The sequence below is a fragment of the Entelurus aequoreus genome, linkage group LG10 (genome assembly GCF_033978785.1).
Source record: "Entelurus aequoreus isolate RoL-2023_Sb linkage group LG10, RoL_Eaeq_v1.1, whole genome shotgun sequence".
Classification (NCBI taxonomy): domain Eukaryota; kingdom Metazoa; phylum Chordata; class Actinopteri; order Syngnathiformes; family Syngnathidae; genus Entelurus; species Entelurus aequoreus.
Window position 1 is genome coordinate 14,671,512 of NC_084740.1, and position 144,179 is coordinate 14,815,690.

Genomic DNA, 144,179 nt, shown 5'->3' on the forward strand with positions numbered 1-144,179 from the left:
CTCGGTGAGGTGGTACTGTATCCCCACCGTGTATGCCGGCAGTTGAAATCACCAGCATATACACACGGTGGTTCAAGCACTGGCAGTGACACTGGCGTGAGTTGTGAGGGTGGTGGTTTGTAGACGTTGACAATTTTGATGTCGCCAACGTCCACTCGCAGCCACTCGATCTCGGAGTTGTCCGGTGATCGATCGGCGAGGGTCCAGCTCAGATCGTTGTGGACAAACGTGGCAAGGCCATGCTTCTTGCTCAGGATTGACCCAGCTAGCGTGAAGTTGGTGATCGCTAGCTTGTCCGCTGTTGGGCGGTGGGTTTCCTGAAGGAGGATGACCATGGCTTGGGTGGTGTGGGCCATGTGCTCGATGACGGATGTTTTGGCATCTGTGAGCCCTTCAACGTTCAGTTGCAGTATTCTTGGTTGGAGACCGGCAGCAGTGTTGCTACCAGATCTCCGCCCAGACTGCCCCTGGACGCCAGAACGGGAGGGTACCCGAGTTGAAAGTTTTTTGTTTCGCCGCGTTGCCATGGAGTAGAGCAGCGCGGTTACTTGCAGGGATCACGGCGTGAACGTAAACTTTCTCGATCTCCACGACAATACATCGGCGAAGCACTTTAGCTACGGAGCTAACGTGATAGTATCTGGCTTAACTGCAGAGAGAAACAAAATAAATAAACCCCTGACTGGAAGGATAGACAGAAAATCAACAATACTATTAAACCATGGACCTGTAACCACACGGTTAATGCTTTCCAGCCTGGCGAAGCTTAACAATGCTGTTGCTAACGACGCCATTGAAGCTAGCTTAGCAACGGGACCTCACAGAGCTATGCTAAAAACATTAGCTATCCACCTACGCCAGCCAGCTCTCATCTGCTCATCAACACCTGTGCTCACCTGCGTTCCAGCGATCGACGGAGCGACGAAGGACTTCACCCGATCATCCGTGCGGTCGGCGGCTAGCGTCGGATAGCGTGTCTGCTATCCAAGTCAAAGTCCTCCTGGTTGTGTTGCTGTAGCCAGCCGCTAATACACCGATCCCACCTACAACTTTCTTCTTTGCAGTCTTCATTGTTCATTAAACAAATTGCCAAAGATTCACCAACACAGATGTCCAGAATACTGTGGAATTTTGCGGTGAAAACCGAGCTTTTTGTATTGGATACAATGTGTCCGAATACTTCCGTTTCAACCATTGACGTCACGCGCAAATGTCATCATACATAGACGTTTTCAACCGGAAGTTTAGCGGGAAATTTAAAATTGCACTTTATAAGTTAACCCGGCCGTATTGGCATGTGTTGCAATGTTAAGATTTCATCATTGATATATAAACTATCAGACTGCGTGGTCGGTAGTAGTGGGTTTCAGTAGGCCTTTAAAAAAAATGGACTCACGCAGTATTTCAAAAACACCACACCATCTTTCTCTAGGAAAATCTCTGTTACTTTGTTGTCCGAGTTCTCTTTGTTGAAATCAATCACGATTTTCCTCTTTGTGGAACGATGGCAGAGACAAGACCCTGCCAGCTCACGTACGCCACTTGCGCACTGAGCCAGAATACTTAGTTAGTTTGCCGTTCGATCCGCAACAATAATGGTCACACTTCCATGAGAGGCATTAGAAAGGCTGTAGAAAGTTATGGTGTACAATAAATACACCACACGCTATACAGCTATAAATATATTGCACATATTATTAGTGGGAATGTTGCTTGAGCCTGCGTGCAAAATTAATAAGTGCAAAAGTGCTGCGGGCCGCCCTATCCAAATGAGAATGTTCTATGCCAGTGTTTTTCAACCTTTTTTTGAGCCAAGGCACATTTTTTTCCATTGAAAAAGTGCGGAGGCACACGACCAGCAGAAAAAATAAAAAATTAAACTCAGCAGCCGATATTGACTATAAAAAGTTGTTCTCGCAAGTGTTGGATATGAATTCAAACCATAACTAAGCATGCATCACTATAGCTCTTGTCTCAAAGTATTGTCACGACCTGTCACATCACGCCGCGACCTATTTAGAGTTTTTTTTGCGTTTTCCTGTGTGTAGTGTTTTAGTTCTATTCTTTTGTTGGCTTTTCCTGTTCTGTTGGTATTTTCCTGAAGCAGTTTAATTTCTTCCCTGAGTGCTATTCCCCACACCTGCTTTGTTTTAGCAATCAAAAATATTTAAGTTGTTTTTATCCTTCTATGTGGGGACATTGTTGATTGTCATGTCATGTTCAGATGTACTTTGTGGACACCTTCTCTGCTCCACACGCTGTAAGTCTTTGCTGTCGTCCAGCATTCTCTATTTGTTTACTTTGTAGCCAGTTCAGTTTTAGTTTCGTTCTGCATAGCCATCTCTAAGCTTTATCGCCTTTTCTTAGCGGCACTCGACTTCTGTTTATTTTTGGTTCAAGCATTATATACCTTTTTACCTGCACACTGCCCCCCACTGTCGTCTGCGTATTGTGATCACGACAAAGAAATTAGCTACCTGCTGCCGCCTACTTATATGGAAGAGTATCACACGGTTACTCTGCCAAGCTCGAGACAGCACAGAGCAGGGGTCCCCAAACTTTTTGACTCCTGGGCCGCATTGGGGTAAAACAATTTGGCTGGGGGCCGCGCCATATATGTATATTTATATATATATATAATGTATATATATATGTATATATGTGTGTGTGTGTATATATATATATATTATATGTAAATGTGTGTGTGTGTGTGTGTGTGTGTGTGTATATATATGTACTGTATATGTAAATGTGTATATGTATTTGCAAATGTGTATATATGTACTGTATATGTCTATGTATATGTATATGTCCATGTATATATATATGTGTATATATGTATATATACACTACCGTTCAAAAGTTTGGGGTCACCCAAACAATTTTGTCGAATAGCCTTCATTTCTAAGAACAAGAATAGACTGTCGAGTTTCAGATGAAAGTTCTCTTTTTCTGGCCATTTTGAGCGTTTAATTGACCCCACAAATGTGATGCTCCAGAAACTCAATCTGCTCAAAGGAAGGTCAGTTTTGTAGCTTCTGTAACGAGCTAAACTGTTTTCAGATGTGTGAACATGATTGCACAAGGGTTTTCTAATCATCAATTAGCCTTCTGAGCCAATGAGCAAACACATTGTACCATTAGAACACTGGAGTGATAGTTGCTAAAAATGGGCCTCTATACACCTATGTAGATATTGCACCAAAAACCAGACATTTGCAGCTAGAATAGTCATTTACCACATTAGCAATGTATAGAGTGTACTTCTTTAAAGTTAAGACTAGTTTAAAGTTATCTTCATTGAAAAATAAGGACATTTTAATGTGACCCCAAACTTTTGAACGGTAGTGTATATATATATATATATATATATATATATATATATATATATATATATATATATATATATATATATATATATATATATATATATATATATATATTAATGTGTGTGTGTGTATATTTATATGTGTCTGTGTATATATATATATATATATATATATATATATATATATATATGTATATTAATGTGTGTGTGTGTATATATATATATATATATATATATATATATATATATATATATATATATATATATATATATATATATATATATATATATATATATATGTATGTATTCATACATATATATTCCTCGCGCACTAATTGACTTAAAGAGCGCACTTGCTGCATGTCACGTTATCGATGGTAAAATGCATTTTTAGACAATATGATTTGCCTGAGTGGCTAGGAGACGGTAGAAAAAGGACTAGTACGGACAAATTTAAAAACAAATAATAATAAAAAAAAAAAATAAAAAAAAAATTATTTTTTTATTTTTATTTTTTTTTAACTTGGGACTTCCCGCGGGCCGGATTTTGGACGCTGGGGGCCGTATCCGGCCCGCGGTCCGTAGTTTGGGGACCCCTGGCACAGAGACTCAAAAACGGTACATTATTTGCGGATTATAATTACTTGTGTGCAAAAAATATTTTTAACCCAATTAGGTGAAATGGCAATCTCCCACGGCACAGCAGACTGTATCTCACGGCACACTAGTGTGCCGCGGCACAGTGGTTGAAAAACACTGTTCTATGCACTATAGCAGCTGTCACCATGGAGACAGTCATTTCCCTTCCACAGTCACAACATCTAATGCTCCTACGGTCCAGCATGTGCTGTTTCCTTGTGTTGTGCAATGTCCAGCACACGCCAGTTTTTGGGCAACATAGCATGCCAAAGCTTACATTACATTGGTGCGCTCTGGGAGGTACTTTTGTTGCAATGGTGCGTCTTGAATGATCAAAAAATGCATGTAAGAATGCTTTAAAACACATATTGTAGGAGTTGTTTTCATATAGGACATATATCATCAATGATGGAACAATTAGAAATAACATTAAAAGTGGTTGAATTTGTGTCACGGCCCGGGCGCATGCCAATGCGCACTCATCTGTGTGCTCTGCTGATTGCGTCTCCATGAGCGCAGAAGCGCGCCACTCCGGCTGTAGCAAGCAGCTGCAACCAATCTGCAATCTGCACACCTGTCGCTGATGAGCTCCCCGGGCTTCTTAAGCCAGTGCAGACCTGCGTTCCGGGCCAGAACGTAGCTACCTGTCCTGTACAGTAAGCCGCATAACATGCTCCATGCAATCCTGCCCTTTCTGTGTTTTCTCCTCCGTGTTTCGTCGTGCGTTGTCCTGTGTCGTGTCGTTCCTGCAGCAAATCCCCGTTCCCGCGTGACGAGCTGTGTGTCTCGTCTTCCCTGTTGTTCCTCTCTGGTTCTCTGGCTGCCCCTCTTGGATCTCGACCTCCCGCCTGGACACGGACTTGTTGACGCCTCGCTATACCCCCGACTACCTGCCTATCTCACGGACATTCAAGCCTGCCTTTCCCCTTCAGGACTTCCGCCTCTCACTCAACACTCCTGGCAACACACAATAGTTAATTCACACCATACACACTCTTGGATTTAGTCACACTTCATTCCTGATTATTATTATTATATATTGTGCATATATATATACAACTTGCACTGAGCCTAGTCTATAAAATCCGCTACACCTCCCTGATACCGAAGTACATGTCAAACTACTTCCTTAACGTAAATGACCGCCATAACCACAACACCAGGGGGTGCTCCACTAACCACGTTAAACCCAGATTCCGAACTAACAAAGGTCTTAACTCATTCTCTTTCTATGCCACATCAATGTGGAATGCGCTACCAACAGGTATAAAAGAAAGGGCATCTCTATCCTCCTTCAAAACCGCAATAAAAGTTCACCTCCAGGCAGCTACAACCCTAAACTAACACCCTCCCCGGATTGCTAATAATCAAATGTAAACAATCAAATGCAGATACTTTTTCTTTTTCTTATGCCTTCTGATCTCTCTCTCTCTCTCTGTCTCTCTCTCTATGTCCACTACTTGATGTCCATACCCCCCGCCCCCATCCACACCCCTGATTGTAAATAATGTAAATAATTCAATGTGATTATCTTGTGTGATGACTGTATTATGATGATAGTATATATGATAGTATATATCTGTATCATGAATCAATTTAAGTGGACCCCGACTTAAACAAGTTGAAAAACTTATTCGGGTGTTACCATTTAGTGGTCAATTGTACGGAATATGTACTTCACTGTGCAACCTACTAATAAAAGTCTCAATCAATCAATCAATCAATAATAATTAAATATAGAGCCTTAACTCCGCCCCTGTCGTCTGTGCCGTCTCCTCCCCCTGTACATAACAATTTGTTTTAATTAGCTGCCTAAGTACTGTAATGTAGCAGCTGTACGATTATACGATAACATTGCTGAATAGACGATAAATGTAATATTTTTCATTCCTGACAGTTCCAATAGGTTCGCAGGCACACGTAGAAACTATTTGCGCTACCTCGTCTTTACAGTGCGATCATCGTTTTTCTCACAATCATCTGTGCGTCCTAAATATAGACGCAAAACAGCGGCCGCAGAGCAGTTTCAGTCTTGATAAATTAAGCAAATATGATTATATTTGCATCTTCTCCTCCCAGTATTGTGGGTGTTCCGATAATCAGCATATATTTTGCACATGCATGAGGGCAGGCACGCTAAACGGATTGCGCTCGCATTTCTGTTCATTTAAGAGACGCGGGAGCTTGGCGAATCACCATTGCAAGTCTGCGTGTGTTTTACACACAAACATTTAATAGATCAGGCCCGAAATCTTTTTTCAAAATTGTGCTGAAAGGCAGACACGTCAATCCACCCCAATTATGGGGTATTCCGTAATTCTGATCACATCCTCATGTCAGGTTTCAGCCCTGTTTCTAAACGGGAAACGTGCAGGCTCCATCTAGTGGTGCGCCAAATAATCACTTTATTAAAGTACAGTGTTTTATTTTTCTATATTCAAACAGTGCTACTGCTCCAACTCTGTGTAATGTCACAGTGGCCAAAAGTAATAAATATACTTGTTTTTGATGAATTGTCAGGTTCAAACACCGAACTATCTATTACACAAGACAAGAAGAAGGAATCAAGCAGAGACAGAGTTGAATTTTGCTCATGAGGAGAGACGTATTGGGCTGTACACTCAGTTACAGTTTCCCCCTACGCTCTAAGGTACAGTCCCACATGCTCCACTATTTATTCGGGAGGTCCTTAGTTAACATCACTGAGGCTGCAAGCAGCCCCAGTAGACACAATACATGATTATTCAGAATGGAAATGTGCTGACACTCGTGATCTCGCCCTGTCTCTGTACTGTCCGCGCTGAGGTACTCGATGTCCGTCCTTGGTGGTCAGCAGGCAGGGTCTGGAATCAAACTGCTGACACGAGACAACTTGCAAAGCAAGATTACCCGTTGTGTGAAGATAGAAAAGTACAATTCAGCACAATTGATAATAACTATAGCAACGGCCTTTAAGCATAAGAGTTGTGTGATAACTTATACATCATTATTCTAACATGAATACTTAGGACCACTACGCTACTGTATTCTAATGCTGGTCATTATGGTGGTACTTGGAGAGCCAGGGTTTGTTCTAAAACAGTTTGAGAACCACTGGTCTATGATGACAGGTGCTTGCTAATGAATAATGAATACTTGACGGGTGAGTAACACAACGGGCTACTTAAAGGCCTACTGAAACCCACTACTACCGACCACACAGTCTGATAGTTTATATATCAATGATGAAATCTTAACATTATAACACATGCCAATACGGCCGGGTTAACTTATAAAGTGACATTTTAAATTTGCCGCTAAACTTCCGGTTCGAAACGCCTCTGAGGATGACGTATGCGCGTGACGTAGCCCGGCGAACACGGGTATGCCTTCCACATTGAAGCCAATACGAAAAAGCTCTGTTTTCATTTCATAATTCCACAGTATTCTGGACACCTGTGTTCGTGAATCTGTTGCAATCATGTTCATTGCATTATGGAGAAGGAAGCTGAGCAAGCAAAGAAGAAAGTTGTCGGTGCGAAATGGACGTATTTTTCGAACGTAGTCAGCAACAACAGTACACAGCCGGCGCTTCTTTGTTTACATTCCCGAAAGATGCAGTTAAGATGGAAGAACTCGGATAACAGAGACTCTAACCAGGAGGACTTTTGACTTCGATACACAGACGCCTGTAGAGAACTGGGACAACACAGACTCTTACCAGGATTACTTTGATTTGGATGACAAAGACGCAGACGTGCTACTGTGAGTATGCAGCTTTGGCTTCTAAACATTTGATCGCTTGACCGTATGTGCGCAACTTTTTTTTGCGTATGTACGTAACTTTTTTAAAATATATAAGCTTTATGAACCTTGGGTTAGGTGAACGGTCTTTTGGGCTGAGTGATTGTGTGTGTTGATCAGGTGTTTGAATTGTATTGGCGTGTTCTATGGAGCTAGGAGCTAGCATAGGAGCTAGGAGCTAGCGTAACAAACACGCAGGTGTTTTTATGCAGGATTAATTTGTGGCATATTAAATATAAGCCTGGTTGTGTTGTGGCTAATAGAGTATATATATGTCTTGTGTTTATTTACTGTTGTAGTCATTCCCAGCTGAATATCAGGTCACCCCCGGCTCTCACAGCATCTTCCCTATCTGAATAGCTTCAACTCCCCACTAGTCCTTCACTTGCACTTTCCTCATCCACAAATCTTTCATCCTCGCTCAAATTAATGGGGAAATTGTCGCTTTCTCGGTCCGAATCTCTCTCACTTCATGCGGCCATCATTGTAAACAATAGGGAACTTTGCGTATATGTTCAACTGACTACGTCACGCTACTTCCGGTAGGGGCAAGCCTTTTTTTTATCAGATACCAAAAGTTGCAATCTTTATCGTCGTTGTTCTATACTAAATCCTTTCAGCAAAAATATGGCAATATCGCGAAATGATCAAGTATGACACATAGAATAGATCTGCTATCCCCGTTTAAATTAAAAAAAATTCATTTCAGTAGGCCTTTAAATGCTGCTCATATCATCAGTTATTGTCCTCATGTCTCCTCACGTGTAAAGAAAAAGGTCTTTGACAGTGTGTCACAATGTTCTACTGTGTACACTGGTAAAGTGAATTATAATTTAATCTGCAATCACATTAAGTCTGATAATAATGGGTTTACCGTGGCCTCTAGAACATGTCTGACTGTGCGTGCACAATATTCTCCAGGGGCTGGGGAAAAAACACCCATTGAAGGAAAATGAATTCATGTTGCCAATTTTGTATTTAAACGCGGCCAGTCAGAAAGGACAACCGAGTCAGCGACTCGTCCCCCAGCGAGACACGAACTGTGAGCCAAAATCGACAATGAGCCACATTTACAGTTCATATACGGTAAAAGGAAATGAGCTGCTTTCCAGTGAGGGTCGCACGCAGTTGTGTGTCATGCTCTAAATGTACTTTGAATTATAAAACCCACGGGAGGACAGGCCAAATATTTATGTAGCAAGCTAGTGGCGTGGTGGAAGTCACACACACTCTTCTTTTTATGTGTCTCAGGCTACAAAACACAAATGTGTTAAAACGCTATTTATGAGCCTATAAACTCTATTAAAACCTGGCGTCCTAATCCCTACTTTAAATGGAGATAACAATAGATACGATAAAACACTCCCCCTTAATGATGCGGATGACATAATCTGCTATCTTGGACCTGGTGAGCTAATTATAAAAGGCACAAAAGGTCTTGACACACTCGGGTCTATATTGGGGGCAGCTTAAGCACACGTTGGCCAAGCGTGTTTGAGCGCATAATTTAACATCTACATTTTATATACCGTCTTGAGTATCCTAAACCCTTTCTTTAGACCATTAAAGACGACAGAGCAGAGATTACTTCCAATTGTTTAACTCATCAGCTAACATTTGAGCAGATTCTTAAAGGAAGTTTGACTGGCATTTACAGTCGCAATCAAAAATGTACACTTGTAAAGAACATAATGTCATGGCTGTCTTGCGTTTACAATACTTTCTACAACTCTTATTTTATTGTGATAGAGTGATTGGAGCACATACTTGTTGTGGAACTGTGGACCAGCTCTATACTCTCGGCAGGGTCCTTGAGGGTGCATGGGAGTTTGCCCAACCAGTCTACATGTGCTTTGTAGACTTGGAGAAGGCATTCGACCGTGTACCCTGGGAAGTCCTGTGGGGAGTGCTCAGAGAGTATGGGATATCGGACTGTATGATCAGTGTCAGAGCTTGGTCCGCATTGCCGGCAGGAAGTCGGACCCGTTTCCAGTGAGGGTTGGACTCCGCCAATGCTGCCCTTTGTCACCGTTTCTGTTCATAACTTTTATGGACAGAATTTCTAGGCGCAGTCAGGGCGTTGAGGGTATCTGGTTTGGTGGCTGCAGGATTAGCTCTCTGCTTTTTGCAGATGATGTGGTCCTGATGGCTTCATCTGGCCAGGATCTTCAGCTCTCACTGGATCGGTTCGCAACCGAGTGTGAAGCGACTGGGATGGGAATCAGCACCTCCAAGTCCGAGTCCATGGTTCTCGCCCGGAAAAGGGTGGAGTGCCATCTCCGGGTTGGGGAGGAGATCTTGCCCCAAGTGGAGGAGTTCAAGTACCTCGGAGTCTTGTTCACGAGTGAGGGAAGAGTGGATCGTGAGATCGATAGGCGGGTCGGTGCGGCGTCTTCAGTAATGCGGACGCTGTATCGATCCGTTGTGGTGAAGAAGGAGCTGAGCCGGAAGGCAAAGCTCTCAATTAATTATCTCAAAGGGCTCTCCCTTAGAGATAGGGTGAGAAGGTCTGTTATCCGGGAGGAGCTCAAAGTAAAGCCGCTGCTCCTTCACATCGAGAGGAGCCAGATGAGGTGGTTCAGGCATCTGTTCAGGATGCCACCCGAACGCCTCCCTAAGGAGGTGTTTCTGGCACGTCCGACTGGTAGGAAGTCACGGGGAAGACCCAGGATACGTTGGGAAGACTATTGTCTCCCGGATCAGGACCGCGAAAATATTTTATCCGGCCCGCGGGATGAGTTTGCTAAGTATAAAAATGAACCTTAAATTTTAGAATGAAAGAAACAGCTGTTCTAAATGTGTCCACTGGATGTCGCAATAGCAATTCTTTGTATCTTTGTAGATGATGCTACATGTGTACAAAATAAACCACATGATGTTAGTACATCAGTCGAGGAAAATGATAAAACTATATAAATAACCTACTGTAATTTTATTTTGATATAATTTTTTTACCTTGATAGATTGAAAATTAGCAGAAATGACTTGACTGATGAACATTATCACATCATTTCTTCAGAAAATATAAATAACAATAAATAAAGAGAGCATACTATTAACCGCAACATGTAAGTGTAAAAAAATACATTATGATTTGTACAATTTCAGAATGTGATGTTCTATTTTTAAACAAAGAAAATAATCTGAAGTTGTCTTTATTTTTACATTATCGTGCCATGATTTTACCAGTTCGGTGCACTTGGGAGTAAATGTTTCTTCATGTGGCCCCCGATCTGAAACGAGTTTGACACCTTTGACTTACAGGCGGCAGGTTGCACTCATCAAAAAAAAAACAGGCAGTGTATATTAATTTATACTTTGAGTGGACTCTAAAGCACACAAAGGCATGCCCATGACCTTGTGTTTGAATTCCAAAGACTTTAAGAGGTCAAAGCATGCACGCTAAACAAATACTAATAAATTCAACATAAATGTGTTTATAATTACTGACACTTGGTGCACAAACACATAAAATGAGCCACGTTGAATAATAGTACAACTGCAAACCACTGAGGCATCAAACTGTAGCGGTCGTGGGTGAAGCACCTTGTTAAAGTGCAGTTTGATAGGAGTGGATGGACGGTTAAGCACATCATTTACTTTTTATAGCATATACAGAGTCTTATTGCAACAGAGTTTGAACAATTGTGGATGATGATATAGTCTCTCATATTATATGAGCGGATTTTGAAGTGCTAAAAATAAAAAAAAAACAGTGGCCATTAGGGATGATGCTCGAAACCGGTTTTCCCGGTTGTTCGATAAGAAAAGAACCGAGTCCTCTGACTTTTTGAGAACCGGTACCCGTTATCGAGACCACTATAGTAAAGAAAAAGGGTTGGTTCTTTATTCGAATCCCTGAGAACGAATCCCTTCCCACAAGAAATGCCCTGTGAGACGCAATGTTATGCCCATTTGATTGTAGACTCTTACTGACACCTTGTGGCGATATGAAAATACTACGCCTCATTAGTTTGGGCACTTCCGGGTTGGCGAGACAATTGAGAAGTAGACAAGTTGTGTTAGCTCCTACAAGCCTTGGAAAAGATAAGTCTGTAAGTAAACTGTTTAACTTGTTTATGTAACTTAATTTTAAGGTGGAAAGTGTTTCAATTTGATAGTAAGATCCATCCATCCATCCATCCATCTTCTTCCGCTTATCCGAGGTCGGGTCGCGGGGGAAGCAGCCTAAGCAGGGAAACCCAGACTTCCCTCTCCCCAGCCACTTCGTCCAGCTCTTCCCGGGGGATCCAGAGGCGTTCCCAGGTCAGCCGGGAGACATAGTCTTCCCAACGTGTCCTGGGTCTTAGGACGTGCCCTAAACACCTCGTTCGGGTGGCATCCTGACCAGATGCCCGAACCACCTCATCTGGCTCCTCTCGATGTGGAGGAGCAGCGGCTTTACTTTGAGCTCCCCCCGGATGGCAGAGCTTCTCACCCTATCTCTAAGGGAGAGCCCCACCACCCGGCGGAGGAAACTCATTTCAGCCGCTTGTACCTGTGATCTTGTCCTTTCGGTCATAACCCAAAGCTCATGACCATAGGTGAGGATGGGAACGTAGATCGACCGGTAAATTGAGAGCTTTGCCTTATGGCTCAGCTCCTTCTTCACCACAACGGATCGATACAGCGTCCGCATTACTGAAGACGGCGCACCGATCCGCCTGTCGATCTCACGATCCACTCTTCCCTCACTCGTGAACAAGACTCCGAGGTACTTGAACTCCTCCACTTGGGGCAGGGTCTCCTCCGCAACCCGGAGATGGCACTCCACCCTTTTCCGGGCGAGAACCATGGACTCGGACTTGGAGGTGCTGATTCTCATCCCAGTCGCTTCACACTCGGCTGCGAACCGATCCATCGCAGCCAACTCACCACCAGTTTTTTGTCCAACAGGACACTTGTGTACCACTCAGTGTTTAAGTACATCTTTGGAACAATTGATGCTTTTAAAGACAGACACATAGCTTCAAGGTTGAGAAGTTTCAGGCCCCCATATTCATACTCATTGTACAAAACCTTTCTTTTAATCTTTTCTGGTTTGCCGTCCCAGACAAAATCGAAGACCCTCCGCTCATAAATCTTTAAAAAGTTTTGTGATGGATCTGGTAATGACAAAAACAAATAAATAAATTGAGGAACAATTAACGAGTTGACAATAGATATTTTACCATACAAGATTAAGGATTTCCCTTTCCATAATTGCATAATTTTATCCAGCTTTCTTAGTCGATTATCATAATTTACTGAACATAGATATCCAGATTCTCTGGGACAACAACACCAAGTATGTTAACTGGTCCATCTGTCCACAAAACAGCCACTTTGCATTCCATTCGAAAGGGCGTTCCCTTTAGATTTCCGATCCTTAAAATTTTACATTTATCATAATTAAGCTTAAACCCAGATTGCTGTGAAAATATGTCCAAAAGATTAAGAAGGTTCCGCAAACAATGAGGATTGGGGCTGATAAAGAAGGTTGTATCATCTGCATACATTGTTATTTTACTTTCAATATTATTATTAATGAGCCCTTCAATATTTTTGTTCAATCTAACTATAATTGCCAATATTTCAATAGCAATAATAAATAATTACGGAGACAAAGGGCACCCTTGTTTTAGAACTCTTAATAGAGGTATTGTCCCAGAGATGTATCCATTATTGATAATTCTACAGCTAGTTTTATTATATAGCGTCTCGATCCAGTGTAATAAGGAGTTGCCAAAATTGAAAAAAACTAAGCTTTTACAAATAAAATCTAAGCTAATTTTGTCAAAAGCCTTCTCCAGGTCGGCTACAAAAATTAATCCTCTTTTATTTTCCATATTATAATTTTCTATAATTTCTAATAACTGTCTAATATTGTTTCCTATGTTTCTTCCTTGTAGGAAACCTGATTGATCTTGGTGAATAATATTTGACAAAACAGACTTAAGTCGTGTAGCCAAACATTTTGCCAGTATCTTAGCATCGTAACACTGAAGTGTTATTGGTCCCCAAGTTTTTAGATAAACTGGGTCTTTATACTAACCATTTATTTCCTGTTTCAATAATAAAGAAATAATACCTTCTGTTTGAGTGTTAGACAAAAAACCTGTTTTATATGAGTAATTAAAACTAGAAAGCAATGGTCATAAAATACTTGATAAACCTCAATAGGTATTCCATCTAATCCTGGGGTTTTCCCTGGATGAAAAGACTTAACAGCTTCCACAAGTTTGTCCTCTCTAATGAGGCCTTCACATGAATGGCTTTCTTTTGAATTCAATTTTCTTTCATAATTTTCTGGAAAAAAATTTGTAGTTTCAGGAAAAATTACTGGATTAGAAAAAATATTTTTTAAGTAATTTTCCATTTCTTTCAACGATGTGGTGTGTGTATCCAATACCTTTCCATTTGTTTTAATAAGCTTTGAAATGTTCTTTTTAGAACGATTTTTTGTTTGGATATTTAAGAATAATTTTGAACACTTCTCACCTTTTTTCATCCAGATTGCTCTGTTGCAGTCATAACTTTTCAATAATTGTTTTTCAACTAAGTCTGCTAACTCCTCTTGTTTGGCTGTAAAGGAATGCAGTTGCTCACTAGTTAGATTATCATTACTATCAATGTTTTTTTGTAAATCCTCAATTTCTTTCTTTAATTCCTGTTCTGCCATTGTAAGTTTTTTTTTTTTTTTCCATGAAGAGTACGCAATGGCATATCCCCTAAAACAACATTTGAAGGCTTCCCAGACTATTTGGGGATTTGATGATCCTACATTATTTTAAAAAAAGTCAGTAATAAATTGCATTGTTTTTTCAATAAATTCATCATCCTGTAGAAGCGTTTGATTAAACTTCCAATATCCGGATCCACGTGTATTATCTTCAATTGCGATATTTAATCCTATACAACTATGATCAGAAGGCAATTTATCATCGATTGATATTGCAGTCACTTTGTTTAGCAATGAAAATGATATAAAAAAATAGTCAATACGACATGCCTGGTTTTGTCTTCTCCGTGTGTACCGTACTAACCTAGGATTTTTGAACCTCCAGATATCAATTAACCTTCGTTTTGTGTTAGGGTCGGCACCAACCCGTTTTAGTTTTTAAATGCATAAAAGAACCACATAAATTTATTTTTTTGCATCAAGGCTTTTGACTTTGTCAAGAACCTCTATTTCAACAAAATAAAACATATTTTTCTTCTTTCACTAAATTATAAAATGCTCTGGTTGAAATTATGACCTTGGTGTTGTTAGTGTCGGTTTCAACCCAGTTATAAAAATAAGATTATAAAGCAATAATTAGAGCCACAACTGAACACACTGACAGCCAGCTCCTCTCCCAATCATGTGAGCTTTAGGGGATTCTCATTTTACCTTGTTATCCAGTACAAAAACAAACAAAGACGGGCATGTCCATACATGGGAGGTCAATTCAGTATAGAGTTGGTGACTTGCAGGGTGCACATCTCCAATTTGCAGCATGCAAAAAGGAAACAAAGATTTACAGTGAGAGAAGTTCTGGATAATATTTTTGGTGAAAATGAGGTAGAGGACACAGAGCAGCATAGTGATATGGATGAGCAGGTTTCTGAGGAGGAAGACAATGTGGAGTATCATCCAGGAGACACAGACACATCTGATGAGGAGGCCACCGGTGGTGAGAAGAAGGACACAAACTTCTCTGGAGGAAACTTACCATGGTGGGCACAGTGAAGAAAATTAAACCTGAGCTGCCTGCTGAAATATTGCAGGTGAATGACAGGGCTCTGCTTTCCTCAAAGTTTGCTTTTACAGACACCACCACTGTTGTCTCATATTGTCCAAAAAAAACAAAACGGAATGTGATACTTATGTCTACTTTCACAAAGATGCAGCTGTGTCATCAGGAAGTGACTAACAGCCCACAATTATCCTCGACTATAACAAAAACAAAAGGAGTGGACCCACCCTTTCCTCAGCTAGCTAGCTGCTAAGCTAGCGCGGAGAAAGGCAGCGCCGGTCAGTAAGAAGCTACTCCCACAGACCGCGACCACTTCCCTGAGGACAGCAGGAACTTCACTCGGTGACAGAAAACACTGTGAGTAATGGCTTCCTGCGCGTCTTGCACCATACTCACGGAGAGGTTGGCTCTGCTAGAGGGCCGTGTCCGCCAGTTAGAGCAGAGTAATGTCGTAACTTTAGATGTTGCGGACACATCTGCTAGCGTTAGCTGTAGCGAGCTAACTAGCCCAGCTTGTAGCAGTCCTAAGCGGCCTACAAGCTACGGTGTACCGGTTGAGACGCATAATAGATTTAGCTCTTTAGCTAGTCCTACACCCCAGTCTACCGGGCACCACACCTTAGTTATAGGGGACTCCATCACCCGAAACATAAAGCTTAGCAAACCAGCCACAATAAAGTGTATCCCCGGGGCCAGAGCACCTGACATTGAAGCTAATCTTAGGGAGCTAACTCGCAACAGGCCTAGTAAACACGTACGACAGGCTAATCGCACCACTAATTATGCAAATATAGTTGTACACGTTGGCTCCAATGACACTAGAATGAGACAGTCAGAGATTACAAAGAGAAACATAGCCAGGACTTGTGATCTCGCCAGAAAGATGTCCAGGCATCGAGTAATTGTCTCTGGCCCCCTGCCTGCGAGAGGCAATGATGAGAGATATAGCAGATTAGTCTCGCTTAACAAGTGGTTGTCTAGCTACTGTAGGCAGCAGGGACTAACGTTTATTGATAACTGGCCCTCTTTCTGGGGCAAACCAGGCTTGCTGATGAGAGACGGCCTTCACCCTAACCAGGAAGGCGCCATCATCCTGTCTAGAAACATAGACTACTATTTAAGTCTCACTTGACTGACTACACTAGAGCAAGCCCGGTCACAGGCAATTACAATGTCTGTTAGTCCGGGTGAGGAGTCAGTTAAGCTAGAACTAGCCAGCGCCAGGCTGGATAATCCATGTACGCATAGCAATTCTCTTAGAATAATACACAATTCACATAATGTTTTTTCTGTTGTGTCTGTGTCAGAGGTGGACATGCATTCTACTGAGGTGGCAAATTATGATATGTCCAGTCTATTGCAGCACCAAGCAAACAATCGGAAAATTCCCGTCATATCAATTCCTAGATATGGTCGAAACTATTTAAACTGCACTACGCATAATAAACGCAACATTGTTAATATTGCCACTACGGATAATCTTAACAAAAACTCGTCAAAACAGCCCAATACCTATAATATGGGCTTTTTAAACATAAGATCATTGTCTCCCAAGGCGTTATTGGTTAATGAGGTCATTAGAGACAACAATCTTAACGTCATTGGTCTTAGCGAAACCTGGCTCAAACCGGACGAATTTTTTGCGCTCAATGAGGCATCTCCTCCTAACTATACGAATGCGCATGTTGCCCGCCCTCTTAAAAGGGGAGGGGGTGTCGCACTAATATACAATGAAAATTTCAACCTTACCCCTAACCTAAATAATAAATATAAATCGTTTGAGGTGCTTACTATGAGGTCTGTCACACCGCTACCTCTCGACCTGGCTGTTATCTACCGCCCCCCTGGGCCCTATTCGGACTTTATCAGTGAATTCTCAGAGTTCATTGCTGATCTAGTGACGCACGCCGACAATATAATCATAATGGGGGACTTTAATATCCATATGAATACCCCATCGGACCCTCAGTGCGTGGCGCTCCAAACCATAATTGATAGCTGTGGTCTTACACAAATAATACATGAACCCACGCATCGCAACGGTAATACAATAGATCTAGTGCTTGTCAGGGGTGTCACCACCTCCAAAGTTATGATACTTCCATATACTAAAGTAATGTCCGATCATTACCTTATAAAATTTGAAGTTTTGACTCTTTGTCAACAAGCTAATAATAATAATAACTGCTATAGCGGCCGCAACATTAATGCTGCCACAACGATGACTCTTGCTGACCTACTGCCTTCGGTAATAGCACCATTCCCAAATTATGTCGGCTCCATTGATAAACTCACTAACAACTTTGACGATGCCTTGCGCGAAATTATTGATAGTATAGCACCGCTAAAGAAAAAAAGGGCCCCTAAAAGGCGCACCCCATGGTTTACAGAAGAAATTAGAGCTCATAAATTATCATGTAGAAAACTGGAACGCAAATGGCGCGCGACTAAACTTGAGGTTTTCCATCAAGCATGGAGTGATAGTTTAATAACTTATAAACGCATGCTTACCTTAGCTAAAGCTAAATACTACTCAAATCTCATCCGCCTCAACAAAAACGATCCTAAATTTCTGTTTAGTACAGTAGCATCGCTAACCCAACAAGGGACTCCTCCCAGTAGCTCCACCCACTCGGCAGATGATTTTATGAATTTCTTTAATAAGAAAATTGAACTCATTAGAAAGGAGATTAAAGACAACGCATCCCATCTACAACTGGGCTCTATTAACACAAATACGACTGTATATACGACGGACACTGCCCTCCAAAATAGTCTCTCTATTTTTGATGAAATAACATTAGAGGAATTATTACAGCGTGTAAGTGGGATAAAACAAACAACATGTTTACTTGACCCACTTCCTGGGAAACTTATCAAGGAACTGTTTGTATTATTAGGTCCATCAGTGTTAAATATTATAAACTTATCACTTTCCTCCGGCACTGTTCCCCTAGCATTCAAAAAAGCGGTTATTCATCCTCTGCTCAAAAGACCTAACCTCGATCCTGACCTCATGGTAAACTACCGACCGGTCTCCCACCTTCCGTTTATTTCCAAAATTCTCGAAAAAACTGTCGCACAGCAGCTAAATGAACACTTAGTGACTAACAATCTCTGTGAACCTTTTCAATCCGGTTTCAGGGCAAATCACTCTACGGAGACAGCCCTCGCAAAAATGACTAATGATCTATTGCTAACGATGGATTCTGATGCGTCATCTATGTTGCTGCTTCTTGATCTTAGCGCCGCTTTCGATACTGTTGATCATAATATTTTATTAGAGCGTATCAAAACACGTATTGGTATGTCAGACTTAGCCTTGTCTTGGTTTAACTCTTATCTTACTGACAGGATGCAGTGCGTCTCCCATAACAATGTGACCTCGGACTATGTCAAGGTAACGTGCGGAGTTCCCCAGGGTTCGGTTCTTGGCCCTGCACTCTTTAGTATTTACATGCTGCCGCTGGGTGACATCATACGCAAGTACGGTGTTAGCTTTCACTGTTATGCTGATGACACTCAACTCTACATGCCCCTAAAGCTGACCAACACGCCGGACTGTAGTCAGCTGGAGGCGTGTCTTAATGAAATTAAACAATGGATGTCCGCTAACTTTTTGCAACTCAACGCTAAGAAAACGGAAATGCTGATTATCGGTCCTGCTAGACACCAACATCTATTTAATAATACCACCTTAACATTTGACAACCAAAACATTAAACAAGGAGACTCGGTAAAGAATCTGGGTATTATCTTCGACCCAACTCTCTCGTTTGAGTCACACATTAAGAGTATTACTAAAACGGCCTTCTTTCATCTCCGTAATATCGCTAAAATTCGTTCCATCTTGTCCACTAGCGACGCTGAGATCATTATTCATGCGTTCGTTACGTCTCGTCTCGATTACTGTAACGTTTTATTTTCGGGCCTCCCTATGTCTAGCATTAAAAGATTACAGTTGGTACAAAATGCGGCTGCAAGGCTTTTGACAAAAACAAGAAAGTTTGATCATATTACGCCTATACTGGCTCACTTGCACTGGCTTCCTGTGCACTTAAGATGCGACTTTAAGGTTTTACTACTTACGTATAAAATATTACACGGTTTAGCTCCAGCCTATCTCGCCGATTGTATTGTACCATATGTCCCGACAAGAAATCTGCGTTCAAAGAACTCCGGCTTATTAGTGATTCCCAGAGCCAAAAAAAAGTCTGCGGGCTATAGAGCGTTTTCTATTCGGGCTCCAGTACTCTGGAATGCCCTCCCGGTAACAGTTAGAGATGCTACCTCAGTAGAAGCATTTAAGTCCCATCTTAAAACTCATTTGTATAATCTAGCTCTTTAAATACACCCCCCCTTTTTTAGACCAGTTGATCTGCCGTTTCTTTTCTTCTCTCCTCTTCTCCCCTGTCCCTTGCGAGGGGGAGTTGCATAGGTCCGGTGGCCATGGATGAAGTGCTGGCTGTCCAGAGTCGGGACCCCGGGTGGACCACTAGCCTGTGCATCGGTTGGGGACATCTCTGCGCTGCTGACCCGTCTCCGCTCGGGATGGTTTCCTGTTGGCCCCGCTGTGGACTGGACTCCCGCTGATGTGTTGGATCCACTGTGGACTGGACTTTCACAATGTTATGTCAGACCCACTCGACATCCGTTGCTTTCGGTCTCCCCTAGAGGGGGGGGGTTACCCACATATGCGGTCCTCTCCAAGGTTTCTCATAGTCATTCACCGACGTCCCACTGGGGTGAGTTTTTCCTTGCCCGTATGTGGGCTCTGTACCGAGGATGTCGTTGTGGCTTGTACAGCCCTTTGAGACACTTGTGATTTAGGGCTATATAAATAAACATTGATTGATTGATTGATTGACAACCTGGACAAGCTGACTGCCACTTATACTTGCCAGCGAATGACCAGGAGATGGCCAATGGTTGTGTTTTACAACATCCTCGATGTGTCTACATGTACAGTAATGCATTTGTGTTGTGGACCCACATCCACCAAGGGTGGAACTCAACCAAAAAAAACAAGCGGAGCATGTTTCTTGAGGAGCTGGGAAATTCCCTTGTCAAGCCACACATTGAGCAAAGGGTACGGGTGCCCTGAGACCCAGACACTGCAGCCTTGGTCAGACAGCTGCAGAGCTAGTCTAGCACTCCGTCCACTTCATCAGCAACACAAAGAGCATCCGCGCTAGCATACTCCTCAGCCAGCTCTGCCTCAACATCAACCAGAACAGCCACAGCCACAACCCCACTCAGGCCACCTGATTCTCAAAGTAAGAGGTGTCAGGTCTGCCCAAGCAGTAAGGACAGAAAGACAAACGTATTGTGCTTCAACTGCAAGAAATATCTCTGCAAAGAACACACTAAAAGTGTCACTTTTTGCCACACATGCATCTAAACACACACACATACACATGCAAGTTCTTGCACACAGAGACTTTTACTCTGATTTTGTTTTTTATTATGTTTGGAACTAGTAATCTATTTCTATTGGTTTGATTTGCTTGATTGGTTGTTGTTTGTTTGACCTTGAAGTTCTGTTGCTGCAAAAAATACTTTTGAACCTTTTTCTTGAAGTAAATATATATGGGTCGAAATTAACCCGTAACACCATAGATGTTACGATAGTTAAAATTATTAAAATGAAAACATAAATAAAACCAATTTATTTAAGAGATATGTTCTAATACCCCTCAGTAATAGTCAGGTAACACAACAACCTTTTATTTGTTAATACGATTCTCTTGAGTTTCATTTTACCATTTTTAAAATTTAAATCGAGGGGTATACTGACAAAAAAAAGACCCAATGGCCCACACCAAAAATATTAAAACCAATATTTTCATGGATAAGGAAGCCTAACAAGGTAACCAAGAGATGACAAACAAATTGGATGATAGATAATTGCTTTTAGTATATTTTACAGCTGATTTAAGACACGGGTCAAAACCGACCCGTTAACATAAGAGATGGTAACAGAAAGCTAACACAAGAGGAAGGTTAAATCAAATGCATCCATAACATTTTGAATCTTTTGTAAAGATTGAGGATGATAATCCATTGAAAAATTCCCTTTTCGGTCCAGAACTTTATCTAAAGCAACATTAAAGTCCCCCAGAGTAATAATTTCCCCTTGTTGTTCTTGCAACATGTCACTTATTTCTTCAAAAAAGGAAGGTTCATCAACATTTGGCCCATACAGATTCAAAACACACATCGTTTGATCCTGAATAATCATATTTAATATTAACCAGCGTCCTTGTGAGTCTTTTTCCATAGAGCTAAATTGAAAATTAAAATTTTTTTTTTTATCAAAATCATAACACCTTTTGAATTTCTGTGACTATGTGAAAAGAAAATCGGACCATCCCGTTCTTTTCTCCATTTTTCTCCATCTAAATTTGTTGAATGCGTTTCTTGAAGACAAAAAAATATCTTGTTTTTTTTCTTTCAGCCACATAAATATAAGTTTTATTTTTCCGTTGTCTGCAAGACCATTGCAATTATAACTAATTATTCCAACTTCATTATCGTTCCTATAAACCATATGACCTGAGTAAATTCATAATATATTTTATTGATTCTCTCAATACCATAAGTTTCATAGACATGAAAATCTTGTAACTAAAAACTGCAGCATCACCTGCTATTTCCCAGGAAACCAATATCCCCTCTAATAAAGCCACAGACACACCATTCACACCACAGCACACAAGACAAACAAACACATACCCCCCAAAAGATATTATTCGCTGACTGTTTCCCAACATCTAACTACATTGTCCAGTCCCAGAATAAACTAAAAATCTCCAAAAACAGAATGTCAATTCATCTCCATCAAGTCGTCACCATGGCGACGTCGCGATGAGGCAATCACTGCAGAACATTGTTATTGTTCCTCACGTGCTTCTGAACGTACAGTTTATCCACAACAAGACGAGCTTGTTGTCCTTTCTGCCTAAAGGACTTCATAATTGGAATTAACTTACGTCGTTTCTCCACCACCTCGAACGGGTATTGGCTGGTCATGAAGAATTTAGTACCTTTCAGTCTTCTGGAGAGAGCAAGCACTTCGTCTTTGCATTTGGAGTTAGTAAACTTTACAAGCATAGGTCTCAGTCTAGCATCCTCCTTGCGTTTGCCAATCCTGTGTGCTCGTTCCATCTGGATCCTCTTCACTTCTTCCTCCGGGATGCCGAGTTGCTCCTTCAGAAAGGCTCTGACGAGATTCTCCGCGATGCTGTAAGTTTCTCCTCCATCTTCGCTAATTCCCATGATTAGCAGGTTGTCCCGCATACTCCTGCAGCGGAGTTCCAACAAGTCCGCCTTTAATTTCTCGTTCTCCGTTGTCAGTCTAGTAGTTTCGAGTTTCAGGCTTGTTAACTCAACGTTTAGCGTTGCCTGTTCCTTTTTTATCTACGCCATTTCAGCGTGATTGTGCTCGACTGATTTTTTCAGCTCTGAAACGTCAGTTTTAAAGGCCTACTGAAACCTACTACTACCGACCACGCAGTCTGATAGTTTATATATCAATGATGAAATCTTAACATTGCAACACATGCCAATACGGCCGGGTTAACTTATAAAGTGACTTTTAAAACTTCCCGGGAAATATCCGGCTGAAACGTCGCGATATGATGACGTATGCGCGTGACGAAGTCAGAGTAACGGAAGTTATGGTACCCGTAGAAGCCTATACAAAAAGCTCTGTTTTCATTTCATAATTCCACAGTATTTTGGACATCTTTTGCAATTTGTTTAATGAACAATGAAGGCTGCAAAGAAGACAGTTGTAGGTGGGATCGGTGTATTAGCAGCGGACTACAGCAACACAACCAGGAGGACTTTGTTGCCGCGCTAGCCGCGCTAGCCGCCGACCTCACCTTGACTTCCTACGTCTCCGGGCCGCCAAACGCATCGGGTGAAGTCCTTCGTCCTTCTGCCGATCGCTGGAACGCAGGTGAGCACGGGTGTTGATGAGTAGATGAGGGCTGGCTGGCGTAGGTGGAGAGCTAATGTTTTTAGCATAGCTCTGTGAGGTCCCGTTGCTAAGTTGCTAAGTTAGCTTCAATGGCGTCGTTAGCACAGCATTGTTAACCTTCGCCAGCCTGGAAAGCATTAACCGTGTATTTACATGTCCACGGTTTAATAGTATTGTTGATTGTCTATCTATCCTTCCTTCTATCCTTTATTTTTTTGTTTCTATATGCAGTTAAAGCACAATGCTATCACGTTAGCTCGTAGCTAAAGCATTTCGCCGATGTATTGTCGTGGAGATAAAAGGCACTGAATGTCCATTTTGCGTTCTCGACTCTCATTTTCAAGAGGATATAGTATCCGAGGTGGTTTAGAATACAAATCCGTGATCCACAATAAAAAAAGGAGAGTGTGGAATCCAATGAGCCAGCTTGTACCTAAGTTACGGTCAGAGCGAAAAAAGATACGTCCATCACTGTCTCTCAAGTCCTTCACTGTAACGTTCCTCATCTACGAATCTTTCATCCTCGCTCAAATTAATGGGGTAATCATCACTTTCTTGGTCCGAATCTCTCTCGCTCCATTGTAAACAATGGGGAATTGTGAGGAATACTAGCTCCTGTGACGTCACGCTACTTCCGGTACAGGCAAGGCTTTTTTTTATCAGCGAGCAAAAGTTGCGAACTTTATCGTCGATGTTCTCTACTAAATCCTTTCAGCAAAAATATGTCAATATCGCGAAATGATCAAGTATGACACATAGAATGCATCTGCTATTCCCGTTTAAATAAAAAAAAATCATTTCAGTAGGCCTTTAAGTTCATCCAAAATGTCCAGTTTTCCAAGTTTTTCAACCGTAGCTTGCAACATTTTTCGATCGTCCGGAGTAAACGCTGCATTTTCGTCCAATTCACTAGGGGACAATTGATCACAGGCGCATTTAGATTCCTTTGATTTGCGTTGTGGCCTGGTTGCAGGGGAACAATGAGTCACTCGGCGTTCGAGGCACCTTATCTTCAGCCAAATCACCCTTGTGAGTAGTATATATCTCACCAATTGCAGAGAGGTGGATATATATAGCGAAAACGACTTCAAATCTCGTGTCACTGGCGCGTTTATGCCATTTACAACATTACATACTGGGACTTGTGTAGAGACGTTCTCAGCTCACGTTGCTCACGGCGGACTGCCTTTTTGCCGTGTCCCTCCTCTCAATCCAACACTAGGTAACACACACTACAGCTAGTCACACACGTAGCCTCACACACACACTCTTGGATTTTGTCACACACCATTCTATAGTTTATTTATTAGTATTGTTTCATTATTATATATATTATATTGTGTATATATATAATAAATCATAGAGCTTTACTGCTCCCTTGTGGTTCTGTGCCGTCACAACTCCCTCCTGTATACATAACACCATGGTCATTAAAGGTGCTGTTTGCAACTTCTTCACAGAAACAGGAGAAGAGCTTGCAGCTAAGAGAAGTTTATTTTAATTCTAAGGCAAGGAAAAAATTACAAAAACTAAGACACAGTGCGGCAAAAAAACAAAAAGTCCCCAAGGGCGAACAACGTGACAGTCATTAAGTGTGGAAAAGAAAACACTTAAACATGGCAAGAACAAGAAAAACGTAACATGTCGTTATTAGCAAACAATGCAACCGCGCCGAGGGCAAGGTGACATAGGCTTAAAAAAAGGACATAATAAGAGCGGTAGCAGGTGCAACCAATAATCAAGAAACAAAACCAGGCGTGAAACCCTCAATGCTCCTAGCAACGGGAAAACGTAACTAATGGAGGGTTAGGAGTACTGGCAACATAAAGAAGATAAAACATAAACAGACATGATTTGTAGTGACAGATCATGACATACATTCAATGACAGCTAATGCTAGCTATTCAAATTGCTATTATTAGCTAACAAGACCTAAAGCTAATGCACATACAAGTGTCACGTACGTACGTAATTAAGTGATAATGGACGAGAAGCAGATCGGTGGAAGGAATACTTCGAAGACCTCCTCAATCCTACCTACACGTCCTACATTGAGGAAACAGTGCCTAGGGCACTCCTATTTCTCGGGCTGAGGTTGCAAAGGTAGTTAAACTCCTTGGTGGTGGGACCCCCGGGCTGAATGAGATCCACCTGGAGTTCCTTAAGGCTCTGGATGCAGTGGGGCTGTCGTGGTTGACAAGACACTGCAGCATTGCGTGGACATCGGGGGCGGTACCTCTGTATTGGCAGACTGGGGTGGTGGTTCCTCTACTTAAAAAGGGGAACCAGAGGGTGTGTTCCAACTATCGTGGGATCACACTCCTCAGCCTTCTCGGTAAGGTCTATTTAGGTGCACTGGAGAGGAGGCTATGCAAGATAGTCGAACCTCGGATTCAGGAGGAGCAGTGTGGTTTTTGTCCTGGTCGTGGAACTGTGGACAAACTCTATACTTTCGGCAGGATCCTTGAGGGTGCATGGGAGTTTTCCCAACCAGTCTACATGTATTTTGTGGACTTGGAGAAGGCTTTTGTCCGTGTCCCTCGGGAAGTGGTGTGGAGAGTGCTCAGAGAGTGTGGGGTATCGGACTGCCTGATTGTGGCGGTCTGCTCACTATATGATCAGTGTCAGAGCTTGGTCCGCATTGTCGGCAGTAAGTCGGACCCGTTTCCAGTCAGCGTTGGACTCTGCCAGGGTTGCCCTTTGTCACCAAATTCTGTTTACAACTGTTATGGACAGAAATTCTAGGCGCAGTCAGGGCGTTGAGGGGATCTAGTTTGGTGGCTGCAGGATTAGGTCCTGATGTGGTCCTGCTGGTTTCATCTGACCAGGTTCTTCAGCTCTCACTAGATCGGTTTTTGAAGCGACTGGGATGAAAATCAGCACTTCCATGACCGAGTACAAGGTTCTCGCCCGAAATAGGGTGGGGTGCCATCTCTGGGTTGGGGAGGAGATCCTGCCCCAAGTGGAGGAGTTCAAGTACCTTGGGCACTTGTTCAGGAGTGAGGGAAGTGTGGATCGTGAGATTGACAGGCGGATCGATGCAGCGTCTGCAGTGATGCGGACCCTGTATCGGTCCGCCGTGGTGAAGAAGGAGCTCAGCCAGAAGTCAGAGCTTTCAATTTACCGGTCGATCTACATCCCTATCCTCACCTATGGTCATGAGCTTTGGATTATGACCGAAAAGACAAGGTCACAGGTACAAGTGGCCGAAATGAGTTTCCTCCGTCGGGTGGCGGGGTTCTATTTTAGAGATAGGGTAAGAAGCTCTGTCCTTCGTGAGGAGCTCAGAGTAAAGCCACTGCTCCTCCACATCGAGAGGAGCCGGATAAGGTGGTTTGGGCATCTGGTCAAGATGGCACCTGGATGCCTCCCTCGAGAGATGTTTAAAGTGCATCCGACCCAGGACACAGCGGAGAGACCATGTCTCCCAGCTGGCCTGGCAATACCTCTGGATCTCGGGGAAGAGCTGGACAAATTAGCTGGGGAGAGGGAAGTCTGGGCTTCTCTGCTTAGGCTGCTGCCCCCGCGACCCGACTTCGGATAAGCATAAGAAGGTGGATGGATGGATAAGATGCCGTGAGAGGGTGGGATACACTGTGTAAAAACATTTGAAAGTTAGCGCACTTTCGACATTTGTGTAAATGTTGTAAACAGCTCCTTTAAATACCTACACGTGAAGAGATCATCAGTGAAATATCAGGTGCCAGCTACTTCACAAAGTTTGACGCCTCACAAGGTTTCTGGCAGCTGAAACTGAGTGAAAGCAGCACAATGTACTGTACCTTTAATACGCCCTTCGGCAGGCACTGCTTTCTCAGACTGCCTTTCGGAACAAAGTCAGCACCTGAAATATTTCACAGAGCGATGGAGCAGATCATCGAGGGCTTGGATGGAGTTCGAGTCTACATTGATGACATCATCATATGGGGATCCACAGCCCAAGAGCACAATGAGAGACTGAACAGAGTTATGGAACGCATACAAAAGTATGGACTAAAACTCAACAAGAGTAAATGTGAGTTTGGTGTTCAGGAGATCCTTTTCCTTGGAGACCAGCTGTCTGCACGTGGTGTCCAACCAGATCAAGAAAAAATACGTGCAATACAGAACATGCCAAGGCCCACAGACAAAACCGGTGTGCTACGCATCATGGGGATGGTCAATTTTATAGGTAAATTCATTCCCAATCTGACAACAAAGACGTCTTGCATACGAGAGCTTCTGCACAGGGACTGTCAGTTTAAATGGACAGTGAAACATGAGCATGAGTAGCAAAAACTCAAGAACACACTGACTACAGCACCTGTGTTGTCATTTTATGACCACACAAAGAGGATAAAAGTGCCAACCGATACTTCCAAAGATGGTATTGGTGCCGTTCTACTCCAGGCTGAGGGTGAGCACTGGAAACCGGTAGCCTATGCATCTCGAGCTATGACAAAATCTGAATGTCGATACGCTCAGATTGAAAAAGAATGTTTGGGACTGGCATATGGTTTGGAGCGGTTTCATAGCTATGTGTACGGCCTGCCGTCCTTTACAGTTGAAACTGATCACCGACCGCTGGTTGCCATCATCAAAAATAATCTTAATGAAATGTCACCGCTGATTCAACGGTTGATGATGAAGATGCAAAGGTATGATTTTGAACTAAAATATACTCCAGGTAAACATCTAATCCTTGCTGATGCCTTATCCAGAGCAACTACAGGCGACAGTGTGAGTGCAACAGATGAGGACATACAGTGTCATGTGAACATGGTGTCTGCTATACTGCCTGTGTCAGACACAAAGTCAAGACAAATAGCTGAGGCTACAGCAACGGATGCTGAGCTACAGCATGTCATGAGGAACATGGATGAGGGATGGCCGGCTGGTTCATGTCCACAATTTTACCACGTCAGAGGTGAGCTCAGTACTGTGGATGGACTGCTGTTGAAAAAGGGCAGGATTGTTATTCCACAGGCTTTGAGTATGGACATTTTGCACAGGATACATGAAGGCCATCTCGGCATCGAAAAATGCAAAAGGAGGGCGAGAGAGTCGATTTTCTGGCCCGGACTGAACAAAGACATTGAAACACTCATAAATAAATGTGAAACATGCCAGAAACACAGGAACAAGCAGAGCAAAGAGCCTATGGTGGTTGCTGAGGTGCCAACCGCACCATGGCACAGAGTAGGAATGGACTTGTTTCATCTCAGAGGTAAAGACTATTTAGTGGTAGTGGATTACTACTCAAACTTCCCTGGGATGGCGCTACTAGCAGGCTTAACGTCAACTTGTGTAATAACACATGCTAAATCTATCTTCGCCAGGCATGGCATTCCACACACTGTAGTGAGCGACAACGGCCCATGCTTCAGCAGCAAAGAATGGCAGAAGTTTGCAGTGCAATATGATTTCCAGCATATGACGTTAAGCCCACAGTATGCACAATCAAACGGGCAAGCGGAAAAAGGAGTTCAAATTCTCAAGCAACTCCTAAAGAAAGCAGCTGACAATGACTCGGATCCGTATTCGGCTTTATTGAGCTATAGAGCATCACCTCTTCAGTGCGGACTATCACCAGCTGAACTGCTGATGAAGAGGAAGCTACGAACAACGTTGCCGAGTCATTCCAACAACAAAATAAAGCAAAATAATCCTTCAAAGATTGAACGTAAAGTACGACAACAGAAGATGATGCAAAAGTCATTCTATGACAAAACAACCGAGTGTCTTCCTCCACTGACTACCAACAACACAGTCAGGATTGAGGATACTGATGGATGGAGTACAAAAGCAACAGTCCTGCAAGAAGTTGCTCCACGATCGTACACGGTGAGAACTGATGATGGACAAATCCTCAGACGCAATCGTCGCAGTCTGTTAAAGACTCCTCAAAGGACTGTTGGTGAGCTCAGTGTAACTCGTGGGTAATCTCAGGTACCGTAATCTCCGGACTATAAACCGCTACTTTTTCCCCTCGTTCTGGTCCCTGCGGCTTATACAATGGTGCAGCTTTTTTACGGCTTATGGTAACCAGGGGCGCGCACTACCGAGGATGCGCGAGACCGAGGCAGACATCTGGTGCCAGGTAACGAGAGCAAAACAAAGAGTAGGAGAGCGTCAGCAGCGACAGTTTGCGCGAAGGAAGTGTTCATGCAAACACCCTCAATATGGAAAACAAACGGAGAAGTGCATATGATGCTGCTTTTAAGTTAAAGGCAATCGATCTGGCTGTCAAAGAAGGAAATAGAGCTGCTGCACGTACCCTTGACATCAATGAATCAATGGTGAGACGTTGGAGACGGCAGCATGAAGAACTGATTCAATGCAAAAAGACAAAAAAATCCTTCAGAGGTAATAAAAGCAGATGGCCGGAACTTGAAAACTTTCTTGAGGACTGGGTGAACACACAGAGAGCAGACGGCCGGGGTGTTTCCACCGTGCAGATCCGACTGAAAGCCCAAACCACCGCCAAAGAAATGAATATTGAAGATTTTAGAGGTGGACCATCATGGTGTCTCAGATTTATGAGACGAAAAGGACTGTCCATTAGGGCACGGACGACTCTGAGTCAGCAACTGGACTGCTGCGTCGTGATGATGATTAAGAGGACGGCGTAACGGCTGACGAAGCCGGAGCCGTTGATTCCACTGACGAAGAGGAAGGTTTTGAGAGCGACAAACAAAGGAGAGAGAGTGGCTGACGACGCCATTTTGGACCTGTTCTTCTCCGACACCGACGAAGAGGATTCCGGTGGTTTTAGTACGCAGGAGGAAGACGATGACACAATGATTAAAGACTGACTTTTCATATACCGGTAGTAGGCTGGTTATTTTGATAACGTACAGGCGAGCACTTTGTATTACTTTGCACCGTTGTATTATTTGTACTCTGCACGAATGCTGTTCGCCATGTCAAAGATGTGAAAGTTTGATTGAATGATTGAAAGATTTATTGTTAATAAATGGGACGCTTTGCGTTCCCAAACAGTCATCTCTGTCCCGACAATCCCCTCCGTGGTAGCAGGAACCCCTATATACTACGGTAATTACACATCAAAACGCCTGCGGCTTATAGTCGGGTGCGGCTTATATATGGAGCAATTTGTATTTTCCCCTAAATTTAGCTGGTGCGGCTTATAGTCAGGTGCGCCTTATAGTCCGGAAATTACGGTAATACCCACACCTGTTATGGACTGTAACGCTGACTGTAACACACCTACTCCAAATGAACCTGAATTAAGAAGGTCCACAAGAGAAATCAAAAGGCCTGATAGACTGAACTTGTAAACGAAGAAAAATCAATATGTATGTTAAATATGTTGAACAAAATGTATATTGATTGTTGTGAAAGTGTTATAATAGTATTGGCTTAGATTTGAGATAGCCTATGCGATTTGAAATTGTTCATACTGCACATATGTGTCAGAGTTAGACTAAATCAGAAGTTGTTAAAATAACTGACCCAGCTAAGGTGATTAGTCATGTCAATACATTTTGTCTTAGAAAAAGGGGGATGTTATGATCAGATGTTATTACATGTATGACCGCTAGGGGGCAGTGCTGGTTAGTATGCTGCTTACCGTGCCATATAAGGTGGTAGAGCAAGACTGCATGAAGACACATGTATGTTGTTGAGAACGTGAGTTATTAAAAACTAAGTTACTTGCTATCAACAGCCTCATCCTTCAAACACAAACATGGCAATTACCTTGCCCAATGACTTTCATCCAGTCATCCATAGTCCATGATTGTTTTTCTATAGCCCATTGGAACCTTGTTTTTCTGTCTAGATGTTAATGACGGCTTTTGTTTAGCTTTTCTGTTTCTAAATCCCGTTTTCTTCCGGCGGTTTCTTACAGTGAGGTCACAGGCGAGGACTCCAGTTTCCGCCCATTTGTTCTTCATTTGTTTTGCTGTGCATTTTCTGTTTTCAAGACATATTGCTTTAAGTTTTATGTCTTGACGCGTTGATGTTTTCCTTGGTCTACCCGTACAATGCCGAGCACCCACGGGGGATTGATGGCAACTTTCAATCTTTAAAACATTTTTGAAAAATCAATTTTGTTGTTAATTTTGTGGCAAGTTTGGTCCGTTTTACATAAGTCACATATCATATAATCTAGAATTAGCAAAGTCTAACTAAGATTTAATTGTGCCGGATATTGAACTAATGACACAATCATCTAGATTTTGAACACACTGCACACGTGCGAATGAAGCGCATACTTACTCAACAGCCATACATGTCACACTAAGGGTGGCAGTATGAACAACGCCAACACTGTCATAAACATGTGTCATATAGTGAAACCACACTAAACAAAAACGAGAAACACATTTTGGAAGAATATTTGCACTGCAATACAACATAAACACTACAGAACGCTACAATATAAACAAACGCTATTGGTGGATCCACACCTAACATCCACTGTAATGATACCACGTACAATAGCGTCTCTAGTCGATACTACTATGATTACATTGATATTTTTTAACATCACAAAATCTTCTTTCGTTTTTTTTAAATGTATATTATGTATATAAACTCAGGAAATATGTCCCTGGACACATGTGGACTTTGAATATGACCAATGTATGATCCTGTAACTACTTGGTATCGGATTGTTACCCAAATTTGTGGTATCATCCAAAACAAATGTAAAGTATCCAAACAACAGATTAAAACAAATATTATTACATTTTAACAGAAGTGTAGATAGAACATGTTGGAACAGAAAATAACCAGATATTAACCGTAAATGAACAAGTAGATTAAAAAATCATTTTCTACCACTTCTCCTTAAAAATTTTGACACAATAATAGAATGATGAATGACACAATATGTTACTGCATACGCCAGCAGCTAAATTAGGAGCCTTTGTTTGTTTACTTACTACTAAAAGAAAGGTTGTCTAGTATGTTCACTATTTAATTTAAGGACGAAATTGCAATAAGAAACATATGTTTAATGTACCCTAAGACTTTTTGTTAAAATAAAGCCAATATGAAATTTTTTGTGGTACCCTTTATTTAGAAAAGTACTGAAAAGTACCAAAAAGTACCGAAATATTGGTATCGGGACAACACTAATACACACACACCGAGCACCCACTGGCAGACATGTAGATCGCCGCCTATGTACCCGTATGCTTGCCTTTTACAAGCGTTCCCTATTGTTAGTACTTGGTCCAGATTTTAGACACAGCTGACTGAACCATCAACACACTGCAAAAAGTCAGTGTTCAAAAAAAAAAAACAAAAACAAAAAAAAACTTAGGGGTATTTTATTTGAACTAAGCAAAATTATCTGCCAATAGAACAAGAACATTTGGCTTGTCAAGACTTTCCGAAACAAGTAAAATTAGCTAACCTCAATCAACCCAAAAATACCTTAAAATAAGTATATTCTCACTAATAACAAGTGCTTTTTCTCGGTATAAAAATGAAACCTTTTTGCTCAATATGTTGAAAAATATTCTTAAATTAAGTAAGTGCTAGTGCCATTGTCTTGACATAATGATATGCATACATCATTTTTTTTTCACACTTGAAGTAAGAAATTATTACTTTAAAGAAGTAGTTTTATACTTGTGAGTGTTAATGACACAGCTTTGCAACAGTTGATATTCTAGTTTCAAGCATGTTTTACTCAATATAGGTCATCAAATCTCAGCAACAAGCTGTAATATCTTACTGAGATCATTTAGGACCAAAACCCTTAAAACAAGTAAAACACTCTAACATAAAATCTGCTTAGTGAGAAGAATTATCTTATCAGACAGAAAATAAGCAAATATCACCCTTATTTGAGATATTTCATCTTACTTAGATTACAGTTTTTGCAGTGCATCATTCGCAACATTGCTTGATGATTTACTTTCTTGAAGAAATTTGATAATCCTTTGCTTTGTTTCATATTGACATCTCTCCTGTTGGAGCCGTGATTCATGTCACTCCATCTGGTGCAACAGCTCTCTAAAATGTGAACACTCCTCTTTAAAGGCCTACTGAAATGAATTTTTTTTATTTAAACGGGGATAGCAGATCTATTCTATGTGTCATACTTGATCATTTCGCGATATTGCCATATTTTTGCTGAAAGGATTTAGTATAGAACAACGACGATAAAGATTGCAACTTTTGGTATCTGATAAAAAAAAGGCTTGCCCCTACCGGAAGTAGCGTGACGTAGTCAGTTGAACATATACGCAAAGTTCCCTATTGTTTACAATGATGGCCGCATGAAGTGAGAGAGATTCGGACCGAGAAAGCGACAATTTCCCCATTAATTTGAGCGAGGATGAAAGATTTGTGGATGAGTAAAGTGCAAGTGAAGGACTAGTGGGGAGTTGAAGCTATTCAGATAGGGAAGATGCTGTGAGAGCCGGGGGTGACCTGATATTCAGCTGGGAATGACTACAACAGTAAATAAACACAAGACATATATATACTCTATTAGCCACAACACAACCAGGCTTATATTTAATATGCCACAAATTAATCCTGCATAAAAACACCTGCGTGTTTGTTATGCTAGCTCCTAGCTCCTCTGCTAGCTCCTAGCTCCATAGAACACGCCAATACAATTCAAACACCTGATCAACACACACAATCACTCAGCCCAAAAGACCGTTCACCTAACCCAAGGTTCATAAAGCTTATATATTTTAAAAAAGCTACGTACATACGCAAAAAAAAGTTGCGCACATACGGTCAAGCGATCAAATGTTTAGAAGCCAAAGCTGCATACTGACAGTAGCACGTCTGCGTCTTTGTCATCCAAATCAAAGTAATCCTGGTAAGAGTCTGTGTTGTCCCAGTTCTCTACAGGCGTCTGTGTATCGAAGTCAAAAGTCCTCCTGGTTAGAGTCTCTGTTATCCGAGTTCTTCCATCTTGACTGCATCTTTCGGGAATGTAAACAAAGAAGCGCCGGCTGTGTACTGTTGTGGCTGACTACGTTCGAAAAATACGTCCATTTCGCACCGACAACTTTCTTCTTTGCTTGCTCAGCTTCCTTCTCCATCATGCAATGAACATGATTGCAACAGATTCACGAACACAGATGTCCAGAATACTGTGGAATTATGAAATGAAAACAGAGCTTTTTCGTATTGGCTTCAATGTGGAAGGCATACCCGTGTTCGCCGGTCTACGTCACGCGCATACGTCATCCTCAGAGGCGTTTCGAACCGGAAGTTTAGCGGCAAATTTAAAATGTCACTTTATAAGTTAACCCGGCCGTATTGGCATGTGTTATAATGTTAAGATTTCATCATTGATATATAAACTATCAGACTGCGTGGTCGGTAGTAGTGGGTTTCAGTAGGCCTTTAACTGCAGACTGAGATTTAATCTGCTGCAAGTGTTAGCTTTGGCAACACTTGGGAATTAACAGGCTGATTGGATAATGTTCATCTCAGAATTGAGTGATTCCTTATTTGTGTCACTCTGTTTGATCTAAAAATGAAACTGATACTGACTACCACAATTTATTTTCTTAAGTTTTTTTTTTTAAAGCCAGAAAGTTGCCATTTGAAAATGACTATACTGTAGTTTTGTGCCATGTCGGTTGTCTGCTTCTTCTTCTACAAAATTCAACAACTGAATGAACATCCTTCAAGTCTGGTGATTCCATCCTTTTTTGTCAGAGGTTGTACCCCAGTTTTTGGTTTCATATAAGAAAGTCTGCTTATAATCACAACCTAATCAGCATTTCTGTGAAGGACATGAAGGGTAACCACATGTTAGTTTCAAACCGGCTCTGCGACATTGGGACACAAACCAGTTTCCAAAGCTTGGCTCCTCCCACAGTAGGTGACTCTACAGGTGTTTTACTGGATTAATTGTGCAAACACACACACACACACACACACACACACACACCCAAGTCCCCGTGGGAACGCTGGTCGATGCGTCTACGAGACAGAATCCCGCTGATGATTGGGATTAGACAGCGGCTGTGTTAACGGGGCTCGTGCGGAGCGGATGACGGCATTTATGGATTACCCGGAACCATCCAATGGATTACTGAAGTACTTCAAGAAGGACGACTTCGAAACGGACCGGATTAAAGTAGCAGAAGGCACATTCGGTCAAATCTACCAAGTGAAGGTCAAGCTGTGGCGGGAGAAGTGTGCCCTTAAAGTTTTGGACACCAGTGCCTGTCCACACATGTACAAGTGAGGAATTATTATTGTTTGTAGTAAATGTGTTGCGAATGTGGCGTCACTCGTCAATGAATATTTCTTTTTTTTATGTTGCAGGAGAGTAATGAAAGCGGCGTCCAACATAGCGAAAGTGAAATTCAAGTACATAGTGTGCATCTACGGTCTTTGCAACGAGGCACTTGCTATAGTAATGGAGTACATGAACAACGGATCGCTGAACAATCTCCTATTTAATGTCAATCTGATGTGGCCTAAGAAGTTCCAGATGATTCACGAGGCCTCCATGGGCATGAATTTTCTCCACAGCCTGCGACCTCCGATACTTCACCTTAATCTGAAGACAACCAACATTCTGCTGGATGATCATCTTCATGTAAAGGTTGGTGTTTTTTAAAATTGTTTTCCACATGACAAGCCTCGGTTTACTGTGTTTCGTGTTATGAAGTAATTTTGCGGTTATGAGCGCGCTCCAGTAAATTCATTAAAAAGGAAATCTGGTTCGTCAACAAAAGACTCGCTTGAGGACGAGTTACAGTGCGCGCCGGCAGAGGAATATGAGCCGCATAACAACGCACGTCTTAGGCCAGACCTGGGCATTCTGCGGCCCGCGGGCCGCATCCGGCCCTTTGTGCGTCCCTGTCCGGCCCGCGTGAGGCCAATTATAAATTACAAAATACATTTTAAAAAGTATCTATTTCGAGTGTGCAATACAACGGTGCTGCTTTTGTTTTGAAAATCGTTATTTGTATTACTTCCGTGTGGACGTGTGCGTGTGCGTGATTGTGAGTGAATGTGAACAGCTGCAATCATTAATTACAAAATAAAGTTGAAAAAACATCTATGTCGTGCGCGCAATACAACTGTGCTGCTTTTATTTTGAAAATTATTCTTTATGGGCGTGTGTCCGTGTGTAACCTGCGAGTGAAGGTGCACATTCAGCGACAAGTGATGCACGGTTTACACCCGTGACGCTAAAAAGAGAAAAGTTGATGAAGAATGGCGTGTTTCCAACAAGACATGGACTGCCATGCAACGTTCCCTCTAAGGTGCGTGCCTGCGCAATTGCGCACTGCTAGCGTCTGCTGCGCGCAGCAAATATATGCCCCGCACCAAATCAAATCCCATCTGAATTCTAAACAAAATAAACATATTTATTCTATGTAATTTTGCAATGCAACTTTGAGTGACAGTGACAAGCGGCCCTAACGGTGTTCGTCAACACCGTTCAATTGAACACCGTTCAATTATTGTAACGTCTATCGAGATGCTTCGAGGCCAGGAATTATATCGATCACTTTATTGAGCAAAACTGTTTATATTCGGCCATAACCACACCAAAAACATAAGTAAAACACTTCTATCTCGAAAAACTAGTCATTTTCTGCCGTACAAACCAGGCCAAAACCAACTTGTCATCTGTCACCAACACGCATAGCACTAAACCACTGGTGCGTTTATGGCCACACAAAAAGTCGGACAACTCAAACACCACACAAAGTTACACTATGACTCCTCAGTCATACGTGTGCTTATTTTACTGTCATTTATTATTAATGTTAATTTATTTATATTAGTCATGGAATGCTGTTACACACACTATGTTGAAGTATTACTATTATTATTAATTATTATTATTATTATTTATCTTACGGTATATATCAAAAATAATATTGAGCAAAATTTAATTGAAATATTGTCGATGTGGCCCTCCAGCAGTGCTCGGGTTGCTCATGCGGCCCCCGGTAAAAATTAATTGCCCACCCCTGTATTAGGCGGAAAAATATTATGTGCCGGCTTAGCTAAACGGAGAATGAATACCGTGTTTTGTTTCACTTCAGGGCATTGGCATGGCATCGATTATTAGGTAACTTTTAACACTTCATTATGCATCCCGAGCCGCAGCGTGCCAAACAAAGGAAAAGTTGTCACCGTGGAAGTAAAAATAAACACAAAGGAAAATAGGAACTTGCTCACAAGTAAGCAAATTAGTCCTCCTTCTCATGGATGTTTCAGTCCTTTATGGCTCCACACTGCAAAAACTGAAATCTAAGTAAGATTAAATATCTCAAATAAGGGTGATATTTGCTTATTTTTTGTCTGATAAGATAATACTTCTCACTAAGCAGATTTTATGTTAGAGTCTTTTACTTGTTTTAAGGGTTTTGGTCCTAAATGATCTCAGTAAGATATTACAGCTTGTTGCTGAGATTTTATGACCTACAGTATATTGAGTAAAACATGCTTGAAACTAGAATATCAACTGTTGCAAAGCTGTGTCATCAACACTCACAAGTACAAAACTACTTTTTTAAAGTAATAATTTCTTATTTCAAGCATGAAAAAAAAAAAATCATGACTTCGACACAATTGTCTCATAATTAAAACAGATGACAGCCAAATTGACTTTGCTGTTTTATTTTCAATGAAACAATAGAAAATATGTACTCATATAGTAGTACAGTTGGCACATTACAGTAAACTGACAGTTAATATTTAAACATTTGACATTTCAAACAATTTTGAACAGAAATAGTTCATGCACATTCAGAAAAATTCCTCAAAATTAAAATTTAAAATTTTTGGCCGGGGGCCGGGCTGTAAATATATATATGCACACAAATTGACTGAAAGAGCATGCACTTGGCGCGATGATGTCATGTTATCGATGGAAAAATGCATTTTTAGACCATATGATTTGTCTGAGCGGCTAGGAAACCCCGAGAGTAACACACGGTTGCCTTGTTGCCTTTCCATTAAGAACAATAAATTCGTTTTTAAGTATAAGTTTGCTGGTTTCAAGAAATGTAATGCTAAGCGCATATCATTATGTCAAGATAATGGCACTAGCATTTACTTAATTTAAGAATATTTTTCCACATATCGAGCAAAAAGTCTCTTTTTTTTCTACCAAGAAAAGTGCACTTGTTATTAGTGAGGATATACTTATTTTAAGGTAGTTTTGGGTTCATTGCGGTTAGCTGATTTTACTTGTTTTGGAAAGTCTTGACAAGCCAAATTTTCTTGTTCTATTGGCAGATAATTTTCAAATAAAATACCCCTAATTTTCGTTAGTTTTTTTCTTGTTTTTGAACACTGACTTTTTGCAGTGCCTCAAATAAAATCATAGTCCATTCATTTTGTCTTTTTTGACAAAAAATTTCACCAAAAAAGTATAACAATTTTACTAAAAACAAGTTTTTATAAATGACTGTCAATTTAAAAAAAATCAGCCGAGCAACAGGCATGAGCATGTTAACATTCCACATGCCAGCAAGTCAGTAGAAAGTAAACAAATACATACATGTTTGTTTTATACTTCTAAAATTAGCCAAATGCTAATACATACTAACTGTTCGATTGCTAGTGTTGTATATTTGATGGTCGTGTGATGGGTGATGAGCCAAGGAGACGCCAACGAGGAATCGTCGAACAAATAGCTTTATTTGTTTCAGCGATCCCCCACGATAATGAGTAGACCAGATTACTCTCTTCTGATGTACTCTCTGAACACTGTGCTTAAATACCTTTTTACACAAAGACCCTTACTCTTTGTGGTTCTAGCCTTGGTGCCGGTCAGTCTGGCCAATCAATCTTACCTGGACATTATTCCTTTGATCAGTTTGAGTCGGGTGACCTCCGACCCCTATCCTCTACCCCTATCTGTGGGGCTTCCTACCAGATGTTGCTGTTGATCTCTCCTAAAATCCAACTGCTGCTATCCCTTAAATTCCTCAATGTCCTGGGGGCAAAAGCCCCCACTCTCTGGGGTGCTTGTGATGGACATTTGCACTTTTGCCCTTAGTAGAATAATCCTTTAAAGGATTCTGTGACCAAATACAAACACATAATACTTCCAATCATATAAGAAAATTTAACATGATATAATTCACTTCACTAGCACCTAGTACATCACTAGGTACAAATGGTGCTAAATGTCCTGAATCAATTCAGCATACTTTGAGACAGTTTGAATTGATTTTGATTTGTTAATTTTAGAATACTGTATTTTTTGGAGTATAAGGTGCCTTTAAAGTCCTTTAATTTTCTAAAAAAAATTCTGGTAGTGCTTACCGACCTCGAGGTCATTTGATTTGGTACATGGTGTAATGATAAGTGTGACAAGTAGATGGCTGTCACACAAACGAGGAATATTCGGATTGCAAGTTGACACCTGTTCAACAAATGACGCCAGTAAGCAAGCCCAGAATGTTGATGTTTCTTTGAACATTACACACAAGGCTCAAAAATCTGGCAAAACTTTTTAGTACGACTTTGGTAAACTACGAAACCGCACCGCTTGATGGATTGTCGGGGAATTAGTCAGGCGTACTGTGATTTAACATACACATAATATTATGGCATGTGTATAAGGACCCCAAAATGGCACCTATTAGGAGACATATTATCGGGTGTTTTGTTTTGACCTATTATGCAAAACCAACTCTTTCTTACCTATTAGTACCTGCTGTTGTGTATTTGACATCTGCATAAGTCACAAAAATGTGCGTGCATCCGCCATTGTAGTCCGCGCCATAGTCAATAAGCTCCTTCTTTATGTCTATCCTCTTGTTGTTGCCATTTCTAATACAAAGCAGCATACAGTTCTAACTTATATCCGTCAGTGCACTCGCTATGGAAGCGCTAAAAACAACCGTTACAACACAGATGACGGAGAAAATGGAGCCGCGTAAATAAGACCCCCCACAAAGCGGCACATTCTGAAGAGAAGCATCTTGAAATTGAAAGAAATCCATTAGAATTGTAAACTATGCGGATTATCATGACCATACCATCCATCCATCCATCCATCCATCCATCCATCCATCCATCCATCTTCTTCCGCTTACCAATGCTCTGTTTATTAAATTAAAAACATTAAAACTGCACAATCTTGTTGACCTCAACATTGTTATTGTGACGTACAAAGCTCATAACCACATGCTGCCTCGGTGTCTGCAGGAGAGGTTCAAACCTAGGGAGGCTCAGCTGTCTTTCAGAAAGCAAATATAAGAACGAGCTTAAAAAGTAGATGTGTTTCTGTCAGGGGGGTTCATCTGTGGAACAGCTTGGATGATTCCTTAAAATGTTCCAGTTCTATTCACACATTTAAAAAACACTTTAAGACCAATGTCTTGGAAAAATATATCACTCTTGAATCAACACAACTACTGAAAGCCACTACTACCGACCACGCAGTCTGATAGTTTATATATGAATGATGAAATCTTAACATTGCAACACATGCCAATACGGCCGGGTTAACTTATAAAGTGCAATTTTAAATTTCCCGCTAAACTTCCGGTTGAAAACGTCTATGTATGATGACGTATGCGCGTGACGTCAATCGTTGAAACGGAAGTATTCGGACACATTGTATCCAATACAAAAAGCTCGGTTTTCATTGCAAAATTCCACAGTATTCTGGACATCTGTGTTGGTGAATCTTTTGCAATTTGTTTAATGAACAATGAAGACTGCAAAGAAGAAAGCTTTAGGTGGGATCGGTGTATTAGCAGCTGGCTACAGCAACACAACCAGGAGGACTTTGACTTGGATAGCAGACGCGCTAGCCAACGCTAGCCGCCGACCGCACGGATGATCGGGTGAAGTCCTTCGTCGCTCCGTCGATCGCTGGAACGCAGGTGAGCACGGGTGTTGATGAGCAGATGAGGGCTGGCTGGCGTAGGTGGATAGCTAATGTTTTTAGCATAGCTCTGTGAGGTCCCGTTGCTAAGTTACTTTCAATGGCGTCGTTAGTAACAGCATTGTTAATCTTCACCAGGCTGGAACGCATTAACCGTGTAGTTACAGGTCCATGGTTTAATAGTATTGTTGATCTTCTGTCTATCCTTCCAGTCAGGGGTTTATTTATTTTGTTTCTATCTGCAGTTAAGCCCGATGCTATCACGTTAGCGCCGTAGCTAAAGTGCTTCACCGATGTATTGTCGTGGAGATAAAAGTCACTGTGAATGTCCATTTCGCGTTTTCGACTCTCATTTTCAAGAGGATATAGTATCCGAGGTGGTTTAAAATACAAATCTGTGATCCACAATAGAAAAAGGAGAGAGTGTGGAATCCAATGAGCCCTTTTACCTAATTTACGGTCAGAGCGAAAAAAGATGCGTCCTGCACTGCACTCTAGTCCTTCACTCTCACGTTCCTCATCCACAAATCTTTCATCCTGGCTCAAATTAATGGGGTAATCGTCGCTTTCTCGGTCCGAATCGCTCTCGCTGCTGGTGTAAACAATGGGGAAATGTGAGGAGTCCTTCAACCTGTGACGTCACGCTACTTCCGGTACAGGCAAGGCTTTTTTTATCAGCGACCAAAAGTTGTGAACTTTATTGTCGATGTTCTCTACTAAATCCTTTCAGCAAAATTATGGCAATATCGCGAAATGATCAAGTATGACACATAGAATGGATCTGCTTTCCCCGTTTAAATTAAAAAAAATATTTTCAGTAGGCCTTTAATACTATGATCAATGTTAATTAAAAACTAAATGTGGGATATAAATAACAATGGAAGTATAAGTGTTTGTAGATAGTATATAATTGGTACAAAGGTTTAACTAACACGTGTACAAGGACGCGCATACGTCATCCTCAGAGGCGTTTCGAACCGGAAGTTTAGCGGCAAATTTAAAATGTCACTTTATAAGTTAACCCGGCCGTATTGGCATGTGTTATAATGTTAAGATTTCATCATTGATATATAAACTATCAGACTGCGTGGTCGGTAGTAGTGGGTTTCAGTAGGCCTTTAAAGTCCCAACGATAGTCACACACACTAGGTGTGGTGAAATTACCCTCTGCATTTGACCCATCCCCTTGTTCCACCCTCTGGGAGGTGAGGGGAGCAGTGAGCAGCAGCGGTGGCTACGCTCGGGAATCATTTTGGTGATTTAACCCCCAATTCCGACCCTTGATGCTGAGTGCCAAGCAGGGAGGTAATGGGTCCCATTTTTAAAGTCTTTGGTATGACTCGGCCGGGGTTTGAACTCATGACCTACCGATCTCAGGGCGGACACTCTAACCACTAGGCCACTGAGCAGTGGCAATTTTGATAATATTGAATTTTAAAAGATTTGCAATTGCATGCAGTACATGATTTTTAATGTCAAAAGGGAAATAAATATATTTAGTAATAAAAAATTAAGCAATTTATTAACGCATATTATATCCAGGCTTTCGTGGTCTACATAAAATAATGTGGCGAGCCAGATTTGGCCCCCGAGCCTTGAGTTTGACACCTGTGCCTTAGTAGATCACACACAATAGTAAACGCTATTTTATGGATTTCACATGCTGTTTAGTGCGTGGTATTTGGATCTTAGTGAATTAGTCCCCTTGTGTGCATATGTGGGGCTGTGATGTTGGGTTTAGGGTGTGGAACATTCAATAAATAAATAATATTAAAGACCAAAATGGGGCCAGAAACTTAATCTTGTTTGGGGTCATTAAAAAACTGTGGGTTTTGCTCCAAATGTACATTACATTACGTTAGGGTTGTACGGTATACCAGTATTAGTATAATACCGCGATACTAATGACTCATTTTCGGTCTCTGAAAAGTACCGGTCCACCACCCTTGTCGTCGTCACGTCGTGTCATTGCTGGTTTACGAGCAGAGGAGCATGTTTGGCAGCGCACAATCACGGAGTACTTACAAGCAGACACAGCCTGTAGACAGAAAAGGGAGAACGGACGCATTTTGGCTTAAAAACTAACAATAAAGGTGAAGTTATAATACTGAAACGCCCTCAGGAAGAGGTGCTTTAAGACATGGCTAGCTAGCTAGCGGCTAACGTCCATCTGCCGTCTGCAGTGCTTTATCTACTTCTAAATCACTAATCCTGCTCTCCATGGCGACAAATAAAGTAAGTTTCTTACAAGTATCATCCCTGCAAGACGAGGAATAGCTAAACATGCTTTACTACACACCGTAGCTCACCGGCATCAAAATGTAAACAAACGCCATTGGTGGATCTACACCTAACATCCACTGTAATCTAGTCGATACTACTATGATTACGTCGATATTTTTTGGCATTACATCTTCTTTCGTTTAAAAAAAAAATATATTATGTTTATAAACTCAGAAAATACGACCCTGGACACTTAAGGACTTTAAATATGACCAATGTATGATCCTGTAACTACTTGGTATCGGATTGATACCCAAATTTGTGGTATCATCCAAAACTAATGTAAAGTACCAAACAACAGAAGAATAAGTGATTATTACATTTTAACAGAAGTGTAGATAGAACATGTTAAAAGAGAAAGTAAGTAGATATTAACAGTAAATGAACAAGTAGGTTAATAATTCATTTTCTATCACTTGTCCTTAATAATTTTGACAAAATAATAGAATGAGAAATGACACAATTTGTTACTGCATATGTCAGCAGCTAAATTAGGAGCCTTTGTTTGTTTACTTACTACTAAAAGAAAAGTTGTCTTGTATGTTCACTATTTTATTTAAGGACAAACTTGTAATAAGAAACATATGTTTAATGTACACCATTGGCGTTGTTAGGCCTATTTTAGGGGGGCTCAAGCCCCCCTAAAATGTTCTAAAGCCCCCCTAAATAATTTGGTGTTAAAACATTTTTTATTTTTTTATTTTTTTTTTTACAAACACATGCCAACATATTCATTATATAGTGGCCCGAATATGAGTTTAAATAAATAATCATATAACCTGTCATTATTCACTCAGTTTCCCCTCACTTCATAGCGTAAGGTAGAGAGCCCCTTTAGTAAGTCGGTATCCAATCCATTCCACTTGTTCATATAGAAAATGCCCACATCACTCAAAATCCAGTCCGCATTTTCTCTGCGACCTTGCTTGCGGTCCTTGGACTTGTTCACATAGAAAATGCCCACATCACTCAAAATCCAGTTCGCATTTTCTCTGCGACCTTGCTTGCGGTCCTGCAGGTGTACGAAGCACATTAGCACACAGCACTGCAGAACAAGAACCTTGTGTCTGCAATTGTAAATAATTTAGTTTTTAAGTTTTGTGTTTCTTGTAGAATCTATATAAAGTAATATACATTAGCCTATTGTTAAAATAATGAAAAAAAAAATCATTAAGTATATTTGTTTTATTGTATTGTTACATTAATAGCTGTTGTATTATTATAGGATGCTTGTTAAACATTTCATAGGATTTTCAGAGGGTGGAAAAACCAAGACATTTAATATAAAATGTAAAATGAATAAATACATAAAAAGAAAAAGGAAAAAAATGGTTAAAAGCCATCGTCCCGGGGAGCATTTAATTTCGTCCCGTGCATTTTTTTTTACCGTCCCCGGGACGACGGGACTACATTAATCCCAAACCATGGAAGTTACATTTTATTGTTTGCATTATTTGTTTCAGCATTGCACTTTGAAGATGGTCCCTCAGCTCTTTGACAGCTTTGGCTCTTTTTCAGATCAGCAGACGGACTCTAAGTCTTTCATATTTACAGTATATATAAAAGTTTCTCATTTCTATTCAGACTTCCATATATATTTAATTTCCTTAACGGCTTGCCATAATATATATATATATATAAATATATTATATACAAGCCAAATTATCCCGATCCAGATATTACTTTAATTCAAGTAATTAAGTAATATTTCCAGGGCTTGAATTTACAACCATTTTAGTCACATATGTGCCCAAAATGTAATCTGTGCAACTTCAAAATATTTGGAAACAAACAATTATTGTATTATGAGCTAAAGTGGTGGCATTAGCCTCTATGTTGTGAATGAATAACATAGAGGCTAATGCCATGACTTTCATTGTGTTTCAGCGTATCTTGAAGGATCATGCAAGTAATTGTTTCTCGTTGATGCTGTACACAAAATGTCACTGTGCAATCCCATGTTTGTTGTTGTACTGAACACAGATTGAAAATAAACCCACTGAAATAATAATAATGACAATTATTAATTTCTAAGTCTTTGTTAGCCGTTTGTGAAGTTTTGTGCTCATGCGCTACCTTCGCTCGCATCCTGTGCATCTCCTGGGGGCTAAGCCCCCCCTGTCCTTATGTACACTAAGATTTTTTGTTAAAATAAAGCCAATAATGACATGTTTTGTGGTCCCCTTTATTTAGAAAAGTTCCGAAAAGTATCGAAATAATTTTGGTACCGGTACACAAAATATTGGTATGGGGACAACACTACATTACGTACAGTAGTCAGTGAGGGGCGTCCTCATCCTTCATGCAATGATTTGTTTTAACTTCAGATTTCAGACTTCGGTTTAATCCACTGGGAAGAAGAAACGGACAGGAAGGTGTTAGAGCATCTGATAGCGAGAGGGAATATCAGCTACATTCCTCCTGAGAACCTTGGTCAGTCCTGCAGTCCTCCAGGACCTTCCTACGATGCTTACAGGTGACATCATATTATACAGCAGGATTTATTCAGTACAGATTATTCCTTCTTTTTTTTTTGCTTTGTATCTCATTGACCTCACATCATTTTGCAGTGCAGATGAAAGCTATAAATTCAAACCCAATTTTCTCTCACTGCTTTATCTACAGTTTTGGAATAGTCATCTGGGAGATTCTGACACAACGGAAACCTTACGCAGGTGGGGTTTAATTAAATTCACTTTTCCAAAAGCCTACAAATGGAAAATATGTCAGCTGCATCTAAAAGGGTCATTCAATCATTTTGAACAACATAACGTGCGCTTCCAGTACAACGTGTATGCATTGTTTTGTGCATCCAGGGTGCAGCATGACCACCGTGCTCTTGCAGGTGTCACACAGAAAGAGACCCAGCGTGGAGATAATACCTGAACCTAAGCCCCCTGAGTGTGATCAGATGGTCGGCGTCATGCAGCAGTGTTGGAGTCAGGAACCGCAAGCGAGGCCGCAATTCTCTGGTAGGAGCGGCTAATTCCGAGAAATGCATTCATGTTAAACCTGCGAGTCCCACCTGAATCTCAGTTTAGTACAATCTTTCTCTAATAGTGTAGCACCAGAATATGGTGGGAGAGATGCAGAGGTATAGCTAGAACACTTCTGTAGACAAATTATACTATTTATAGGCATGGTGCACTGCAAAAACTGAAATCTAAGTAAGATTAAATATCTCAAATAAGGGTGATATTTGCTTATTTTCTGTCTAATAAGATAATTCTTCTCACTAAGCAAATTTTATGTTAAAGTGTTTTACTTGTTTTAAATGTTTTGGTCCTAAATGATCTCAGCAAGATATTACAGCTTGTTGCTGAGATTTTATGACCTATATTGAGTAAAACATGCTTGAAACTAGAATATCAACTGTTGCAAAGCTGTGTCATCAACACTCACAAGTATAAAACTACTTTTTTAAAGTAATCATTTCTTATCTTTTTTTATTTAAACGGGGATAGCAGATCTATTCTATGTGTCATACTTGATCATTTTGCGATATTGCCATATTTTTGCTGAAAGGATTTAGTAGAGAACAACGACGATAAAGATCGCAACTTTTGGTACCTGACAAAAAAAAGCCTTGCCCCTACTGGAAGTAGCGTGACGTAGTCAGTTGAACATTTCCGCAAATTTCCCTATTGTTTACAGTGATGGCGGCCAGAAGTGAGAGCGATTCGGACCGAGAAAGCAATGATTTCCCCATTAATTTGAGCGAGGATGAAAGATTTGTGGATGAGGAAAGTGCAAGTGAAGGACTAGTGGGGAGTGGAAGCGATTCAGATAGGGAAGATGCTGTGAGAGGCGGGTGGGACCTGCTTTCAGCTGGGAATGACTACAACAGTAAATAAACACAAGACATATATATACTCTATTAGCCACAACACAACCAGGCTTATATTTAATATGCCACAAATTAATCCCGCATAACAAACACCTAGGTGTTTGTTATGCTAGCTCCTAGCTCCCGTCCATATAACCCGCCAATACAATTCAAACACCTGCACAACACACACAATCACTCAGCCCAAAGGACCGTTCACCTAACCCAAGGTTCATAAAGCTTATATATTTACCCAAAGTTACGTACGTGACACACACGTACGGGCAAACGATCACATGTTTGGAAGCGCAGCTGCGTACTCACGGTATCGCGTCTGCGTCTGTGTATCCAAATCAAAGTAATCCTGGTAAGAGTCTGTGTTGTCCCAGTTCTCTATAGGCGTCTGTGTATCGAAGTCAAAGTCCTCCTGGTAAGAGTCTCTGTTGTCCGAGTTCTTCGATCTTGACTGCATCTTTCGGGAATGTAAACAATGAAACACCGACTGTGTTGTGTTGCTGACTTCCCTCGCAAAATACTCCGCTTCGCACCGACAACTTTCTTCTTTGCTTGCTCAGCTTCTTTCTCCATAATGCAATGAACAAATTGCAACAGATTCGCCAACACAGATGTCCAGAATCATGTGGAATTTTGCGATGAAAACTGACGACTTTAAGCTGGCCGCGGTGCTGGGCTAAAATGTCCTGTCTAACTCGTGACGTCACATCCGCAGCGTCATCATACCAAGACGTTTTCAGCAGATATTTCGCGGGAAATTTAAAATTGCACTTTAGTAAACTAACCCGGCCGTATTGGCATGTGTTGCAATGTTAAGATTTCGTCATTGATATATAAACTATCAGACTGCGTGGTCGGTAGTAGTGGGTTTCAGTAGGCCTTTAAAGTAATAATTTCTTACTTCAAGCATGAAAAAAAAAATCATGATGCCGAGCGCATATCATTATGTCAAGATAATGGCACTAGCATTTACTTAATTTAAGAATATTTTTCAACATATTGAGCAAAAAGGTAAAAAAAATTTTTCTACCAAGAAAAGTGCACTTATTAGTGAGAATATACTTTTTTTAAGGTATTTTTGGGTTCATTGAAGTTAGCTAATTTTACTTGTTTTGGAAAGTCTTGACAAGCCAAATGTTCTTGTTATATTGGCAGATAAATTTGCTTAGTTCAAATAAAATACCCCTAATTTTTGTATTTTTTTCCCTTGTTTTTGAACACTGACTTTTTGCAGTGTGGAGAGTGGTAGGGTGCGGAATATTTTATTCTTTGTAATTTTGTGAAACAAAACCTACAGTTCTATGCTCCAAATTCGCATACCCTATGTTCCGGACTATAAGGCGCACATAAAATCATTTTTTTCCCCTCAAAACTCGACAGTGCACCTTATATATGCACATATACGGAAAAAAGTATTTTTATATTAAATAAGGTAAAATATGTGTTGGATTATAGGGCAATGCGTATATTGTATTGTGCACTTATATTGCCATATATCAGCTACTGTGTGGAAGTGTGGGGGAACACATACTGTATACAGTAAGAGTAACATAAAGGCATTGTATCAACTACAGAAAAGAGCTATAAGGATTATTCATAAAGCAGATTATCTGGGACACACTAACATACTATTTATTAATTCTGGTTTATTGAAACTACAGGAGCTAGTAAAGTTACAGACATTATGTGTTATGTTTAAGGCTAAAAGTAAAACATCCATCCATCCATCCATTTTCTACCGCTTATTCCCTTCGGGGTCGCGGGGGGCGCTGGAGCCTGTCTCAGCTACAATCGGGCGGAAGGCGGTGTACACCCTGGACAAGTCGCCACCTCATCGCAGGGCCAACACAGATAGACAGACAACATTCACACTCACATTCACACTAGGGCCAATTTAGTGTTGCCAATCAACCTATCCCCAGGTGCAAAACATTACCAGCAAATTGACAAAAAATGTTTGTCATCACTTCTGAGAATGAAGAGCATAGAAGAAAAGGTCATTTCAAACATCAGTATTCAAGGACAACTTTAAAGCAAATGCGTATATCAGTGGTGGGGGTTAAACTATGGAATTCTCTTTACAATGAGATAAAAGATTGTAGAAATATATTCCAATTGAAAAACATATATAAAGACAGAAGAATAAGATCATATAAGTGTCTACATTTTGCTTTATATCTATTATTTTACTTATTTTTTGTCTGGTTTTGTATTTGTTTTGTATCATCCCTGGGGGGGATATTACTTTTTTTGTTCGATTTGTACTTCATGAAGTTTTGCACTTGTTGTTTTTTTTGTGTGTTTTTTGTTTGTTTTCATTATATTTGGATGTACAGTATTTTTTTGGTTTGTATGCTTGTGAATCTGGCCTATCCATTAAGTAAGACTACTTATTACGTTGAAGGGGGCAGGAAATAGTATAATATTTTCTTCATACTGTTCCTTCTCAAGCATAGGTGTCTAAATGTGCTAAAGTTTAATTGTCTCTTGATCAAAAATGCACATCAATGAAGGAGATAAATGAAAAATGAAAAAAAAATAAAATAATGAATAACCCTGCGCCTAATGTAAGGAATACGTTTGGTTGAGCTCACCCACCTCGAAGCTATTTTATTTGGTACATGGTGTAATGATAAGTGTGACCAGTAGATGGCAGTCAAACATAAGAGATAAGTGTAGACTGCACATGAGGGCAATATGACTCAAGTAAACAACACCAACATTTCAAATGTTCCATTGAAAATATAGAACATTACACACGGCGCTCAAAAATCCATCAAAATATTTTAGTACGACTTTGGTAAGCTATGAAGCCGCACCGCTTGATGGATTGTACTGTGCTTCAACATAGGAGTATTATTATGGTGTGTGTATAAGGTAAGACATATTATCCGGCGTTTTGTTTCGCAATATTATGCAAAAGCAACTTTTCTTACCTTCTGGTACCTGCTGATCTGTATTTGGGATCTGTGTAAATCCTGAAAAATTGCACGCCTTTGTAGTCCGTGCCGACACCGTAGTCAATGAGCTTCTTCTTTTTCTCTATCTTCTTGTTATGGGACATTCATCTTCCGCTGTTGCCATTTCTAATATAAAGTAGTGTAAAGTTCTTACTTATTTCTGTCAGTAAACTCGCCATGAAAGCGCTAAAACATACCGGTGTAGTGAGTTTACATTATTCACCCAAGGAACTTTAGTTATTAGAGAGTTCCGGTTGGACGTTTTTTTACGGGACACATTTCCGGTGTGGTTGTTTCTGGATGAGGAGATGCTGCTCCGTTATTGAATAAAGTAAAGTCTGAATGTCATTAAAACAGTTAGCGCCATCTTTTGACACTTCTTCCACTCCCGTCCTTGCACGCTACACCGCTACAACAAAGATGACGGGGAGAAGACGCTGCAGAAGGTGAGCCACGTAAATAAGAGCGCCCACCAAACGGTGCATCAGAAAGCGGCTTGAAGATGATCTGTAAAACATCATCTATGCAACATTTTGACCAAAGAACCACCATTACATGTTATGTAGACCACAAGGAAGTCTTTTACATTTAGAAAAAATAATAATAATATGGATCCTTTCATGCGCTCTATAAGGCGAAAAAGATCAAAAATAGACCATTCATCGGCACTGTGCCTTATAATCCGGTGCACCCTATGGTCCGGAAAATACAGTACACACTTAGGGCCTGATCTACTAAGATCCAAAAAACGTGCTAAAATAGCGTGCACAAACAAAAATACTAATAATTAGTGGGTGTGTTGCGGATGAACTACAAAGACTTTTGATTACAGGTGGAAAAGTGGTGCAAACCGCAATATTTAAATGAGGTCTCTGGTTAGGTTAGGTTAGGTGACTTTATTAGTACCCGAAGGTAAACTTGTTTTGCAGCCAGCTAGATCAGGGCATTCATTTAAATATGCAGAGAAAGGAACATCTTAGATATGCAATACAAAGACCTATCACATAACAAGCATCAGTGCATCACAAACATTGCCAAGATCACAAGATGGTACATGTACTCCAAGATGCCCATAAAAAGGATAAAACCTATAAAATCCCAATCAGAAAAAAATTGGGACAAACCAGAATAAAACACCATAATAACATAATAAATTGCACTAAAACAAATATAGGCAAAAAATAGGTACTACAGCTTATTTAGTTCTGTGATGGCAGCTGGGACAAAATGACATCTGTACCATTTTGTTTTGCCTCTGGGGACTAAAAACTGCCGTCCAGATGGGAGAAGCTGAAATAGGCTGTGTAGGTAATGAGATACATCAGTTAAAATGGAGGAAGCTATCCTCACTACCTGGTTGTTGTAGAGCAGTGTTTTTAAACCTTTCTTGAGCCAAGGCCCATTTTTTTCATTGAAAACCTGCGGAGGCACACCACCAGCACAACACTGTAAAAAGTCGTTGTCACAATTGTTGGATATGACTTTAAACAATAACCAAGCATGCATCACTATAGCTCTTGTCTCAAAGTAGGTGTAGTTTCACGACCTGACTTATTTGGAGTTTTTTGCTGTTTTCCTGTGTGTAGCGTTTTATTTATTGTCTTGCGCTCCTATTTTGGTGGCTTTTTCTCTTTATTTGGTATTTTCCTGTAGCAGTTTCATGTCTTCCTTGACCGCTATTCCCCACACCTGCTTTGTTTTAGCAATCAAGAATATTTCAGTTGTTTTTATCCTTCTTTGTGGGGACATTGTTGATTGTCATGTCATGTTCGGATGTACTTTGTGGACGCCGTCTTCGCTCCACAGTAAGTCTTTGCTGTCGTCCAGCATTCTGTTTTTGTTTACTTTGTAGCCAGATCAGTTTTAGTTGTGTTCTGCATAGCCTTCCCTAAGCTTCAATGCCTTTTCTTAGCTCACCTTTTGTTTATTTTTGGTTTAAGCATCAAACACCTTTTTACCTGCACACTGCCTCCCGCTGTTTCCGACATCTACAAAGCAATTAGCTACCTGCTGCCACCTACTGATATGGAAGAGTATAACGTGGTAAGTCTGCCAATCTCCAGACAGTACAGACACTCAACAACGGCACACCATTTGCGGATTATAGGTGAAATTACATAATCTCTTACGGCACACCAGACTGTATCTCACGGCAAAAACACTGTTGTAGAGGGTGGCTGAAGACAACTGAGACTCACCAATTAATTTACCTGACAATTCAACAATTTGATTCAGGGAATTCTTGTTCTGGTGACTGAACCATGAGACCAGGGAGAAGGACAAAACAGATTCTATAAAAGCTTGGTAAAACATGATAATGATGGTCTTGTCAACATAAAAATGAGACAGTTTTCTTCAGACAGTACAAACGGTGGTAAGCCTTTTTATACACAGCGCATCACAGTTAGCTTCAGATTCAAGTTGTTGATCAATTATAGTCCCAAAGTATTTATACTTGTGCACATATTCAATGACCTGGTTTTTAATCACAGTTGGCTGGTTCACATGGGGTCTCCTCCTAAAGTCGATCAGCATGTCTTTTGTTTTTGATAAGTTGAGCTGGAGGTAAGACTCATCACACCAGCGTACAAAGTCATCAATAATGGCTGCTTTCATCTCCATTTAGTAACAATTACTGAATCATCAGCATATTTGATTATTGTCCTGTCGTCATATTTACTCTGACACATGTTTGTGTACAAAATAAATAACAGGGGAGACTACACACAACCTTGTGGTGCCTTTCCTGACAGACAAATATCATTGACCATAACTTTCTGGGTTCTGTTTGTTAAAAGGTTAAGGATCCAGCCTACCAAGTTATTAGTCAGGTTAAAGTGCTCAGTTAACCTGCTAATCAGGATATGCGGCTGGATCGTGTTAAAAGCTGAAGGAAAGTCTACAATTAAAAAGTCGAACTTTAACAGTCTTTAGCAATTCCTTCACTTTAGCTAGATACTTTAGCCTTAGTATCATTTATATGTGATTGCTAGGACAAATGTTCATCAATCATAACACCCAAAAACTTTATATTTTGTGTTCTTTGAATCTCAACTCCTTCGACATATAATGAGCCATCCACACTTTTCCTACTAGGCAAGGCAAGGCAAGGCAACTTTATTTGTATAGCGCTTTTCATACACAAGGCAGACTGCAAAAAAAAATCATAAATTTGGTTTTATTAGTATTACATCAAACCATCTTTTAATTTTGATGAATTAATTTTTAACCACCTCTAACGCATCTGTGATATTTTGTCCTAAATAAATTAAGGTTGTGTCATCCGCAAATAAAATAAACAGTTTGGAATCCATGGTAATATCATTGACGTACATGAGAAACAGTATTGGTCCAAGGACTTATCCTTGTGGTACTCCACAACTAATATTAAATAATATAGATGCAAAACAGCGGCCGCAAAACAGTTGTAATCTTGATAAATCACATTGCAAGTGATAAATGATGATGTTTCCATCTTGTATAATGATATTCCTGAAGACAGGCACGCTAAGTAGATTGCGCTCGCTATTTTGCTCATTTATGAGTAAAGTTATAGATCAGCTTTACGTTCAGTACAAGTTAGCATGTCTTTTAATATACGCAAATATTTGATTAGTAGATCAGGCCTTCAGTCTACTTTATTACATATACACATAATGTACATATTGCTCTTGTGTTCCAACAATCTGCCCATTTAAATACACACCAGGTACTGTAGGTAGTCTCTCCAATCACGTATAAGTTACTGTATACTTAGTGTAAACATCCTTTATTCTAGTCACATACACATACACAGTAATCTAAATAGATCCCCTGTTTTGTATTGCTATTTTTCTGAGTAATACTGTTGTCCCTCACCATTTCATGCTTTACTTAAAGGCCTACTGAAATGAATTTTTTTTATTTAAACGGGGATAGCAGATCTATTCTATGTGTCATACTTGATCATTTCGCGATATTGCCATATTTTTGCTGAAAGGATTTAGTATAGAACAACGACGATAAAGATTGCAACTTTTGGTATCTGATAAAAAAAAGGCTTGCACCTACCGGAAGTAGCGTGACGTAGTCAGTTGAACATATACGCAAAGTTCCCTATTGTTTACAATGATGGCCGCATGAAGTGAGAGAGATTCGGACCGAGAAAGCACAATTTCCCCATTAATTTGAGCGAGGATGAAAGATTTGTGGATGAGTAAAGTGCAAGTGAAGGACTAGTGGGGAGTTGTAGCTATTCAGATAGGGAAGATGCTGTGAGAGCCGGGGGTGACCTGATATTCAGCTGGGAATGACTACAACAGTAAATAAACACAAGACATATATATACTCTATTAGCCACAACACAACCAGGCTTATATTTAATATGCCACAAATTAATCCTGCATAAAAACACCTGCGTGTTTGTTATGCTAGCTCCTAGCTCCTCTGCTAGCTCCTAGCTCCATAGAACACGCCAATACAATTCAAACACCTGATCAACACACACAATCACTCAGCCCAAAAGACCGTTCACCTAACCCAAGGTTCATAAAGCTTATATATTTTTAAAAAGTTACGTACGTGACGCGCACGTACGGTACGGTACGTGTTATGCTAGCTCCTAGCTCCTCTGCTAGGTCCTAGCTCCATAGAACACGCCAATACAATTCAAACACCTGATCAACACACACAATCACTCAGCCCAAAAGACCGTTCACCTAACCCAAGGTTCATAAAGCTTATATATTTTTAAAAAGTTACGTACGTGACGCGCACGTACGGTACGGTACGTGTTATGCTAGCTCCTAGCTCTTCTGCTAGCTCCTAGCTCCATAGAACACGCCAATACAATTCAAACACCTGATCAACACACACAATCACTCAGCCCAAAAGACCGTTCACCTAACCCAGGGTTCATAAAGCTTATATATTTTAAAAAAGTTACGTACATACGCAAAAAAAAGCCAAAGCTGCATACTCACAGTAGCACGTCTGCGTCTTTGTCATCCAAATCAAAGTAATCCTGGTAAGAGTCTGTGTTGTCCCAGTTCTCTACAGGCGTCTGTGTATCCAAGTCAAAAGTCCTCCTGGTTAGAGTCTCTGTTATCCGAGTTCTTCCATCTTGACTGCATCTTTCGGGAATGTAAACAAAGAAGCGCCGGCTGTGTACTGTTGTGGCTGACTACGTTCGAAAAATACGTCCATTTCGCACCGACAACTTTCTTCTTTGCTTGCTCGGCTTCCTTCTCCATAATGCAATGAACATGATTGAAACAGATTCACGAACACAGATGTCCAGAATACTGTGGAATTATGAAATGAAAACAGAGCTTTTTCGTATTTGCTTCAATGTGGAAGGCATACCCGTGTTCGCCGGTCTACGTCACGCGCATACGTCATCCTCAGAGGCGTTTCGAACCGGAAGTTTAGCGGCAAATTTAAAATGTCACTTTATAAGTTAACCGGGCCGTATTGGCATGTGTTATAATGTTAAGATTTCATCATTGATATATAAACTATCAGACTGCGTGGTCGGTAGTAGTGGGTTTCAGTAGGCCTTTAATTGCAGATTTCTTTAACATATTATACGTATTTTTTGCCAAAATAAGCATGTTCATGAATGGAAACGCTAAATTAACTGAACATATCAATACCCCAGTAGTATTGGCCACAGGATGAGACCAAACCAATCAGAGCACACTGTCCATCATAGTGGCCACTGATTGGTTAGGCCTCAGGCAGCATTATGTGGGTGTTTTTTCCACGTCCAGATGGCTCTCATAAAGTTAAAAAACATATATTTAGAAAGTAGTAAACAGGTTTTTTTTTTTATGCTCCAGCTGTGAAAATATTCCATTCATAATGAATAATGCATTTACCAGAGTCAGGCCCAGACATGAGGGTTTACGGTAGACCAAACACATATTGTAGCTCATATTATGGAATGTAGACATTTATGCATTACAGATGATGCTGGTTCACAGGAGGCTATTAACAATACGTAAACAGTATTTCCCAGTAATGTATGAACTGAATGTAAAGATCTGTCTCCACAGTGGCATACAGTACACACATTCCATGTAAACAGCATTCATTCACACTGTTAAATTGTTCAGTCATAAATAATCTCTTTAGAGCCCCACCCCTTCTGTTGTTGTCACACAAACCAGCGCTGGGAACAACAGTTTTAGAGAACATAGACATTATGAGCCACTATACCGTACATAGATTTGGTCGCTTCTCTGGGACTGTTTCTGGAATAAACAAACCTTTGAACGATAATCTTTTTTTTTTAGTTTCACTTGTAAATTGTAAGCATCCCTCTTTTGAATCACATGCACACCTAATGTAACCATTGATACGTTTAAATAACATGTGTACCTAATATAAATATTGGACTGTCCATGCACACACAAACTACAATGGAACCTCGATTTCCGAACGTATTTTGTTCCTGAACAGGGTTCGTAAATACATGAAAAGTTTGTATATTGAAGCACAATTCTCCTTAAGAAATAATTAAACATAAATAAGGGGTTCCAGCCTCGACAAAAGTCCATATTTTGGTCAAACGTTTGTACACTTGAAGCGCTATACAGTACTGTATGTCAAACAAACATAACAAGGGGGTGATGGATCAACTTTCTATTTAATAACAAAGTCAAAACAACAAAACTGTCATGACTAGTGACACAGGTAATGTTTTTTTGTTTTGGTATTTGAAGTATGTAGGTCTACTTTTGTTTCAGCACTCCTTCCTTTGTTTACTTGCTGGTCTCTTGATTAATCTCACCTGCCTCTGAATAGCGATCAGAGGCTCACCTGCTTCTGATTGCTAATCAGAGAGCTTTATAAACCGATGTCACCCATGTTTTTGTTTTGTTGGTATTTGAGGTATTTAGGTCTACTTCTGTTTCAGCGCTCTTTCCTTTGTTTACTTGCTGGTCTCTTGATTAATCTCACCTGCCTCTGATTAGCGATCAGAGGCTCACCTGCTTCTGATCGCCACTCAGAGAGCTTTATATACCGATGTCACCTTGCCTTCTTTGGAAGTTCATAGTTTGCCCTGGCGACCATATTGTTTTGTGCCAGTGTGTTGCTAAAGTCGTTTTTTGTTCATGTTTGCTGACGATATTGTCTTCTTGTAGTTTTCTTGCTATGCTAAGTTTTATCTTGAGGCACTTTCAGCGGCACTCGTGTATTCTGCCTTGTCATATCTTTTTCCGCACCCTGGGATCACGACCTGCACCATGGTGCGACCAGAACGGTACAAAAAGTAGCTGAGCTGTCTTCCTATGCAGCCACCCTACCGTCACACACACACACACTGTCACTAGCCCCGTGGTGCACTCACAGTTTGAAATCACCACACTCCTTAACTTTAACAGCCAAATAGCTACAATGATTAGGAATAAAAACATAGAATACACTTTACTTTGTTTGAATGGAGGGGAAGGCAGTGTCGACAATGCTGTGGTTACTTCCTGGATGTTTCAAACCACACATTGCTCGACCAGTGCTTTCTTTCGTCTCATATTGAGCTAGCACAAATGTTGTAAAAACACTGAAAAAGCACACAAATCAGCACTGTAGCTAACACTGGTGATCATACAAGCTCGCCTAAAACCTCTGTGTTTCCTCAAAAATGGCTGTGCTGCGAGACATGCAGGATGGATGAAATATTCGTAAACTGTTTTATTTATTATTATTATTATTTTTATTTTTTTATTTTTTTGTCCTGTTCAGCTACTCAGGCAAATCATATAGTTGATGTAGATGCCTATATCGGCTTTACAGATTTACTTTACAAAAGAGAAGTGTGGGATACTTCTCTTGTTGTATTTGACTTTATTAAATGGATTTATATTATTACTTGGTGCAGGAGAGGATAGAAAGAGAAAAAAAAGGAAGACAGAGGGAGGAATTGTGGGGACAAGAGGGGGATAAGACAGAGAGACAACAGCAAACACAACAACAACAACAACAATAGAACAACAAGTGATAGCAAAGAAGCAGTTAGTGAAATAAATAATATTACAGAAATGACAATGAGCATTATTACACTACAAATGGAGCAATACAAATAGCACTATTGATAATGAATAATAACAATAATTACCTCTATTATCAACAATACAATTGTTCAAATGCAACAATACATATATGAAATAATAACTTCAAATAAAAAAGAAAGTAAATAAATGGAGGGGAAGAAAGAGAAGCCAACTAAATTAACATTGTAGATTGTTATAGTAACAATAGGTTATAGGTTTAAACTAGAGATGTCCGATAATATCGGCCGATAAATGCTATAAAATGTAATATCGGAAATGATCGGTATCGGTTTCAAAAAGTAAAATTAATTACTTTTTAAAACGCCGCTGTACGGAGCGGTACATATCCGGTAAAACACGGACGTAGGGAGAAGTAGTCAGCAGCCCCTCCCCTCTCCCCTCTCCCACACACAACACAGGAGTTGACGACTGCAGCATGAGAGGCTTACTGGCGACGCTTGATGACCTCATCAAACCGCCGCGAGCTCAGCATAACAACAACAAGAGTGTGTTGTTGCCGGTGCTGTAGTTGTGGCTAACAAGCCAGCGAGCTCGGTGACTGACTAACGACACCATGTCTGTGGTTTGGGATAATTTTAAAGTCTGTCTGATGGATAAAAAACTGGCAATTTGCAAAGACTGCAAAAAGTTGGTTATGCGAGGAGGAACCAAGACGTCTTCCTTTAATACGAGCAGTTTGATCTCCCACCTCTTCAAGAATCATAAGGAGATACACGATAATTACAAGCGGAAGATGGTTGAAAAGCAAACACTGAAAAAAAGTAGTACCACACAGTTGTCGCTTAAAGACTCCGCCGAGAAAAAACTAAAGTACAACAAAAACCAACCCAGGGCAAAAACCCACGTTGTGGTCAGGGACAACGCACACAATATGACAAAAGCTACGGTGGAGTTTGGTGTGGCTAGTCTGCCCACACACTTTACAGCTTGCAGTGAACGGAGGTGCCCTGTCTCAACGCAGCATTTCAGAAACTCTGACTGACTGCTAGGCCACTTCAAGCACTCACCACTAGCTTGCAGCACATTTTTGTTACGTTAGAGCAGGGCAGATTGAGCCCAGTTTATAATTTCCTGTTATACAGTATGCCAGGCAGTCTACTAAAGGAGGACTATGTTATTGTTTACTTTATTACTCTAGTATACTCTGGACTGAAGCTTTGTGCCTTCATTGTTTTTGTAGCCGTTGTTTTGAGGCATGTTTAAAAAAAATACAAAAATAATGCACTTTGTGAAAGTCAAAGTATAGTAGTTCCCATAGTTGTAGTGGGTGTCAGGATTATCTCAGGGAGAGCAGGTCCCAAATTCCAAGCTGCTGTTTTGAGGCATGTTAAAAAAAAATAATGCACTTTGTGACTTCAATAATAAATATGGCAGTGCCATGTTGGCACTTTTTTCCATAACTTGAGTTGATGTTCTCTTAGTTTGGAAAACCCTGTTACATTGTTGAATGCATCCAGCGGGGCATCACAACAAAATTAGGCATAATAATGTATAATGCCACAACTGTATATATCGGTATCGGTTGATATCGGAATCGGTAATTAAGAGTTGGACAATATCGGAATATAAAAATGGGACCCATTACCTCCCTGCTTGGCACTCAGCATCAAGGGTTGGAGTTGGGGGGTTAAATCACCAAAATGATTCCCGGGCGCGGCGCCGCTGCTGCCCACTGCTCCCCAAGGGGATGGGTCAAATGCAGAGGACAAATTTCACCACATCTAGTGTGTGTGTGACAATATTTGGTACTTTAATCTTAATATTGGATATCGGCAAAAAAGCCATTATCGGACATCTCTAGTTTAAACATTCGTAAACAAAGATAAGGTTTGTGTCATGATTCGTTGCCCGGATCATGTTTTGTTTAGCTTTTGACTCTCTCAGTTCCTGTTTTGAGCACCCCTGTGTTTGCGTTTCGGTTGCCATCTTCTCCCAAGATGCGGACGTAACTGTAGTTATCTAATGTGCTGACTTTCTGCAGGAGGGGGGCATGTCGACTTCGATGACTTATGTGAGTTAATGGGCCCCAAGGATGCTGGCTGAGACCGCACACATGGCCTCAAGGAGCTCCGTTGTGTCGTTATTAACGTGGAAACGAACAAGTGGAATGGCGTGTTGATGACGCAGGTCAGTCGATGATGAGTCGAAGGCCACAAGGCCTCAAGGAGCTCCGTTGTATCGTTATTAACGTGGAAACGAACAAGTGGAATGGCGCGTTGATGACGCAGGTCAGTCGATGATGAGTCGAAGGCCTCAAGGAGCTCCGTTGTGTCGTTATTAACGTGGAAACGAACAAGTGGAATGGCGCGTTGATGACGCAGGTCAGTCGATGATGAGTCGAAGGCCTCAAGGAGCTCCGTTGTATCGTTATTAACGTGGAAACGAACAAGTGGAATGGCGCGTCGATGACGCAGGTCAGTCGATGATGAGTCGAAGGCCACAAGGCCTCAAGGAGCTCCGTTGTGTCGTTATTAACGTGGAAACGAACAAGTGGAATGGCGTGTTGATGACGCAGGTCAGTCGATGATGAGTCCAAGGCCACAAGGCCTCAAGGAGCTCCGTTGTGTCGTTATTAACGTGGAAACGAACAAGTGGAATGGCGCGTCGATGACGCAGGTCAGTCGATGATGAGTCGAAGGCCACAAGGCCTCAAGGAGCTCCGTTGTGTCGTTATTAACGTGGAAACGAACAAGTGGAATGGCGTGTCGATGACGCAGGTCAGTCGATGATGAGTCGAAGGCCACACCCGGAAGTTAGCTCAAAAAATAACTTACAGTTCCGTCTGCATCTTGGGAGAACGTTCCAAGCATTACCATAGAAGATGGCAACCAAAACACAAACCGGGCAACCGATCATGACAGTTCGTACACCAAAGCATATTTTTATTCGGTCTGTGGTTTGTAAATCCGAAACTTTCCACAATGAGGGCTGCTTAAATCAAGGTTTCACTGCATTTCAGTCTGTTCATTTACACAGAGCCTTAATGTTACATAACTACAGCAACGTTTTTCAGATTTCCATTTCCGGTACTTGTAACAGTCTGCTATGCCAGTACTTTTGCTTCAATTTGTAGTATCATATCAGTACCAGTTTTACTTTGTAGCTAATTACTTGTGACACGATAATTCTCGTATGTATTGTTATGAATAGGAGCAGTATGTGTTATTGCTGATAAAAAACGCTTGTTGTCAAGGTAGGCATCATTTAAAGTTAAGTTAAGTTAAAGTACCAATGATTGTCACACACACTAGGTGTTGTGAAATTTGTCCTCTGCATTTGACCCAGCCCCTTGTTGCACCCCCTGGGAGGTGAGGGGAGCAGTGGGCAGCAGCTGTGGCCGCGCCCGGGAATCATTTTTGGTGATTAAACCCCCAATTCCAACCCTTGATGCTGAGTGCCAAGCAGGGAGGTAATGGGTCCCATTTTTATAGTCTTTGGTATGACTCGGGGTTTGAACTCACAACCTACAGATCTCAGGGTAGACACTCTGACACGCAGCTAATTGTTTACCGGCCCGCCACACATTCTGGAAATGCTTTTGCAAAAATTAAAAAGAAACATTAAAAAAAGTGGAAATCTAACTAGAAAAAAGTTGCAATGTTGACACAAAGCTGCCATGCAGGCTGTTTTTTTTTCTTTTGTCTATCTTTATTTTTCTTTTTTTTTGCCATCAATGTTATAATTGATTATTGACCTATTCAAGGCTCCAATTATTTCAAATATTTCACTTTAAAATGTTTTATGTGGAAAATATTGCAGAAAATATTGTGTGGTTGCCATACAAAAACATCAACGTTTTCTTTGACAAAAGAGCATAAAACAAACAAAATAATAGTTCAAACGTAAAATCGACAGATATATCTGAAGTTGATCCCGTAACTTAAGTGTTGAAAGTTTAAAAAAAAAAAAAAAAAAATGTATCACTTTATGAGTGGGGCACCTTTTGGATCCCAAATATATTTAATGGGATTTTATTTATCTTTTCACTGTGATTACTCAAAAATAATAATGAATTAAAATCAACGGTGTCCTGCATTATTGATCTTTTTAAGGCTCTAATTACTTCACATCAAACATTGCTTTCTGAATGTTTTGGGCAGTGGGGGAAATACTGCATATTTCAGTTTTATTATAAAAAAACAAAGTTGTCTTTGACAAAAAAGGCATAAAACCTTTTTTTTTTTTTTTTTACTTTATATCAACCTGAAGTTGATATACTGTAGAGATTTACTGTAAGCGTTACATAAATAAATAAAATAATAATATGACTTGTTTTGAAAATTTTAATGACTTAGACCCTTTATGGTCCCCAGGAGCCCTAACGGTTAAAAAAAAAAAAATCCATATATTTTGTTATGGTTTGAAAATGAAAAATATCAAAATGGCCCCCGCATGCTTTATTTTTTCCGTGTGCGGCCCTCAGTGGAAAAAGTTTGGACACCCCTGCTCTAACCACTAGGCCACTGCGTAGGTAATAATAAATACAAAACACTCAGTAATGAAATCAAATACATCTAAAAAAAATAGTTTTATACAGTTTGTGTGCATTGCATTCCAATAGGACTTTACAGGTATTTACAAAAACTGGTAGAGCATCATTCTTTTACCAAGAAGATATGACACAGAACTTGGCTTCAACAGTAGTTTGTTATCTTGAATTGCTTTTGTTGTCACTTGTTACTGCTTGTGATATTTGCTCAGACACGCTTCTTAAGCTTCTAATGTTTATTTATCCGAGGCAGTTAACATCTAGACATTAGCTGTAAGTCATGCATGAACGTATGTTCTGTAATACTGCCGGGGCGTTTAGAGGTGCAAAGCTTTTGTGTAATTAGGTAAACTAACAACCGCTCTGTTTGTCTGCTGGTGTGTTGTTGCAGACACCGTGAGGAAAACCGAGGCCCTGAGTGAAATCATGAAGCTACCAGGACCGCGTCAGAACAGCGTTGTGAAAGGACACGAAGGGGAACCCCAATGCCCAGCTCTGCCCATTTATGACGTAAATTCAATTTACAAATGGAGCAAGGAAAACTTAGGCCATGTTCCTGCTCCTGGTCAATTCCCCCTGTATCTCATTTTTTTCATGTTTTTCATTTTTTCTTCAAATCTGACTCAAGCCTCTTTCATTTGGGGTCATAATTAGCTTCGATTATATACCTAAAGGAGTAAAAAGTGCAAACATGGAAATTCCTAGTGGTCTATCAACTAAAATGTTCTAAAGCCACTTGTCGACAATAACACATTTTGTTGATACATTTTTACTATTGACCTGAATTACAATAGGGACAGCATTCATATGGCCCCATTCCTGGGTGGATCTGCAATGCAGTCTGCTGAAAATTATGGACAGCGTCACTCTATATAGCAACTGATACTGTGGTCAATTTTGGAATTGCCACAAAACACATTTTTAAAATACTCAACACTTATACATTGACAGCAGTTTATGTAGGATTTGTTAAAAACTTAAAGGCCTACTGAAACCCACTACTACCGACCACGCAGTCTGATAGTTTATATATCAATGATGAAATCTTAACATTGCAACACATGCCAATAGATTACTAAAGTGCAATTTTAAATTTCCCCCGAAATATCCTGCTGAAAACGTCTCGGTATGATGACGCCTGCGCGTGACATCACGGATTGTAGAGGACATTTTGGGACAGCATTGTGGCCAGCTGTTAAGTCGTTTGTTTTCATCGCAAAATTCCACAGTATTCTGGACATCTGTGTTGGTGAATCTTTTGCAATGTGTTTAATGAACAATGGAGACAGCAAAGAAGAAAGCTGTAAGTGGGAAGCGGTGTATTTCGGCCGGCTAGCTGCAGCAACACAAACACGTAGCCGGTTTTTCATTGTTTACATTCCCGAAAGATGACAGTCAAGCTTTACCATTGGCCTGTGGAGAACTGGGACAACAGAGACTCTTACCAGGAGGACTTTGAGTTGGATACGCAGATGCGGTACCGTGAGTACGCAAACAGAATGTTGCCATAAGCATTTTGTTTAATTTGTATGTGTACACAGTACGCAGCTGCGGCTTCCAAACATTTGATCGCTTGCCCATACGTGCGTGCCGCTATGTACATGTCACGTACGTAACTTTGGGGACTTTGGGAAATATATGTGCTGTATGAACTTTGCGGAGGTGGGATTGAGTGTGTTGTGCAGGTGTTTGATTTGTATTGGCGGGTTATAGGGACGGGAGGGGGGGAGGTGTTTGTTATGTGGGATTAATTTGTGGCATATTAAATATAAGCCTGGTTGTGTTGTGGCTAATAGAGTATATATATGTCTTGTGTTTATTTACTGTTTTAGTCATTCCCAGCTGAATATCAGGTCCCACCCGCCTCTCACAGCATCTTCCCTATCTGAATCGCTTCCACTGCCCTCTAGTCCTTCACTCTCACTTTCCTCATCCACGAATCTTTCATCCTCGCTCAAATTAATGGGGAAATCGTCGCTTTCTCGGTCCGAATCGCTCTCGCTGTTGGTGGCCATGATTGTAAACAATGTGCAGATGTGAGGAGCTCCACAACCTGTGACGTCACGCTACTTCCGGTACAGGCAAGGCTTTTTTATCAGCGACCAAAAGTTGCGAACTTTATCGTCGATGTTCTCTACTAAATCCTTTCAGCAAAAATATGGCAATATCGCGAAATGATCAAGTATGACACATAAAATGGACCTGCTATCCCCGTTTAAATAAGAAAATCGCATTTCAGTAGGCCTTTAATGCCAAACAATGTCTGATTGTGGGCAAACGCTTTGAGATGTCGACTTTTCGTAAAAACCGTGAGCGTTTCAAGGCTTTGAGGAACGTTCCAGTGTTCTCAGATTTCCGAAAAATGGAGAACTGGGCGAGTTAGAGCGAGTAGGAAAATACAAATGTTTGTGTTTTTGTGTTTTTTCGCGCCGACATCTCAACATTAAAGTCAATGAGAGATTTAGCTGACTTTCTTGGCTTTGAGGGCCAACCAAAGCCACATTTTCTGAGAGAGGACATGCGTGTCAACGTTTTCACCGAAACACATGACAGTGGGATAACAAATGTGGCTGTTAGGACAGGTTGTTCACCCCCCAAAAAATCAAATTTTCGGGGCTTTCACGCTCTAGTAAATTAGAGTGAGAGCCATCCTCTTTAATGGAGGAAGGCTGATGGCGCTCGCCTCCTTCCGATGGCCATCCAGCCAAAAACAAACATTGGACGTCAAAACTTTTTAGCCAGGGTTAAAGTAGACGAGTGTGTGGACAAAATGACTGCATTGGGAAATGATTAACCCCTCAACTTCCTCTCAAGCGAGAGCCACTCAGAAATGGGGCCATATGAATAATTTCCACAATGTATATTAAAGGCCTACTGAAATGAATTTTTTAAATTTAAACGGGGATAGCAGATCCATTCTATGTGTCATACTTGATCATTTCGCGATATTGCCATATTTTTGCTGAAAGTATTTAGTAGAGAACATCGACGATAAAGTTTGCAACTTTTGGATGCTGATAAAAAAAGCCTTGCCTGTACCGGAAGTAGCGTGACGTCACAGGTTGAAAGGCTCCTCACATTTCCCCATTGTTTACACCAGCAGCGAGAGCGATTCGGACCGAGAAAGCGACGATTACCCCATTAATTTGAGCAAGGATGAAAGATTTGTGGATGAGGAACGTGAGAGTGAAGGACTAGAGGGCAGTGCAGGACGTATCTTTTTTCGCTCTGACCGTAACTTAGGTACAAGGGTTCATTGAATTCCACACTTTGTCCTTTTTCTATTGTGGATCACGGATTTGTATTTTAAACCACCTCGGATACTATATCCTCTTGAAAATGAGAGTCGAACATTCACAGTGACTATTATCTCCACGACAATACATCGGTGAAGCACTTTAGCTACGGAGCTAACGTGATAGCATCGGGCTTAAATGAAGATAGAAACAAAAGAAATAAGCCCCTGACTGGAAGGATAGACAGCAGATCAACAATACTACTATCAGGAGACACCGAACCAATCACTGGACCTGTAACCACACGGTTAATGCTGTGCCGCCTGTCGAAGCCTAGCAATGCTGTTGCTAACGACGCCATTGAAGCTAACTTAGCTACGGGACCTCGTCAGAGCTATGATGAAAACATTAGCGCTCCACCTACGCCGTATTGGCATGTGATGCAATGTTAAGATTTCATCATTGATATATAAACTATCAGACTGCGTGGTCGGTAGTAGTGGGTTTCTGTAGGCCTTTAACGTTTCCTATGTTAGCAGGCTAACATTGGCATGCTAATATTTTATGCCAGAATCTTAGCTAATTCTATTAATTGAATCTTGAAATTCATGGCTTTTAACACTTGGCGCCATCTTGCAAGAATGCAAATTGTTTTAATGTTAGCGTTTTATGTCAGCATTTTTGCCAATTTCTATTTTATAGCAAAAATCATGGATTTCCTTACTTGGTGGCATCATGTAAGTATCTAAACTGATTATTTGTTAGCATTGTAACATTAGAATATTATTAAGTTTACTTTAGCCTGTAAACTTATTTTTTTTTAGCTAATTTTGCATTTGTATTTAGTGCAACGGCCCAAAAGGCAGCAAGTCACTGCACGGCGAGCGTGTGCCTAATAATACGCCCGGACTATTATAAAAAAATCAATAATGTTTCTGTGGCCTTTTGTTCAGCTTTTTGATTGCACAAAATGTGAATGACAGCTCGTGAAAGTGTTTTCTTTAGGTTAATGAGGTCCTTTTTTAAACTCCACATAAATGGTAAATGGTCAGGATTCATATAGCGATTTACTATACCTAGAATGATACCCAAAGCGCTTTACATTATACATCACATTCACCCATTCACACACTTGTTCGGATGGAGATTTTTTGGGGTGTGTGTTTTAATGAAAGTGGCCTTAATTAGGCACAATGAGGTTTTTAATGCTTTCTTTTTCTTTTTTCTGTCTTTTGCATTGTAGATTTCCTTGCCGTTACCTGACCTTCTTCCAGGTACAGTACACACACACAGCTTACTGTAGAGCAGGATGGCACATTTATTTAATTATCGTGAAAGCCAAACAGAACATAAAAGTCGTAAAGGTTTTGAAGGACTTAAAGACCTTTGGGATTTATATTATTTTTATGTTATGTTTACCCCTTTTAAAGGCCTTTTGATCGGGTAATGTCACAGGTTTAAATGAATAAATTAACCCATGTAATGCAAATGTCTTTTAATTGAAAACTATGACATTAGATCAAAAGGCCTTCAAATGGTTAAAACAGGGGTGTCCAAACTTTTGCCACTGAGGGCAACCCACTTAAAAATGAAAGAATGCGGGTCCCATTTTGATATATATATATATATATATATATTTTTTTTTAAAAGTACAATAGATATATATATTTTTAACCTTTAGGGCCCCCCCTCAAGTTTGGTACCTGGAAGTGCCTCAGTCATAAAAATGCTAAATAAATAAGTCATATAATTAAATTTTTTACGTTTACATTTTCAGATCAACTTCAGATTTATCTGTTGATATGAATTTAATTTAAAAAAAAAAAAATCTGCCCTTTTTGTTAAATAGAACCTATTTGTTGTGACCAAAACACAAAGCGTCTAATTTATTAAGATCCAAATACCACAGCACGTGCGTAAAATAAAATAGCGCGCACTATGAGTGGGCGTGTTGCGTGTGATCTACTACTACACCGTGTGCAATGGAAAAGTGGTGCAGACCACCTTATTTAAATGAAAACTTTGTGTGTACACAGGGCCCCCCTCAAGTCTGGTCCTGGGGACCTGGAAGGGTCTGTCATAAAAATGCTAAATAAAATAAGTCATATATTAAAATGTTTTACAATGTTTACATTTTTAGATCAACTTCAGATATATCTGTTGATATTAATTAAATAAAAAATAAAAAAAATAAAAAATTCTTCCCTTTTTGTTAAATAGAACCTCTTTTTTATGACAAAAACACAAAGCGTCCAATTTATTAAGATCCAAATACCACTCATGAGACAGCATGTGCATAAAATAAAATAGTGCGCACTATGAGTGGGCGAGTTGCGTGTGATCTGCTACTACTGCGTGTGCAATGGAAAAGTGGTGCAGACCACCTTATTTAAATGAACATTTTGTGTGTATACCTCAAGTTTGGTCCCGGGGACCTGGAAGGGTCCGTCATTAAAACGCTAAAAAAAATAAGTCATATATTAACATTTTTTACAATGTTTACATTTTTAGATCAACTTCAGATGTATCTGTTGATATGAATTACATTTAAAAAAAATAATACAAAATAAAACAATTCTACCCTTTTTGTTAAATAGAACCTATTTTTTTATGACAAAAACACAAAGCGTCTAAGATCCAAATACCACTGGTGAGACAGCATGTGCATAAAATAAAATAGCGCACACTATGAGTGGGCGTGTTGCGTGTGATCTACTAACACTGCGTGTGCAATGGAAAAGTGGTGCAGACCACCTTATTTAAATGAAGATTTTGTGTGTATGCATGGCTTTTACTATGGACCCTTATTATCATTATCAGCCATCATGCTCCTACCTGTCTGCATTGTGGCAGCACACAAACATCTATAATCTCTAACACCTTTTATGAATCACTGTCTAGACAACAGAGACATATGCACACTGACACTTCTGTGCGCAACGCATTTGGCCGTCTGCAATGACTCATACGCAAGAACATGCACATTGACAGACATCTCTTCATGTTGCAGATATATCATAGTAATATATTTCTTGAATAAATAAATAAAAATATGCCAGCAGACACCAAAACCAACCAACCAATTGAATTCCTTTTAATCATCCCCTTAAGTCAGGGGTGTCCAAAGTGCGGCCCGGGGGCCATTTGCGGCCCGCAGGTAATTTTTTAACGGCCCCACGGCACATTCTAAAAATACGATGAAAAAAAAATTAAAAACATAAAAAGTGGTATAAAAGAGCAAACAGTCGAAATGTAACAAGAAAATGTTGCATTATTTACTCTAATAACACAAAGCTGCCATGCAGGCTGTTTCTTTCTTTAAAAAATAATAATGAATCAAAATCTATGTCATTATGAATTATTGACCTATTCAAGGCTCCATTTACTTCACATTAAATATTCCACTTTGAGATATTTTGGGGGGAAAATGTTGCATATTTTTTGGTTGCCATTTAAAAAACATAGTTTTTTAAAGAAGGGCCTAACGAACAAACAAAAAACATAAACAACAATAAAACTTGTAATTGACGGACAGATCTGAAGTTGATCTTGAGACTATTGTGGTAAAAGTTAAAAAAAAGTGTCATTGCTCAAAAAAATAATGAATTAAAATCATTGTTGTTATGAGTTATTGACTTTTTTAAGACTCCAATTATTATATAATCTCAAATATTCCACTTTAAAATTGTATTGGGGGAAAACATTGCATATTTTGTGTTTTTTTCCATAAAAAAACACGGTTTTCCTTGACAAAAATGGGATACAACTTAAATCTTTAAAAGCGTTATATTGACAGATAGACCTCATGTTGATCTAGAGATTTAAACCTTGAATAACAATAATAATAATAATAATACTAAATAATGACACATTTGTAATATTTTTTTGGACCAAAACCTTTTGGGGTCCCCGGGATCAAGTCTGAGTGGAGGCCTAAATGTATCTTTTTTATACATATATTGTATTGGTTTTTAAAATAAAAAATATCACAATGGCCCCCGCTTGCTTTGATTTTTCAGTGTGCGGCCCTCAGTGGAAAAAGTTTGGACACCCCTGCCTTAAGTCATCCAGCAGCCATAATATTATAAAATAATTCTGCTGAATAGACAATATTTCTAAGAATTTTTTCTTATGACCATCCAAAATTTTGACACACACACACGTCTGCTCATTGTCTGTCGGTGCAGCGCTAGCAACGATCCAGCCGTCGTGTGTAGAACTGTCAGCTTGCACGTCCTTCTGACACGTGCTGAATAAAACACTGAATTGTGCTCGCAAAAAGGTGATGAGTGTTGATAAATCACATTGCGTGTGCTAAAAAATTATATTTGCAGAGATGCAAAATGGATTGCGCACCTTATTCTGCTCATTTAAGACTCAATTTCATTAACCATGTTACAAAAAAGATCAGTTATAATAAAACATAATGTTGGATATAGAGAACATACAAACCCTTTATTTATTGAATCAAAAATACTGAAATTCCACGACATTGTGAATTTGCAAACAGCCAAAATTTTTCACAAAGCAAACTATAATCTGCTACCCAAGAATATACAACAATTATTCTCAAAAAAAGAGGAGAAATATAACCTTAGAGAAAAATGTAATTTAAAACATTTGTACGCACGTACAACACTTAAGACCTTTAGTATATCTGTATGTGGAATTAAATGATGGAATGGATTAAGCAAAGAAATCAAACAATGTGCTAATATGATCCACTTCAAGAAACTTCAAGTGTTTACAAAGTACAAAGAAGAAGAACCACGATAAACATTCTGAATTTATTTCATCCATCCATTCATTTTCAAGATGATCTTACTCATCTCACCATATGAAATATAACTTACTTCACCAATTATTATTTATTTATTTATTTTTATTGTTATTACTTATTGTGAATAAATTGAGAACATGAAGTGAACAAAAGTTTTAGCAACTGCTATGTAAAGGAAAAGGGGTAGGATTAAATAAGCTCTGCTTCTTCCTACTCCTTTTGGAACATGTTGAATGGAGGAACTGGAAATTGTGATGTATCATGTTGTATGCTTGCATGTTCCAAATAAACTCAAACTCAAACTTAAATAAACTCAAACTCAATCCACTTTACACACGTTTTGTGTGTGCTATCAAGTTTGCACGTGTTTTAATACACACAAAACTTTCCTAAATCAGGCCTAAAATATACAACATCTGCCCTCAAAATTTTCAGTGGAATATTTGATTGGAGCCCTAAATAGGTCTATAACTAAATACTTTATTATTTTTTTTAAAGAATGACTGCTTAAAAAAATACAACAAGTCCCACTAAAATTCTCAGGGATCAAAAAAGGTCCCACATATAAAAGTGTTACAAATAAGTCATACATTGTTTATTTTTTGTACTTTCAAAGCTTAAATCTTTAGATCGACTTCAGATCTTTCTGTCGAACATTTTTTTTTTTTTAATGATTTTTGTTTGTTTTGTGCCCTTTTTGTCATAAAAGCGTTGTTTTTTATGGCAAACACAAATATTTCAAAGTGAAAGATTCGATGTGAAGTAAAATGGAGACTTCAATAGTTCAACCATTCATAACAACATAGATTTTGATTCATTATTATTTTTTGGAGCAATGACAGTTGTAAAGAAAAACACTCCCTGCATTGCAGCTCTGTGTTATACGAGTCAAATTCCAACCTTTCCTCGTGACAATTCACCTGAATGGTCTTTTATTCCACTTTTTAATGTTTTTTTTTGTAATAGTATTTTTAGAATGCGGTTTGGGCTGTTAAACAAATAGCTGCGGGCCGCCTCGGAACACTGCTGGGTTAAAATAATAAATAAAAATAGTACATGTTTGGTATATTTGTTTAGGGCTGACGTTGGTGGAGAGATTGGAGCAAAAAAAAAGTAAAAAAAAATTAAATTTGGAAAAGTATTTTATGTCCTGTTTTGCTTTGGGGTAATACTACTGTATGCCAGTTGTATACAAGGGTATACTTGTCAGTGTATCGTACACCTCTGAAAAATTGGACATGGAAATTTCAAATATGACATAAAAAAAATGATGTTCTGTATAATGGAGTAACACAACAAACACGATGGCAAAATACTGCAAATATTTACTGAAAGGACAAAAAATTCCGCTTTTGTTCCTTGAAGGTTGAAATCAGTGCACCAGAAAGCATAATAGAAGCCTTGCTGAAAGAGTTTACGAGAAATCTCATTGATATTTCCTTAGCATGTTTTCCTGACATTCCACAGAAGTTTGTCTCTATTGCAATCTGTGTGTTGTATCTTAAAAAATAGTACCAGCTCACTCTTGGCTTGCATTCCACAGACGAACAATCCGGCAAGGAAGCCGTGCTCTCGCTCCTCTTCAAGAAGGACTTCAGCAGTTTCAGGTCGTCGGTAAAGCGAGAGCATGTGTACACGCAGTTTAAGGGCAGCAAGAGCCTGCTGCACTACACGGTGGCCAGCGGGGACAAGACCAGCGTGGAGCATGTCCTGCGTCTGGGTGCCGATGTCAACTGTACCATGGCTAAGGGGTACACTCCGCTGATTGTTGCTGCCCTGAACAGGTCGGTGCTCAAAAAGTGGTCGTAGTCCCACAAAAGTGACAATAATAAAGAAATGCAACTTGGATAGACACTAGAGTAGTCAGTGTGCAGCTTGAAGCCACAAGTAAATAGCAAGATGGTGGTAGCGTCATGTTCTGGGGCTCCGTGAGAGCTGCCAGCACAAGGGGAGTTGCGGTTTATTAAGGGGAAACATTAAGTTCCTACATGGTAGTTATAAGGTACAACATAATACCCTCACTTGAGAAACTGGGTACCGTATTTTCCGGACTATAAGTCGCACTTAAAATCCTTTTTTTTCCCCTCAAAACTTGCCTTATAACCCGGTGCGCCCAATGTAAGGAATAATTCTGGTTTTGCTTACTGACCTCGAAGCTATTTTATTTGGTACATGGTGTAATTATAAGTGTACCAGTAGATGGCAGTCAAACATAAGAGATAGGTGTAGACTGCAATATGACTCAAGTAAACAACACCAACATTTTAAATGTTCCATTGAAAATATAGAACATTACACACGGCGCTCAAAAATCCGTCATAATGTTTTAGTACGACTTTGGTAAGCTTTGAAGCCGCACCGCTTGATGGATTGTACTGTGCTTCAACATAGGAGTAAGACATATTATCTGGCGTTTTGTTTCGCAATATTATGCAAAAGCAACTTTTCTTACCTTCTGGTACCTGCTGATCTGTATTTGGGATCTGCATAAGTACTGAAAAATTTCCCGCTTCCGCCTTTGTATAGTCCGTGCCGACACCATAGTCCAGGGGTCGGCAACCCGCGGCTCTAGAGCCGCATGCGGCTCTTTAGCGCCGCCCTAGTGGCTCTCTGAAGCTTTTTCAAAAATGTATGAAAAATAGAAAAAGATGAGGGGGAAAAAAAAAAAAATTTGTATTAGTATGGTTTCTGTAGGAGGCCAAACATGACACAAACCTCCCTAATTGTTATAAAGCACACTGTTTGTATTAAACATGCTTCACTGATTCGAGTATTTGGCGAGCGCCGTTTTGTCCTACTAATTTTGGCGGTCCTTGAACTCACCTTAGTTTGTTTCCATGTATAACTTTCTCCGACTTTCTAGGACGTGTTTTATGCCACTTCTTTTTCTCTCTCATTTTGTCCACCAAACTTTTAACGTTGTGCGTGAATGCACAAAGGTGAGTTTGGTTGATGTTATTGACTTGTGTGGAGTGCTAATCAAACATATTTGGTCACTGCATGACTGCAAGCTAATCGATGCTAACATGCTATTTAGGCTAGCTATATGTACATATTGCATCATTATGCCTCATTTGTAGCTATATTTGAGCTCATTTAGTTTCCTTTAAGTCATCTCAATTCAATGTATATCTCATGACACGTACACTATCTGTATGTAATATGGTTTCTAATTTGTTGCGGCTCCAGACAGATTTGTTTTTGTATTTTGGTCCAATATGGCTCTTTCAACATTTTGGGTTGCCGACCCCTGCCATAGTCGATAAGCTTCTTCTTTTTCTCTATCTTCTTGTTATGGGACATTCATCCTCCGTTGTTGCCATTTCTAATATAAAGTAGTGTAAAGTTCTTACTTTAGTAAACTCAGTAAACTCGCCATGAAAGCGCTAAAACATACCGGTGTAGTGAGTTTATATTATCCACCCAAGGAACTTTAGTTATTAGTAGAGAGTTCGGGTCGGACGGTTTTTCACGGTACACATTTCCGGCGGATGAGGAGATGCTGCTCCGTTATTGATTGAAGTAAAGTCTGAATGTCATTAAAACAGTTAGCTCCATCTTTTGACACTTCTTCCACCCCCGTCCTCGCACGCTACACCGCTACAACAAAGATGACGCTGTCGAAGGTGAGCCACGTAAGTAAGACCGCCCACAAAACGGCGCACCCGGAAGCGACGGTCAGAAAGCGGCTTGAAGATGATCTGTAAAACATCATCTATGCAACGTTTTGACCAAAGAACCACCATTACATGTTATGTAGACCACAAGGAAGTGGTTTTCATTTAGAAAAAAAAATAAATAATATGACTCCTTTAATGCGCCCTATAATCCGGTGGGCTTTATATATGAAAAAAGATCGAAAATAGCACATTCATCTGCAGTGCACCTTATAATCCGGAAAAATACGATAACATGGCAGTTTTCTAACATAAGGAGCCCAAACATACCTCCATGAGACAGGAAGTGTTGTGACTCCAAGGGCCCGAGCTACTAAAAGTTTGCGTGTTTCAAACACGTGCAAACTTGACAGCGCACGCAAAGTTGATCTACTAAACTTGTGCGCAGATTATTGTGTCTGGGTTCTGTATATGCAGAATACTTGCTGATGAAAGGAACACGCTCAAACATGTCCCATATATCTGCCAGCCGAAGAAAACCATTTGACTCGTCAAAACACTCAATCTGACTTGACGATAGAATGAGTGTCACCGGTAGTCAGCACTTCAATTTCATTCTTGTCAAAATCTGACGTCTGCCACACTGAAGTATTGCGGTCGGACTGGTAAAGCAGCATTGCTGCTCACATACACACAGTATACACCAGCATGGACGTGTTCATGTCACTTTGTATCAGAAATTGTAGGGACGCAACATTTTTAGATTGTGCTAAAATGATTTTTTTGATTTTTGAACTGTGCAATAATCACAATTATCTAGAAGAAAAATACAGACATTCCATAGAGATTTGGATGTCATATATTACTGTCGGAAATAAGAGTAATCCAATAATAACAGTACAAAGTAGTGAAGTTTATTTCTGGTCTTGTCATCATCGTCCGGACAAAAGGATGACACGGCAGTGCGGCTGGATCAAATGAGACGTCGGAGACGCTTTACTGAACCAAAAGTTGCTTTATTACAAGCAAACGTCATTATACGGGTCTGCAGTTCCCTGGAGGAGCCTAGGTCAAAAAATGAAGGAGACGTTTGTGTGTAAGTGTCTGGAAAGTAACTGCTTTAAGTCATAACTTAAAGGCCTACTGAAACCCACTACTACCGACCACGCAGTCTGATAGTTTATATATCAATGATGAAATCTTACATTGCAACACATGCCAATACGGCCGGGTTAACTTATAAAGTGCAATTTTTAAATTTCCCGCTAAACTTCCGGTTGAAAACGTCTATGTATGATGACGTATGCGCGTGACGCCAATCGTTAAAACGGAAGTATTCGGACACATTGAATCCAATACAAAAAGCTTGGTTTTCATCGCAAAATTCCACAGTATTCTGGACATCTGTGTTGGGGAATCTTTTGCAATTTGTTTAATGAACAATGAAGACTGCAAAGAAGAAAGTTGTAGGTGGGATCGGTGTATTAGCGGCTGGCTGCAGCAACACAACCAGGAAGACTTTGACTTGGATAGCAGACGCACTATCCGACGCTAGCCGCCGACCGCACGGATGATCGGGTGAAGTCCTTCGTCGCTCCGTCGATCACTGGAACGCAGGTGAGCACGGGTGTTGATGAGCAGATGAGGGCTGGCTGGCGTAGGTGGATAGCTAATGTTTTTAGCATAGCTCTGTGAAGTCCCGTTGCTAAGTTAGCTTCAATGGCGTTGTTAGCAACAGCATTGTTAAGCTTCGCCAGGCTGGAAAGCATTAACCGTGTATTTACAAGTCCATGGTTTAATAGTATTGTTGATTTTCTGTCTATCCTTCCAGTCAGGTGTTTATATCTTTTGTTTCTATCTGCAGTTAAGCCCGATGCTATCACGTTAGCTCCATAGCTAAAGTGCTTCGCCGATGTATTAAAAGTCACTGTGAATGTCCATTTCGCGTTCTCGACTCTCATTTTCAAGAGGATATAGTATCCGAGGTGGTTTAAAATACAAATCCGTGATCCACAATAGAAAAAGGAGAGAGTGTGGAATCCAATGAGCCCTTGTACCTAAGTTACGGTCAGAGCGAAAAAAGATGTGTCCTGCACTGCACTCTAGTCCTTCACTCTCACGTTCTTTATCCACGAATCTTTCATCCTGGCTCAAATTAATCGGGTAATCGTCGCTTTCTCGGTCCGAATCGCTCTCGCTGCTGGTGTAAACAATGGGGAAATGTGAGGAGCCTTTCAACCTGTGACGTCACGCTACTTCCGGTACAGGCAAGGCTTTTTTTATCAGCGACCAAAAGTTGCAAACTTTATCGTCGATGTTCTCTACTAAATCCTTTCAGCAAAAATATGGCAATATCGCGGAATAATCAAGTATGACACAGAATGGATCTGCTATCCCCGTTTAAATTAAAAAAAATCATTTCAGTAGGCCTTTAAATGTTGGCGTTGAGCTAGACAGGTAGTCTCCTCTCAAGGATATGGTTATCACTTTTGAATTCCGAAGTCCCAATTAGAGCCTCTTTCCTACGAGAAGTAATCCAATCCACCTGCGAATATCAAACTAAGGGGCCTTATCTATTTATAGGCTTAAACTGAAATACCACTATTTAATTAAACTTGGTGGTTTGCTTTCACCAAGGTGAATATAAACATTCACCATACGTATATGAGTTAATTAATTTACTTCAGTGGCACACATAAAAATTATTATTCATAACAAATTAATTATTGAATATACACTACCGTTCAAAAGTTTGGGGTCACAATGAAATGTCCTTATTTTTGAAGGAAAAGCACTGTACTTTTCAATGAAGATAACTTTAAACTAGTCTTAACTTTAAAGAAATACACTCTATACATTGCTAATGTGGTAAATGACTATTCTAGCTGCAAATGTCTGGTTTTTGGTGCAATATCTACATAGGTGTATAGAGGCCCATTTCCAGCAACTATCACTCCAGTGTTCTAATGGTACAATGTGTTTGCTCATTGGCTCAGAAGGCTAATTGATGATTAGAAAACCCTTGTGCAATCATGTTCACACATCTGAAAACAGTTTAGCTTGTTACAAAAGCTACAAAACTGACCTTCCTTTGAGCAGATTGAGTTTCTGGAGCACCACAATTGTGGGGTCAATTAAACGCTCAAAATGGCCAGAAAAAGAGAACTTTCATCTGAAACTCGACAGTCTATTCTTGTTCTTAGAAATGAAGGCTATTCCACAAAATTGTTTGGGTGACCCCAAACTTTTGAACGGTAGTGTATGTATTATGAATGAATGACTTCATGTATTTATTCCGGCAGACAGACATATACAGCAACTCTTCATCACTCTTTGTAATTTGACAGACATGCAACAGCACCCACGGAAAAGGGAAACGGGAAAAAACCAAGAATGCTTATCCATGTCCTGCCCCTAATTTACAATCAACTTATATGTTGGTTATATATGTTGGTTATATATGTTGGTTATATATGTTGGTTATATAGTCCAAGTTTCAACAGCAGATTTGATGGATATATGACAATTTCAGAACAAGTAAAACATATGATAATGGATGATAATGACAAGTCAGTATACATACACCAATATGGATATATTTTGTTTGATTCATTGATTTTTATTTACATTTTATTTTTTGTTGGTTTCTTAGTCCACATGAGGTCCAATTCCTGTTTCTTCTTGTGTTATTTTGTGCAGATTCATGAACCAATTTTTCCACGTCGTCATTTATGTCCACGTGATGGCCCAGTTTAAGTCTGATTATAATCCATTTAGAGTTTTTGAGGTTCGAATGTCCAGATAATCCCGCACAGACCGAAAGTGGCCCCTCTACAATGCAGTGTAAATTTCCATGAGAGGAAGTGAATTTTCTGCGGAACAATAAGAAATGACTCATTCATTCATTATTCCTCGTCTTCCTCTTCATCCTCCACAGCTTTTGCTCCAGCAGACTTTTTGAATTCCGCACGCAGTAAGGCCATTTCATCCTTGGTCTCCGCGATATCAGACCTCATTTTTCTGATTGCGGTCAGGACTTCCCTGTTCCCAGCGAAGTCCGACCCCATCTTTCTCAGCCTGCGGTACACCAGGAAAAGACCACCGCCCAGGCAAATCATGCCCACCACCATGGATGCGTAAATGATCACATCTTCCACATCCAAAACGTATTAATATAAGACTAAGATTATCTGTTTTGATCCCACAGGGGAAAATGAAGTCAATTGTTATTGTCATCAACTGTCATCTAAATTATCTTATTTATTCATATTTAACAATCTATTTTATTATGCATTATTAATAACTGGAATGTACATAATTTGATCCCGTGGTATATGGCTGTTATTCTACAGGCTCCTGGTGTTTTACACTTGCAATATTAATTTACAATGCCTATAGTTTTTCCAACACAGACAGAACTCGCAATCTCTAACGTTAAATGGTCCCTGAATGACAGGAGTACCTGTTGCTGTTTGTTTACACCGAACTGACTCCTTTATATTTACCTCAATTCTTCATGAAGTAACTTGCTACGATCATAATTTAACTCAATTATTATATCTTACCTTTCACTTAGGTGAGTGATGCTCGGTGGTGATCCCGCAAAAGCTGAACCATATTGGACGTATTCCACCCTTTAGCCGCAACTTTCTCTTGGCAGGTTTTAACCAATGAATGAGTCATCGGCTTCGATGACCTCTTTGGGTATTTGTTTACAGTAGGTAAGGGATTCATATGGCCCTATTCCTGGGTGGACCTTGTGTGAGAGGAAGGTGGGGGTTTAATCATCTTGCAATGATGATTAAACCCACATAGCACCTGACGATGTAGTAGTCAACGTTGGAATTGCCACAAAACAATTTTTTAAAGATATTCAACACCCTACTGCTGTGTGGCGGCTAAAGTCGATTGTGCATCCCCCCCGTTTGTCACGTTTCATGTGTCAGGTAAACTGTGACATATAGGGCGTATGGGTACGTTATTTTCGGCCATATAAACCCACAACGGGATTTATATGACCGAAAATAACATACCAGCATTATGTTTGTTCATAGGAGGACTGAAACAAATGTAGTGGAGCCTTTGCAATTAAATAACTGCCGTCTTTAATTACGGTTAATAGTAAAACTGGTTCAATGTTGCATCGCTAATAGAGAGACGCACGATGGTGCTAGGTGCCATAATTGGTTTGTTTAAAGCAGGGGTCACCAACCTTTTTGAAACCAAGAGCTACTTCCTGGGTACTGATTAATGCGAAGGGCTACCAGTTTGATACACACTTAAATAAATTGCCAGAAATAGCCAATTTGCTCAATTTACCTTTAACTCTATGTTATTATTAATAATTAATGATATTTACACTTAATTGAACGGTTTAAAAGAGGAGAAAACACGAAAAAAATGACAATTACATTTTGAAACATAGTTTATCTTCAATTTCGACTCTTTAAAATTCAAAATTCAACCGAAAAAAAGAAGAGAAAAACTTAAAAAAAGAATTTATGGAACATCATTAGTAATTTTTCCTGATTAAGATAATTTTAGAATTTTAAATAAATAGGTTAAAATCCAATCTACACTTTGTTAGAATATATAACAAATTGGACCAAGCTATATTTCTAACAAAGACAAATCATTATTTCTTCTAGATTTTCCAGAACAAAAATTTTAAAAGAAATTCAAAAGACTTTGAAATAAGATTTAAATTTGATTCTACAGATTTTCTAGATTTGCCAGAATATTTTTTTTGAATTTTAATCATAATAAGTTTGAAGAAATATTTCACAAATATTCTTCGTCGAAAAAACAGAAGCTAAAATGAAGAATTAAATCAAAATTTATTTATTATTCTTTACAATAAAAAAAAAAACATTTACTTGAACATTGATTTAAATTGTCAGGAAAGAAGAGGAAGGAATTTAAAAGGTAAAAAGGTATATGTGTTTAAAAATCCTAAAATCATTTTTAAGGTTGTATTTTTTCTCTAAAATTGTCTTTCTGAAAGTTATAAGATGCAAAGTAAAAAAATTAATGAATTTATTTAAACAAGTGAAGACCAAGTCTTTAAAATATTTTCTTGGATTTTCAAATTCTATTTGAGTTTTGTCTCTCTTAGAATTAAAAATGTCGGGCAAAGCGAGACCAGCTTGCTAGTAAATAAATAAAATTTAAAAAATAGAGGCAGCTCACTGGTAAGTGCTGCTATTTGAGCTATTTTTAGAACAGGCCAGCGGGCTACTCATCTGGTCCTTATGGGCTACCTGGTGCCCGCGGGCACCGCGTTTGTGACCCCTGGTTTAAAGCATGACGATGTTTGTGAGATGTACAAAGCTAAAATCATTCTGGAAAGAAGTACACTTATGTGTAAAGTGCTGGAAAATAATATTACAATGACGTGTATGACTATGTATATGTATATACACCTCATATCTACAAACCCCAAAACCAGTGAAGTTGGCACGTTGTGTAAATCGTAAATAAAAACAGAATACAATGATTTGGTAGTGCTTTTCAACCTATATTCAATTGAATATACTGCAAAGACAAGATACTTAACGTTCGAACTGGAAAACTTTATTTTTTGCAAATAATAGCTTATTTAGAATTTGATGCCTGCAGCATGTTTTAAAAAAGGTGGCACAAGTGGCAAAAAAAAAAATGAGAAAGTTGAGGAATGCTCATCAAACACTTATTTCGAACACCCCACAGGTGAACAGGCTAATTGGGAACGGTGGGTGCCATGATTGGGTATAAAAGCAGCTTCCATGAAATGCTCAGTCAAGGATGGGGCGAGGGTCACCATTTTGTGAACAAATGCGTGAGCAAATGGTCAAACAGTTTAAGAACAACATTTCTCAACGAGCTATTGCAAGGAATTTAGGGATTTCACCATCTACGGTCCGTAATATCATCAAAAGGTTCAGAGAATCTGGAGAAATCCCTGCACGTTAGCGGCTAAGCCCGTGACCTTGGATCCCTCAGGCCTTACTGCATCAAAAAGTGACATCAGTGTGTAAAGGATATCGACACATGGGCTCAGGAACAGTTCAGAAAACCACTGCCAGTAACTACAGTTTGTCGCTACATCTGTAAGTGCAAGTTAAAACTCTACTATGCAAAGCCAAAACCGTTTATCAACAACACCCAGAAACGCCGCCGGCTTCGCTGGGCCCGAGCTCATCTAAGATGGACTGATGAAAAGTGGAAAAGTGTTCTGTGGTCTAACGAGTCCACATTTCAAATTTCAAACTGTGGACGCCGTGTCCTCCGGAGAAAAAAGGAAAAGAACCATCCGGACTGTTCCAGGCCCAAAGTTCAAAAGCCAGCATCTGTGATGGTATGGGGGTTTATTAATGCCCAAGGCATGGGTAACTTACACATCTGTGAAGGCACCATTAATGCTGAAAGGTACATACAGGTTTTGGAGCAACATATGTTGCCATCCAAGCAACGTTATCATGGACGCCCCTGCTTATTTCAGCAAGACAGTGCCAAGCAACGTGTTACAACAGCGTGGCTTCATAGTAAAAGAGTGCGGGTACTAGACTGGCCTGCCTGTAGTCCAGACCTGTCTCCCATTGAAAATGTGTGGCGCATTATGAAGCCTAAAATACTGTTGAACAACTTAAGCTGTACATCAAGCAAGAATGAGAAATAATTCCACCTGAAAAGCTTCAAAAATATGTCTCCTCAGTTCCCAAACGTTTACTGAGTGTTGTTAAAAGGAAAGGCCATGTAACACAGTGGTGAACATGCCCCTGTGCCAACTTTTTTGCAATGTGTTGCTGCCATTAAATTCTAAGTTAATGATTATTTGCAAAAAAAAAAATTGTTTTTCAGTTCGAACAATAAATATCTTGTCTTTGCAGTCTATTCAATTGAATATAAGTTGAAACTTATTTGCAAATCATTGTATTCTGTTTTTATTTACGAAATTTACAACTTGCCAACTTCACTGGTTTTGGGTTTTGTATATGAGGTGTACGGACAGAAGATCGTTATTTGGTTAAGGTGCTTTTTACAGCCTCTAGGAATATCACAATATCATGGAACAAGCTGGAACCTTCTGCTGAAAAATTATGGCTGGACTTTATCAAAAAATATGGACAGTGGCGAAAATGACTCATAATACATCTGAGGGAAGACCTGTTTAAGAAAAGATGGTTGAGGTGGATGGTGTCATGATCTGTTGCCCGGCGGATCATGTTTGTTTAGTTTTTGACTCCCTCATTTCCTGTTTTGCGCACCCCTGGGGTAATGTTTTAGTTGCCATGGGTGCAAATAAGTTTCACCTGCCTCTGATTAGTGTTCAGGACGCTCACCTTCTCCCAGGCACTAATCACTGATTAGGAATAAGTAGCTCTCTGATTAGTAATCAGAGAGCTACTTATTCCTGTTTTTCGCCACACCCAGTCTGGCTTTACCTTTGGAATCCTGAGCTAAGCTTAGCCATTTGTTTTCTTGTTAGCTCTTCCATTAGCTCCCTGTGCTATCGGCACGCTGTACTTTTGTATTTTTTTAATGATTTATGGACATTAAATCATTTTCTTACCTGCACCCTGCATCCAGAGTTCCGTCTGCATCTTGGAGAACAATCTGCACATCACCATGCGACCAAACCGTAACATTCATTATACTTATTCTAGGTCAATAAACACTTTTAAGATGATAAGTAAACTCCTGGAAATTATTTTCCCAGGAGTTTAGTTTAGTAAAGGCTGCCCTTTGTCACTGATTCTGTTCATAACTTTTATGGACAGAATCTCTAGGCGCAGTCAGGGCGTTGAGGGGATCCGGTTTGGTGGCTGCAGGATTAGGTCTCTGCTTTTTGCAGATGATGTGGTCCTGATGGCTTCATCTGGCCAGGATCTTCAGCTCTCACTGGATCGGTTTGAGTGTGAAGCGACTGGGATGGGAATCAGCACCTCCAAGTCCGAGTCCATGGTTCTCGCCCGGAAAAGGGTGGAGTGCTATCTACGGGTTAGGGAGGAGACCCTGCCCCAAGTGGAGGAGTTCAAGAACCTCGGAGTCTTGTTCAAGAGTGAGGAAAGAGTGGATCGTGAGATCGACAGGCGGATCGGTGCGGCGTCTTCAGTAATGTGGACGCTGTATCAATCCGTTGTGGTGAAGAAGTAGCTGAGCCGGAAGGTAAAACTCTCAATTTACCGGTCGATCTACGTTCCCATCCTCACCTATGGTCATGTGCTTTGGGTTATGACCGAAAGGACAAAATCATGGGTACAAGCAGCCAAAATGAGTTTCCTCCGCCGGGTGGCGGGTCTCTCCCTTAGAGATAGGGTGAGAAGCTCAAAGTAAAGCCGCTGCTCCTCCACATCGAGAGGAGCCAGATGAGGTATGAGCAGCTGGTCAGGATGCCACCCGAACGCCTCCCTAGGGAGGTATTTAGGGCACGTCCGACCGGTAGGAGGCCACGGGGAAGACCCAGGACACGTTGGGAAGACTATGTCTCCCGGCTGGCCTGGGAACGCCTCGGGATCCCCCGGGAAGAGCTGGACGAAGTGGCTGGGAAGAGGGAAGTCTGGGCTTCTCTGCTTAGGCTGCTGCCCCCGCGAACCGACCTCGGATAAGCGGAAGAAGATGGATGGATGGATCTATGAGTATTATTATGATTGTTGTAGTATTATTATACTTTTATATTATTTTCTTGTTTATAAACAAAATGTTTATGAACTCTTTTTATTTAATTTTTTTTACTTTAATTTCATTTTAACTTATATATTTTTTTTCAATCAGGTCTATATATATTTTTCCAATAAACATCAAGTTTTGTTTTTTTTAAACCATGAAAATGTACACTACCGTTCAAAAGTTTGGGGTCACCCAAACAATTTTGTGTTTGAGCCTTCATTTCTAAGAACAAGAATAGACTGTCGAGTTTCAGATGAAAGTTCTCTTTTTCTGGCCATTTTGAGCGTTTAATTGACCCCACAAATGTGATGCTCCAGAAACTCAATCTGCTCAAAGGAAGGTCAGTTTTGTAGCTTCTGTAACGAGCTAAACTGTTTTCAGATGTGTGAACATGATTGCACAAGGGTTTTCTAATCATCAATTAGCCTTCTGAGCCAATGAGCAAACACATTGTACCATTAGAACACTGGAGTGATAGTTTCTGGAAATGGGCCTCTATACACCTATGTAGACGTTGCACCAAAAACCAGACATTTGCAGCTAGAATAGTCATTTACCACATTAGCAATGTATAGAGTGTATTTCTTTAAAGTTAAGACTAGTTTAAAGTTATCTTCATTGAAAAGTACAGTGCTTTTCCTTCAAAAATAAGGACATTTCAATGTGACCCCAAACTTTTGAACGGTAGTGTACATTTTCTACACCAGTCATCCCGTTTAGGGTGAGAAGGTAGCAGGAGTCTATCCTAATATATGGAATAATGCCAGTCACGTTTCATGTGTTCATTTAGATCTTGCACAGATTTAATTAGCCAGTTAATTTAAACGGGTAATTGTTATCAAAGGTTTATTTTGTTATCATCATCATCGTGTGGTGATTGCTAATTAGCATGTTCCTAAAAGTCCTTGTTTCTGCAGACTTCACGACATCATGTCATTGTTGCTGGACCACGGCGCCGACCCGGCCCAGGGAGACGAGGACCAGTGGACCGCCATCCATTTTGCGGCGCAGAACGGCGATGACAGGGCCGTACGTCTCTTGTTGAATAAAGGGATGTTGGCGGATGCCCGTGAAAAGTCAGGATGGATGCCCCTCCACCTGGCGTGCCAGAATGGCCATGAGACAGTCGTCCGCCTCCTGCTGACGCGGATGTCCATCAAGACGATTGAGGAAAAGGAGGAAGCGCAGGGGAGGACGGCCCTGCACCTGGCCGCCATTTACGGACACATAAATATCACCAAGCTGCTCCTGTCCCAGGGAGCCCAACTTAACGCCACCGACGCCTCCCTGTCCACTCCTCTCCACTTGTCAGCCAACGCGGGATGTAACAGAATAGTGCGACAGTTGGTGATGGGCGGAGCTGAGGTCGACCCTTTGGACAGGAAAGGCAGCACTCCGCTTCACATGGCGGCGCTTAAGGGTCACACGGGCATATGCAGGCAGCTGCTGGCGCAAGGGGCCGACCCCGACGCCAAAACCAACCAAGGCTGGACGCCCATGCACCTGGCCGCCATCAAGAGACACGAAACCACCGTGGTGGAGCTAAACAACCAGGGCGCCAGCGTGAACGCCCCAGGCGACAAGGGCTGGACGCCGCTCCACCTCGCCTGCCACCAGAGCGAGGACCAACTGGTGGCCAAGCTCCTGGCGGCGCAGGCCGACCCCAACGTGAGGGAGGACGGCGACCGGTGGACGCCGTTGCACATGGCCTGCGCCAGCCTCAGCTTCCCGAGCGTGCTCCACCTGATATCTCATCACGCCGAGGTGAACGCTGTCAGCGCGCGGAAGGCCACGCCTCTGCACGTGGCCGCCCAGCACGGCGCCGTGGCCATCGTCAAGGCGCTGCTGCTCAACGGCGCCGACGCCACCTTGAGAGACGCTTCCGGATTTGCAGCTGTCGACGTCGCCCACAACCATGGGAAATATGAAGTAGTGCAACAGCTTGAAACTTTTGCTGAAGAAAACTAAGGAACACGCAATATTTATTATTACACCCCTTCAATCGATGCGGGAAGGCTCATCGCTAAAGAAGGAGTTGCTTTCCATTTTTTGATGCTTCATCCAATCAGCGCAGGATGTTCCTATCGCTCTAAAACACAATAAAAACACAAAAAAATAAAATAAAACACAATTGTCACTTTCAGGGGGAGTCTTACTGTCACCGCTGTTTCAATGTTAAACATTGACCATCTGTTTCCTTGCAATGATGGATTTATATTTTTTACATGTGTTTTACAAAGGCTACTTTAAAATAAATTATTTGAATTCTAATTTATAAAAAAATGTTGTCTGCGTGATTCTATGAATACAACGCCTAAACATTTCAACAAAATATGATATCGCGTAAAAAAAAAGGCAGAATGGAAATATTATTCTTTAACCCTTGTGTGGTGTTCGGGTCTGTGGGACCCGTTTTCATTTTTTATTAAAAGAAAAATTATATAATTAATTAATTTTTCAAACTGAGACTCACTGACTTTGGCTCATTTTCTGTGAAAAACATATTTACATAATATATATATATATATATTATATATTATATATATATATATATATATATTATATATAATATATATATATATATATATATATATATATATATATATATATATATATATATATATATATATATATATATATATATATATATATATACACTCACATGTTTGTTTTCTTTTTTTTAAATAAAGGATTGAAGTGATGATGACAAGTTTATGATTATAATTATAATTATGAAATCAAACATGTCTACTGAGCAGACGTGTGAAGTATTCATAGTAATCACAGACAAGCAGTATCAAACAATGGCATTATCTACCGAAGACACACATTTAAAAGCCCTTTTAGATCAGCAACCAAAAAGTCATCAGGCTTTTTGATTATGATATAATATATATATATATATTATATATTATATATATTATATATATATATATATATATATATAATGTATATATATATATATATATATATATATATATATATATACATATATATATATATATATATAATATATATATATATATATGTATATATATATAATATATATATATATATATATATATATATTATATATTTGGCAATATAATACATATTTAATGACCACACGCCATACACCCCCCCTACACATTTCTATTACATATAAGATGTCCGGGTCCACTGGACCCGGGGCTAATAGAAATGTGGAAATTGATGTTCTGTGTACCACACACACACACACACACACACACACACACACACACACACACACACACACACACACACACACACACACACACACACACACACACACACACACACACACACACACACACACACACACACACACACAGCAGGCCTAGACAGGAGGAGGACAGAGTGTAGGTACACAGAACTTCAGAGGGTCAAATGTGCGAGAAAATGAGAGCAGACAGTGTTGACAAACAATGTTGCAACCTTGTGTGGGAACACAAAAAGAAGAATCCCTGCCAGAAACTGGCAGATACATTTTCTGTGCAACGTTCATATTGCTGTTACTCAGCCAGCGTTTGTGGGTCTGATGGACCCGTTGCGTTTTGTGGCTTTTAATGCCTCACAATCAAACACTTTTATGTTAAAATACTGAACAGATGTTTATTGGGACAAGGTTAGCTGATGACTGATGTTCAGTATTTTAACATAAGAGTGTTTGATTGTGAGGCATTAAAAGCCACAAAATGCAACTGGTCCATCAGACCCGCAAACGCTGGCTGAGTAACAACAATATGAACATTACACAAGGGTTAATGGAGAATACGCATAATAATAAATACTTTGTCATCTATATCTACTTTGTCATCTAAATTGGTCTCCAACTGGACGTGACGTCACAATCAACAAAGATATCGAAATATGGCACCGTTTAACTTAACGTGACTCATTACCCGACGTATAAAGTACCAAATTCGGTACCTATCCCTAAGTATGCAATTCCTGAAATTCCACTGTTGGACCGGGTTATTTGCGCCACTGAGAATCTGTTGGCAAAACTTTCCTCATCAAAAAGTGCACCGATGTCCGGCGTCAAGATAAAAGTGATGGCGGTACATAACTCCGCTTATTAGTCCCTTCCTGCCTCGTTTAGCGCGCTGACACCTTATTAAACTGAAAGAGAAAGCCGAGCAGAGCGCAGAAGAGTTGACCTCAACTTTCTATTTCCGCACATTGCTGGCCGACAACAAACGACTGTCAATGCACAGGAAGTCAGAGTGGCTTTACGGCTTCATTTTGATGGCTTTCATGTGAACGACAGCTCAAAGCGCTGTGTTATTTCGTGCTTTGGAAGGCTTTCTTCAACCTCAAAAAAAAAAAAAAAAAAAACACACCAATTTACATCGGACCTGAGTTCAACACCAGCTTACACTAAGTAGGCTTTTCCTCAGTGCAACTGATTGGCTGCCATTCTCTCTCCTCTAATCCTTTATCAACTCAATAAATAAATCCACACCGCCTCTGCTACTCTTTTTGACAGCCATCACGGAGCAGCTGCCTCAGATTTAGATGATTTATACCGTCGTTGGGGGAAAAAAAGGATGTGTTGACCTTGCACTCGCTGTATTTTATCCGTGAGACTTCAAGAAGAATTATGAAATAAGTTTTTATGGAAAAGAATGCCCATTAGGCGACAGCTGGCTGTCTTAAAAAATGTATATAAACAGCGTTTGTGGCTGCGAATTAAACAGGTGACAGACGTATGAGGAGTCAATGCAGACATTTTTGTCCTTCTGACAGTCAAATACAGTTTGTGTGCACTGTTGGTGATTGCAGCCACTGAAACTCACTTCTACTGAGCATGTTTAATTAGCTATACCAGACCTGGGCATTCTAGAGAAAGTTACAGGAATGCACACTTCATCTTATGCATCTTATGCTTACATTTCATTGTGCAACATGAGGATGTTTAAGGGGAACTTTGTGCGTCCCTGTCCGGCCCGCGTGAGGCCAATCATAAATTACAAAATAAATTTAAAAAAGTATCTATGTCAAGTGTGCAATACAACGGTGCTGCTTTTGTTTTGACAATAGTTATTTGTATTACTTCCGTGTGGACGTATGCACGTGCGTGATTGTGAGTGAACGTGAACAGCTGCAATCACAAATGACAAAATAAAGTTGAAAAAACATCTATGTCGTGCGCGCAATACAATTGTGCTACTTTTATTTTGAAAAGTGTTATGTATGGGCGTATGTCCGTGTGAAACCTGCGAGTGAAGGTGCACAGCGACAAGTGATGCACGGTTTACACCCGAGACGCTAAAAAGAGAAAAGTTGATGACGAATGGCGTGTTTTCAACAAGACATGGACTGCCAAGCAACGTTCCCTCTAAGATGCGCGCCTCATCTAAATTCTAAACAAAATAAACACATTTATTCTATGTAATTTTGCAATGCAACTTTGAGTGACAGTGACAACAAGCGGCCCTAACGGTGTTCGTCAACACCGTTCAATTGAACACTGTTCAATTATTGTAACGTCTATCAAGATGCTTCGAGGCCAGGAATTATATTTATCACTTTATTGAGCAAAACTGTTTATATTCGGACATAACCACACCAAAAACATGAGTAAAACACTCCTATCTCGAAAAACTAGTCATTTTCTGCCGTACAAACCAGGCCAAAACCAACTTGTCATCTGTCACCAACACGCATACCACTAAACCACTGGTGCGTTTATGGCCACACAAAAAGTCGGACAACTCAAACACCACACAAAGTTACATTATGACTCCTCAGTCATACGTGTGCTTATTTTAATGTCATTTATTATTATTGTTAATTTATTCATAATAATCATGGAATGCTGTTACTAGAGAACGTTACAGGAATGCACACTTCATCTTATGCATCTTATGCTTACATTTCATTGTGCAACATGAGGATGTTTAAGGGGAACTAAATGTGATCTCTGAAAGGGGTACCAATGTTTTCCAAAGCAGTGCTTTTGGTATAAAGTTAAGTTAGGTTAAATGAAAGTATTATTATTATTATTAATTATTATTATTATTATTAATATCATTATTTGTATTATTATAATTATTATTTATCTTACGGTATACATCAAAAATAATATTGAGCAAAATGTAATTGAAATATTGTCGATGTGGCCCTCCAGCAGTGCTCGGGTTGCTCTTGCGGCCCCCGGTAAAAATTAATTGCCCACCCCTGAGCTTAATCAATGGTGCTGCTCCAACCTACGCACACATCGGTGACACTTCGGACAGTCCAACTCTCTGCTGGCCGCTGATTGAGTTAATATATTGTATTGTGCAGGAAGAAGATAGTCGAATGCTAGGACTAGCACAAGGAGAGCTTTGCTACCTTTGATTGTGTGCACACTATTTTTTGGACTGTAAGGCACACTTACATTTCTTTCATTTTCTCAAAAATCGACAGCGCGCCTTATAGGGTTGTATGGTATACCGGTATTAGTATAGTACCGCGATCATATTCAGTACTATACCGCCTCTGAAACGTACCGGTCCACCACTCCCCCCGCACCCCTGTCTTTGTCACTTTGTGTCATTGCTGGTTTATGAGCAGAGGAGCATGTTCGGCAGCGCACAATCACGGAGTACTTACAAGCAGACACAGTGTGTAGACAGAAAAGGGAGAACAGACACAAAAAAAACTAAAAACTAAAGATAAAGGTGAAGATATAATACTGAAACACCCTCAGGAAGAGGTGCTTTAAGACATGGCTAGCTAGCTAGCAGCTAACGTCCAGATCACTAATCCTCGCCTCCATGGCGACAAATAAAGTAAGTTTCTTACAAGTATCATCCCTGCAGGACGAATAATAGCTAAAAGTGCTTCACTACACACCGTAGTTCACCAGCATCAAAATGTAAACAAATGCCATTGGTGGATCTACACCTGACATCCACTGTAATGATACAAAGTACAGTAGCGCATCTAGTTGATACTACTATGATTACGTCGATATTTTTTGGCATCACAACATCTTCTTTTGTTTTTTTTAAATGTATATTATGTTTATAAACTCAGGAAATATGTCCCTGGACACATGAGGACTTTGAATATGACCAATGTATGATCCTGTAACGACTTGGTATCGGATGTAAAGTATCAAACAACAGAAGAATAAGCGAGTATTACATTTTAACAGAAGTTTACTTAGAACATGTTAAAAGAGAAAGTAAGCATATATTAACAGTAAATGAAGAAGTAGATTAATAATTCATTTTCTACCACTTGTCTTTAATAATTTTGACAAAATAATAGAATGATAAATGACACAATATGTTACTGCATACGTCAGCAGACTAATTAGGAGTCTTTGTTTGTTTACTTACTACTAAAAGAAAAGTTGTCTTGTATGCTCACTACCTTCCTACTCAGTGGCCTAGTGGTTAGAGTGTCCGCCCTGAGATCGGTAGGTTGTGAATTCAAACCCCGGCCGAGTCATACCAAAGACTATAAAAAAATGGGACCCATTACCTCCCTGCTTGGCACTCAGCATCACGCTGCTGCCCACTGCTCCCCTCACCTCCCAGGGGGTGAACAAGGGGATGGGTCAAATGCAGAGGACAAATTTCACCACACCTAGTGTGTGTGTGACGATCATTGGTACTTTAACTTTAACTTATGGCAATAAAAACTATTCTGATTCTGATTTTGAGTCCTTAACCACTAGATGGCACCAGAAACGAAGAAGCATATTTCTCAGAGCTTTGATGAGCGTAAATGAGTTAAACTGCAACTAAACAGCTGACAAGCAAATTAAATGATCTTGTGCAGCTGTATATAACATGTCATATATATATATATATATATATCTATGTATATATATATATATATATATATATATATATATATATATATATATATATATATATATATATATATATATATATATATATACATAGATATATATATATATATATATATATATATATATATATATATATATATATATATATATATATATATATATATATATATATATATACATAGATATCTATATATATATATATATATATATATATATATATATATATATATATATATATACATAGATATCTATATATATATATATATATATATATATATATATATATATATATATATACATATATATATATATATGACATGGATATATATATATATATATATATATATATATATATATATATATATATATATATATATATATATATATATATATATATATATATATATATATATATATATATATATATATATGACATGGCAGATATAAAAAAAATATTTGTGTAAACTCAATAAACTCAACCAAGTCACGCTTGCTTTTTCTTTCATTCAAGCTCAGTAGACAATGTAAATATAATCTTTTTGTCCATTTGTTTACTGTATAAAAGTCCAAACTGTCATTCATTATTGACCTATATAAAGCTGCAATTACCAAGCCTCAAATAATGCACTCTGCAACGTATTTATTTTTAGAAATACTGCATAATTAGCATTTTCCCAGTATAAATAACCGTTATTTTGGACAAAAAGGTTATAAAACATAGAAAAAACATAGAAAAAAATGAACAAAATAATGAAAACTCATAAATAGATTGATATGACGTTGTTAGAAAAAGTGAAAGTAAAAAAATATATAAATTCATTGCTGACTTGTGACACTTTTATGAGTCGCTCTCTTTCGGGTTCTTGATCATTTTTGTAGAGGGACCAGTCTGGAAGAGGAGCTAGTTTTTCCAAGTCTTGACCCATGGTGGACCACTACGTCCTTGCGCTGCCGACTTGTCTACATGAAAGAAGATCCCATCACGACTCTCTGCTAGCTTCCCGATGTACTGGACTTTCTTATTACCTATTAATGTAACAATCTAATAATTGTACCCACTCGGCATCCGTTGTAGTCACCCTGGAGTGGGGTCCTCACATCTGCAGCCCGTTCTCAAAGTTTTTTCTCTTTCCAAACTTCGGCTTTTGAAGATTTTGTTTTTTTTGCCCGGATGTGGTTTCAGATCTGTGGATGTTGCTGTGGTTTGTGAAGCCCTTTGGGGAACTTGTGATTAAAGGCTATATAAATAAACTTTGATTGATTGGGTCCTAAGAGTAAGTGTGTGTAGTCAATCTTAAGGTTCCACAAGGGTTATATGAAAATTTGATCCATCACCCCCTTGTTATGTTTGATGTACGGTACTGTATAGCGCAGGGGTCACCAACCTTTTTGAAACCAAGAGCTACTTCTTGGGTACTGATTAATGCGAAGGGCTACCAGTTTGATACACACTTAAATAAATTGCCAGAAATAGCCAATTTTCTCAATTTACCTTTAACTCTATGTTATTATTAATAATTAATGATATTTATCATTGTGGAAACACTGATCATCTTAATGATTTCTCACAATAAATATATATAGAAACAGATAAATATCAATATGCAACACTTTATTTTTATATTTTCTCTAAGTGCACATTTTTCAAATTGAACATTTTCAAATGATCACTTCTAAGACAGTCTTGTGAAATCTCAATATCCCATTTTAACTAGCTAGCCACTAACATTTTTTAACAAATCATGAATTACTTTGCACCATGTTTGTACAAATAACTCATGTAAAATATAAAAGTCAACTCTCAAATTTTTAAATAAATCATGTCACACTTTGAACTGGACACCAAATCTGTTATCTGCTTCTTTGTCAGTTAGTGAAGACCAAGTCTTTAAAATATTTTCTTGGATTTTCAAATTCTATTTGAGTTTTGTCTCTCTTAGAATTAAAAATGTCGAGCAAAGCGAAGACCAGCTTGCTAGTAAATAAATACAATTTAAAAAATAGAGGCAGCTCACTGGTAAGTGCTGCTATTTGAGCTATTTTTAGAACAGGCCAGCGGGCTACTCATCTGGTCCTTACGGGCTACCTGGTGCCCGCGGGCACCGCGTTGGTGACCCCTGGTATAGCGCTTTATGTTGAGTTCAAAGTGAACAAGCTTTTACTAAAATATGCACTTTTGTCGAGTCCGCAACCCAGTAGTAATGTTTACATTCAATACGTGTCCGTGCACTAAATTAGTTGGATTTCTCAAGTAGTTCGGCCGTAAATAAGCATCCTCCAACCCAATGGGAACGCATTAATCCGACTGTGTTAGGTTTTTAAAAAAATCAGACTAACACACCTGGATTATGCGATTGAAAACCACATCTCTCGAGTGGATGTGTGCAGTCATAGGGGACCCTTCGTCTCGCGCAGGATATAACCCAGAAGCAGCTACCATTCAATAAAATCATAAGCAAAAGCTTGAATCGAGAGGAGACTGTTTGTCTTACAAATTAAAAGACCGTAACATTTTAGAGTGCATCGATGGGAGAGAAAAAAATAAACTGAGATTTATTGAAGAAGGTAGCTGAGGAAATGTAAAATGCCGGCTTAATTTGGACTCCTGAACGAAATACAAATGAGATGAAAGATAATGAAGCAGGTATATTAAAGGTGAATATTAAAGCGTACACAAAACTCTTCATGCTGCATTTGTGCTCTCCAAACTGATTAACAATAACTCTGTATTCTGCACAACTGGCATGATAGTCCAGAAAAATAGCAACCTTCATCTGGAACAATGCACAAACAATCTTTTCAGTCGGATTTAAAACTCTTTCCATCAATCCACATAGACTTATGAATGAACTTTGAGACTAGGGTTGTGCGGTATGCCTGTACCAGTATAGTATTGCGGTACTAATGAATAAAAAAACGTACTATACTCTGTTTGAAAAGTACCGGTTCGCCATATTTTTGTTTTAACGGACATGACGGCACGTCACGACATTGCTGGTTTTACGAGCATTGGAGCATGTTCGGCAGCACACAATCAAGGAGTACTTACAAGCAGAAACGGTGTGTAGACAGAAAAGGGAGAACGGACGCATTTTGGCTTAAAAACCAACGATAAAGGTGACGTTATAACACTGAAACGCCCTCAGGAAGAAGTGCCTAAAGACAGTGTTTTTCAACCACCGTGCCGCGGCACACAAGTGTGCCGTGAGATATTGTCTGGTGTGCCGTGGGAATTTATGCAACTTCACCTAATTGGTCCAAAAAATATTTTTTTGCAAATCAATAATTAAAATCGGCAAATAATGTGCCGTTGCTTGGTGTCTGTTCTGTGTAGACCTCGGCAGGGTAACCACGTAATACTCCATGTCAGTAGGTGGCAGCAGGTAGTTAATCGCTTTGTAAAAGTCGGAATGTGTCGGATGAGACGAGGATGGTTTGTTGTGATCCCAATATGCAGACAACAGCGGGAGGCAGCGTGCAGGTAAAAAGGTATGTAATGCTCAAACCAAAAATGAACGAAAGGGAAAGGAAAAGGCAATGGCTATGCAAAGCGAAAGTAAAACTGAACTGGCTACAAAATAAACAGAAGCAAAATGCTGGACGACAGCAAAAACTTACGGCGTCCACAAAGTACATCCGTACATGATATGGCAATCAACAATGTCCACACAAAGAAGGATAGCAACAACTTAAATAGTCTTACCTGCTAACACAAAGCAGGTGCGGGGAATAGCACTCAAAGGAAGACATGAAACTGCTACAGGAAAACACCAACAAAACCAGGAAGGGCCACCAAAATAACGCAAGACAACAACTGAAGCACTACACACAGGAAAACACAAACAAACTCAAAATAAGGCACGGCGACCTGGTGGAGTTTCATTTTTTAACGTTTTCTGCTGGTGGTAATGAAAAAAATGTGCCTTGCCTCAAAAAAGGTTGAAAAACACTGCCTTAAGACATGCTAGCTAGCTAGCAGCTACTGTCCACCTGCAATCGGCAGTGTTTTAGCTACTTCTAAATCACTAATCCTCGCCTCCATGGCGACAAATAAAGTGAGTTTTTCACAAGTATCATCCCTGCAGGCCGAGGAATAACTAAACATGCTTCACTACACACTGTAGGAGGATACAATAGCTAACCGCTAACAGCAAAGTTGGCCCCCTAAATGTAAACAAATGCCATGGGTGGATCTACACTGTAATGATACCAAGTACAAGAGCGTATCTGGTCGATACTTCTATGATTACATCGATATTTTGTATCGTCACAAAATCTTTTTTCTTTTAAATTTATATTATATTCATAAACTCAGGAAATACGTCCCTGGACATGAGGACTTTGAATATGACCAATGTATGATCCTGGAACTACTTGGTATCGGATCGATACCTACATTTGTAGTATCATCCAAAACTAATGTAAAGTATCCAAACAACAAAAGAATAAGTGAATATTACATTTTCACAGAAGTGTAGATAGAACATGTTGAAGCGGAAAATAAGCAGATATTAACAGCAAATGAACAAGTAGATTAATAATCATTTTTTACAACTTGCCCTTTATAATGTTGACAAAATAATACAATTAAAAATGACACAATATGTTACTGCATATGTCAGCAAACAAATTAGGAGCATTTGTTTGCTTGCTTACTACTAAAAGACAAGTTGTCTTGTATGTTCACTATTTTATTTTAGGACACAATTGTTGTTTGATCGCATTAAGAAAGATATGTTTAATGTATCCTAAGATCTTTCTTTTAAATAAAGCCAATTATGCAATTTTCTGGTGGTCCCCTTTATTTGGAAAATCATCAAAATACATTTTGGTACCGGTACCGGTACCGACATATTGGTATCGGGACAACCCTTTTCCAGACATTCAAAACTTTTGTTTCCGTGATTCGCCGTCCGAAAATTATTTTGAAAAAACTCTCTCCCGCCGGCCTTTCTTTGCTTCGGACCTGCATCAGCTCCAATTCATTCTTGGTGGTAGCGTCATGTTTGTAATGCAATATAATTTTTTGATGCTGTCTGATATCTAACATCAACATAGCCATTAGAGCAGTTGCATGTCAGCCATTCCTGTTGTTTCAGGCTGTGGTATGAGCTCATGGAGTAGTCTTGGTAGTGGTGTCGCAGCTGGGTGGTTCAGCCGTCAGGTAACACCAGGAATGTTCCTTCTTTGCGATTTGAATGTCAGGGTACAGTCTGTAAAGGAGGTCCAGCAAAAAGTAACTGGAGGTATTAACACGCCCCTCTAAGATTAATCTTAGAGGGGCGTGTTAATACCTCCTTCTCTTGTCACTGGAGTAGGGGGCGGTGACTTAGTCAAAGTCTGGGCGGGTCGTTTGAATTGTCTTGCGCATGCGCGGCAGACAAAAAACCAATCAGTTCATTCTGTCATTAATCATCGTTTCTTTTGCTGCATTTCGTTTTTCCACGTAATCCCCGTTTACTTTTATCATACGCCAAACTCTTAAATTCTCTCCCTGTGTTCCATTTTCACCAGCGCACACACACACACACACACACACACACACACACACACACACACACACACACACACACACACACACACACACACACACACACACACACACACACACGAGCACGCGTAAGCACTCCCACTCACACACACTCACACTCAGCAGCACACTCTCTGCGTTTCACTTCACCATAAAACTTCCAGTTACTTTTTTTATTTATTTTTTATTTTATTTTACCAGACGTTTGAGTTTACGACTTTTCGAGTATTGTAAACTCCCTCTTAACCCTTTCAAGGAACGTTCTCTTTTTTTTCTTTTTAAACTGTACCTGCTAATTCCATTGTCGACAACCGTACATTCAATTGATCATCAAACAGTAATGATTCATCACATTTTCCCCAGCCGCCATCACATTCTTGTCTGTCACACTCCTTGGCCATTGTGTCTATTTTTTTTTTTTTTTTTTTTTCAGGGGCCTCGAACCCCTGAAGGCCTTTAAACCCCAAACCATACGGCGGCCTTTAACCCCGTTAAATTTATCGTACAATATGCAGGCCTCTAACCTCCATATCATACGAGGGCCTTTAACCCGTTACTCTTTTAGGCGGCGACCAACTACCCAGGGTGAGCCACACCCAACTATTAGTTCACTCGTCAATGAAACTGCCCGTCACGGTAATCGAGACACAATGGCGTAAGTTGACCACTTATTTACAATTTTAATGCAATGGCAGGCTCGGCAAAAATGCAATCAATCTATCAAAATCACCACTCTGTGCCTGGGATTACAAAACAGTGTTTGACTTACAGACTTCAGGACAGACTCCTAACGCAGATTTTATCTAAAAAGAAAGGTTCTGCTTACCTTGAATTGGCCAATTGAGTCTGTCCAGAAGATTGCAAGAAGTCATCAATCAACAGCGTGCCATCCCGGACGAAGCCCCCAAATTGTTGCGTTGACCAGCATTCCTCCAATGGGGAATTCAAATTGCTAGTCTCTCCCAGATTCTTTTTATGGCAATATGCTGTTGTTTATATTCAATCACCAGGCAGAAGTTGGTATTTTGTGGTTTATTCTCCAAGCTTAGAGGACAAACTTGAGACCAATCCAGCACACCAGCGTTCCCCAGCCCGGTCCAGATCGGTCTCCCAAAACCCCGGAACTCCTGTCTACTTCCTCCTTCTCCTGTCCCCCCCCACCTGCTGTTTCCCCCGTCTAGCTGTGCTCCGTATCTCAGGAATGGAATGGCAGTCTCAACAAAGACAGCGCTCTGACTCTAACCAAGGACACTCGAATCCAAGCACTTTGTACCACACGAGACATTAGCTGATGTAAATATGACTATAGGAGTTTTTAGAAAGAAGTAACACTTAAATATGGATATGGCTTCCAACAATACATAATATTTGTAATCTGTGTCAATATTACAGCGGACATCAGGTACAACAGAGCGAGGCTGTTGACTTGTTAGGATCGGCAGATGCCTGATGGGACGTCATAGGCCAACTGGAAAAGCAATACATTAATGCGCGCTAAAAGAAAATAAGCGCCCTCAGTGTACGGGAGGCGTGTGACGTATGACCAATAGATGCATTAGGGGCGTCAAAGTCATTTTATCTCCGGGGCCGCATGGAGGAAAATCTGTGCACATGCGGACCGGACTATTAAAATCATGGCATTAAAACTAAAATATAAAGACAACTTCAGACTGTTTTCTTTGTCTTACTTTGGCCAAAAATAGAAATAGGCCAAAAGTTTAGAACCATGAAGGAAAGAAGAAAGTGAATGAATGTTTATAACTGAATACATTTACATATGCATAAAAATGTGTTTTCTTTTGTATTTTTTTTAAAAAATGAATTAAGTAACGTTTATGACAACCTTTTTCCAAAACACAATAAAGAATGTGAGATATAACAGGATAATGCATACATTTATCATTTGTTTTCAAAATGGTTGAAAAAAAGTTGGACCCCAAAAATTTACTGTGGGACTCCATTTTTATGACTTGATGGGGTCCCCGGGACCCATTTTGAAAATTCTTAGCGCCAACACTGATGGAGTATTGGTGCGTGCAAAACAGCAGCAGGCGGCTGTGGCCTGCGGGCCGGTTCTAATACTAATCAAACATCATCCCGGGGGCCATAGATAATTCATCCAGATACGGCCCGCAGGCCTTGACTTTGACACATAGGCATTAGATAGTGTGCATGGACACTTGGACTTCACACATAGGTTTGGAAATACAAAAAAAAAAACTATTTGAGAAATCTGCCTTATTTTTAGTGCATGGAAACGTACTGATTGTTTCCAATAATAGTTTTTTGTTTTTTTTCCTGAGGGAACTCTCCTGAATCAATAAAGTACTATCTATACATCTATCTATCTATCTATCTATCTATCTATCTAATAGCACTTTGTGTGGCATTTCTTTTATGTATGAAAAGTGCTTTATAAATAAAGTTTGATTGCTTGATTGATTCATCGAGGAATTTGCTTCAATATACAAACTTTTTCAAAAGGGATCTGTTAAGTGTCTGATCGAGAGAAGGTAAAAAGAGGTGATTTTTAGCCTCTCTCGATTTTGTACTTAGAAAAAATCCAATAATTTTTTATTTTTTTTTCGTTTTTTTTCTAAGTGTCTGATCGAGAGAAGGTAAAAAGAGGTGATTTTCAGCCTCTCTCGATTTTGTACTTAGAAAAAATCCAAGAATTTTTTTTTTTTTCCCGTTTTTTTTCTAAGTGTCTGATCGAGAGAAGGTAAAAAGAGGTGATTTTTAACCTCTCTCGATCAGACACTTAGAAAAAATCCAAGAATTTTTTTTTTTTTTCCGTTTTTTTTCTAAGTGTCTGATCGAGAGAAGGTAAAAAGAGGTGCTTTTTAGCCTCTCTCGATCAGACACTTAGAAAAAATCCAAGAATTTTTTTTTTTTTTTCCGTTTTTTTTCTAAGTGTCTGATCGAGAGAAGGTAAAAAGAGGTGATTTTTAGCCTCTCTCGATTTTGTACTTAGAAAAAATCCAATATTTTTTTTTTTTTTTCCGTTTTTTTTCTAAGTGTCTGATCGAGAGAAGGTAAAAAGAGGTGATTTTTAGCCTCTCTCGATTTTGTACTTAGAAAAAATCCAAGAATTTTTTTTTTTTTTCCGTTTTTTTTCTAAGTGTCTGATCGAGAGAAGGTAAAAAGAGGTGATTTTTAGCCTCTCTCGGTCAGACACTTAGAAAAAATCCAATATATATATATTTTTTCCGTTTTTTTTCTAAGTGTCTGATCGAGAGAAGGTAAAAAGAGGTGATTTTTAGCCTCTCTCGATTTTGTACTTAGAAAAAATCCAAGAATTTTTTTTTTTTTCCCTTTTTTTTCTAAGTGTCTGATCGAGAGAAGGTAAAAAGAGGTGATTTTTAGCCTCTCTCGATCAGACACTTAGAAAAAATCCAAGAATTTTTTATTTTTTTCCCGTTTTTTTTCTAAGTGTCTGATCGAGAGAAGGTAAAAAGAGGTGATTTTTAGCCTCTCTCGATTTTGTACTTAGAAAAAATCCAAGAATTTTTTTTTTTTTTTTCGTTTTTTTTCTAAGTGTCTGATCGAGAGAAGGTAAAAAGAGGTGATTTTTAGCCTCTCTCGATTTTGTACTTAGAAAAAATCCAAGAAATGTATTTATTTTTTCCGTTTTTTTTTTAAGGAAAATGTTGTATCAGCAATATTTTTTTGGTTTTATTTGTTTTATTACATGCACACAACCACACGCACACACTGTCACTCACTCGCTCACAGCTTGAAATCACAAAACTCCTTAACTTTAACAGCCAGGTCGCAACAATGATTATAGGAATAACAAAATAAAATCCACTTTCCCTTGTCAGTTTCACACTGCAGGTTCAAATGTCCAATTTTGGATTTTTCTATTTACTTTGCAACCACCTATTTTGGCGCTTATGGCTTTTTGATAACGTTAATCCGTTGAATGCAACCTGAGCGCGGGAGCGTTCACAGATGACGCATCGCATATATATACGATTTATTTCCACATACATAAAATCCTGGGTCGGATATGAAAAATACAGAATTGCACTGTTCACACTCATGTGAAAAAATCTGATTCAGATCGCATATGGGCAAAGAAATCGGAATTGACCTGCAGTGTGAACAAGGCCTTAATCTTATTGGCTTGCAGAAAAAGGGAGGGGGAGTAGGGTCAGGCAGTGTTGACAACGCTGTGGATTTGTTCCTGAATGTTTCAACCACACATCGCTTATACATTTATTTGTCATATTGTAAGACTCTTATTGAGCTAGCAACACAAGAAAACATGTTGTAGGCTATAAACACTTAAAAAGCACAGACAGTAGCACTTTGTAGCTAATAGCAAAACTGCTCTGCTGATTGAATAAACAACGGATTGTTGTTTATTCACCCACCCAACAAAATGGGTGGGTGAAACGTTAATGCACTGAAACAAAGTTTGTACACCAAAGCATATTTTTATGTTTCGTAAATCGAAAAGTTTGTAAAATGAGGGGTTCGTAAATCAAGGTTCCACCGTATAAAAATTTTGCAGCAAACAAGTGGAATCAAATGACTTTCTGATGGGAATTTCTTTAATGTACTGAAAACACACCTAGGTACGTACCAAACTGTGATGATTAGGGTGTGCCGTCACACCCTGAGTGAATAATAATAATAATAATAATAGACATAATTCACATGTATGCACTAAACTGCAATCATGCACACAGGCAGTTTGAATACAACGTAAGAATGTGATGATGTCATCTGCCATTACTGAGCATTGTTATCAGGAGATGTCTGGTGGTGCAAGGTTGAAAAAACTGTCATCTCTCCTGTTCCTCCTTTGTATGTCTTGTATGGAAAACTTTTTTATTTTTTTGTAATCATCATCACTTAGCAACGTGTTAACAAGTTGTGGAATAAACCATGCAGCGGTTGTCGTCCCTATGGGTCCCAAAGGATCATCCTGACAGATACTCATAGGCTACAGTGAATGCAAGTGTTTGAGCAAGGGCTGCTTGTTAATTAAACTAATTCACACACACTCCAACACACACACACACACACACACACACACACACACACACACACACACACACACACACACACACACACACACACACACACACACACACACCTTCATCATGCATTATTTCCTTAGAATTAAAACAAGAGAAAAGATTCTTCTTGCTATTGAAGTGTAGCGTCTGAAGGGCCTTGTTTTCTCTGGTGTGTTCTTATTATCTCTTCAAGTTCCTTTTCCTGCTTCTTGTTTTAATCCTGTGGAATGATTAATAGTGGCTGTCATAGCTATCTCCCAGAAACACACACGCACACACACACTCCTTAACTTAACAATATTTGAATGCATTACACTCCGTACTGATGGGCAGCATATTCTCTGTGGGGACGCCCGCATGTCTTCTATTTGTTCCGCAGGCAGGAATCACAACGACCCTCAGAGTTCATTTCTTGCGACTCTTATCTCTCCTTTATTTGATGTGCAATATCAGCTCATCTTAAGGTGCAACTTTCATCACAAGCAAACGCCATATGGATAATGTGAGTTAGCAAGCTGACCCTTTTGTGAGACACCGAAAGACTTACAAAGTTTGCAAGTAAATACATACGATCAAAGCCGAGCCATTTGGAGAGATAATGAGGTAGCCAGTCACATGAAAATAAACTCTTTAAAAAATGCACCTATTTAAATAAAAAAGCTATTTATTTAGCAACTATAAGTTTGAATTAAATTTTTTTTTTTTAAATAGTTTATTTTAATCCAACCATATGATATTGTAATAAAAAAACACTGCTACTGTGTGCATTTACAATGTATTAACATATGCTTCAAAAACTACTCTATATAAAACATCCCTCGATAGCAATTCAGCGTCCCAAAATTGTACTTTTATTAATTTATGCTAATATATATGATTATTAAAAAATAGTAAATAGTGAAAAAAAAACAATGCAATATGTAAAAAACAACTGTTTACCCAGCAATTGTAGTTCTAACTTAAATAAAAACATAACATCCAAGTTAATGCAATTTTAATAATAAAAAAAACATTAAAAAAAGAAAAACACTGCTACTGTGTGCATACACGTTACAATAATATACACTTTAAAATTAAATTAATAAGTACAGACCTAACTGCTTGGCATCTCTGCCTGTCGCACCTCCTCCAGTGCACTTCGAGGTCAGCTGCAGGGTCGTCAGCTGGTGCCACCGTTCACTGATGTTTCGCCCCCAAGCCAGGACACCTCGCGGTGGGGGGGCAGTGGCTAAGCGGGGACGTCTCCCCGCGCCACTCCCTGCAACTGACCTCAATGGGGTGTTGAGCCCCAAGTGTTGTCCCTCCTTCTTAGCCACATCCAGAAACTTGCCTTCTCTGCCTCCTCTGCCAACTCCTTAATGGCCCTCCTCAGGCTGTAACCGGTCATTCCCGCCGCACGCAGGAGCCGGGTCGCAGAACCTCCTACGAAGCCCCTGCATCCGATCTCCACGGGGTGAATGGACGCAGACCAGCCTCCCCCCTTGCAGTCCTCTGCCAGGTCGCTGTACTTTGACCGTTTGAACTCATGTGCTACTGGTATTCCCTCCTCCCATGGCACGGTTAGTTCAATGATGAGGACTTTCTTAGCAGCTGAGGACCACATCACAACGTCTGGTCTTAGCGTTGTCTGTATTACCTCAGTTGGGAAGACTAGCAGCTTGTCCAGGTCAACGCGCATCTCCCAGCCCTTACCAGGGGTAAGCAGAAGTGATGATCTTCCCGCCTCTGTCTTCTGTCCTACCTCTCCTGGTTTGATGAAATTGATGTTTGGCCGATGGCGATCTGTGGCGTTGTTTGCCCCGACTCTGCATCTCTCCAACAGCTCTGCCAACTTCCTCAGCACCTGATTGTGTCGCCACCGGAAGCGTCCCTGCGTCAGCGCGACGTTGCAACCTGAAAGGATATGTTTGAGTCCTGCATTGTCTTTGCTGCACAGGGAGCACTTGCCCTCGCTTCCGAACCATTGGGCGAGGTTTCGAGGGCATGGCAGGGTGTCATACGCTGCCCTCACGAGGAAGCTAAGCCGAGATTGAGGAGTTCGCCAGATGTCGGCCCAGGTTATGACTCTTTTGATGGTATCCTCCCAGCGAGTCCATGCCCCCTGTTTTCCCTGGGATACGGCCTTGATCCAATACTGGTCTTGCGCCACTTGTGTGACCTCTTCCACCACCATGGCCTTCCTCTGCTGTCTCGTGGCTTTGGACCAGAACTGGACTGGTTGCCCCCATCCCAGTCCTGCCCGGCTGTCTTGGACTCTTCCCAGAATCTCCTTGTACTTCAGCCTTGAGACAGCTTGGTCCACTTCCACCTGAGCCTTCCACTTTCGTCCAGTGCGGACAGTCACCGCTGCACTCTTCACAGCTTCGTCTCTTGATTCCCTCAATTCCAGTACAAGGCGAGTCTTCTCCTGCTTGTAACCCAGATTGATTGACTTCAGAGGAAGTTGCAGAATGTTCTTGCCGAAAAGACCTGTGTCCGAGAAACAGCGGGGGAGGCCCAGCCACTTCCTGATATAACCGTTGGCGATGCTGTCCATCTTGCTGGCCTGAGAAGATGGAATTTCGGCTACTTTCAGCGGCCACATTACGCGGTGGAAAAGTGTGAAGTGGTAACACCAAACCTTCAGCTTCCCAGGAAGTTGGCTGCCGTCGATCCTTACGAGCCCCTCTTTTAGTTGTTTCTGGACCACCCTCCCCATCTGCCTGTCCGAAAGCTCTGCTGTATACTCCCTCCCGAGGCTTCGGATGGGCTGCTCTGCCAGGAGTGGAATCTTCTCACCTCCTGCTGTGAAGACTGTCCTGTCATCTCTCACACCCTTCCTTATGGACAGGCTCCTGGACTTAGCAGGCTTTATCTTCATCCTCGCCCAGACGGTCAGTTCGTCGAAACGCTTGAGGAGTCGTGCTGTGCATGGGGCGGTCTGTAGGATGCTTGTCACATCATCCATGAAACCTCTCAGAGCGGGGAGTCTTCCTCCTGACGGTGTTTTCAGGCCTCTGACCATTTGCCTTGCTCCAATGAGTAACACTTCAAATGCAGCCACAAAGAGGATTGGTGATATGGAGCAGCCCATGGCAATTCCCACTTCCAACCGCTGCCATCCTGTCATGTAGTCATCTACTGAGAAGCACATGTGTAGGTTGTTGAAATACTTGGCTATGATGTTACTGACACACACAGGAACGTGGAAGAAATTCAGGGCAAACTCAACCAGCTTGTGTGGTACTGAGCCATAGGCATTTGCCAGGTCGAGCCATACCACGTGGAGGTTGCTCCTCTCTCTTTTGGCACGCTGTATCTGATCCCAAATCACGGATGCATGCTCTATGCACCCCGGAAAGCCTGGCAGTCCGGCTTTTTGACAGCTTGTATCGATGTAGCAGTTGTTGCTGAGGAAGCTGGATATCCTTTTTGCCAGGACAGAGAAAAATACTTTTCCCTCCACGTTCAGTAAAGCGATTGACCTGAACTGGCTGATGTTGGTTGAATTTTGCTCCTTGGGGATGAATATTCCAACTGCCTCTTGCCACTCCGCTGGAATGGATTGCTTCTTCCACACAACACTCATGAGCTTCCACAAGATTGTGGTCACTTGCGGACAGTTTTTATACACCTTGTAAGGAAGCCCGTTTGGTCCTGGTGCAGAGGCTGATCTGGCTTTCTTAAGGACTTCTTTAATCTCGCTCAGCCTAGGTGGGGAAGTGTCGAATGGGGTCTCTGGGGGCTTTGGACGTGGCACATGGCCTGGTGAACCAAGTGGTGTATCTTTGGCTGCATCCGTATACTGGTCCTTGATGTGTTGTTCCAGATCCTCTTTCGCGATGGACAGCTTGCCACTTCGCTTTTCGTCCAGGAGCTGACGGGCAAACCGAAAAGGATCCTTGAAGAAGTCTTTTCTTTCCTTCTCCTTTCGTTTCCGGCGCCTTCTGAGTCTCTCTGCCCGACGCAGCTTGGCAAGACGCTGCTTGAGATCATCCCATAGCACTTTGAGCCCTTCTTTTTCCTCCGCGGCTGCTTTCCTCCACCTCTTACGCAACTGGCGCCTGTTGGTTATAAGCCCCTTGATTTCCCTCTCCCTCCGTCCTTTGTGCCTCTGGGCTGTGGCTCGCTTGGTCGCGCTCTCTCCGAACTTCTCTCTGCACTCCTCATAAATGATGTTACTCAGCGAGGTTAGTTTACGCTCAACCGTCCCTCGCAGGGAATGCTCCAGTACCCCTCTCAGGTGATCGTCAAGCTTGCGCCATTCTGCTTGGTTGCTTGCCTTCGGCCACTTGATCTTCTTGCGCCTTTCTGGATGTTTGCGTTGGCTCTCTGACTGTGCAACTCTCTGGGGGACTGCATGAGCTTCGCTCTCGGGTGCTGCATTCATCTCCCCTCCTGCTTCCACTGCCGTTTCCCCCTCAGCATTGCTGGGACCCTCTGCACTGTGGTTTGTCACCTGGCATTGGGTCTCTTCCGTCTGACCTGCCGAAGCAGCGCGGTTATGCTGGTCGGGAGTACTCCCACACTTCATTCTCCCTTGATGAATCCGCAGTCCTTTAAAAGAAGTCACCTTCTGCCACCCGCATTTACACTTCCGGAGAACCTTCTCATTGTCGTTTTCCGTTCCGTTTGTCACCGTTTGATCCGTCAGAATAGGCCCATCTTCCATCCCGCCTCTCGGAGGGACTTCGGGTTGTTTTTTTTTAAAACATGTATAGAATAAGGTCATTTAGTTTTTTTCGATCTATCCATCCATCCATCCATCCATGTTCTACCGCTTGTCCCGTTCGGGGTGGCGGGGGGTGCTGGAGCTTATCTCAGCTGCATTCGGGCGGAAGTTATATAGAAAACAAAATATACTTTATTAATTCATTCTAATACATATGATTGATGCAATAACATAAGATGGAGGTTTTTTTTTGTTTTTTTTTGCAAAGGTTCATCTAAAAAACTAAATTGGAACCAAAAAATAAATGCAACTATATAAAATAAACAATGCTATTTATCCAGCCATTACAATTTTAACTAAATATAAAAATACAAATATTTTATTTGTTTATTATTGTCAGTGAAATTAACCTGAAAATGTGATTTGTCTAATTATATGTGTATTAAAAAAATAAAATACAATTTATTTATTTATTGATTTTTTGCAATATATTTTTCAAATTCTAACCTTAACGGATGAGTATGTATATATGTATATATATATATATATATATATATATATATATATATATATATATATATATATATATATATATAAAAACACTACCGTTCAAAAGTTTGGGGTCACCCAAACAATTTTGCGGAATAGCCTTCATTTCTAAGAAAAAGAATAGACTGTCGAGTTTCAGATGAAAGTTCTCTTTTTCTGGCCATTTTGAGCGTTTAATTGACCCCACAAATGTGATGCTCCAGAAACTCAATCTGCTCAAAGGAAGGTCAGTTTTGTAGCTTCTGTAACGAGCTAAACTGTTTTCAGATGTGTGAACATGATTGCACAAGGGTTTTCTAATCATCAATTAGCCTTCTGAGCCAATGAGCAAACACATTGTACCATTAGAACACTGGAGTGATAGTTGCTGGAAATGGGCCTCTATACACCTGTGTAGACATTGCACCAAAAACCAGACATTTGCAGCTAGAATAGTCATTTACCACATTAGCAATGTATAGAGTGTATTTCTTTAAAGTTAAGACTAGTTTAAAGTTATCTTCATTGAAAAGTACAGTGCTTTTCCTTAAAAAATAAGGACATTTCAATGTGACCCCAAACTTTTGAACGGTAGTGTATATATATATATATACATATATTAGGGGTGTGGGAAAAAATAGATTTGAATTCGATTCGAATATAAAAATCAAATTGTTATTCAATTCAACACGATTCTCGATTCAAAAATGATAATCTATATATATATATATATATATATATATATATATATATATATATATATATATATATATATATATATATATATATATATATATATATATATATATATATATTAGGGCTGTGAATCTTTGGGTGTCCCACGATTCGATACAATATCGATTCTTGGGGACACAATTCGATTCAAAATTGATTTTTTTTTTTCAATTTAACACGATTCTCGATTAAAAAACGATTTTTTCCCGATTTAAAAGGATTCTTTGTTCATTCAATACATAAGATTTCAGCAGGATCAACCCCAGTCTGCTGACATGCAAGCAGAGTAGTAGATTTTTGTAAAAAGCTTTTATAATTGTAAAGGACAATGTTTTATCAACTGATTGCAATAATGTAAATTTGTTTTAACTATTAAATGAACTAAAAATATGACTTATTTTATCTTTGTGAAAATATTGGACACAGTGTGTTGTCAAGCTTATAAGATGCGATGCAAGTGTAAGCCACTGTGACACTATTGTTCTTCTTTTTTTTTTTTATAAATGTCTAATGATAATGTCAATGAGGGATTTTTAATCACTGCTATGTTGAAATTGTAACTAATATTGATACTGTTGTTGATGATATTAATTTCTGTTTCACTACTTTTGGTTTGTTCTGTGTCGTGTTTGTGTCTCCTCTCAATTGCTCTGTTGATTGCAGTTCTGAGTGTTGCTGAGTCGGTTTTGGTTTTGGAATTGTATTGCATTGTTATGGTATTGCTGTGTATTGTTTTGTTGGATTGATGAATTAAAAAAAAAATAAAAAAATTTAAAAATAATAATTAAAAAAATAAAAGTCGATTTTAAAAAAATGAGAATCGATTCTGAATCGCACAACGTGAGAATTGCGATTCGAATTTATTTTTTCCCACACCACTAGTATATATATATATATATATATATATATATATATATATATATATATATATATATATATATATATATATATATATATATATATATATATATATATATATATATATATATATATATACACTCACATGTTTGTTTTCTTTTTTTTAAATAAAGGATTGAAGTGATGATGACAAGTTTATGATTATATTTATAATTATGAAATCAAACATGTCTACTGAGCAGACGTGTGAAGTATTCATAGTAATCATAGACAAGCAGTATCAAACAATGGCATTATCTACCGAAGACACACATTTAAAAGCCCTTTTAGATCAGCAACCAAAAAGTCATCAGGCTTTTTGAATATGATTTTCACCATCATTGTGTAATGTTGAGGTTTTTATCTTCGTGAGTTTTGCGCTCCGCAATTATGGAAGACATTTAACCACACAACATTCAGAGCGTGTGATCATCACTCCACTTCTCATCTTTACCGGGAAAAAAAGAATCTGCTTGCCAGAGCAAAATAATATAAACGCTTTTCAACTGCATTTTGTTTGAACTGAGACTGCATGTTTTTGGTTCTGTATGCTAGTCCGGACTTTTCATCCATCCATCCATTTTCTATCGCTTGTCCCTTTCGGGGTAGCGGGGGGTGCTGGAGCCTATTCCAGCTGCATTCGGGGCAGAAGAAGGGGTACACCCTGGACAAGTCGCCACCTCATCGCAGGGCCAACACAGATAGACTGACATCATTCACACTCACATTCACACACTAGGGCCAATTTAGTGTTGCCAATCAACCTATCCCCAGGTGCTAATGATTATTTAAAAATGTGTACACATGGAAATTGACAATTGATAATTGATAATGGACCCGACTGGTATCAATACCGGCGCTCAACTGTACATATTTTTGGTACTTATGAGTGTGTTCGTGTGGTAGTAAATGTGGATTGTTTAATATGATTATACATATAGCATTTAAAACAAGCTGATCATTATAACTGTGCTGTCCATTTGTGACATCTTGACTTCTTACACTTCTGAGTCTCATTTGCAAGCATGGCCATTAGATGGCAGGGCAGTAGTGGATACACTACGGAACATTGCACAGTACACGAAAACAGTGAAAATAAAGCCAACAAAACTAAAGTTAGGATTCTCTTTGCTGAGTGGATATGCCAAGTTACAACAGTAAGTATGCATTTTAGTTTGTCCTTTGTTTGCTGTCAGGAAATAGTCTTTGTCATTAAGTTTTAGTTTTCATCACCAAATTTGGAGTGGTTGAAATCCCCATGTAAAGTTCCTAATGCTATTTGGGAGCAGGTACACTACCGTTCAAAAGTTTGGGGTCACCCAAACAATTTTGTGGAATAGCCTTCATTTCTAAGAACAAGAATAGACTGTCGCGTTTCAGATGAAAGTTCTCTTTTTCTGGCCATTTTGAGCATTTAATTGACCCCACAAATGTGATGCTCCAGAAACTCAATCTGCTCAAAGGAAGGTCCGTTTTGTAGCTTCTGTAACGAGCTAAACTGTTTTCAGATGTGTGAACATGATTGCACAAGGGTTTTCTAATCATCAATTAGCCTTCTGAGCCAATGAGCAAACACATTGTACCATTAGAACACTGGAGTGATAGTTGCTGGAAATGGGCCTCTATACACCTATGTAGATATTGCACCAAAAACCAGACATTTGCAGCTAGAATAGTAATTTACCACATTAGCAATGTATAGAGCATATTTTATTTCTTTAAAGTTAAGACTAGTTTAAAGTTATCTTCATTGAAAAATAAGGACATTTTAATGTGACCCCAAACTTTTGAACGGTAGTGTACATGGCATATCCGATGTAAATTATCATCGAGCTAGCACCTTTTGAAATGTGGAGCCTTTCTTTTGGCAGTTTCTATCAGACATGCTGGCTTTGAACCAGTGCAGAGTCTGCAAGCAAACATAACGTCATGTGCAACAAATGTAGCGAAATATGGTACCGTTTGCTTTCACTTTAAAGGCCTACTGAAACCCACTACTACCGACCACGCAGTCTCATAGTGATAATGATGACATCTTAACATAGCAACACATGCCAATACGGCCGGGTTAACTTATAAAGTGCAATTTTAAATTTCCCGGGGAACTTCCGGCTGAAAACATCTATGTATGATGACGTTTGCGCGTGACGTCAAGGGTTGAAGCGGAAGTATTCGGACACATTGTATCCCAATACAAAACAGCTCTGTTTTCATCTCAAAATTCCACAGTATTCTGGACATCTGTGTTGGTGAATCTTTTGCAATTTGTTCAATTAACAATGGAGACTGCAAAGAAGAAAGCTGTAGGTGGGATCGGTGTATTAGCGGCTGGCTACAGCAACACAACCAGGAGGACTTTGAGTTGTGTGTGTGTGTGTGTGTTTGTGGGGGGTGGGGGGGGGGGTCAACCAGCTGTCCCTCTAGCAGTGCCATTTCTACTTACAGCTACAAAAGTAAGACAAGTATTTTTTTTTTTTAACCAATAATATATATATTGCGCACACACGATTGCACCATGCATGGACAAGCAACCAAACAAAAACATAATTTCTACACCCATATACTCTGCGGTGGCCTCTGCGGTGTTCCACGCCATCGTCTGCTGGGGTGGGGGAGCATGGCCAGAGACAGGAGCAGACCCAACAAAGCAACCGAGAGAGCCGACTCCACCATCAGCCACCCACTAACTCTCGGTCAGTGTCTAGTCTGAATGGATGACCTCTGTTATATCATTATTATTATTTTTATTATATCCATCATGTTGTAAGGTATAACATATAAGCATGATGTTGCTATCTTTAACAGCTGCTATTTTTTCATCATTAAGATGTAAATGATGGCCAAGCTGCAGATTAATGGCCAAATCAATGCTACTGTATGCTGTATGGAGAGAGAGAGAGATGCCCTGGAGATCATAGGATCATAACACCACAACACGTCTTGGCTCCAAATTGCCAGCAGGACTGAACCCACAGTGGATTAAAGAGCACTCAGATATGTATCGCTTTCATTTCCTCTCCACTTTCCTCATTCCCCTCAGGCGTATATGGCAAAGCATTTACAACACAACCTTCTACAGTCGATGTGTTTCTTTTACCCCACACAGAAAGCCTCTCGTGCAGAGGCATCAGTTAGTGCTGTCGCTGTTGCTCTTTTCCTGCATGCACATACATTGCACCGCATGGGAATGATAGACGGTTTTGAAAAGAAACACCAACGTATTCCTTCTTGCCAGAGAATACGGGCGGTCCTCGTGTTGCAACACTTCGTGGTTACTGTACAAACATAAATACATTGTTACAAACAAATACATTGTAGAAAAAGAGAGAAAAAAAACTTGTTATGTACATACGGCGGAAAAATACCTAGCCGCGCTTACTGAAGAAGGATAAGTGTAAAGCAGACTTTTCTGGGGGTGGTGCACAAAAGGAACGTGAAAGTAATGTGGAATGTACTTTGGCCGATAGGTGCAAACACACATCATATAAAACATAAGGGCCAAATTGGACAAAATTAAATAATTACTTAAACGTGTCATTAATGAATTATAACTGGAATTAAATGTGTTATTAAATATGTAATTATTTTTGTATTCCAAAATTACATGTAATCATTTATATAGTTATTGATTCCACAATTTAATTATTTAAAAAATGTAACTGATTATTGATACCATTTTTTTCAGGAGTTAAATTGTCTATTTAATGATTGCATTAATTAATGACACATTGAAGTAATCATTAAGAAAATGCAGCTAATTGTGTCCCATATGAGCGTCTATAATTAGCATGCCACTAGGAAGTAAGAGGGATATAGAAATACATGAGAGGGATGCGCACAACCAAGTTAGCGGAGTGTAAAGGTAAATGTTTTATATTTATTCAACTTAAAAATATATATTTACACATTGTAGAGCTACCGATTTAACGAGTTGTTTCCCCCACAATGCATGTGTTTTGTAGGTGTGCGTGTTTTGGACGTTGCAGCGCATTTTCCCCTGTTTACCAAAATAAAAAATAGATGTGGAGAGATTAATTTTGTCTGCATGTCCAGTCAATGTTGCTCAAGCGCCGTGACCAAAGATGGTGTCTTCCACTGTGAAATGGATTAACTAGGGATTCTCAAAAAATATTTATTCACATCCGAATCGCAATTCGTATTCATTCCGATTCTATATTGATTCATAATTTTCAAAAATATATAAACAAAATATATATCCGATTATTTTATTTTTTTTAAGAATAATTCTTTAGATGTTTTGTGTGCCTATCGGTCATATGTTCAACAGCTTTTCTAACCTGTGTTTTTCCCCCCAAAAAATGTAACATTTGTATACCAAATAATATATTGTGAGACTTGCTGAATCAAATCGTGTTGAATCCCTTAAGACTCAACATCGAATCAAATCGGGAGTTGTTGTAATATTCTTATCCCTAGTGATTACTAAACAGTGTAGTGGTGTCAATATTCCACATTATTTTACACTATGAGTGACTTGGGATTTAATTTAAGTATAATTTAGGTACAAGTTTGGAGTCTACAATACTCACTTAAAAAAAGATAATATTGTTATGGCTGTTTTATTAGTTTAGCCTGAAATGGCAAACTACAAAAAAGCGCCAAAAATAACTACCGTATTTTTCGGACTATAAGTCGCAGTTTTTTTCATAGTTTGGCCGGGGGTGCGACTTATACCCAGGAGCGACTAATGTGTGAAATTATTAACACATTACCGTAAAATATTAAATAATATTATTTAGCTCATTCACGTAAAAGACTAGACGTATACGATTTCATGGGATTTAGCGATTAGGAGTGACAGATTGTTTGGTAAACGTATAGCATCTTCTATATGTTATAGTTATTTGAATGACTTTTACCATAATATGTTACGTTAACATACCAGGCACGTTCTCAGTTGGTTATTTATGCGTCATATAACGTACACTTATTCAGCCTGTTGTTCACTATTCTTTATTTATTTTAAATTGCCTTTCAAATGTCTATTCTTGTTGTTGGGTTTTATCAAATACATTTCCCCATAAAATGTGACTTATACTCCAGTGCGACTTATATATGTTTTTTTCCTTCTTTATTATGCGTTTTCGGCCGGTGCGGCTTATACTCCGATGCGATTTATACTCCGAAAAATACAGTAATTTGTTCTTAGTGTGTAATTTTTGTTTAGCACTTAGCATTAGAACTGCATGATGCAAATTGTTTCACTAAAACTGGAACTGCTTATCACTCAGCTTCTAAAACTTGTAGCTAATCCTCCTTATATTAAAAATATAAGGTTCTGGATCATCATTGTCTCAAAGTAGTCGTTGGTTTTCATGAAGTTTGTCATGATTAGTAGTTGTTGGCAATTAAGGAAATAGCGAACGTCATGCTGAGTCTGTGAAATTAATTAACTAGGCCATATGCTTAAAATGACCAAAATACACAAGTATTACATGGTATTATGATGTGCCTGTTACTACATTATAATTATAGTTACAGCGTGGATATAACATTTACATTTATTTGCTCAAAATATGGTAAAAGGTTTTTCTAAAGTGTCATCCGGCTGTATTTTGAAGTACAATATTCCAGCGACGCCACCAGTCAGTGCAAAGGTGAGTGAGGAGACTGACGTATGCATTGACCTGATCACTGACCGTATAACAACCTAAACCTTTCAGGTAACCATCAGCGATTAAGGTGAAAGAGAATGTGCGCACAAAATAAATTGCATGATTAATCTGCAACTACATGTGATTCATGTGTTGTTTTTTGAGGGGGGTGGTTAATCACATGAGTTAACTAATTTTTGACAGCACTATTTTTTATATTTGTACACCAGATGGTAATACATTTTCCACATTCAAAAATGCGGAAAAAACTTCCCTTCCCTCCCATAACAATGTGACCTCGGACTATGTCAAGGTAACGTGCGGAGTTCCCCAGGGTTCGGTTCTTGGCCCTGCACTCTTTAGTATTTACATGCTGCCGCTAGGTGACATCATACGCAAATACGGTGTTAGCTTTCACTGTTATGCTGATGACACCCAACTCTACATGCCCCTAAAGCTGACCAACACGCCGGACTGTAGTCAGCTGGAGGCGTGTCTTAATGAAATTAAACAATGGATGTCCGCTAACTTTTTGCAACTCAACGCTAAGAAAACGGAAATGCTGATTATCGGTCCTGCTAGACACCGACATCTATTTAATAATACCACCTTAACATTTGACAACCAAACAAGGCGACTCGGTAAAGAATCTGGGTATTATTTTCGACCCAACTCTCTCGTTTGAGTCACACATTAAGAGTGTTACTAAAACGGCCTTCTTTCATCTCCGTAATATTGCTAAAATTCGTTCCATCTTGTCCACTAGCGACGCTGAGATCATTATTCATGCGTTCGTTACGTCTCGTCTCGATTACTGTAACGTATTATTTTCGGGTCTCCCTATGTCTAGCATTAAAAGATTACAGTTGGTACAAAATGCGGCTGCAAGGCTTTTGACAAAAACAAGAAAGTTTGATCATATTACGCCTATACTGGCTCACCTGCACTGGCTTCCTGTGCACTTAAGATGCGACTTTAAGGTTTTACTACTTACGTATAAAATACTACACGGTTTAGCTCCAGCCTATCTCGCCGATTGTATTGTACCATATGTCCCGACAAGAAATCTGCGTTCAAAGAACTCCGGCTTATTAGTGATTCCCAGAGCCAAAAAAAAGTCTGCGGGCTATAGAGCGTTTTCTATTCGGGCTCCAATACTATGGAATGCCCTCCCGGTAAAAGTTAGAGATGCTACCTCAGTAGAAGCATTTAAGTCCCATCTTAAAACTCATTTGTATAATCTAGCCTTTAAATAGACCCCCCTTTTTTAGACCAGTTGATCTGCCGTTTCTTTTCTTCTCTCCTCTTCTCCCCTGTCCCTTGCGAGGGGGAGTCGCATAGGTCCGGTGGCCATGGATGAAGTGCTGGCTGTCCAGAGTCGGGACCCCGGGTGGACCACTAGCCTGTGCATCGGTTGGGGACATCTCTGCGCTGCTGACCCGTCTCCGCTCGGGATGGTTTCCTGTTGGCCCCGCTGTGGACTGGACTCCCGCTGATGTGTTGGATCCACTATGGACTGGACTTTCACAATGTTATGTCAGACCCACTCGACATCCATTGCTTTCGGTCTCCCCTAGAGGGGGGGGTTACCCACATATGCGGTCCTCTCCAAGGTTTCTCATAGTCATTCACCGACGTCCCACTGGGGTGAGTTTTTCCTTGCCTGTATGTGGGCTCTGTACCGAGGATGTCGTTGTGGCTTGTACAGCCCTTTGAGACACTTGTGATTCAGGGCTATATAAATAAACATTGATTGATTGATTTACTGTTTTCTGCAGAAACAAAGTGTCGCTATTTGTCGGGTAATACTTTCATTTTCCTTCTTTGTAATATAAAAAGTGTGGTAATGTTAACATACTGGCCATTATTGGCTTAGAAATAATACTATTATTACACATTAATTCATGAGTTCTGGGAAAGCTGACATTTTTGTCTGTATGTACAAATGAATGAGTTCACAATAGTGCAGGAGTGTGTGTCCAAACACCGGCATCTTTGGTTTTGACCGCCGGCCGCGAGACAACGGCAAGAGTTCAATTTCAATATTAAATTTCAATAAGCAACCTGGCCTACTTTCATGTTGATTTAAATGTGTTGGGAGAGTGGCCGTGCTAGCAATCTGAGGGTTCCTGGTTCAATCCCCAGGTTCTACCATCCTAGTCACGTCCGTTGTGTCCTTGAGCAAGACACTTCACCCTTGCTCCTGATGGGTCGTGGTTAGCACCTTGCATGGCAGCTCCCACCATCAGTGTGTGTGAATGTGTGTCATGATCCGTGGTCCGGATCATGTTTTGTTTAGTTATGTTCTGTTAGTTTTGGACTTTTTTATTTCCCGTCTGCGCTTCCTTGTTTGTTTTGTCACCATGGCGACTCATTAGTTTACCTGCCTCATTTGTTTGGATCACACCTGTCGCTACTCATTGTGTTCACCTGTCTCTGATTAGTGCTCGTCCGCTCACCTGCTTCCCGAGCACTAATCAGAGGCATTATTTAAGCCTGCCATTGCCGGTCAGTCGTCCTGGCGACATTACTCTGTTCTTGCTATGTGCTACTCTGATTTTGCTGTGCCATTGATTCATGCTCTGCCAAGTAAGTTTTGTTTCATGTCCATAGTTTCTGCCCATGTGTTAGTTTTGTTACCTGCGCCAAGTTTTGTTCCTCCGCTGTGAGCGCCTTTTGTTTGTAACATTTTTTGAGTAGAAATTACATCATTATCCTACCTTCTACCGATGTCTGGTCCAGTCCGTTTGCATTACGGGAAAACAATTCTCGCAGCAAGCTGCGTAAAAGTCCACGCCATGACAATGTGTGGGTGTGGAAATAGTGTCAAAGCGCTTTGAGTACCTTAAAGGTAAAAAAGCGCTATACAAGTATAACCCATCTATCATTTATTTATCATTTTTACTCAAGTCAGTGACCATGGTGTGTAATTGTTTTTACATCACACAGCATTTACTTGTATGACCCATTCCAAACAACCTTTCTCAGTCATGCAGAAAAAAATAATAATAATCAGCACATGGTCACATATAACACAACCTGCTCAGTCAACTTTTTGAATATTATTAAAAAAAAAAGTCCCATCACCATAAAAACTTACACCCATTTAAAGGCCTACTGAAACCCACTACTACCGACCACGCAGTCTGATAGTTTATATATCAATGATGAAATCTTAACATTGCAACACATGCCAATATGGCCGGGTTAACTTATAAAGTGCAATTTTAAATTTCCGGGCAAACTTCCGGCTGAAAACATTTCGATACGATGACGTTTGAGCGTGACGTCAATGGTTGAACCGGAATTATTGGTACACCATCGTATCCAATACAAACAGCTCTGTTTTCATCGCAAAATTCCACAGTATTCTGGACATCTGTGTTGGTGAATCTTTTGCAATTTGTTTAATAAACAATGAAGACAGCAAAGAAGAAAGCTGTAGGTGCGATCGGTGTATTAGCGGCCGGCTACAGCAACACAACCAGGAGGACTTTGAGTTGGATAGCAGACGCGCTATCCGACGCCAGCCGCCGACCGCATCGATAAATGATAAATGATAAATGGGTTATACTTGTATAGCGCTTTTCTACCTTCAAGATACTCAAAGCGCTTTGACAGTATTTCCACATTCACCCATTCGCACACACATTCACACACTGATGGAGGGAGCTGCCATGCAAGGCGCTAACCAGCACCCATCAGGAGCAAGGGTGAAGTGTCTTGCCCAAGGACACAACGGATGTGACTAGGATGGTAGAAGGTGGGGATTGAACCCCAGTAACCAGCAACCCTCCGATTGCTGGCACGGCCACTCTACCAACTTCGCCACGCCGTCGATGATCGAGTGAAGTCCTTCGTCGCGCCGTCGATCGCTGGAACGCAGGTGAGCACGGGTGTTGATGAGCAGATGAGGGCTGGCGTAGGTGGAGCGCTAATGTTTTTATCATAGCTCTGACGAGGTCCCGTAGCTAAATTAGCTTCAATGGCGTCGTTAGCAACAGCATTGCTAGGCTTCGACAGGCGGCACAGCATTAACCGTGTGGTTACAGGTCCAGTGTTTGGTTCCGTGTCTCCTGATAGTAGTATTGTTGATCTTCTGTCTATCCTTCCAGTCAGGGGCTTAATTATTTTGTTTCTATCTGCATTTAAGCACGATGCTATCACGTTAGCTCCGTAGCTAAAGTGCTTCACCGATGTATTGTCGTGGAGATAAAAGTCACTGTGAATGTCCATTTCGCGTTCTCGACTCTCATTTTCAAGAGGATATAGTATACGAGGTGGTTTAAAATACAAATCCGTGATCCACAATAGAAAAAGGAGAATGTGTGGAATCCAATGAACCCTTGTACCTAAGTTACGGTCAGAGCGAAAAAAGATACGTCCTGCACTGCACTCTAGTCCTTCACTCTCACATTCCTCATCCACAAATCTATCATCCTCGCTCAAATTAATGGGGTAATCGTCGCTTTCTCGGTCCGAATCGCTCTCGCTGCTGGTGTAAACAATTGGGAAATGTGAGGAGCCCTTCAACCTGCGACGTCACGCTACTTCCGGTACAGGCAAGGCTTTTTTTATCAGTGACCAAAAGTTGCGAACTTTATCGTCGATGTTCTCTACTAAATCCTTTCAGCAAAAATATGGCAATATCGCAAAATGATCAAGTATGACACATAGAATGGATCTGCTATCCCCGTTTAAATAAAAAAATTTCATTTCAGTAGGCCTTTAAATCCATTGCAAGGCATGATGGGGAAAATGCAAAACACTCTCCATACTTATCCATGATTGACTTTTAACTGCTTGATATTTCTGAATGATTACAAAACTTTAAAGAGGTCATAACGGTAGTAAACAAGGTAGGAGTTGAACTCTCACCCCTGCTATAGTGGATCAAATAACAACAAAACGTCAGTGACTACTGTAGATCCGCATCAACATGTCTTCCTTGTACCACGGAGCCTTTATAATCATGTTGGCGCTGTCACAAGTGTGGTACCAATGAAATTTCCAAACACATCTGTGGGAAAAAAAATCTAATTTAAATGCAATGCTAAATTTCCCTTGATATTTTTCTGCGAGGCAGGAAAAATGAATTAGGAATCCATCAGGGTATTTGATTCTTTCATTCGTAACCAAATGCTAAGCATAGACATGAATGCATATTTAGTGTGCGTGCATGTGTGTTGGGACGAGCAAGTAAAGCCATGTAATGGTTTGAAGACAAACACGGCGTTATTTCCGTCACATTTTGGAATAAAAGCTATCAATAGAATTTACCCATTTCTGTTCATTGCAGGAGAATAGTAAAACTGAATTACTCAATTATGCAATTTAATTTCATTTTCCTTGCCTTGTCGCTTAAAGGCCTACTGAAATGACATTTTTTTTATTCAAACGGGGATAGCAGATCCATTCTATGTGTCATACTTGATAATTTTGCGATATTGCCATATTTTTGCTGAAAGGATTTAGTAGAGAACATCGACGATAAAGTTAGCAACTTTTGGTCGCTGATAAAAAAAAGCCTTGCCTGTACCGGAAGTAGCGTGACGTCGCAGGTTGAAGGGCTCCTCACATTTCCCCATTGTTTACACCAGCAGCAAGAGCGATTCGGACCGAGAAAGCGACGATTACCCCATTAATTTGAGCCAGGATGAAAGATTCGTGGATGAGGAACGTGAGAGTGAAGGACTAGAGTGCAGTGCAGGACGTATCTTTTTTCGCTCTGACCGTAACTTAGGTACAAGCTGGCTCATTGGATTCCACACTCTCTCCTTTTTCTATTGTGGATCACGGATTTATATTTTAAACCACCTCGGATACTATATCCTCTTGAAAATGAGAGTCGAGAACGCGAAATGGACATTCACAGTGACTTTTATCTCCACGACAATACAGATAGAAACAAAATAAATAAGCCCCTGACTGGAAGGATAGACAGAAGATCAACAATACTACTATCAGGAGACACCGAACCAAACACTGGACCTGTAACCACACCGTTAATGCTGTGCCGCCTGTCGAAGCCTAGCAATGCTGTTGCTAACGACGCCATTGAAGCTAACTTAGCTACGGGACCTCGTCAGAGCTATGATAAAAACATTAGCGCTCCACCTACGCCAGCCCTCATCTGCTCATCAACACCCGTGCTCACCTGCGTTCCAGCGATCGACGGCGCGACGAAGGACTTCACCCAATCATCGATGCGGTCGGCGGCTAGCGTCGGATAGCGCGTCTGTTATCCAACTCAAAGTCCTCCTGGTTGTGTTGCTGCAGCCGGCCGCTAATACACTGATCCCACCTACAGCTTTCTTCTTTGCAGTCTCCATTGTTCATTAAACAAATTGCAAAAGATTCACCAACACAGATGTCCAGAATACTGTGGAATTTTGCGATGAAAACAGAGCTGTTTGTATTGGGATACAATGTGTCCGAATACTTCCGTTTCAACCATCAACGTCACGCGCAAACGTCATCATACATAGACGTTTTCAACCGGAAGTTTCCCGGGAAATTTAAAATTGCACTTTATAAGTTAACCCGGCCGTATTGGCATGTGTTGCAATGTTAAGATTTCATCATTGATATATAAACTATCAGACTGCGTGGTCAGTAGTAGTGGGTTTCAGTAGGCCTATAACTGCCATGTACAGGGACATATTTTATAATATTAACGCAGTCACTTTTAAAAAAACATAATAATTATGTTTTAATATATCTCCACATCTTTTATTGCAAATAGTTACAATTTCAAAAATAACCAATTTTTAAAGTTTTTAAATTTTTATTTAATTTACAATGGAGTTGAATAAATGTGAGTGCAACTGTATAATTACAGTTTTATATAGTTGTATTATATTAACTCCACCAGGAGGTTAATGCAACCACTGGACTTTGTCAGTGTGTAAGTTGGTTAGTCAGTTAGCGAAATACCTCCAAAAATGACAGATTCTACCCGCAGAGACAAAAACAGTAAATAAAATAGTAAATGATCTGTATTTATATGGAACTTTACTCTACTTGGAATCATACCAAAAGCACTTTAAATTGTACATCACACTCACCCATTCACACACTGATGGCGGACAAGAGGGTTCACTCCCTTGATTGCATTATTTCACGGAGTGAACCTTCTTGCAGCATGTTTGGAAGTGACAGACGAACAAAGCAAACACGCACACACAGGTATTCTAGTTACCCTATAATTACATCTGCCAGGAGTTTATTTATTCTCTTGGGTTCAATCTGTTCGCCCATCTTGTTAATTTTCAAATCAAAACAACTTGCTTGCCCAATAATGAACGAGAAATTCAACCTCAAAGGGCAGTTTAAATCTAAAACATCTATATGCTCACAAAACTCTAAAACATTTAGCATATCAGTATGCGCAGTAAAATAAATTCATTCAATTAAACAATGTACTAATTAGTGCTGTCAAAGAGTTATTTTTTAAATCGGATTGATCACACTTCTGAATTGAAAAATGTAATTCACTAAAAAAGAGCCCTATATTTGGACACAAAGGCATGTTTTGTGTCAGAATGTCATACTGGAATTAAAAACAAATGTTTTACATGAATGGATGTCACCATTTGTTATTGACATTCCCATTAGGGTGTACAACCCCTGGAAAAAAGGATGGAATCACCAGAATTGGAGAATGTTTACTCAGTCGTTTATTTCAGTAGAAAAATAGCAGATAACAGACATGACACAAAACTATAATCATTTCAAATGGCAGCTTTTGCGCTTTAAGAAACACAACAATAAATCAAGAATATACATTGATGGAAATGTCGATTGTCGGTCCTGCTAAGCCGAGGCACTTGTTTACGGACACCACATTGAAATTCGACAATAAAACAATCGTACAAAGCAACTTGGTGAAAAATCTTGGCATTATTTTCGACCCAACTCTCTCTTTTTATTCACATATTAACCCTTAGATGCACACGTTGGATCAAAAATTATCCCACGGGTTGTAATTCTTTGAAATCTTTAAAATTAAAAGTTGTAATATTCATATTCCAGGTACTCCTCATAAAATCTTCTATGAACCTTTAATGCAAACTAACTCTGACTGTCCCACGTACACGTCTGATCATCATCTGGTCATCTCTCACATCCGATGCAACTTTGACTGTCAATACTGTCTCACTTAGACATCTGATGTCAGCAGTCTCACCACCCAGAAGGCCATTTTTACACAGCAACATATTATTTCCATTTATCAACTTATTTTTCATTGACAAACTATAATGTGTGATCAAATTAATGATCAAATGTGTGTTCAGATCAGCCAAGGTAGGTAACACGGTATTGTGTTAGCGAACAGTATTGTTAGCTGACCGTAGCCGACAATAAAACTCACACACGTCCATTTTGTACCTAACCTAGCTAACTCAAAAGTAGGCTAATGTTGTATTAGCTAGTTTTCATGTGATTTATAATTTATCATTGTCCTTTCTATTTTTTTTATTCATTTATCTAAAGTAACATGGCTGCCAGAAGGCCAACTAGGATCCCTGTGGACCTTGCCCGACAAAGGACGGATGGGATGAAGAGCCCATCGGATTGATTGATTGATTGAAACTTTTATTAGTAGGTTGCACAGTGAAGTACATATTCCGTACAATTGACCACTAAATGGTAACACCCGAATAAGTTTCTCAACATGTTTAAGTCGGGGTCCACTTAAATTGATTCATGATACAGATATATACTATTTTCATAATACAGTCATCACACAAGATAATCATCAGAGTATATACATTGAATTATTTACATTATTTACAATCCGGGGTGTGGGATATGGAGGAGCGGGGTTTAGGTTTGGTTGGTATCAACACTTCAGTCATCAACAATTGCATCATCAGAGAAATGGACATTGGAACAGTGTAGGACTGACTAGGTAGGATATGTACAGCAAGTAGTGGACATAGAGAGAGAGATCAGAAAGTATAAGAAAAAGTGTCTACATTTGATTATTTACATTTGAATATTTACAATCCGAAGAGGTATGATGAGGAAGGGAGGGTGTTTGTTTAGGGTTGAAGTTGCCTGGAGGTGTTCTTTTAGTGCGTTTTTGAAGGAGGATAGAGATGCCCTTTCTTTTACACCTGTTGGGAGTGCATTCCATATTGATGTGGCATAGAAAGAGAATGAGTTAAGACCTTTGTTGGATCGGAATCCGGGTTTAACGTGGTTAGTGGAGCTCCCTCTGGTGTTGTGGTTATGGCGGTCATTTACGTTAAGGACGTAGTTTGACATGTACTTCGTATCAGGGAGGTGTAGCGGATTTTATAGACTAGGCTCAGTGCAAGTTGTTTTACTCTGTCCTCCACCCTGAGCCAGCCCACTTTGGAGAAGTGGGTAGGAGTGAGGTGTGATCTGGGGTGGAGGTCTAGAAGTAATCTGACTAGCTTGTTCTGGGATGTTCAGAGTCTAGATTTGAGGGTTTTGGAGGTGCTAGGGTACCAGGAGGTGCATGCGTAATCGAAAAAGGGTTGAATGAGAGTTCCCGGCAGAACCTTCATGGTGCTTTTGTTGACCAGAGAGGAGATTCTATAGAGAAATCTCTTTCGTTGGTTGACCTTTTTGATTACCTTGGTTGCCATTTTATCACAGGAAAGATTAGCCTCTAGAATGGAACCTAGGTAAGTGACCTTATCTTTCCTGGTGATGACAATGTCACCCACTTTTATAGTGAAGTCATTGACTTTCTTGAGGTTGATGTGGGACCCAAACAGGAGGGATTCTGTTTTACCCAAGTGTATTTAAGCTTGTTGTCAGCGAGCCAGGTGCAAATTCTACAGAGTTCAGCGCAGGATTTTCTCCACCTGTGACTTGTCCTTGCCGGATACCAGCAGGGCCGAGTCATCCGCAAACAAAAACAATTCACAGTCGCATGCTGATGACACGTCATTTATGTATATTAGGAACAGTAAAGGCCCTAATATACTGCCTTGGGGGATTCCACAGCTTACTGAGAGGGGGGTGTGGGGGGGATGACACGGTGCCGTTCAACTCTACCACCTGTTTCCTCCCCTCCAAATAAGATTGCATCCAGCTCTATGAGGTTTTATCAAATCCGATTGCTCTGAGCTTATCCAACAGAATAACGTGGTTAACGGTGTCAAAGGCCTTCTGAAGGTCCAGCATGACCATGCCGCAGTATTTTCCCGTGTCCACCTCATGTTTGATGTCGTCGGTCAGATAGAGAAGGCATGTGTCAGTGGAGTGGTTAGTTCTGAAGCCAGATTGGAATTTGTACATTTTGTTTATTAGTGGCAAGGTAACTATCGACCTGTTCGTAAACTATTTTTTCCATTACTTTAGAAATGGAACTGAGAATAGAAACAGGTCGGTAGTTGCCAGGTTCTAATTTGCTTCCTTTTTTAAAGAGGGGAGTTACTCTTGCTATTTTGAAATCTTTTGGTACTTGGCCTTGAGTAATTGAAAGGTTTATTATGTGCGTGATGATCGGGGCAATGGTGGTGGCAGAGTCCCTGAGGAATCTGGAGGCGATATTATCAAGGCCGTTGGCCTTTATTTAGGTGGAGCGCGCTCAATTTTTTAATCACCTCGTCAGCTGAGACCATTTGTAATTTGAAATCGTTGTTGGATACTCCTAGCTTTCTGTAGAAGGCTTTAATGTGTTCTACACCAAAGCGACCAAAGTGGTGGGACAGCTTGTTGACAAGAGTTGCGGCTATGCTGGTGAAAAAGATGTTAAGTCTGCTTACTACCTCCATTTTGTCTGTAATGAGGGAGTCACTCTCCTTTATGTCGATGTTGGTGAGTCTGGTTTTAAGTTTCTGGCTGCAGCCAGGAAGCTGGTTGTTGAGGATTTTTCAGAGCTCACATGGCTTATTTGTGTTTTCCTCTATTTTGTCGGTAATGTAATTTTTTTTTTTTAATGATTTAGTCAGGTTAGTTGTCTTATTTCTTAATTTATAGCATTGCTTTTTAAGTGTTGAAAGGAGTGATTTGAGGTTATTATTGGGTTGTTTATCTACTTCGGTTTTGCACTTTTGGTGTTCTGAATATTTTCTGTCTCTGTCTTTTATCGCAGCTAATAGGTCCGGATTCATCCATGGTTCAGAGCGGGCTTTGATCCTGAGTGTTCTAACGAGAGCCATATCATTTAGTATCGCTAGGAACGCTGTTTTGAAGCGATCCCAGGCATCTTCGACCAGGTTGCTTGTGAGCACAGGGGACCAGTCCCCCTCACCTAATTTAAGGTTGAAATTATCACTGGAGTATGTTTTAACGGATCTGGATTGAGCTGTTATGTGGCCATTGGCTTTGGGTTTAGTTATGTTGCGGGTGCAGAAGGTTAGATAGTGGTCACTAAGACCACAGATCATGACCCCACTAAGACATTGACGGAGACATTGACTTAGAATTTTACATCTCAGATATAGAGAACCCCGACTATTGTTCCCCCACTAAACAAGGTCAGTCAGACACAGTGGAGTTCTTTGATGAGTCCTCTTAAGAGGAAATTGATATTGTGTCCAACAGAATGAGCCGCAAGAACTCTTACTGGGTAGAGTGATCTCCAAGCCAGGGTAAAACACCAAGGCACAATATTCTAAGTAGTCTGCCAGGGCCTGCACATTTAGTGTAATACTGTCTACCAAATAGTTGCATGGAAGCTGTTCATGTTTGATCATTTAATAGAAGAGGTGCTGACATGCACAATTACCTACTTACATGTACGTTGCTGTGTAAAAATTACCTCATGTGTAGTGAGACTGTGGGACAGTATTGACATTCAAATTTGCATCAGATGTGAGAGATTACATCAGATGTGTAAGTGGGACAATCATAGCTGCCAAGTATTAAAGGTTCATAGAAGTATGTTTTAATTGAACTGCTTGAGGTCATTTTTGACCCGACATGTGTAAGAGTGAGTAGTGATACGAAAATTGCAATTTCTTAAAATTTACAAAACTATAAATAATAAGGCCAATGGCCTCGTGTCACAAACATGTTTTAGAAGGAATACCTGGAATATGAAAATATTACAACTCTTAATATTTTGAAGAACAACCCGGTGTATTGCAAAATCGCTTTAATTTTTAATTGCGGTTATTTTTAACCCCACTCCTGGAAGAGTGTAGGTATTGGTAGACTGTACATTCAAGGGTTGAGAGTGTTACTAAAACCGCTTCTTTCATCTCCATAACATCACTAAAACCCATCCCATTTTGTCTATCAGTGACGCAGAAATCATAATACATGCGTTCATTATGTCTCGTCTTAATTACTGTCACATATTATTTTCATGTCTACCCATGTCCAGCAATAAAATATTACAGTTAGTCCAAAATGCGGCTGCTAGACTCATCGAGTACTTTTCTCGGGCCCCCTGCCTGCGAGAGGCAATGATGAGAGGTATAGCAGATTAGTCTCGCCTAACAAGTGACTGGCTAGCTTTTTGTAAAGAACAGGGACTACCGTTAATTGATAAATGGCCCTCTTTCTGGGGCAAACCGGGCTTGCTTAGGAGGGATGGCCTTCACCCTAACCGGGAAGGCGGCATCCTTTTTTTTTAGAAATATAGATTACTGCTTGAGTCACACTTGACTAAACACTAGAGCAAGCTCGGACACAGGCAATAACGGTGCCTCTTAGCTGGGTAAGGAGTCAGTTAAGATAGAACTAACCAACGCCAGGCTGTAAAATTTCTGCACACAGCATTTCTCGTAGAATAATACATCCATCCATCCATTTTCTACCGCTTGTCCCTTTCATGACTCACAATATGTTTTTTCTGTAGTGACTGTGCCAGAGGTAGACATGCATTCTACTGAAGTGGCAAATTATGAAGCGTTAAATCTATCGCAGCACTAAGCAGGTAATCTCAAGATCCCAACCATATCAATTCCTAGGTGTGATCAAAACTATTGAAGGTGCACTATGCGAAATAGACGTAATGTTATTAATATCAGTACTACGGATACCATTAACAAAAATGCCTCAAAACAGCCCACTACTTATATTATGGGCTTTTTAAACATCAGATTTTGTGTCTCCCAAAGCGTTTTCAGTTAATGAGGTAATTAGAGACAACAGTCTTAACATCATTGGTCTCAGTACCAGAGGATTTTTTTCCGATTAATGAGGCATCTCCTCTTAACTATACGGGTGCACATATTGCCCGTCCCCTTAAAAGGGGTGGAGGGGTTGCACTAATATCCAATGAAAACCTTAGCCTTAATTTAAGTAATATTTATAATGAGGTCTGTCACATCGCTACCTCTCTATCTGGCTGTTATCTATCGCCCCCCTGGCCCTATTCGGACTTTATCAGCAAATTTTCAGAGTTATAATTATGATTATAATTATAATGGTGGATTTTAATATCCATATGAATAATCCATCAGACACTCCGTGCGTGGTCTCACACGAATAATAAATGAAACCACACATCGCAACGGTAATACGATAAATCTGGTCCTTGTCCGGGGTGTCATCACCTCCAAAGTGACTCATTATCAACAAGCTACTAATAACCAATGCTTTAGCAGCCGCAACCTTAATAATGTCAAAACTACGACTCTTGCGGGCCTACTGCCATTGGTAATGGCACCATCCCCAAATTATGTGGGCTCTATCAATAACCTCACTCTTTAACGATGTCCTGCGCAACGCCATTGATAGTTTAGCACCGCTAAAGAAGAGATTACCATGAATTGATTATGTGGACCCTGACTTAAACAAGCTGAAAAACGTATTCGGGTGTTACCATTTAGTGGTCAATTGTACGGAATATGTACTGAAATGTGCAATCTATTAATAAAAGTTTCAACCAATCAATCGCTATTGGTAAAAAAGGCTCCTAAAAGGCATACCACCTGGTTAAACTATCATGTAGAAAGCTGGAACGCAAATGGCGTGTGACTGAACTTTAGCATTTTCATCAAGCATGGAGTGATAGTTTAAGAACTTATGAACACACTCTTACCTTAGGTAAAACCAATTACTACTCCAATCTCATCCGCCTCAACGATCTTAAATATTTGTTCAATACAGTAGCATCGCTAACCCAACAAGGGACTCCTTCCAGTAGCTCCACCCACTCGGCTGAAGATTTTATGAAATTCTTTACTAATTGAACTAATTAAAAAGGAGATTAAAAATAACGCGTTCCAGCTCCAACTGGGTTCTATTAACGCAGATACAAAAGATTATGCTCTCCAAAATAATGTCTTTCTTTTTGAAGAAATAACAGAGGCGTGTTTAAATTAACTAAAACAATGGATGTCCAGCATCTTTTTACATCTTAACGCTAAGAAAATGGAGATGTTGATCAACCTTCCTGCTAGTCACCGGCACTTATTTAATATAACCACCTTAACAATTGACAACAAAACAATTATACAAAGCGACTCAGTAAATAATCTGGGTATTATCTTCGACCCAACTTTCTCATTTCAGTCACATATTAAGAGTGCTACTAAAACAGCCTTCTTGCATCTTTGTATTATTGCTAAAATGTGTCCTATTTTGTCCACCACCGACGCTGAGATCATTATTCAGCTTCCTGTTCCGGTAGCTGAACCGGCGCTCGCGAATTTTACTCCAAACATTTAAGTTTAATAATGTAAGGAGAAAGTTTGCAATTAATTTAAAGGCCTACTGAAATGATTTTTTTTTATTTAAACGGGAATAGCAGATCCATTCTATGTGTCATACTTGATCATTTCGCGATATTGCCATATTTTTGCTGAAAGGATTTAGTAGAGAAAATCGACGATAAAGTTCGCAACTTTTGCTCGCTGATAAAAAAAAGCCTTGCCTGTACCGGAAGTAGCGTGACGTCACAGGAGCTAGGATTCCTCACAATTTCCCGTTGTTTACAATGGAGCGAGAGAGATTCGGACCGAGAAAGTGATGATTACCCCATTAATTTGAGCGAGGATGAAAGATTCGTAGATGAGGAACATTACAGTGAATGACTTGAGAGGCAGCGATGGACGTATCTTTTTTCGCTCTGACCGTAACTGAGGTACAAGCTGGCTTATTGGATTCCACACTCTCCTTTTTCTATTGTAGATCACAGATTTGTATTTTAAACCACCTCGGATACTATATCCTCTTGAAAATGAGAGTCGAGAACGCGAAATGGACATTCAGTGCATTTTATCTCCACGACAATACATCGGCGAAATGCTTTAGCTACGAGCTAACGTGATAGCATCTTGCTTTAACTGCATATAAAAACAAAAGAAATAAACCCCTGACTGGAAGTATAGATAGAAAATCAACAATACTATTAAACCGTGGACATGTAAATACACGGTTAATGCTTTCCAGGCTGGCGAAGGTTAACAATGCTGTGCTAATGACGCCATTGAAGCTAACTTAGCAACCGGACTGCACAGAGCTATGCTAAAAACATTAGCTCTCCACCTACGCCAGCCAGCCCTCATTTGCTCATCAACACCCGTGCTCACCTGCGTTCCAGCGATCGGCAGAAGGACGAAGGACTTCACCCGATGCGTTTGGCGGCCCGGAGACGTAGGAAGTCAAGGTGAAGTCGGCGGCTAGCGCGGCTAGCGCTCCAACAAAGTCCTCCTGGTTGTGTTGCTGTAGTCCGCTGCTAATACACTGATCCCACCTACAACTGTCTTCTTTGCAGCCTTCATTGTTCATTAAAAAAATTGCAAAAGATGTCCAGAATACTGTGGAATTATGAAATGAAAACAGAGCTTTTTGTATAGGATTCTACGGGGTACCATAACTTCCGTTACTCTGACTTCGTCACGCGCATACGTCATCAAACCGCGATGTTTCAGCCGGATATTTCCCGGGAATTTTAAAATGTCACTTTATAAGTTAACCCGGCCGTATTGGCATGTGTTGCAATGTTAAGATTTCATCATTGATATATAAACTATCAGACTGCGTGGTCGGTAGTAGTGGCTTTCAGTAGGCCTTTAACAAGTGAATGTCTGGAGTAAATAGCCGGTGCGCTGTTACAAAGACGAGATGGCGCCCAAGGCTGATTATAGCGAACTTAAAAAGTCAATCGACACTCTGATCGAGGAAGTTGCTACGATCAAGGAGCAGCAGAAAACCATCATGTCCCTTATTGTGCAGCTGGATCAGATGAGGGCTGACAATTTGGAGAAAGACAAGAAAATCGCAATTCTGGAGAACAGAGTTGCTGATATTGAGCAGTACACAAGGATCAATGATGCGATCATCACCGGACTTAGCATCAAACCCCGGTCTTACGCACGAGCAGTAGCCCCAGCGAATGGAGGGGAGCCGGCGGAGTTGGATGTTATTTCGATGGAGCGACAGGTAGCGGTCTTCATGCAGTCCGAAGATATACAACTGGACTGTAACAGCATCGAAGCATGTCACCTTTTGCCCAGGAGAGGAACAAACGACAAGCCGAGCGTAGTTCTGAGATTTGTCAACAGAAAGCACAAGATCGCGTTGCTAAAACAGGGAAGGAAGCTAAAAGGAACAAACGTATACATGAACGACCATTTGACCAAACGAAATGCTGATATAGCCCGAAAAGCACGCCAAATGAGGAGAGAGAAGAAAATTCTACAAACTTGGACTGCAAACTGTAAAGTATTCATCAAACTCAACGGCACTCCGGAAAACGCCAAAGTGCTGCTGATTAGAAACATCGAAGATCTGAACGAATATGACGTATGAACTGGAATGTAAGGTAAAAGCGATTAAACACAATATGACACACATTGACAATACGCAAGATGACACTAGCCACATAATTCAGTTGGTAAGTGAATATGACAATGTACAGTTGAAAGCATCTCAATACACTGAGCACCACCTACAAGACTTAGAACATGATATAGACCCGGACAATAATTTCCTCCTCAATATCAATGACAACTGCTGCTACTACACCAATGAACAGTACAACCAGAATATTATTACTAAAGGCAAATTGTCCATTATCCATTTCAATAGTAGAAGCCTAAACAGGAATTTCAAGGACATCAAGGACTATTTACACACCTTTTCACAACCATTTAACATAATTGCAGTATCTGAAACTTGGATTAACAGTGAAAAAGTGACAGATTTTGAACTAGATGCTTATGATTTTATTAATAAGAATAGACAAAACAAGGGGGGTGGAGGGGTGGCAATCTATGTGGATAACACCTTGAGATTCAAACGTCTGGATGATATGACAACTGTGGTTGATAACCTACTTGAATGTCTAACAATTGAAATTTGTATGGAAAAAAGTAGAAATGTCATTATTAGTTGTGTATACAGATCGCCAGGTACAAGCATTGAACGTTTTACAGATTGGATGGAATGCCTGTTTTCAAAGGAGAGTAACGTTAGTAAAGCTGTCTTCATTTGTGGAGACTTTAATATTGACATGTTAAATCCCAGTAAAACTAAAGATATAGATAATTTCATTGACACAATGTACAGTATGAGTATATATCCCAAAATCACCAGACCCAGTCGAATTATGTCTCACTCTGCCACTCTAATCGACAACATATTCACTAATGATATTGAGAATAACACCGTAAGTGGGCTATTGATCAAATATATCACTGACCACCTCCCAGTTTTTCTGATATTTAATGGAAACTACAGGACAAAAAAACTAGAAAAGCCAACCCAATACAGAAGAACGAGATCAGAGGAATCCATTAGTTCATTTAAACATGATTTACTGGAGCAGAATTGGGATGTAATTTATGAAAATGGTGATGTTAATAGTGCTTACAATACATTCTTGAGAATATTTAGGTCATTATATGATAAAAATTGCCCAATAAAAGAATGCACCAGTAGAAGAAAATATACCAATTGTCGTTGGATCACAAAGGGATTGCAAAATGCTTGCAAAAAGAAAAACACTCTTTACAGGGAATTTATAAGATTGAAAACAAAAGAAGCAGAAAATAAATATAAAAAATATAAAAACAAATTAACTCATATTATAAGGTCAAATAAGAGAGATTATTATAAGAAATTACTAGATGATAATAAAAACAATATCAAAGGAATATGGAATTTATTAAACAGTATTATAAGAAACAGTACCTCTTCAAATAACTATCCAACGTATTTCACAAATGATGGCAAAGAAAATGATAATATTGAAGATGTGGCTAATGCCTTCAATAAATTCTTTGTAAGTATTGGACCTGAACTTGCAGAAAAAATCCCAGATCCACGGACAACTGGTAAAAATATGGAGGGATTGTTGGAGAGAAATCCCAATTCTATGTTTTTAAATGCAGTGGGTGAAGAAGAAGTGTTGGATATTGTAAACAAATGTAAGAACAAAATGTCCACTGACTCCAATGACATTAGTATGGCATTGGTGAAAAAGGTCAATACAGGGATACCAAAACCATTAACATATATCTGTAATTTGTCATTTCAAACCGGCGCATTTCCAAATGAAATGAAAATAGCTAAAGTTATACCTCTGTTTAAAACTGGGAGCAAACACCACTTCACAAACTATAGACCCGTCTCTTTACTTCCACAATTCTCTAAAATATTAGAAAAACTATTCAATAACAGGTTAGATGCATTTATAGAAAAGCATAAATTACTCTCTGACTGTCAATATGGGTTTAGATCAAACAGATCTACATCAATGGCAATAGTTGAAACAGTAGAGGAAATCACAAATGCCATAGAAAAGAAACAATATGCAATGGGAATATTTATTGATCTAAAAAAAGCATTTGACACAATTAACCATGATATATTAATCAATAAAATGGAAAAGTATGGAATCAGGGGAGTTGTATTGGATTGGCTTAAAAGTTACTTAAATAAGAGACAACAGTTTGTGAAGTTGGGGGATTGCTGTTCATCATGTTTGGATATTGCTTGTGGTGTCCCCCAGGGGTCAGTGTTGGGGCCAAAACTGTTCATCCTGTATATATGTAAAGTGTCTACATTATTGAAATTAGTGTTATTTGCTGATGACACTGATATTTTTTGTTCAGGGGATGACTTAAAACAATTGCAGGAAGTCATTATGGAAGAAATGAGTAAACAAAAACTTGGTTTGACTATAATAAATTGTCATTAAACCTGACTAAGACTAAGTTAATGCTGTTTGGAAAGAGGACACGTGAAACAAGGGTGCAGATACAAATAGATGGCGTGGATATTGAAAGGGTTTTTGAAATAAAATTGCTTGGAGTTACAATTGACGATCAAATTAACTGGAAATCACATATAAAACATGTACAATCTAAGCTGTCAAGAAGATTCTCAGTAATAAATAAAGCAAAGCAGGTTCTGGATCACAAATCACTCCACATTCTTTACTGTTCATTAGTTTTACCATATTTAACCTACTTTGTGGAAGTCTGGGGGAATGATTATAAAAGCTCATTAAATTCAATAACTGTACTTCAGAAAAGAGCTGTACGGATCATCAACAAGGTCGGATATCTGGACCATACTCACTCACTATTCTTACAGTCAAAAATATTGAAATTTAATGATATTATTTTGTATCAAACTGCACAAATAATGTATAAAGCCAAAATAAATAAACTCCCAGGAAGCATTCAAAAATTGTTCAGCACACGAGAGGGCGGTTATAATTTAAGGGGGAATTTAAATTTCAATATGCTTAGTTATAGAACGACCATTAAAAGTTTTTGTATTTCAATTTGTGGAGTGAAATTATGGAATGGTTTGAATGATGAGTTAAAGCAATGTCCAAACCTAAACCAGTTTAAAAGGAAGTATAAGTATATGGTATTCCAGAGGTACAGAGATGAAGAAGGGCTTTGATATTGGGTTGTTTGTGTTACAGAAGAGTGTGGGGCTGCCCATTGAGGCAGTGGTGTTGTTGTGGTGGCATCATACCATTTCCATGATCACTAGTGGTAATGATGTGGCTATGTATGTGTGTAGTGTGCATATGTATGTATGTACAGTATATACAAGTTCATTAAGTTTGTACATTGAGTGAATAGGTAGTTCTAGCTCAGAGTAATTTATGATTTAAAGAAAAGGGGTGGGATTAAATAAGTGTAAACTTCTTCTCACTCCTTTTCAAATATGTAAAAAAAAGAAAGAAAGAAAAAAAAAGTCCAATGCTCATTTGTTTTTGTTTTTTTTCTACATTGTTTTTCATTTTGTTATAATGGCTGTTAAGGCTATAGCACTGTATTGAATCAGGCTTGCTCTTGTTTTTATGCATATTTGAAATAAAAATATATCAATCAATCAATCAATCAATTATTCATGTCTCGTCTCGATTACTGTAACATATTATTTTCGGGTCTCCCTATGTCTAGTATTAAAAGACTACAGTTGGTACAAAATGCGGCTGCAAGACTTTTGACAAGGACAAGAACATTTGATCATATTACGCCTATACTGGCTCACCTGCACTGGCTTTCTATGCACTTAAGATGCGACTTTAAGGTTTTATTACTCACGTTTAAAATACTAAACGGTTGAGCTCCATCTTAGCTTGCTGATTGTGATGCATCATATATCCAGGCCAGAAATCTACATTCTAAAGAACGCTGGGTTATTAGGGATTCCCAGAGCACAAATCAAGTCTGCAGCCTCTCGAGCGGTTTCCACTCAGGCTCCAGATCTCTGGAATGCTCTACCAGTAAGACAAATGCTACCTCAGTAACAGCATTTAAGTCGTACCTTAAAACTCATTTATATACTCTAGCTTTTAAATTAACTCTGTTTTAGACCAGTTGACCTGCCGCTTGTCTTTCTTGCTCCCCTCTCCTGCATTGTTACCAGGTAGCCATGGATTGTCCCTGGAGAGGTACCAGTCTGGAGCAAGCGCCAGCTGTTCCGAATCGAGACCCGGGTTGGACCACTCTTCTATGCATCGGTCGGTGATGTCTCCATGTTGCCTACTTATGTACATGCAATATGATCTCCCTACGACTCGCTGCTGGCCATTCAATTGACGGGATTCTAACATTATCACAAATAATACAGTTACTGTACCCACTTGGCATCCAATGCACCCGGACACCCAAGAGGAGGTACCCACATCTGCGGCCCCTTCCAAAGTTTTATGCTTTTTCCCATTTGATGTTTTGAAGTTTCCCTTGCTCAGATTTGGGTTCAGATCAGGGGATGTCATTGTGATTTGTCCAACCCTTTGAGGCACTTGTGATTAAGGGCTATATAAATAAACTTTGATTGATTGGTTAATACATTTGTTGTAGTCGGTAACGGTTTTATTTTTAGATCGAGCAAAGTGAAAACATGGAATCACTCAATTCTCAGAGGAAAAAATAAAATAAAATCATGAATAACAATGACTTCCTCAATCTTGCTCCAACTTTCTTGGATTACTGCTGTCAGATCAGCTTTGCAGGTTGGAAATTGTACAACCATTCCACCACACATTTTCAATTGAATTGAGATCTGGACTATTTGCAGGCCATGATATTGACCTCATTCATCTTTCTTCAAGGAAAGTTTTGGCTTTTTTGGGTGCATTATCATCTTGGAAAATGTTATCGTATCGATTTATGGAATAAAAAAGTATCCAAATTGTCAGCGTACATTTGGTATTTATTGAAGATGTGATGACAGCCATCATTACCTGACACGCAGCTCAATATTATCCATGACTGTGGAAGTGCATTTTCTTCAGGCAGTCGTCTTTATAAATCTCATTGGAATTGTCCAAACAAAAGATCTAACATCACCTTGCTCAATGCAGATTTGCTTTCTTTTTGCTTTTCTGTATTTAAATCCCATTTCCATTGGCGGTTTATTGCAGTTCGGCCAGGGACTATGACTCCAGTTTTCTCCCATCTGTTATTAATTTGTTTTGCTGTGCATTTTATTGTTTAAGATATATTGCTTTAAGTTTTCTGTCTAGACGCTTTGATGTTTTCTTTGGTCCACCAGTACGCTTGCCATTTACAACCTTCCCATGTTTGTATTTGGTTCCGATTTTAGACACAGCTGACTTTGAACAGTCAACATCTTTTGCAACAATGCGTGATGATTCACCTTCTTGAAGAAGTTTGATAATCCTCTCCTTTGTCTAAACTGACATCTCTCGTGTTGAAGTCATGATTTTTTATTTTTTTTCAATCCACTTGGTGGAACAGCTCTCCTAGGTGTGAACAATGCTTTTTAAATGCAGACTAATGAACAGATTTAATCTGATACAGGTATTAACTTTGGAAATGACATTTTACAGGGGGATTATATATTTTTCTTAACTCAGAATTGAGTGATTCCATACTCGTTACACTGTTCTTAATACCACAACTTATTTTCCTGATTTCTTTTAGTGTTTCTTAAAGCCAGAAACAGTTGCTTTTTGAAATGACTATAGTTGTGTGTCATGTTTGTTATATGTTTTCTCTCCACAAAAATAAACAACTGAATCAACATCCCCCAAGTCTGCTTGTATTTTTAATATGAAATTTGTCAAATTTACTCACAAACACACCAATCGGAGTCTCCTCACTAATCATTGCACTGATGTACACATTCACCTGAGCAGAGACTATACAACTCATGCCGCCATTCATGTAACCATCTGCAGTTAAGGTAAAGGAACCTGTACTGTTAAATTGCATGGTTAATCTGCAAATGTAAATGATTCTTGCAATACTTTTTTGTGATTAATCATATGAGTTAACTTGTTAAATTTAACAGCCCTAGCCATTTTAAAGGCCTACTGAAATGAGATTTTCTTATTTAAACGGGGATAGCAGATCCATTCTATGTGTCATATTTGATAATTTCGCGATATTGCCATATTTTTGCTGAAAGGATTTAGTAGAGAACATTGACGATAAAGTTCGCAACTTTTGGTCGCTGATAAAAAAGCCTTGCCTGTACCGGACGTAGCGTGACGTCACAGGTTGTGGAGCTCCTCACATCTGCACATTGTTTACAATCATGGCCACCAGCAGCGAGAGCAATTCGGACCGAGAAAGCGACGATTTCTCCATTAATTTGAGCGAGGATGAAAGATTTGTGGATGAGGAAAGTGAGAGTGAAGGACTAGAGGGCAGTGGAAGCGATTCAGATAGGGAAGATGCTATGAGAGGGGGGGGACCTGATATTCAGCTGGGAATGACTAAAACAGTAAATAAACACAAGACATATATATACTCTATTAGACACAACACAACCAGGCTTATATTTAATATGCCACAAATTAATCCCACATAACAAACACCTCCCCCCCTCCCGTCCATATAACCCACCAATACAAATCAAACACCCGCACAACACACTCAATCCCACAGCCCAAAGTATCGTTCACCTCCCCAAAGTTCATACAGCACATATATTCCCCCAAAGTTACGTACGTGACATGCACATAGTGGCACGCACGTACAGGCAAGCGATCAAATGTTTGGAAGCCGCAGCTGCGTACTCACGGTAGCGCGTATCCAACTCAAAGTCCTCCTGGTAAGAGTCTCTGTTGTCCCATCTCCATAAGCATGCGTATCCAACTCAAAGTCCTCCTGGTAAGAGTCTATGTTGTCCCAGTTCTCCACAGGCCAATAAAGCTTGACTGTCATCGTTCGGGAATGTAGACAATGAAACACCGGCTACGACGTAGCCGCTACGTGTTTGTGTTGCTGCAGCTGGCCGCTAATACACCGCTTCCCACCTACAGCTTTCTTCTTTGCTATCTCCATTGTTCATTAAACAAATTGCAAAAGATTCACCAACACAGATGTCCAAAATGCTGTGGAATTTTGCGATGAAAACACACGACTTAATAGCTGGCCACAATGGTGACCCAAAATGTCCGCTACAATCCGTGACGTCAAGCACAAACGTCATCATACCGAGACGTTTTCAGCAGGATATTTCGCGGGAAATTTAAAACTGCACTTTACTAATCTAACCCGGCCGTATTGGCATGTGTTGCAATGTTAAGATTTCATCATTGATATATAAACTATCACACTGCGTGGTCGGTAGTAGTGGGTTTCAGTAGGCCTTTAAGAAACTGTACTTGCATATAAAAAAAGCAGAATGGAGAAAACCATCATGTGTGATACCATGTATTCGGAATTTCATTCTATCATTATTGCTTGGATTGGATTTTCTAAATTATATATTTTTGACTGTGTTGATTTATTATCTATGATTTATTTATTTGTATTTAATTTAATATTTATTTGCTTTAACACCCTTTCTCGTTTATTTTTCCATCACTGTATATCTATCTATTACACACTTATTTTCTCTCCATGTTAGAAAGTAAACCAAGGAAATGAACAAACTGTCAGTAATTGCTGAGCCGTGGACATTTTGAATTGAGCAACATAAGATGTTCAGCATGTCTGCCATGTAAAATATTATATATATATAGCTCAACTAATCCAGTTGCATTCATGATCAAGAGTCTTCAACCTTCAGAAAATATTTTCTGATCGAGGTGTTCAGGTCTATGAATGGAAGGCTTGGACCACCGGCTTTCAAATCCACTTGGTAATAATTGCTTTGACTGGTGTTGACAGAGCTAAGCGCTTATCTCAGCAAAGTATAGGAATGGAGGTATTGTTTGGGCCATAAACCTCCCACAAATAGCCACCTCTTTTTCATCCAAAACCCTCTACAGAATAACATAATATGATTCAAATAGTCTTCCATCTATGCCTCTGAGAGTCGGCTTTTTCTGTGAGATGTGGTTTTTATCAGGCCATTGAGTCCTTTGACATACACATCTTGGAAACATGGCGCTTTAAGTTTAGTAGACCTAAATATTTTGTGATCCAAAACAGTATGTTAATGTACCCATTAGCATGCTTTGTTGTCTTTAGATTGCAATAATATAACTTCTGTTTTAGGATAAATCCTTGCTATTTTACCGTACTGTGTTGTATACTGTCTGTCTATTGGGTGACCTCTGGCAGGTAAATATTCTAATGGTGACGATGATGGTTTTCCACCACTGTTTGTGAAGGCTGGCTATATTACTTTGATGCCTTTTTATTGAGTGGATACAATTATCTGTGTTCAGTATCAGTAGGTGACATCTATTGACTAATTATCTTCATCTTAAATGTCACTTACACCTTAGTTGGCCTGGATTGACTCACATTGGTTTAAATGCACCATACTGAACATTACTTGTTCTGTCTGCATCCACTCTATTGTATTAAACCACCTGTGTGTTGTTTACATTACTTTTGTACATACTATTTGGACATGAACTTGGTAAAATCACGACTACAGTAGTTGCTTTGTATTTTATTTAGGGTTGGGCGATATGGCTGTAAACCGTATCACTTTATAAGTTTTTGTTTTTTATATATATATATATATATATATATATATATATATATATATATATATATATATATATATATATATATATATATATATATATATATATATATATACATATATATATATATATATATACACTACCATTCAAAAGTTTGGGGTCACATTGAAATGTCCTTATTTTTGAAGGAAAAGCACTGTACTTTTCATTGAAGATAACTTTAAACTAGTCTTAACTTTAAAGAAATACACTCTATACATTGCTATTGTGGTAAATGACTATTCTAGCTGCAAATGTCTGGTTTTTGGTGCAATATCTACATAGGTGTATAGAGGCCCATTTCCAGCAACTATCACTCCAGTGTTCTAATGGTACAATGTGTTTGCTCATTGGCTCAGAAGGCTAATTGATGATTAGAAAACCCTTGTGCAATCATGTTCACACATCTGAAAACAGTTTAGCTCGTTACAGAAGCTACAAAACTGACCTTCCTTTGAGCAGATTGAGTTTCTGGAGCATCACATTTGTGGGGTCAATTAAACGCTCAAAATGGCCAGAAAAAGAGAACTTTCATCTGAAACTCGACAGTCTATTCTTGTTCTTAGAAATTAAGGCTATTCCAAAAAATTGTTTGGGTGACCCCAAACTTTTGAACGGTAGTGTATATATATATATATGTATATATATATTTTATGAATGATGGAAATATGGACCAGGAGAAAAATATATTAAATGTTAACAATTTTTATTTCAAATGTAGCCTTCCTCTGACTATAATCCCCTCAGCTATTAGGGCAGAAAGGAAAGCAAAGGTACAAAAAAAGGAATATATAAACAATTGCTTTATAACGTGTAACAACATAGTGCAAAGTAAAGGAACATGAGAAGAACATGTTTTTGCAGGTTTACTGCCAATAAGTTATGCGGCCTGTGTAACATTTATTTGGTCTGTTTTTCTTATTTGAGTATGGGAATTAATGTTTTGCAGTAATTATAAATTACATATTATTGGACCAACTTTTTATTTTAACCCTTCAGATTGTTGACCCCACGGGTTGTAATTCTTCAAAATCTTTAAAATGAAAATTGTAATACATTAATTTTCCAGGTATTCCTCATCAAATATGTATGTGACTTGATGCCGTTTGCATTTTAATGTATTTTTTTCATACATTTTAAGAAATTGCACTTTTTGTATCACTATCCCACTCTGCCACAAGTGGGGTAAAAACTGACCCCAAGCAGTTCCAATGGAATATTCTATGAACCTTTAATTCAAAGCAACCTTGACTGTCCCACTTACACATCTGATGGAACTGGCCATCAAACTGGCAGGAGTGAAAAGTGACTAATTGTGTTTAGAGCTGGAGAGTCAGGTGATTAGTTGTGTTTGGTGGCCATGTTGGCAGAAGATAAAAGTGATTAGTTGTGTTTGGTAGCCATGTTGTCAGGAGAGTCAGGTGACTAGTTGTGTTTGGTGGCCATGTTGGCAAAAGGTCAGGTGACTAGTTGTGTTTGGTGGCCATGTTGGCAGGAGAGTCAGGTGATTAGTTGTGTTTGGTGGCCATGTTGGCAGAAGATAAACGTGATTAGTTGTGTTTGGTAGCCATGTTGGCAGGAGAGTCAAGTGACTAGTTGTGTTTGGTGGCCATGTTGGCAAAAGGTCAGGTGACAAGTTGTGTTTGGTGGCCATGTTGGCAAAGGGTCAAGTGACTAGTTGTGTTTGGTGGCTATGTTGGCAGGAGAATCAGGTGATTAGTTGTGTTTGGTAGCCATGTTGTCAGGAGAGTCAGGTAACTAGTTGTGTTTTGTGGCCATGTTGGCAGGAGAGTCAGGTAACTAGTTGTGTTTGGTGGCCATGTTGGCAGGAGAGTCAGGTGACCAGTTGTGTTTGGTGGCTATGTTGGCAGGAGAGTCAGGTGACTAGTTCTGTTTGGTGGCCATGTTGGCAGGAGAGTCAGGTGACTAGTTGTGTTTGGTGGCCATGTTGGCAAGAGAATCAGGTGACTAGTTGTGTTTAGTGGCCATGTTCGCAGGAGAGTCAGGTGACTAGTTGTGTTTGGTGGCCATGTTGGCAAAAGGTCAGGTGACTAGTTGTGTTTGGTGGCCATGTTGGCAGGAGAGTCGGGTGACTAGTTGTGTTTGGTGGCCATGTTGGCAGGAGAGTCAGGTGACTAGTTGTGTTTGGTGGCCATGTTGGCAAAGGGTCAAGTGACTAGTTGTGTTTGGTGGCCATGTTGATAGGAGAATCAGGTGATTAGTTGTGTTTGGTAGCCATGTTGTCAGGAGAGTCAGGTAACTAGTTGTGTTTGGTGGCCATGTTGGCAGGAGAGTCAGGTGACTAGTTCTGTTTGGTGGCCATGTTGGCAGGAGAGTCAGGTGACTAGTTGTGTTTGGTGGCCATGTTGGCAGGAGAGTCAGGTGACTAGTTGTGTTTGGTAGCCATGTTGTCAGGAGAGTCAGGTAACTAGTTGTGTTTGGTGGCCATGTTGGCAGGAGAGTCAGGTGACCAGTTGTGTTTGGTGGCTATGTTGGCAGGAGAGTCAGGTGACTAGTTCTGTTTGGTGGCCATGTTGGCAGGAGAGTCAGGTGACTAGTTGTGTTTGGTGGCCATGTTGGCAGGAGAGTCAGGTGACTAGTTGTGTTTGGTGGCCATGTTGGCAGGAGAGTCAGGTGACCAGTTGTGTTTGGTGGCTATGTTGGCAGGAGAGTCAGGTGACTAGTTCTGTTTGGTGGCCATGTTGGCAGGAGAGTCAGGTGACTAGTTGTGTTTGGTGGCCATGTTGGCAGGAGAGTCAGGTGACTAGTTGTGTTTGGTGGCCATGTTGGCAGGAGAGTCAGGTGACTAGTTGTGTTTAGTGGCCATGTTGGCAGGAGAGTCAGGTGACTAGTTGTGTTTGGTGGCCATGTTGGCAGGAGAGTCAGGTGACTAGTTGTGTTTGGTGGCCATGTTGGCAGGAGAGTCAGGTGACAAGTTGTGTTTGGTGGCCATGTTGGCAAAGGGTCAAGTGACTAGTTGTGTTTGGTGGCCATGTTGGCAGGAGAATCAGGTGATTAGTTGTGTTTGGTAGCCATGTTGTCAGGAGAGTCAGGTAACTAGTTGTGTTTGGTGGCCATGTTGGCAGGAGAGTCAGGTGACCAGTTGTGTTTGGTGGCTATGTTGGCAGGAGAGTCAGGTGACTAGTTCTGTTTGGTGGCCATGTTGGCAGGAGAGTCAGGTGACTAGTTGTGTTTGGTGGCCATGTTGGCAGGAGAGTCAGGTGACTAGTTGTGTTTGGTGGCCATGTTGGCAGGAGAGTCAGGTGACTAGTTGTGTTTGGTGGCCATGTTGGCAAGAGAATCAGGTGACTAGTTGTGTTTAGTGGCCATGTTTGCAGGAGAGTCAGGTGACTAGTTGTTTGGTGGCCATGTTGGCAGGAGAGTCAGGTGACTAGTTGTGTTTGGTGGCCATGTTGGCAAAAGGGTCAGGTGACTAGTTGTGTTTGGTGGCCATGTTGGCAGGAGAATCAGGTGATTAGTTATGTTTGGTAGCCCTGTTGGCAGGAGAGTCAGGTGACTAGTTGTGTTTGGTGGCCATGTTGGCAGGAGAGTCATGTGACTAGTTGTGTTTGGTGGCCATATTGGCAGGAGAGTCAGGTGACTAGTTCTGTTTGGTGGCCATGTTGGCAGGAGAGTCAGGTGACTAGTTGTGTTTGGTGGCCATGTTGGCAAAAGGTCAGGTGACTAGTTGTGTTTGGTGGCCATGTTGGCAAAAGGTCAGGTGACTAGTTGTGTTTGGTGGCCATGTTGGCAAAAGGTCAGGTGACTAGTTGTGTTTGGTGGCCATGTTGGCAAAAGGTCAGGTGACTAGTTGTGTTTGGTGGCCATGTTGGCAGGAGAGTCGGGTGACTAGTTGTGTTTGGTGGCCATGTTGGCAGGAGAGTCAGGTGACCAGTTGTGTT

The 144,179-nt window shown here is 39.9% G+C and overlaps 2 protein-coding genes and 1 pseudogene across 2 annotated transcripts; all 3 read left to right on the plus strand.

The window, feature by feature from the left end:
* Positions 1-15,484: 15,484 nt before the first annotated feature.
* LOC133659303 (uncharacterized) lies at positions 15,485-18,543 on the plus strand. Its single transcript, XM_062062046.1, has 2 exons — positions 15,485-15,499; positions 15,623-18,543. The coding sequence occupies exon 2, from the start codon at positions 15,833-15,835 to the stop codon at positions 16,598-16,600; it is 768 nt and encodes a 255-aa protein (XP_061918030.1). The 5' UTR covers positions 15,485-15,499; positions 15,623-15,832; the 3' UTR covers positions 16,601-18,543.
* A 16,804-nt stretch (positions 18,544-35,347) lies between these two features.
* On the plus strand, positions 35,348-86,405 carry ankk1 (ankyrin repeat and kinase domain containing 1). The gene is made up of 9 exons (XM_062062047.1): positions 35,348-35,629; positions 35,714-35,996; positions 45,872-46,020; positions 46,170-46,219; positions 46,361-46,516; positions 63,280-63,398; positions 67,368-67,398; positions 72,448-72,688; positions 85,087-86,405. Exons 1-9 carry the CDS (start codon positions 35,436-35,438, stop codon positions 86,135-86,137), a joined length of 2,274 nt encoding a protein of 757 aa, XP_061918031.1. The 5' UTR covers positions 35,348-35,435; the 3' UTR covers positions 86,138-86,405.
* A 26,736-nt stretch (positions 86,406-113,141) lies between these two features.
* On the plus strand, positions 113,142-126,471 carry LOC133659116 (uncharacterized; annotated as a pseudogene).
* Positions 126,472-144,179: the final 17,708 nt, after the last annotated feature.

Bases quoted from the DNA above. Each gene is read 5' to 3' on its own strand.
- LOC133659303 (XM_062062046.1), top strand. From the start codon at position 15,833: ATGGCTTCCTGCGCGTCTTGCACCATACTCACGGAGAGGTTGGCTCTG.
- ankk1 (XM_062062047.1), top strand. From the start codon at position 35,436: ATGACGGCATTTATGGATTACCCGGAACCATCCAATGGATTACTGAAG. The intron at 46,021-46,169 runs GTGACATCATAT...CTTTATCTACAG, and splicing joins CCTTCCTACGATGCTTACAG to TTTTGGAATAGTCATCTGGG. The intron at 72,689-85,086 runs GTCGGTGCTCAA...TTGTTTCTGCAG, and splicing joins ATTGTTGCTGCCCTGAACAG to ACTTCACGACATCATGTCAT.